At 46.2% G+C, this 138,674-nt stretch overlaps 14 protein-coding genes across 19 annotated transcripts; 9 read left to right on the top strand and 5 right to left on the bottom strand.

The window, feature by feature from the left end:
• The first annotated feature begins 5,285 nt into the window (after positions 1 to 5,285).
• LOC117851628 (protein MONOCULM 1) lies at positions 5,286 to 11,134 on the top strand. Of its 3 annotated transcripts, XM_034733480.2 has the most exons (3): positions 5,296 to 5,655; positions 6,172 to 6,402; positions 9,360 to 11,134. In XM_034733480.2, exon 3 carries the CDS (start codon positions 9,458 to 9,460, stop codon positions 10,880 to 10,882), a length of 1,425 nt encoding a protein of 474 aa, XP_034589371.1. In that variant the 5' UTR covers positions 5,296 to 5,655; positions 6,172 to 6,402; positions 9,360 to 9,457; the 3' UTR covers positions 10,883 to 11,134. The 3 variants fall into 3 exon arrangements, with proteins under 3 accessions (XP_034589373.1, XP_072149367.1, XP_034589371.1); XM_034733482.2 differs by lacking the exon at positions 6,172 to 6,402 and having other exon boundaries at positions 5,286 to 5,655; XM_072293266.1 differs by having other exon boundaries at positions 5,290 to 5,655; positions 6,172 to 11,134.
• A 22,742-nt stretch (positions 11,135 to 33,876) lies between these two features.
• On the bottom strand, positions 33,877 to 41,719 carry LOC117854223 (MLO-like protein 13). The gene is made up of 14 exons (XM_034736525.2): positions 41,281 to 41,719; positions 40,421 to 40,478; positions 39,688 to 39,845; positions 39,107 to 39,223; positions 38,976 to 39,030; positions 37,777 to 37,907; positions 37,075 to 37,149; positions 36,884 to 36,972; positions 36,760 to 36,809; positions 36,415 to 36,455; positions 36,051 to 36,260; positions 35,903 to 35,970; positions 35,492 to 35,552; positions 33,877 to 35,371 (listed from the first exon to the last, which is right to left on the bottom strand). The coding sequence occupies exons 1-14, from the start codon at positions 41,392 to 41,394 to the stop codon at positions 35,105 to 35,107; spliced, it is 1,494 nt and encodes a 497-aa protein (XP_034592416.1). The 5' UTR covers positions 41,395 to 41,719; the 3' UTR covers positions 33,877 to 35,104.
• A 9,897-nt stretch (positions 41,720 to 51,616) lies between these two features.
• Positions 51,617 to 54,454, top strand: LOC117852561 (aspartyl protease family protein At5g10770). The gene is made up of 2 exons (XM_034734688.2): positions 51,617 to 52,004; positions 52,892 to 54,454. Exons 1-2 carry the CDS (start codon positions 51,842 to 51,844, stop codon positions 54,226 to 54,228), a joined length of 1,500 nt encoding a protein of 499 aa, XP_034590579.1. The 5' UTR covers positions 51,617 to 51,841; the 3' UTR covers positions 54,229 to 54,454.
• Positions 54,275 to 56,421, top strand: LOC117852562 (uncharacterized). 2 transcript variants are annotated; one of them, XM_034734689.1, is made up of 8 exons: positions 54,275 to 54,417; positions 54,730 to 54,882; positions 55,006 to 55,152; positions 55,283 to 55,453; positions 55,541 to 55,601; positions 55,686 to 55,771; positions 55,878 to 55,967; positions 56,094 to 56,421. In XM_034734689.1, the coding sequence occupies exons 1-8, from the start codon at positions 54,367 to 54,369 to the stop codon at positions 56,154 to 56,156; spliced, it is 822 nt and encodes a 273-aa protein (XP_034590580.1). In that variant the 5' UTR covers positions 54,275 to 54,366; the 3' UTR covers positions 56,157 to 56,421. The 2 variants fall into 2 exon arrangements, with proteins under 2 accessions (XP_034590580.1, XP_034590581.1); XM_034734690.2 differs by having other exon boundaries at positions 54,277 to 54,417; positions 54,725 to 54,882.
• Positions 56,422 to 61,420: 4,999 nt separating this feature from the next.
• On the top strand, positions 61,421 to 66,626 carry LOC117852566 (65-kDa microtubule-associated protein 1). Its single transcript, XM_034734693.2, has 10 exons — positions 61,421 to 61,676; positions 63,006 to 63,091; positions 63,299 to 63,502; positions 63,821 to 64,078; positions 64,469 to 64,684; positions 64,792 to 64,947; positions 65,038 to 65,349; positions 65,605 to 65,692; positions 65,875 to 66,023; positions 66,121 to 66,626. Exons 2-10 carry the CDS (start codon positions 63,020 to 63,022, stop codon positions 66,424 to 66,426), a joined length of 1,761 nt encoding a protein of 586 aa, XP_034590584.1. The 5' UTR covers positions 61,421 to 61,676; positions 63,006 to 63,019; the 3' UTR covers positions 66,427 to 66,626.
• Positions 66,627 to 66,777: 151 nt separating this feature from the next.
• On the bottom strand, positions 66,778 to 69,188 carry LOC117852567 (protein IQ-DOMAIN 33). The gene is made up of 6 exons (XM_034734694.2): positions 68,848 to 69,188; positions 68,176 to 68,490; positions 67,864 to 68,082; positions 67,644 to 67,757; positions 67,148 to 67,537; positions 66,778 to 67,035 (listed from the first exon to the last, which is right to left on the bottom strand). The coding sequence occupies exons 1-6, from the start codon at positions 68,926 to 68,928 to the stop codon at positions 66,937 to 66,939; spliced, it is 1,218 nt and encodes a 405-aa protein (XP_034590585.1). The 5' UTR covers positions 68,929 to 69,188; the 3' UTR covers positions 66,778 to 66,936.
• Positions 69,189 to 71,567: 2,379 nt separating this feature from the next.
• Positions 71,568 to 74,211, bottom strand: LOC117852564 (pentatricopeptide repeat-containing protein At1g03540). Its single transcript, XM_034734692.2, has one exon. The coding sequence runs from the start codon at positions 74,047 to 74,049 to the stop codon at positions 72,175 to 72,177; it is 1,875 nt and encodes a 624-aa protein (XP_034590583.1). The 5' UTR covers positions 74,050 to 74,211; the 3' UTR covers positions 71,568 to 72,174.
• A 7,723-nt stretch (positions 74,212 to 81,934) lies between these two features.
• Positions 81,935 to 82,630, top strand: LOC140222657 (uncharacterized). The gene has a single exon (XM_072293484.1). The coding sequence runs from the start codon at positions 81,935 to 81,937 to the stop codon at positions 82,628 to 82,630; it is 696 nt and encodes a 231-aa protein (XP_072149585.1).
• Positions 82,631 to 92,960: 10,330 nt separating this feature from the next.
• Positions 92,961 to 97,921, bottom strand: LOC117853657 (exopolygalacturonase). Its single transcript, XM_034735959.2, has 2 exons — positions 97,864 to 97,921; positions 92,961 to 93,454 (listed from the first exon to the last, which is right to left on the bottom strand). The coding sequence occupies exons 1-2, from the start codon at positions 97,919 to 97,921 to the stop codon at positions 92,961 to 92,963; spliced, it is 552 nt and encodes a 183-aa protein (XP_034591850.1).
• Positions 97,922 to 100,980: 3,059 nt separating this feature from the next.
• On the top strand, positions 100,981 to 102,492 carry LOC117854088 (exopolygalacturonase). Its single transcript, XM_034736370.2, has one exon. The coding sequence runs from the start codon at positions 101,121 to 101,123 to the stop codon at positions 102,411 to 102,413; it is 1,293 nt and encodes a 430-aa protein (XP_034592261.2). The 5' UTR covers positions 100,981 to 101,120; the 3' UTR covers positions 102,414 to 102,492.
• Positions 102,493 to 104,872: 2,380 nt separating this feature from the next.
• Positions 104,873 to 107,327, top strand: LOC117852205 (uncharacterized). 2 transcript variants are annotated; one of them, XM_072293265.1, is made up of 4 exons: positions 104,873 to 105,133; positions 106,108 to 106,172; positions 106,251 to 106,382; positions 106,949 to 107,327. In XM_072293265.1, exons 1-3 carry the CDS (start codon positions 104,938 to 104,940, stop codon positions 106,380 to 106,382), a joined length of 393 nt encoding a protein of 130 aa, XP_072149366.1. In that variant the 5' UTR covers positions 104,873 to 104,937; the 3' UTR covers positions 106,949 to 107,327. The 2 variants fall into 2 exon arrangements, with proteins under 2 accessions (XP_072149366.1, XP_034590094.1); XM_034734203.2 differs by lacking the exon at positions 106,949 to 107,327 and having other exon boundaries at positions 106,251 to 106,484.
• Positions 107,328 to 109,924: 2,597 nt separating this feature from the next.
• LOC117852204 (SWI/SNF complex subunit SWI3D) lies at positions 109,925 to 118,169 on the top strand. 2 transcript variants are annotated; one of them, XM_034734201.2, is made up of 7 exons: positions 109,925 to 110,356; positions 113,294 to 113,832; positions 115,133 to 115,843; positions 115,928 to 116,094; positions 116,174 to 116,715; positions 117,328 to 117,497; positions 117,672 to 118,169. In XM_034734201.2, the coding sequence occupies exons 1-7, from the start codon at positions 109,969 to 109,971 to the stop codon at positions 117,894 to 117,896; spliced, it is 2,742 nt and encodes a 913-aa protein (XP_034590092.1). In that variant the 5' UTR covers positions 109,925 to 109,968; the 3' UTR covers positions 117,897 to 118,169. The 2 variants fall into 2 exon arrangements, with proteins under 2 accessions (XP_034590092.1, XP_034590093.1); XM_034734202.2 differs by having other exon boundaries at positions 110,231 to 110,356; positions 113,311 to 113,832.
• A 146-nt stretch (positions 118,170 to 118,315) lies between these two features.
• LOC117854105 (exopolygalacturonase) lies at positions 118,316 to 120,203 on the top strand. Its single transcript, XM_072293263.1, has one exon. The coding sequence runs from the start codon at positions 118,746 to 118,748 to the stop codon at positions 120,093 to 120,095; it is 1,350 nt and encodes a 449-aa protein (XP_072149364.1). The 5' UTR covers positions 118,316 to 118,745; the 3' UTR covers positions 120,096 to 120,203.
• Positions 120,204 to 121,028: 825 nt separating this feature from the next.
• Positions 121,029 to 123,116, bottom strand: LOC117851933 (lipid phosphate phosphatase 2). Its single transcript, XM_034733841.2, has 6 exons — positions 122,472 to 123,116; positions 122,281 to 122,390; positions 122,081 to 122,174; positions 121,800 to 121,988; positions 121,626 to 121,685; positions 121,029 to 121,401 (listed from the first exon to the last, which is right to left on the bottom strand). Exons 1-6 carry the CDS (start codon positions 122,797 to 122,799, stop codon positions 121,217 to 121,219), a joined length of 966 nt encoding a protein of 321 aa, XP_034589732.1. The 5' UTR covers positions 122,800 to 123,116; the 3' UTR covers positions 121,029 to 121,216.
• Between the last annotated feature and the right edge of the window lie 15,558 nt (positions 123,117 to 138,674).

Raw genomic sequence — 138,674 nt, 5'->3', positions numbered from 1 at the left:
AACCACATTTTTTTTGTGCATATCCGATAATATCAGAAATCTCAGTTACGAGTTTGCTTTCTGACCTACCGTCTCAGGATCTCCTGCCACCTTTTACTTTATGATGATTTTCTTTAGGTCTTGATTCTTAACTTTCCTAATGACAAATATTAAATTAGTTATAATCTCCAGAGCTTACGATCAAGTGGATGGTTCCTTTACGTTTCTAGTGACAATTAAAGCTTGCAAGCGTGAGGCATCTACCATGCACAGAGTCCACTAATTATTAGTAGTGGGTATTGAAAGATTTTGGTGCAAGACTTCATCATTCTCCTCATGGCATATCTAACCTTCCTGAAAATTCCTTCTGATCGATCACAAGACACATACTATTCACAATTTGGTCCAATCTTTCCTTTGACCAAACAACTCGATTTTGTGAGATATTCTTATATGGTACCGTAGTTTAGGTATCGTGCTGCCATTAAATTTATGAAAGTATCATTGCTAATGTTTGTGCCATCAGTTGACCAAAAACTGCCTTCGGTGAGTGCTTTTATTTGTTTACAGACAATCACAATATGCCTTGTAATATATCCATAGATGGTGGTCATGAGCACCCCAGCCTTCCGAGATGCCGCAAGTGCTGCTGGTTCAGCTCTCTACTTCTTCCACTAAGCATACAAAGCTAAATGTCACCATCAGTTTGATCCAGAGCATCTTGAGCATGATCATCCTTTGTTGGACCCTGCCTTGTTCCATTCAAATAATAGCCATTAAAAGTCCAAAACACTTTTTACGCAAATATATTCTCACAACTAGAGCATCAAGAAAGGCCAAAGAAGATTTAAGTATAGGAATGATCGTTGTCTCTACGATTAAGACTGAAAAGATTAACTAATCGATAAAAGTGGCCTGGGATAAGGGAATCTTTGTAGGTTGTCAATTAAAGATTGATTGCTAGGTTGAGCAAATTGGTTTTTTTGACTTTAGTCTATTCTTATCACATCAAAGTTCCATAGATCATGTGACTAGTGGTAGGGGAAAGATCATGTGAAGCGATAAAGCCTATTCAGGAAGTTCAATGTATGCACAGCCTGCACTTTAATTTGCCTGTGGGGTGTGGGGTTAGAGGGAGGATATGCCTCTAAGCTTGATGCTCCCATTGGTTCTGTTAATTGTCCTCTTGGGACCATGCATGTTCGGTATTGTTTATGATGTTACATATATATATATGTAGCTAGGTTAAGTCTAGATTTGAGGACTGATTTGACCATGCTCCCGCCCATTTCATCCATAATTTGCTTCTCCTCGTGCCTTCCGAATGGACTCCATTATATCTGTAGCATATCCTTCATAGGGTTGAGTGATTATATGGGGACCAAGACTGCAATTTGTTACAACTTGTATTTCTCTCGTTGGTGCTAAACCAAACTTTTAGTGCAGTACCTCCTACCTTGGGTTCCCTGCCTCACATTCATCCTTTTGTTACCTTTTGACGTTTCTATGAATCAATATTACCCCTTCTCATTAGCTTAGTCTATCCGTCCATGGTACGTTTCATTTATCAACTCTTCATTGGGCTAGATGCTCGCGTAGCATTTCTCCTCTGAAAGGGGATAATCTTTTCTCTGCACAAAAAGAAGAATAGAAAACTAGTAGAAAAAAATCAATTCTTTGTGAAAGAATCAGAGAACAATTTTGAATGCTTGTTTTTAGGCAAGGACAAATCTGAATGCTTGAACCACTTGTTCCAAGTTCCTGTCCCGTCCCACAGCTGGCCGTTGGGCCCACTAGCCACCACGCCTACATTGCATTTTAGGGCAGGTAAATAGCTAGCTAGCTAGCTTTTCTTTATATTTTGCGAAAAAGAATCTGGATCACATTTTTGCAGGGAAACTTTGGTTCTGAAGACTAGTTTATTTATTTGCAAAGAATTAACAATGTATGGCCACTTGGGAATATTCAAGTCTTAAACTAACCCTTGTCTTTGTTTTCCAGAAAATAGGCAGACAAGTTCAGGAGAAACTTACTCCTTGGAGGAATATGTTTATGATGAGAGAAACAAGATCTTGGGTTGCTTTGCGCCGTGCTTAAGTCTTGTCTTCAAAATCCAAAAGCTGGTTGACTTTATATTCATAGACAATGCAAGTGGACAGTGCAAGTGCAAGGTACCCATCAGGGATCTTCTGTGAAGCGTTACTCATAAACAGTAATGTGGTGCAAGCTATTGCTGACTACCTGCTATACTTCCAGCTGTGTTCAATTGCAATTTTTGACCACACAACTAATGAGTTAGGTTTCTCTAAAATATTATAATTCCTGGACGAGGCAAGTTTCTGTAGTAAGACTAGGACGTGGCTTAAATGCTGATACTATCAAATGGATGAAATGCATATATAGTTTTACAAATTTCACCGCTTGCTCGGTTGACTTTAAAAAAAATGGTTTTATACATGTCATGCATGGATGCCATCTGATTTTATTTATCTCTTATTCTTTTCAGTCCAGTTCTAATTCCTATAAACAAGTAAGTTGGGCCTTTGTTACAGCTTGCACGGACATGACGTGTCAACTCTATCGATTTTTTCCCCAAACACCGCAAAGACCAACGAGGAATGTTTCCTCTGGCTCCAAGAAATGATATTATTCCAATATAAAAGCAAATGAACTATTCAGCAGCTACGCCATGGTACTGTCGAAACAACTCAACTCTGACACCAATCGTTCCAATATGAAAACAAATGAACTAAATTGAACGAGTGCTAAAATGCCATAGGAATCCATTTTCTTTACCTGATATAGCTTCTCAAGCTAGGGGTCCCTGGCAATTTGAGCCAGCAGGGGAAATTGGGAAACATAGTTCTAGGCTCTAGTCACTCTAGCAGTAAGTGGTAGCAACGCCACATTACCTTTGCTTGTTTATCTCCTTGGTGGATCTTTCTTGGGTGCCTCTACACGGGCAGGGCACACAATGCAAGTTTCTAGCTCCTAAAAGCAAAACAACCGCAGGGGATCCTTCTCCTGCTGTTGTACGACGACAAGGGCAGGTTTTAATAATTACAGCAGGAGGGGACAACGATCAATCGGCTGTGAGGCTGGCTGTCCCCTCATCTCACCTGGCCACACCGTGCAAGTACTGGAGAGAGCGTGGGCTGAATGGCCATAGTATAAAATTTTCAGAAAGATTTGACATGACCCTGCACTTGGAGAATTTTTATATTAGCGCCCTACTACTGTTTCTCCCAGCTCACCACCCCCTTGGCCTTGGCCTGGGAGCCTGGCATAGGTTCCTGCTGGGCAGCTTCTGTTCCTTTTTTCCCATTTCCCTCTTGAGCTTGAGCAGGAGGCCCAGGCCAGGAGCTGCAGCAGCATATGACAGACAATTCTGTTCCGGCCGATTGGTCAGATCCATCGTAGTTTGGAGCTGTACCTTTGTACACCTACTGTCGTGTACATGAGTTGCTCGGTAGATGATGATGGTACATGCTGATAACCGATACTGACGGCCTCGTTGTTTGTGCTGCATGGAGCTACCTGTACTTGCACATTCAAGAGTTCTATGTCTGACTGTGTACATGCATGAGATAGGCTTGTAGCTAAGCTAGTGACCTAGTGTATGCAAGCTTGTACATGGAAAACATGAGCCCTGCATGTTGCATGCCTAGATGTGCTGCATGGAGTACCTTGGATGCCTTTGCCTATATCTAACAAGGTCATCGAAAAGATAGGCCGTGTCATGCACCACCAATATTTTATGCAAAAGAAACTATGTGAATGTATGAGCCGCATTATGTTCATCAGGTGAGCGTGGACCGTTGAGCAGCCGGCCAATGATATTTTTACTTCAGAAATAACAGCAGAGCATCTCTTTTTTACTTTATCAGTTATCCTGCGACTCATATTGAAAGTTAGTGGATATTCGCGCTGGTGATGATGGCTTGATCTCATGACCACGCTGCTTCGATGCTTCTACACTTCAAAGCAAGTACAGTACTCGATTGGGCATGTCTCCAAAAAGTCTAAATAAAAAGGAAGAAAAATAAACTACTGGTGCACAACATTTATCATGGAACAAAATTTTATTTGTGAACTGCACATCGAGTTTTAAAGGAAGTCTTTATTTAAGCTTATCTTCTGGTATATATTAACTTACTGTTAGCTAATCAATATTGTGGGGGTATTCATTAGAAGATTGTGTTTTGGGTGTTTCCTGCTAGTTTCTTGCCCCTTAAGTGAGGTTTCCTAGGTTGTTGTTAACTGGTCCTACTCTGAGTGTGATCGCATATCACCTCAGCCATCTAGTCTATATTATCTTGTTTCGTTGCATTTTCCTTTATTAGCTGATCATCTCCCATGTGTTTAAATTAAAGAGCATTCGTTGGACTCCAAAAATTGCATGCTTTTTTCTCTACTAAGCATGTCCTAAAGATTGTCCAGATTAGTAATTACCATGCATTACTAACCCCACGCTCTAGTGGATGAATGCTGCTAGCTAGCCGTATAGGTAATCACACTTTTGGACATATGCTTGAGGATGCTGTCTTCTACAAGAGCTAAATAACGTTCTTGTAAAGTAGAATATAATGTTCTTCGTGCCTTGAATTTTTAAATCTATCTTCGTTTTAGACTCTTGCAAAGTTCGCCTCTTTCATGCCATGTGCCTTGCATGGTATATCTCATCATATACACATACACTGCAACAAGACCTGGTCCTTCTCTCATGTGTTTCTGTGAGACTGTGACCCCCTGATGCGCACATTGGAGCATGCTCTGACCCTTGACTTTAGAGCCCTGGAGAAGATTCTGAAAGATGTTTGTTCGTTTGACTTTTGCCTCATTCATGTGTGGTGGTGTCTTGTTGGGAACTGAGCAAGGAGTTGTTGGGCGTGATCTGATGGGATTGAACTGGAGTGTGTTAGGTTTCACTGCATCTATATCTTGCAGAGAGCAGAAAGCTAGAATACCCCTCTCTCTCTCTCTCTCTCTCTCTCTCTCTCTCTCTCTGCGCAGAATATCAATAAACCAGACTTATATATTGATGCAAGGCTAGGCTATGCAGTTACCAATGGTTTCAAGTGTGTTGCAGGTGTTAAGAACCCCAATATACTTGGGAAACAATCCATCTGTCTGTTGCATTACATCAGATGTCAAGTCTCTGACAGGAACCACATGGTACAGTTTGCCCTCATAGCAAGTTCAACCATTGGCTGTCTACTGAGGATTAGGAGAGGGAGAGAGAGAGAGAGAATATAGAAAAGGCTATGCAAAAAGGTAACAGCCAAAAAACAATAAGTGGGGGCGATATACCTTTGTAGATTTCTTTGCGTTAACTATTGCCATGTCCTCTTTGGGCTAATATAATCCTTTGTTAATTTACCCTCTCCTTTTGGCATGCATGGACCTTTGGTCCCCATTTGTTCTTGAGTGTGCTCCCCCTCGTAGCCTGGCTTTCCCTTCCTTCAACTCCACTCAAGTGTGCTCCTAGAGCTACTTAATCTTGATCCCAAGCAACAAGACCTCTCCAAACCTCGATCAGCTTCCCCTTTCTCACTCACTCACTCACACAAAGGCATACTCCATATAGAGAGTTCTCAAAGAGACAGAGAGGGAGATGCTGTTCGAGGGGGTTAGATTTTGGAACATGTCAAATCACAGCATTTGATGCACCAGAAGGTAAAGTCACAAGTTTGTTTTCACTTTTTTTTTATTTCTGGTACTGGTTGAGAGGCGCATGAGAGAGAAAGTGAGCTAGCTGCTTCTGCTTGTTGCCTTGCTCGCTTTGGGCATTTCTCACTCACTTTCCTGCCCACAGTGGCCTCATGCCAAGTTTCCCCTTCTCTTGATGCTACTGCATGCCTTGCAGAGGGGGTATGTGATGAGAGCATGCCGCGGCAGGGAGGACGGAGGAGAGAGTAGATTCCTTTGCTGCACACAAGTTACACAAGGGAGCTCACAACACAATCCCAAGTTCCAGTGGTAGTCTAGGCCTTGCACACACACATGCAAAGATCTCTTCCCTCTTGCCACAAGGGATAAGATCTCTCCTCTCTCACCTTTGGTTTCTTTTGGCCTCTGTATCCTCTCTCTCTCTCCCTCCCTCCCTCCCTCCCTTTCTCTCTCTAGATATATGCATATATGCATATGCATGTATACATGCTGATGAGGGCGTATATCAAAAATTTTGTACAGAGCTGGAAGCAAGGGATCATATCTGCTGCTTGACACAGAGGCACATGTCCCTTTTGGTGGGTAATGATGGTGTGCAGGTGGATGTGATGATAGATTGCCTCATCTGGGGACTGAGATATTCCATCCAAGACCGCCCAGTGTCATGCTGCCTCACATTCACAGCTATCGCCCCCTGGCTGCGCTGCAATATTCCATTTGTTTGCTAATGTCTTGTGTCAAGATGCCTTGGATGTGAGTCCTCACTGCCCTCTCTCTCTTCTCTCTCCCTCCCTCTTTCTCTCTCATGCATCACCATAAATACACAGCATACACCCTGCACTGTTGCTTGGGCTAGGATTGCATGTGATCCTGCAACAACGTGTAGCCAATCGATCGGGGAGGAGTGTATAGCTGCAGGTCACTTGTGGTTACAACGCATGCGAGAGCATGTGTGTGCAATGTGCAGCACTGACACGGCGAGGGCCAGGTGACGGTGTGGTGTGCTCTTCTTCTCGCAAAGGAAGTTTTGATTGCCTACCTCAGGGCCGGGCCATCAATGGAGATCCTACCATGGGACAAAACATGATATGGTTGGAGAGTCGGCTCTGTCTAGTCTCTATTCACCCATTTAAAGCATTGCGTGTGTGTGCTCACACTCACATACACAGAGAGATGGTAGCCTAGCCGTCCAAATCGTCAGAAACTATAATATTGGTGTGCAAATCTTTTTGCAAAGGGTGTAATCTCCTGAGGCCTCCGTAATGATTAAAGAGTTCCAAATTGGCTATTACGACCCAGATCAGCAAGTGTTCTCACACTAAGCAAGGTAACTCTAATCAGAATTGCTGGTGTCAAAAGCCATGCATCATGCTTATACTACTGCTGCCAACTTAAAGCTAAACCTTTAGATGATAGCGTCGAGAACAATAAAAGCGTGGAAGATCAGTGTGATCATTAATTAGGTGAAAATAGATCGATAAAGCAAGCCTGCTTGGAGTAGTTTCTTAACTGTCTAGTAACAAAATATGCAAATGTGCCTTTTCTTTTTAGAATGTCAAACTGGATTATTTTAGCTAGGTACTCCCTCCGTTCCAAATTGTAAGTCATTTTGATTTTTTTAGTTCATAGATATTATTATGCATCTAGACATAGTGTATATCTAGGTGCATAGCAAAAACTATATACCTAGAAAAGTCAAAACGACCTATAATTTGGAATGGAGGGAGTATATTTTTAAATATGTACAGAACCAACAGGCTTGCAAAAATAATATTGTTCAGAAAATATGGTCAGCTGTCAAATTTAATTGGTCAAACAAAGGTGGTCAACACAAAGTGGTTGACACAAGCTACTTTGTGGTCACAGTATTGGTTCTTTTGCATTGTAGCAAACAGTAGTTTGATTAGAATAAATTGCACAGGCAGTCCTTCGAATTGTTTCACATGATTATGCATTGATCTTAATTTAAATGCACATATACTAGATCACAGGACCTGTTAATTGGTCACTTGAGGTTCAAATTATCCTAATCAGCAAGTAATTATCTTATTAGATATGCGGGACTCTTGCATGAAGCCTGAGATGTTACATACTCTACTGCATATTTGCTCATGGCTGTGCATATCAGGAGCCGTGTTTGTGCTATGGTGGTTTGGATCTCAAAGTGGCACACTTAACAAGTTTTGTGACTAGAAAGCATTTCAAGAGTTTAGACCTAGATGGAAAAAAAACACAAGTTTTAAGGACCATGTAATTTGTTCTTTTTGTTTATATGAATTACAACTGGTCAGCATGTTACACAAAGATCAGCTAGCTTCAACATCCGGAGCTACCCTTTTTCTCTCACCCATGTCCCCATCCACACTAATAGATAGTTTGTAATTTAACATAGTGATTTGGCTACTTGCAATAATATAAGCTTGTGTATTCTAAACATCTGTTGGGCATAAAGGTTCCTTTTTTAAGATTTACTTGATATCTATAGTTGGGAAAAAAATGTATATGTCACAATTCTTAAGAATCCATGAAGGCTAAGACGAGGTTGAATGCATAAATCAAATCGTAATATTCTTTAGATTTATATTTATAATTTGATTTTCCTCAGCATGCTTGTTTCCATTTAGTCATTTTTAATAAAGGAATAAGAATGTATAATCACTACAAAGTTACTTCCTCCGTCCCAAATTGTACACCGTTTTGAGTTTTCTAGATACGTAGCTATTAGTCGATATGCATCTAAATTTATATTATGTTTATATACATAGCAAAGATTATGTATCTCGAAAAGTTAAAACGACTTACAATTTGAAACGGAGGGAGTAATATATACAGAGTGGATATTTCAGGTTAATTTGTAGAATGACTTTTCCCACGTGGCCCGTTAATAGCCATAATATAACAGTTTATGCGTTTTTCGTGTACCCTGCTGACCCTTACTAGAGGCCATTGTGCTTGGGCGCCCAGGAAACAAATTATAACCACCTCATAGCACTTCGCACCTGTGTAGCCTACCAATATACACGAAACGTCGCATGAACTAATTTGTGTACACGCACAAGCACACGAGAGGGATGCCAATCATCATCGTTCGGTTCTCCTAGCTGGCTATGGCATTGGATCCAACGTACACGCACACAGATGTGCACTGCTCAGCAACCCATCCACCCGTCCATCTGGCTAGCTAGTACTAATCTTGGCACAGCATGCAACTAGTTTTTTTTCTTTTTTGAGAGAGACTTTGCTTTGCTTTGCTTATATGAATTTTTCTATAGAGAGAGAGAGAGAGACTAGAAGTATTAATGGCTTAATTAGCTCTTGATATATGAATCTTTGGTTGTTTAGGCCCACCTCACCAACACCAATCCTTGGAATGTTTTTGATTCCACTTAGCCTCCCCAAATGATACACGCCACAGTCCACCGGATAAAAGACAACTCCCAGCACACTCACTCGCCCTTGCTGCCACCTTTCCCCTCCCCCCTTCCATTCCTAGAGAGAGAAAGCACACCCCCACTCCTCCTGGCCTTCTCTCTCTACCAGCTCTCTCTCTCTCCCCCTCCCTCCCAAGAGTTTGCACAGTGCATCTAGTAGCTAGTAGCTACTACTAGCTTGCTAGGCTATGGCTGAGTAGGTAGTGGCAAGCTACTGTGTCTAGCTGAGCTGCTGCAGTCTCTCTCTCACTCGCAAGCACACCTCTGTATTTTTGGCAGATGAGGATGTCCTGTCACGGAAGCTGCAGCAGCGAGCCCAGATGCTGCCGCTGCCGCTGCTGCTGGACGTCGTGCGCCCCTATTAAACCCGCCAGGAGATGCACGCCCTCCTCCTCCTCCTGCACCCCCTCATGCTCCTCGCCTGCCACCACCGCCGACTCCGGCCGCCGCCGCCGCCGCTCATCCGCGGGCTCGCGCCGGTGAAGAAGAAGCTGCAGCGGGGAGGAACCGTCGGAGCTATGCTCGGCTCACTCCACCACCACCACCACCACCATCACTCCTCCTCCTCCTCCGATACCGACAACAACAATGACAACAAGAACGGCAGCAACAGCAGCGGCGGCGTCCTCGCCGCGGCGGCGCCGTCCGCGCGGGACCTCGTGCTGGCCTGTGCCGACCTGCTCCAGCGCGGGGACCTCCCCGCCGCGCGCCGCGCCGCGGGGGTCCTTCTGTCCGCGGCGTCCCCGCGCGCCGACGCCGCCGACCGGCTCGCCTACCACTTCGCCCGCGCGCTCGCGCTCCGGGCGGACGCCAGGGCCGCTGCCGCCGCCGGCCGCGTCGCCCCGGGCCTGGTGTCCGCCGCCGCGCGGCCGGCGTCGTCGGGCGCCTACCTGGCCTTCAACCAGATCGCGCCGTTCCTGCGCTTCGCGCACCTGACGGCGAACCAGGCGATCCTCGACGCCGTCGAGGGCGCGCGCCGCATCCACATCCTCGACCTCGACGCCGCGCACGGCGTGCAGTGGCCGCCCCTCCTCCAGGCGATCGCCGAGCGCGCCGACCCGGCGGCGGGCCCGCCGGAGGTCCGCATCACCGGCGCCGGCGCCGACCGCGACACCCTCCTCCGCACCGGCAGCCGCCTCCGCGCCTTCGCCCGCTCCATCCAGCTCCCCTTCCACTTCACGCCGCTCCTGCTCTCCTGCGCCGCCACCCACCACCACGAGGTCGCCGGCGGAAGCGCCACGACGGCTTCCAGCGCGGCCACGAGCCTGGAGCTCCACCCGGACGAGACGCTCGCCGTGAACTGCGTCATGTTCCTGCACAAGCTGGGCGGGCAGGACGAGGTCGCCGCCTTCTTGAAGTGGGTGAAGGCCATGGCCCCCGCCGTGGTGACCGTCGCGGAGAGGGAGATGATCGGCGGGGGCTACGACCGCATCGACGACCTGCCCCAGCGGGCCGCCGTCGCCATGGACCACTACTCAGCGGTGTTCGAGGCGCTCGAGGCGACCGTGCCACCGGGGAGCCGGGAGCGGCTGGCGGTGGAGCAGGAGGTGCTCGGCAGGGAGATCGAGGCCTCGCTGGGGCCCGCCGGAGGGAGGTGGTGGCGCGGGCTAGAGCGGTGGGGAGCCGCGGCGCGCGCCGCCGGGTTCGCGGCGCGGCCGCTCAGCGCCTTTGCCGTGTCGCAGGCGCGGCTGCTGCTGCGGCTGCACTACCCGTCGGAGGGCTACCTCGTGCAGGAGGCGCGCGGCGCGTGCTTCCTCGGCTGGCAGACGCGGCCGCTGCTGTCCGTGTCGTCGTGGCAGTAGCCCGCCGCCGCACCGGCTCTCCTTCTTCACCTGCTGCGTGCATGTACTCATGCCGGCGGCGGCGACGACGACGAAGACGGCCTAGGGTTTGCTCGCTCATAGTCATCAGTCATCACTACGGCATATATAGGGCTAGCGTATATATATGAGCATTGCATTTTGTTGCAATAATATTGGTTTCTTGTTACCCTACTACTTAGTAAGATTATCTCATGGTGGTTTTGGAGGATGATCATCAGTTTGTTGGGTTAATTGCAAGGAGGAAGCCCTAACCCTAGCTTGCTGCATGGTTTAATTGCTTGCTGTTAATCTTTAGCTGCTTGGATGGATCACGGATGGTTGGTTGACCACAGTTGGTTAATTTGAGGAGTTCATAGCTTTGCATGCATGGGGTGGCATTGGAACGAGCTAGTGATGAAGAGCTTGGCTTCTAAACTTGGTGAGGCTAGCAACTACTTAAACGTTCTAGAATCAGCTCTGCTAATTTAATTACCCTCTCATTTTTTTTCTTTGTTTAGGGAGATTTTTGTCTATATGTTATATGTTGGAGACCTATTGCACTAGTATTACTCCCCTCCGTCCAGAATATAGCTATGTTTAGACTTTTTCAAAGTCAAATCTTCTCAACTTTGATTGCGAATAGAGAAATAATCATAGAGACTAATAATATAAAAATAATGTTAGTTGATTTATCACGAAACCAGCTATTATAATATGGAACCTTTTCTATTTGAAATAAATTATTTTTAGAGATATTGTTGGTCAAAGTTAAAACTTTTGAAAAAGCTAAACGTAGCTATATTTTGGAATGGGATGAAGAGAGTATTTGTTAATTTTGATGTGAGAGGATCATCTGTTACTATTGCCTGTCTTATCAATACGCATAATATATGCATATGTTTGATGTTTTGTTTAAGTTGGGCGTGTGATCTTGCAGAATGTCCTCCTCTGACCGTACTCCCTTTTTCTATTCATGTTTATTATCTTTTTTTTTATATATATCTGAGGCATGGAGGAGGATCTTCTAGCTCCTATAGCTCACTTGCATGGCCTCATTTTAATTTATATTCCTGCACTTCACTTGCCTGTTGTCGCTTGATGCCGTTGTTTGTATTATAACTAATCATGCGTGCTTTTGCCAGCACTAGCCATAAACTAATGGCCATTTTGGGAGGCTGTTTGTGTGGGAGTAATCATCACTCCCGTGGTGTTGCAACTTGCAACAAGCCACAGTATAGATGTATGTATAGAGCTAAGACACCTAGTGTTTTTCTAATGTGCTCTTAGTAGAAAGAAAATTGGAGTGTCTCCTCTCCTGCCCGGGGAGAAGGGGTTTTGGGTTCTTGTTTTCTGTGTCATGCCCCAGATATGCTGGCAAGCTGTCTTTGGGAGGGCATGGCAGTGGCATGATCCCATGCATCAATGCCAACCCTAATCCCTGCCCCCTGTCCCCTCAAACAAAATCATGGGATTTCTCAAAACCAAGCCACCCCTTTTGGTGGCCAGCTTGCTCCCCAGCCTTAATCTTTCTTTCTCTCTCCTTCCTCCTCTCAGTCTGTCTCTCACTCTCCCTCTCCTGGCAATGTCCCCCTCCCCCTCTCTTCTCACTCGGAGAAAAGAAGAGATCATTCCCTTTTGGAAGGGCCCATGCTCTCCTCCTCCTCCTCTCTCTCCATTACCTTGGGATCTTTGATGTTGCATGCGTTGTTAATATTTGTTCCTCAAAGAGAACCATGGCATGCCCTACTTGCATTTGATTCCTTGGATGCTTGTCTCTCATGTTCATATAATAAGTATGTAGATTGGTACCACTCCTCAAAGTTTATACCCACAATAGTTAATTGTTTGCATGTAGGCATTAGAGAAAATGTAATAAAAACAATGTGTGAAAAGAAACCACAGTACAATGAATATTGCAAGAGTTTCAAAAGCATCAGACCAGTTTATCAATTTACATTAAGTTCGCCGAAAAATAATATAATTCCATTTATGATATTTCTCTTTCTTGTGGTGTGACTTTCAAGAATGATAACGGATCGGAGGATTATCATATCTTTTTAGACCACAGACTGATAGACGTATCAACCATATCCTTTTCAGCTTATCTATCTTAGAAGCAAATCTAGTTGGTTCTCACAAGAGAATAACATTTGATTGTTTGCAAGAATCACTTTTGACTTCGAAATTATTGTAACCACTACTTTTTGGCAGCATTGAACTCATTGTTTTTGCCATATTATTAGCATTTCACTGGTTCATTGTAGAAAGTAGGAAGAAATAAAACATATAGAAAATATCCAAATATTTTCAATATATAGATCGTGTTCCTTGCTTTCTACAGCTTCAAACTGTATTATTATTATTATTATTTTTGTCACTCCTCCACTTTAAAATTTATATCATGCGTGCATAAGCCTAATATGAGAATCAACAACAATATATATTCAAATGCCTTCTTTCTGTATTTTTAGTGGCCCAGCATGTTTCTCAAAAATTAATTAATAGAGAGAGATAATGCAGAGTTTTGGGATGCATGCATGTTTGTACTCTCGGAGCCTCTGGCCTACCCATTCTATATTTTTTTTTAAATCTTGAACTTTATAAGGTTTAAATTATTTCAGAATTACAGCAGATATTCATATCCGGTCATAGTCATATATATGTTGTGCAGTTATAGGTCTACGCGTATCTTTTTGCTAGTGACAAGGGACAGTATATTCTATTGATTTCGCTTTTGTTTTTGCATGTCCATGGTACCGGTATCTTCATATCTCTATCTCATTCTACCTTTTTTTTTATTTCGAGAGACAGAAAGGCATCTCTCTTATTTCTAGTAGCCTTAGCTATATACATCCAATGGGATACGGATACCAGAACTATACACATAGCCCATGCGAGCTCCTATGTAAAATCACATCGACCGTAAAAAGGAGTGGCTGTAACAAAAAAAAAACATGCCTGTTCTTATCCTTCTTGAAAAGAAGTAACAAACAAAGAAGAACAAAAAAGATGTAAGGACTACTGGATGATCTGAAGCAATGCGGCTGTCGTCGCATAGCGAAAAGCTTCATAGAATTGTCACTCGATCGGTCGATCATACGCGTAGGCTTCGATTACCGCCTGGATTTTGTGGGTTTGTGGGGGAATCTTCAACTGAACTTTTTTTGAGAGGAGACGAGGGATGGATGTTATGGGACATCGGCTTCGTCAACGTCCAATGAATCTTTATCAACATATACCTTTGTAAGCTTCCTAAATGATTGCCATTCTTCTTACTGGCTATAGCTGAGCTAGATGGAATGGAGTAGGTAGAGAGATAGCACGATCGAGACTGAGATGGCTCATCAGCTATGCAGCTAGCTTCAACATCTGCAATGTGTCACATGCATCAAATCCTTTGGAGCTATAGGGGGAATTGTTCGTCATCATGAGGACATTTGGCCTCTAGCTTCTAAGTTCATGCTGGGGGCAATTGTTCTTCTGTTATATTTTGAGGGAGAATTGTTATTCTATTTCTGTTCTTTCGAAAGAAAGCTATTGGTCATGACCTTTAACTCCTTGGTACTTCGCGAAGAAACGTTTGTGCTACACGTACCCCAACTGTAGTAGTACAACTTAAAGCTATCTTGTCTATAGACTGGAGTATCATTTCAAAGGGACTGTTCACAAATTCATGAAGGATGTATCCAGGAACAAGAATCTCGTGTCATTTCACAAGAACATGTTCTCACAAATCCGTCAGAAATTAATAGGCTAAACATCTAGAGAATTATTACTGACGTGAAACTGTCAGCAAAATCTTCTCGACAAAATCATGAGTGTTATGGAAATATTGGCTCTTTGATATTGCTTTTTACTATTTAAGATATGTATTGCTAGATAGCATAAAAGCTAGCTTCTGAAAAGAAAAAAAAAGAATAGGATGATATATGCAACTACTTACATAGAGAGCATATTGGACATTTCCTTACCAAAGAAACAACAGACGCAGTCCACAGAGGCCGCCGTCCTGCTGTTTAAGGCTGCCAAGCCATAAATTTTTGCAGGCGAGTACTAGAAGCTAATGCTCGATCTTCCTGAATCCCCTGATCGTCGGCCATGCATTAATTCTCTCCTATGGGCATGACGGCAGCAGCAGCAGCAGTGACGACGTACAGTGCATGGAAAAGAAGATTGTGTGTGTTCTACATTTCTACCTCAAAACCGAATGAGATGCCACACCAGCTGCACACAGGGTGAGACCAGTACCAAGACCAGATACTGACATACTGTATAGTACCCTTGAAGCTGGAGAACTTCACAGTATTTCTACAATATGACAGTTAACAGGTGTATTTATGCTTATTCGTTTGTGCGCATATGCATGTCTTGGTGTTACTGGTAAACATCATGAAACAGTGGTTTCCAAAAGTGATCTAGAATTTATTCAGGTGTTTTATATGGTTTCAAAGGGTCTGATGATGGGACATTACATGTGTAATGACATAATGTGGATGGTACAGGTACTATGATTTCAGTCAGCTGCAGCAGCATCTACGCCATAGATATAGTGTGTAGGCTGCTTCCATTTTCTCTCTTTCAGCACAAGCTAATTAATGAGTTCAAGGAAAGGAAGCAATGCAGGTGTGACTTTCCTGCCCTGAATGGGTGTGTGCAGTGCAACAACCTTGCATTCAGCCAACAGGGTGGTACTCACAGCATTCACTGCAATGATAGGAGGACAGGGATCAGCACACATCATATGGAGAAGGCTGATTGAGCAACTGTGTGTGAAGCTGTAGACCGGCCGGCCAGATCTCTGATGATTGGATTCTGCTAGATTTCTAGATGAGCTAGGTAGCTGCTTACATTCATGTTTCCATGGATCTTTGGGGAGGCATCTGTACTGCCGGTAGTAGAATCTTCTTCCTGCTCCTCTCTTTAATGCCATGCTCATCTTCATCTTCATCTGCATGCACTCCATGCATGGACTATTCATTGCTGCTGGTTGAGCTGCTGATGAGTGTTGATTAGCTGTGGTTCCATCTCCATGAATCATGAGATGCAGCATGCAGATGCAGGAGAGCATTTGGACATCCATGTTATGCTAGCTGCATCTTTGTTTTTGGGCCCCATATTTGTCAAGGGCAAGTCAATCGGTGCGTGTATGTACCGGAACAAAATCAGATCTTGGCGTCCATCAGACGATTTAAAAATGCCCTAAGAATCACATAGGCGGCGGCGACGTGCTTTCGTGTGTGGGCGATTGTGCAATTGCTTAGTTTTCTCTTGCGACTTTGGAAGTTTGGAGTGTCGTCTCTGGGACTGACTTTTACCCTGATCTAAAAATTTAGAGATTATAAGAAACAATGGACAGATCGATTTACATCTGATCCATGGTGAGCAACAGGTCCGTCAGATTGAAACCATCATGTATATCCGGAGCAAGTTCCTCACTGATCTTCTCGTGAGCGGTGATGAGCTCATTCTTTGAGTTGACATTACAAACATGAACAAGGATAGAACTGTCGCAAAAGTTCGTGTGATTTAGAAAGGGGTGGGGTAAAAGCAAACAAGGAGAATCACTAGCACGTTCGGCGTCTGGAAACCTGCCCTGACTTGGCAGATCCTCCGGCGATCCCGTTGCAGCCTTGCCCTCTATATAATTTTTCTATCCTCTCTCTCTCTCTCTCTCTTCTCTCTCTCTCTCTCTCTCTCTCTATCACCTCGCTCTCTCCGCTGCAAGAAGCTACCGATCCTATCATTGCATTCTCTCTCTCTCTCTCTCTCTCTCTCTCTCTCTCTCTCTCTCTCAACTTGTGCGTGTCACGGGCAAGCATGCGTCTCGTTTACTATAGGCACATCATGATGGTATGGTTATGTGTTGGTGTGGTGCAACATTTCGTACGTGAAATGAATTGTCACATGTGAAACTTCTATGCGTACGTGTGGTACCGACGTGCTGGCCGGTGTGAACAGCAAAATGCACTGGGGTCAGCGGCAATCCCGGCCATATTGATCACTAAGGCCCCTTCGGCGGGGCTCCCTCACCGGCTTCACCACCAGCTTATGTGAAGCTCTGCCAAAAGGTCACCAGAAAAATAGCTCCACCGAAGAAGCCCCGCAATACCAGCTCTCTGGAGTAAATCTGTGGAGTGGGAGCCAAAAAATTGGCTCCCTCCGTGTCTTTGCATGTGTTATTACCAAATTGCCCAACGAGTTAGCAAGAATCACACCAAAATTGCCACCGCTCCCCCTAAATCCTTTGCGTACCTAGTGGCGTGCCGCCTCTTGGCTGCCACGGGTGCGCCGCCGGCTGTCTTCGATTTGGCCAGAGCCGGCGCCTGGCGGCTGGCCTCCATGCCTCCGCCGGGCTGCTGGCGCCAGGAAGAGAAAGTTGGGATGTGGGTGGTGCTTGGGCGGTAGGGGAGCAGGCCGGAGAAGGGCGGCGAGGAGCAGTTGGCCGGAGGCGCGTGCGGCAGTTGGAGAAGGGCGGCTGCAGGGCGCGCGCGGTATGCTAGAGAAGGGCAGCGGAAGCCCAGAGGAGACGGGAAAAATGAGGACCGGTCCATTGGATAAGGCAGATGGAGAACGTGGAGAAAAAAAAAGGAGAAGGACAAAAAGAAAAAAGAAAAGAAGAGAGGAGCCCCTTTTTCATTTATTTTTTCAATTCAAATGGACTTAAATTATAAACTAATATTAAACATTCGATTCATCTATTAAAAAAACATATATCCAAGGGAATATAGTACATTTGATCTCTCACATCCATTACTAAAATTATAGGAGAAGCTGTTTTGGCAAACACTTTCCAAAACAGTTTCAGCTCTACCAGAGAAGCCGCTCCACCAAAGGAACTACAGCCGGAGCCGTTTCAGCCACAGTCACAGCCCTGCCAAACGAGCCCTAACTTTTCTTTTCCCTCGATCATTACGCAAGAGAAGGTGAACATGCATGCATTACTAGAGAAAATTCCATCACCGCTGGTTTTCGACGATCTGCGGTGATAAATTATCACCGCTGGTTTTTAAGCTGATCCGACTGTGAAAACTACAACCGGCGGTGATAATATCCTACCACCACCGGTTTGTATTATGAGCCGGCGATGATAGGTTCGCGGACCCAAAATTTTTATAGATTGCGATTTAAATAGAACTCGCGTCCGGCACCCCTGGCCACTCCCCTCTGGCCCTCTCTCATCTGCCCCTCCCCATTCCCCACACTTATCCGCACCCCTCTCTCATCTAGATCCCATCTCTCTCCCTGTTCTTCCCTTCTCTTCCCTCTTCTTCTCTCTCTCCGACCGTCGCCGCTCCGCCTTTGCCGCCCCCCTCCTTCCCCCTTCGCTCGCCCCTCATCTCGTGCTTGTGGTGAGAAGCGGTGGCAGGGCGAGGCGTAGTGGCGGCCAACGGGGCGAGGAGCAGCAGCGACAGCGTGGGTGCAGGATGCGCGGCGGAGGCAGAGTGGCGACAGGGGATCCGGCTCTGCGAGGGAGAAGCCCTGGTACGTCCATCTCTCTCTCTCTCTCCTCCGGTGGCGGAGGGGTGCAGCGGAGATGCGTGGTGGCTGGAGGTGGAGGGGCGTGATGGAGGCAGAGGGGCGTGGCCGACGGGTCGCGTGGGAGGTGGTGGGTGCGGCCGGCGGCGGGGACGAGGGGTGGTCGGCGGGTCACGTAGGTGGCGCGGTGGCGGGTGGCGACCGGTGGCGGGTCGCGTCGGTGGTGTGGATTTTTTTTGTTTTTTATAAAGGGCATCACCTCCGGTTGTACCTCCGTCGGTGAAGGGAATCCCTATCACCGCCGATATGAATCCGCCGGATCCCAAACTGGCGGTGGTGCAAGGTTTGGGGCCGACGGTGATATGCATTTGTGTAGTAGTGATGGTGTGTGTTGACATTGGAATCTTGGATGTACGAAGCAACAACCAGTGAACCACTTGCAAAAGCTCGATCAATTTGAAGGATCACACTCAATAAAGACTAGGATAAAATATTATATATTTTTTGAGCTAAAAATAACTAAGGGATGAATTGGATTATAATAGCTATGATCCATTACCACCCCTAAATATCTCTGGGGGAGAGAGGCCAGAGGTGTGTGGGCACAAGTGCTTGCATGGTTCCATAATAAACAGCTAGCACTTGCGATTTCATTTAGGAATCAAGATTTATGTATCTTTTATTACATCGTTTCTCCAAGGAATATCCTTTACTCCATGCACCTACATTTATAAAGCATGGTATGATTTGGCACGATCTTCCAAACTACACTTTGACTGTTTATTTATCTTATATTATATTGTTTATAGTTGCAAACTTATTATCATTGTAGAGTATATTTTGATTACAAATCCAACCATATAAAGTTTATATTATAAAAATAAAAAATTGATAGTTAAATTATTGATCAAAGATGGTAAAGATTTGAATCTTGGTATGTGCACGCGCCTTACAAATAAAAACGAAGGGAGTAATATTTACTTTACAAGGAGCCCGATATATACTCCATAAGACTTGTTAACTTACACCTACTCTCTCCGTCCCAAAAAGAATGATGTTTTGGCATTCAAAATTTGTCCAAAAACAATGACGTTCTAGGATTTAAACATTATGCATGCATGATTTCGTGTGTTGATCTCGTGCATGCATAATTAAATGGAAACATATTTTCTTAATTTTTTGTAGGCAAACTGATGTAACTAAGGGTACATGTGTATTTTTTATTCACCTCTAATCTGTCCGAAAATTTCCAGAAAGTCATTTGTACGCGGGGGGGGGGGGGGGGGGGCGGAGTATGTAGCAATGGAAAAAGTTTTACCCATCCAGCCAGATGATTGTGTGTGGACTGTGGAGCCCAGAGAAGCTGACAGCACGCTCAGGAATTAGGAGGGCTGGCTTCAGACTTTAGTGGCCCACTCGCAGACGTGCTGGGGGGCCACGTACTGGGTCTGGAACCCAGTAAGGACACAGGCGGCGGCAGCTAGCGCGCGCTTCACGCAAGCAGCCGGCGGGCCGGCCAGCCCAGACCATGTCACCATGCCATGCAGCATCTACCCCATCTTTTAGCAAGGCAGACACTCCACCTTGCACTCCTGTGTGGTATATGAGTGAGAGCATGTGCCTTTGCACCGCTCCTCGCACAAAAGATACACAGATCGACACGCATGGTAGCACACTACTGCAGCTATATATAGCACAGCAGCTACGTACCATGCCGGCCAGCAGCTGTCCGAGATCATCTCCATAGTCCCATGACACTCATGGAGTTGCAACCGCCCAAGATGTGTCAAGAAAAGTTTGCATCGAGGATAGACCCGATGAATCCACATCGGAGCTTGAAAAGTTACCGCCTACAGTACTTTTCCATGGAACCGAACCGAACTATTGCTTGGTTCTCAAAGGCAACAGCGAGGTTGAAATTAAAGATACTTGTTTATAGTACTATATTTGATCATATATGGCAAAATATGCACTTTGGTTCTTGAACTTCACACCGAGGATCAAGTTCGTTTCTCAACTTTCAGATTGGTCAATTTAATCCTCCAACTTTCATTTTTGGATCAACTCATCCTTATGCTGATGTGGTGCTCTATGTTAGCATAAGACTAATCCAAAAAGTCTCTTTTGCCCTTTGCTCATATAGGTCAAACATGTATGTACTCGTACTCCTTAATACATACAACAATATGTTTTTAAAATAACACAAAATATGGTTTCTAAAAAGTGTATCTACTTCTACTCTTTAAAGTCATTCATGTGCTCATACAAATTTGATAGGCAAAATATATGTACAAGTATTCACTCATAATCTTTTGTTATATATACAACTCAATGTGTGTACGGATGCTCTAAAATCAACATGTGCTCACATACTTGTAATACGCTATACATGCTCCATGTATGTATTCATACTCCCTCGGCAAACACATGTATCCTTATATTTATTTTGGATTATACGTTATTGTATTCTAAAGGCAAAAATTGAAGAGAGAAAAGAGACAAGGGTAAAAAAGACTTTTCATTTTGGTTTCATGCTAATATGGAGCCACATATCATCATAAGGACAAGTTTGACCTTAAAACAAAAGTTGAGGGACTAAATTGACCAATCTGAAAGTTGAGGGACAAAGTTGACCCTTGGTGCAAAGTTTAGGGACCGAAATGCCTATTTTGCCATCATATGTAAAAGAAATGATATTTTGGGTTGTTTGCATTCAAGCGTATAAACTTTGGCCATCATGATATCTCTTTATATATGTAGCCTGAAAATTTAAAAATGGTGTGAATAATTTTGTTATTGATATACTGAAATAGAAAATAGTGCTGTACGCCTTGAAGCCCATGGCAATGTTCAAAAAGTCACTGGCTTGCAGGGAGTAATAAGCTTATTAGCTGGCCCCTTTTCGTATTCTTTATAATTTGTTATATTAATTTTACAAAAAGATTGCCTAATCCACCAATGAAGAAACTAATATTTCGAACTCTGAGAAGAATTAAGTGAAGAAATGCTTAAATGTGCCTAGAATGTGTTATATTTGAGGATAATTTGAAAAAAACACATGATATGTGCACACTACAAGAAATGTGTTGATCTATGATGAAAATTTTATAACACATTTGTTCTCATCATAGATCTATGATGTTTCTGGCTGAAAACGTCACAAAGTTTCATATCCGAGCAAATTTAGTGACAAAGTTACGGAACGTCATTAAAGTTGCCACTATAGCCAAAAAGAAATCGTCACTGATTGTTACATGGTGGTTTTGTAATGATATAAGCTCCGCGAAAATGTCATAAACCAACTAGGGTCCCACATGTAAGTTTAAGCTAATAATAAATAGGGCGGTAAAATAAAAAGGAAAATGTGCTCCTCCCGTGGGTCGAACCTGTTACCGATCGAATGGGAAGTCTTTACCGCGATCGGGTCCCACATGTAAGTTTCAGGTGAGTCTTTACCGATCGAATGGCCGGCACCACGCTTCACTAGCTTCACAAAGACTTTCGCTGCGTAGATCTACAACGGCCCGCGGCGGGAATGGTGCATCCTAGCGGTGATGGGAGGATGATTGCGCCACCTCCCGGCTACGAGAGGATGAGGAGCCACGATGAGGTCATCCCCTATCGGCCTAGGGAAGGGGATTTTTGGATTTGGGGATCTAGGTTGAACATACTGGATTCGTGATGTAGTTAGTTTTTAATTTGGATCGTATTATGGATTGATAGGTTCTTGTATTTTACTTGCTTCTAGAGGTGCTTAAGTAATTGGTAGCGGCAGATCGGAACCTCTTAACGATGATCTTATCGTTGTAGATCCTGTAAACAAGTGCGAGCACGGGTATGCTTTCCTTGTGAGGTATAATTGGACATTTGACAACCCTGGGCGCTGGTATGCACCCTGCAGCGATAACTTATTTCAATTGTAATAAACCTTTGTTGTACTCTTGATGTTAGTGTTATAAATGGAGAATTATATGAACGTAATCGGTGTCTGCAGCGTGAAGGGCTGAAATGTGCGGCGTTTATGTGGGTTGATCCTAAAAGGGATGCTAGGACTAAAGGTATTCTGATAAAGCTGATGAAAAGAAAGGCAAAAGCTAAAGAGGAAGCAAGGTTGTGGAAGGAAGAATGCGCAAAGGCTAATATGAAGCTTGAAGCGGCTGCCACTGAGCTGTAGAAGGTGAAGGGACACCTGTTACATGCTACAAATGTGGTGAAGAAGGTTGAGCAATTGCTGCTGCTGTGATGTAGATTAGGATAAGTAAGAGTGATGATTATGAACTTTTTAGTGATGAATATAATGGCTATGACATGCAATCTGATTACGCCGCTTTGTTTTAATCTACTTTCAATTTGATTCCAGCATATTTACCATTCAGAATTCAGATACGCTGCATAATTGAAGAACACTAATAATATAGATATTGGTAGTTTGTATACAAATGCATTGTTGGATAATACAATTGGTGGCTGAGATAATAAAATCTGGCAGGGTCCCACAACTCAATCTAAGGTAAAAAAGGAAGAAAAATGAAAAGGTAATAGTGTCCACAATAGGGATCGAACCTGCGACGACCTCTTATTTCTGAAGAGTCAGCACTACCACGGAGACATAATGCACTTTATTGTTTTTGAATAAGGCAGCTTCTTTATATTACAGTTCTAATAAGTGTGGTCCACTTTCCAGTTGTAGGCTAGAGCAATGGGTATATCTGCAACGGCGTACACTGCAAGGGACTCGCCGGCACACTCCTGTTGGCTGTGGCAAAGACTTGAGCCTAGAGGCATGGTGCGCAGATCTGCAATGGGCGGCAGGAATGATGCATCGTAGCAGTGAAGGGAGGAGTAGGAGCTATGGTCAGGTCAGTCCCCTATTTTGTGCCACTAGTTTTCCCTTTTGTCAGAGGGAAGGGGATTTCTGTAATTGGGGATTTCGGTTGAAGGCAGTATCGTCCTACCCTTAATTTTGCATTCCGATTGGTGTTAGAATTTGATAGGCTATAGTTTATGAAGTGTAAAACTAAATATTGATTTCAAATTACAATGACTTTTATGAAGCATCCGAGTATTCCATCATCTTCTTCCGTTGGTAGCTACTGCTCGGAGACATCTTCTTGCAACACTACCCATTGGCATCCTGAAAACAAGTGCGATCATGGGTTGAGAGCTGTGTGAAGTATTCTTGGACCTTTCTCAATCCTGGCCGCCGGTTTGCTTGCTGCCCAAAGGTAATGGCTACCTACTTCACAGAGATTTTGGTTCTGTGGTTTCATGTGACTGTTGTCAACGGCGATTTGTAAAGGGACGTTTAATTTGTAGGAAGAAAAAAGCAATACGGTTACATGATATGGGTTGATCCAAAATGGGATGATAGGGTCTTTGATGTTCTGGTGAAGTTCATGAAGAAGAAGGTGCAAGCTAAAGAGGATGCAAAGAAGTGGGAGGAAGAATTGGGAAAAGCTAAGTGTGAGCTTAGGGAGATTAGGAATGAACTCAAGATGGTGCGACAACAACTTCAGAAGGCTACTGCCGAGTTGAAGTCAATTAGGAATTATAGGCACAATGTCAAACTCGCGCATGTGCTGCTTGCTTTATTTGTTGTTGTCGCAGGATTGATGCTTGGTGGCAAGGCTATTAAATAGATGGTTCAGAGGTGGGATGGTGCTCTTATATTTTGGTAGCTAATGGTTCTTAGAGTGAAAGTACCATAGGATTGCCTTATGTTTCTGAACATTTTCCCAATGATGTATTTTGCAAGTGTCACTTTGGTTATGTTGCCTTATGTTTCTGAACATTGTGTCGATGATGTACTGTCACTTTTGCCAATCTCATTGCATGATTTCATTTTGTTGTTTCAAGAGTGCGACATCAACAAATAATAATGAAACCATGGATGAAACTCTAGATCTGCTTGGTTGTCTTGCCTGAGCTTGCCCACTAGCCTTGCTTGCCAAGACTTGGCAAGGCAATCCTTGATGTGCGGTAGTTGCTATCCACCACTGCGCTACTCAAATTTTTTCGACTAACTCCACACTCATAACATTTTAGTCCAATCTATTCACTTTTCTAACAACGGAATGTACGTCTAGCTTTGCCAAGAATCATAACCAATTGCATTCATATCGAGAGGCGTCAGTTGCCTAGCTTCCCAGGGAAGCCGGTGCTACTTCCCATGGAAGGCAAGGAAATCCTTATTTAATTGCCTTCTGAACCTCACTATTCCTTCTTTGTTGTCACGCGGCTCTCGTTGCCTATTCGTTGCCTCCGCCAACATCTCCCCCAATGGACGGTGCCATTCCTCGCGTCCCTCGCGCCCGAGCCAAAGCGACACAATGGCCATCCTTGACGCTCCCCCTCCCACCGTCCCCACCGCTCACCGTGATGGTGGGGAGATGCAGCGATTGCGGCGCGATGAAGGCATCGCAGTGGAGGACCAGCTCGATGAGGCCCTGCACGCTCTGCAGCACCTGCGGGGGTCATCGCTGATCAGCCGGGGAGTGGTGGGGGAAGCCCTGACGCCGTTGCTAGAATACCGCGACCCCCGTCTCCCACCAGGCGCCATCGCCACTTGAAGCTGGCGTGCAATGGGTGGAGTACCCTAGAGGTTGGGCCGGCTGCGCAAGGGTCTCGTGGTCGGCCGCTCGGCCACTCATGTTAAGTACGCTTGCCGCATTGACTATCCTAGTGAGTGAGGGGGTCCTGCTGGACCCGTTCCTACTCGACGGGCTGGCGCCACCCATGATCATCGACGAACCGTACTGGATGGCTCCATAATCTTATACACCTCACCAAGAAAAGAAGGTGTCACTTTGGTTATATTGCCTTATATTTATCTTTGCTATGCTGTTAAGTAGTAACTTTAGATTTTGTTGCTTTGCTATGTTGTTATCTATTGTTTCTAAGATCAATGGACTGTTTCCTTTGGATGGAAGATCAATCCCCTGTTTTCCAATTCTGTTTAATGTTTCATTTAATTTGATTGTATTTGGAATAGTGCATCTTTTTATTAGAGGTTGAAAATCAATATATGATGAATATTAACAAATAATGTAATCCCATTAGGCTCTCTCTCAAAACCAAGGAATCTTGCTCACCTTGCCAAAATTCATACCATTTTCCTATAAAGGATCGAACATTTTGGTTCGTTTCCTTTATGATGGAAGATCAATCCCCTGTTTTCCTGCTCTGTTTCCTCTCCCTCACCTTTTCCGACAAAGGATCCAAAATTTTACTCCCTCCTATTTACTTTTTTGATAATGGATCATACGTCTGTACATCTCGCCAAGAATAGCAAGTGTCACTTTGGTTATGTTGCCTTATGTTTCTGAACATTGTGCCGATGATGTACTGCCAATCTTGCCAATCGCATTGCATGATTTTATTTTGTTGTTTCCAAGAGAGCCACATCAACAAATAAAAATGAAACCATGGATCGAAAGTTTTAGTCCAGCCTATTTACTTTTCCAACAATGGAATTTTCTTCTAGATTTGCCAAGAATCATAACCAATTGCATTCAGATTGAATATTTGATACCACAGCCTGCGACGGTTGCCATACCGGTTCCTATTTCCGTGCGTTCTTTGAGGAGTTGGTTGCCATCCTCGAGAGGTGATGGTTGCCTAGCTTCCCAAAGAAGCTGGCACAACTTCCCATGGAAGGTGAGGAACTCCTTTTTTTATCATCATTTCCACTATCATCAGTGTCATCACCAGTTCCACTACCATCTCGTCCCCGATGCGCGCACCTCACCATAGCAGACTGGCCGACACCATGAAGTGATCCGTCTTCCCCTCAGCCCCTACCTCCTCCGGCTCCCCATCGTGCCGCCTCTCCTCCACCTGATCCCCTCGCGCATCGAGCGATCCTCCGGCGCCTCCTCGTTGTCGCGCTCCCGTGGTGGGTTGTCACCGCGCTACCACCGTGCCGCCACCGGCAACTTCACGGTAGCGCTATGGTGCTACGCGGTGGGGTCGTCCCACTACGGCAGCGCTTTCGCGTCAGGATCCCGCTCTGATACCGGCGACCCTGGGTGACCATTGTGCTCCTCGTCGGGATCGCACTCCAATGCTGCCGACCTCAACCTGCCGTTGCTCGTGGATGGTCGCCACGGAGCCGCTGGGGACTCCCCGTCACGTTTCCAGCCTCTCCTGCGCCCTCGTTGCCACCTCAGAAGTTGACCTTGACGGTGACCCTTCCAGCTGATGCGTTCGACTTCGACTCCGACTCCCAGACTAAGACGGACTCATCTGATGACTGTCGCTGCGGCTACCGCATGTCCTTCCCCCGGGGTGACACTCTGCACGTCTTCTGCCACGCTTACAACACCTTTGCGTGCTCCGTCTGCCCTGGCACGAGGCATCGGTGGAGGATCCTAAATGAGGTCAAGGACCACGTCCTAGGGATGGCAAAGTTCGCGCCCCTGAGGGGAGAGAACAAGAAGAAGTGGAGCCGCCCCCACGTCGTGGCCCAAAATGAAGGGTGGATGGAGTGAGCGAGCCCCGTTAGTGGAAGATCAATGTTGTTATCTTTGCTATGCTGTTAATTATTAACTTTAGATTTCGTTGGAACCCTAGCCATCTTTGCTATGTTGTTATCTTTTGTTTGTAAGATCAATGGAAAGATCGATCCCCTGTTTTCTAGTCCGAAGATGAATCCCCTTTTTTCCTACTCTGTTTGCTCTGTGATGGGACATCGGCAACAATTTATTCATCTTCCTTGGTCCTTTGGTTTTCCCTGGTCATGATGCTGCTTCATAGCCTGCCATGCCATGTCTTGTCATGTGATTATTTATTCTCATCCCACCGCACCACAACGGACTAGAAACAACGGTTATCTTGTACTGTATATTTAGAAACAAATGATTATCTTCCCTCATTGGTTTTTTGAGTGGTTGAAAATCAATATGTAATGAAAAGTTTATTCCATCCTATTTACTTTTCCGACAACGAATCATACGTGTGTATCTCACCAAGAATCGCTATTTTTTATCATTGTACCGATGATGTATTGTAACTTTGCCAATCGAATTGCATGATTTCATTTTGCTGTTTCCAAGAGTTCAAAGCTTTTCCTAGGGAGATTAATTAGATCATTTATCTTTGCTATGCTATTCTCTTACTCATATAGCTCGAGAGGCCAAGATGGATCAAATTTTATGTTTCATTTAATGTGATTGTAGTTGGAATAGCGCATCGGTTTTTTTGAAGGTTGATAATCAATATGGAACATTAATAAATAATGTAATCCTATCTGGCTCTCTCTCAAAATCAAGGAAATCCTTGCTCACTTTGCTAAAATACAAACCATTTTTCCAACAAAGGATCGAACATTTTAGTCTGTCCTATTCACTTTTCCTCTAACGGATCATACGTTTGTACATATTTTTCCCAAAAATTGTAAAGAATTCTAATTTGTACTTGAGGATTAACATGGCAACCGTCCACGTTCCAGCGCCATGTAATATCACACCCTCCACATTCATGCAGCCGGTCTTCCTTGGTTCTCGTGTAGGCATGGTTACTTGAAACCAATTTATGCTATTCCTTGATTTAATTCCCAATGGGTCGTTCTCCTACTCGCATGCCCCTGGAAATCAAGATGGGTCGAATTTTATGTTTCATTTAATGAGAATATAGTTGGAATAGTGCATCCATTTTTTGAGAGATCGAAAATCAATATGGGACGATTATTAACAAATAATGTGATTCTATTTGATTTTCTCTCAAAAGCAAGGAAATCCATGCTCACCTTGCCAAAATTCAGACCAAGCATCTTTTTCCAAATACAGGATCGCAAATGTTAGTCCGGCCTATTCAATTTTTCGAGAACGGATCATACGTCTAATTGATGCTAATATAATGCATAAGAAGAACATACAAATCTTTCTCGCATGGATTACAAAAGGATTAAGGTAGCATAAAACTTCACATAACATCTTCATAAGTTATCTTGTAGTGAGAGCACTAATAGAAAAGGATTAAGGTTGCATCTTCTCCTTTTGGAATGATTCCGTTGCGTCGAGGTGGCGTTGGATGTCGGTCCTTAGCACCTCCAACGCCCTGAGGAACACCGGCAGCTCGTCCGCCCGAGAGCTTCCACATCCACCTCCCACAAATTCTGTTTTCATGCGCTCGTCTGAGCTGCCAAGATCTTCGACCATGCGGCAGCCTAACACGCCCTTTTCACCTTGGCCAGGAAAACGATCTCCTCCGCCTCCCACTTCATTCCGTCAACCCTGGTGGCGGCCTCCCCCGCCGTTTTAGAACAAGCTAGAGACAGCGAGCTAAGGATCTCGGGGAGGTAGGTGCGGAGGATGGAGTCAGTGGTGGGTGTTCCGTAGGCTTTGGGCTCGCCGGTGGGGGAGAACGCGACGACGGTGATGTGGGCGCCGAACTCCTGGGAGAGGTCTTTTGCCATGAAGAAGAGTGTGTTCGTGCGCTCTGAGAAGCTGGTCTGGCTCTGAGCCATGCTGGTGGATTTGGGCATGAGGATGAGCAGCTCGTCGGGCGGCAGAGGAGATTGGAAAGATGCAGGGAAGAGAGCAGAGGCAGCGAACAATAGGGATTTCTTTTGGGCCTTAAATAGGGAGAAAAGTATAGAGGACTATCAGCTTATATAAGAAGATACACAACGTAAGTTCCTCTATTCTGAAATAGTAATGAACAAACCATGACCGTTCTGATTAGATCGCATTCTTAAGTACACATACATGATACATCCACACAGATCCACACTTGTACGGTGGCACAGGTGCACACACACAACAACAACGAAACCATACAAATTTTAAATACTAAACTGGTGCACTGTCACCAGGCACCGACAGGCTAAAACCACTGATCCAGATGATACAAATAAAATCATCTATGTTACATGAAAGTGTCACAATACATAGATGCAATATATTGGACATGGACATGGCAACGAAGAGACAATGGACATGGTCATGGAGATAGATATGGCATAAGCTTATTCCAGCATACCTGCGGCAGCACGGAATGCAGCAAAATGAGGTTCGCCATGGAGATAGTCCTCCAATGCACGATGCTTAGCCCTCGAGTCCAGGGTAACATGACTCAAGCGACCAATGCCAGAAGCATGTTGTAGGATGTCACGAATACGCCACATCCGGTGGGCAAAAAAGCAGTAAGGGCACACAAAGCGAGCATTGCGAAGCACACGAGTGTAACCATGGTCCTACAACCAACCGAACTCAAATTTCGTCAGCTCCTCTGTTTCATCCTCGTCCGCTTCTTCCATGTCATACAGATCATATGGATCAATGAAGCTTGGCTGCTGTAGAGGTGGCACAGCATCGAAGTTGTCTGCTCCATTCGCTTGACCAACCATCGTCCTACAGACACAAGCAATGATGGTAACCTATAAATAGATGCGGAAGCTATGAGCTCACCTCTCACAGGGCGCAGAACCAAGTAGGTCACCTAGCACAACCACTAAACAATGTGTGTAAGATGAAGAGCTGATGAGCAAAGGCCTTGGGGGGCACGCCTATTTATTGAAGCACCATGACCGATCAACAACGTAGTGCACCTTCTCCCAGCTCATGCCTCACCATGAAAATACGTGGGATGCTCGAAATACGTAGGCCTACACTGATCAGGAATCCTGCCACAAGTATAGGATGGAATATGCAGGCTTTCGTTCATGGGTAGGCATGCAAAATATTTGGCAGGTAAACGAGTGCGCTTTGGTCAAGATAAAAAGAAGGAAAATCCTGATATCCACATGAGTTAAAAAAATAGATGTGTAGGCATTATAATTGGAGAAAGCAGCTGTTCTCCTTTGTGGTCAGTGATTGGAAATGCACCCAGGTTCACTGAAGCATGGGCGTCTACTAGATATTCATCTCCTGCCTATGTTTTATGCAAGATGAAACGCACTCAGCTTTGCTAACAAATGGATCCGATAAGAGCGCACAATATTGTCAGTGACCCCACAACAAGTGTTGCTTACCAAATTTTCATTTCGTGCCCAGTAACTTGAAAGCGGAATCTTCAAATTCTGTATTCTCTCACCTCCCCCAAATAATAAAAACATGGCTACCGTAGTGCCCCTCCAAACTCCCACCTTATATTTTCAAAATCAGCACTTTCCTCTCTGTTGGCTCTAAAGTCCAACTAGATCTATGGTGGCGGCTGACCTTGGCGGCCGTGGGGTACCTCAGCGGCGGCGGCAAGCTCCACGAGCGGCGGGCATCAAGGTGCGGCATGCTCGTCCGTACTCTTGGAGGAACATCTCAGCGTCCTTGCAGCGGCTGTGCCCATGCTTGCGCAGCTGAGCAGTTGAGCAAGGATGTCGTGCAAGCACTAGCTGCCCCGTCCAACCATGGGCCACTACATCTTTGAGCTCCACAAGTGAGAATCTCATTTCTTTTCTCTATAGTCCCCTCCAATTTTCTGGATCTACATATGCTTCACCGGAGAGCACTCTACTCAAGTTTATTTCTGTTTGGAGTGGAGCCTAGTTACGCCTAGATGTGACCACGGTCCCCATGCTGCTGGAGTATTTCTTTAGAGAAAAGTAAATTTCTCTGTATATTGTGTTAGATTTGAGGTCCTTCTCTTACCTGGCCGTTCTAGATCTATGTACAAGGCTGGCATCTGCTTTTGTATGGTCATGGTACATTCCTTATATCTAAGACAACTGACCAAATACTTATTGTGCAGGGCCTAGTATCACGTTCCTACATTGCTGAAATTTAATCACATCTCATGGTATGTAACTAAACAAGTGATTATCCTACTCATGTATTCTTTACTTTATTCAGATGCTTTGTTTAATATTGAAGTTTGAGTTCTACTCCTTTCATTTGTAGGCTAAAATATTGAAAACAATATTTGGGGTTGCAATACCAAATTCTGATCCTCATGATTTGTAGTCAAGTCCCTTCCTTGATTATGTGGCCATGCAGCCAGTCTCAGCTACAAGCTCAAGATCTGAAGTTTCTTTGGGAGAGCTACAAGAAGCTGCAGAACTAAGATAACAAGTTGTTGAATAGGAGCAAATGTTGAGCGACTTGAAGATGAAGGCACAAGCTTCAAATGCAATAATGAAAATGCAGTTTGAGAAGATTGAGAGTTTGAAGAAAGCAGTAAGAGAAACTGAGGACCTCCTTTGTCAATTGCTAAACTTCAGAGGATAAGGTCAATGTGTTTCTTAGGAACCTGCTCATGTCATCCTAGCTACTTGTGCTAGTTTGTGGGTATTGTGGTTTGCACTCAATGTGTTTCTAGGCCAGCTTTGTTCTTTGTCAGAGAGATATCATGTGTAGTGGTTTGTGATCTCTTATGTACAATATGCTTGTGCTTGTTCTTTGGTCATGAATAATAATGTGTGAAGTGTGATGAGAAACATTTATTTGTATGTGTGGCATGTAAAGATTAATTGTCCTGTCAATTACCGAATTGATTTGTATGTAATATTAAATTAGATTATATTTTAATTAAGCGCTACCTGGGCTACACCTTAAAATAACCGGGTCCAAAATTTCGTGGGCTCGCCCCATCAGCCCATTATTTCATGGGCCTAAACAAAGTTATGATGTCAGCATATGTTGCGCCTGATCCAAAGAGAATTGGGCCTAAACTAAGTTACGACGTTAGCAATTATTGGGCTCAGTCCAAGCCTAAATCAATCTATGACGACAGTAATTATTAGGCTCGGCACAACAAGTTGGGCCTAAATCAATCTACGACAACAACAATTATTGGGTTTGGTCCAACAAGAACTGGACCTAATTCTATGGTCCGACGTGGTATGCTATGTAGGAGCCAGTTTATGACGATATGTGGGACGAATTTTCATTCGTCATTATCTTAGTGACGCACCGAAATAAAGAACGTCACTAGTCGCAGTTTATGACGCTCGACTAATGACGAAGGATTTTCGTCACTTCCGTATCATAAATCACGGTTTATGACAAAAAACATGTTTATGACACTTTTTGTTCGTCACTAGTCGGATAATTACCGAATTGATTTCTAACACAAGAATCGATCAAGAGATGAAGACACAAAGAAAATTTTCCAATAGAATATGCATCATGTTAGAAATCCTCCAAAATCACTATGGGACAAGGTATTATCCATTTATTTGCTTGTTAGGTGTATCACGTCACCCGCATGACGTAGGCATGTTAAGTGCATGCTGGCATGCATTCATTGATGACCACGTACGCGGAAGGAAACAAAAGCTAACAAACAGTGTCCACACACGCGAAGTCACTTGTTTGACGTTCCACCAGACGTAAGCATGCAGTACGGGCGAAGTAGTCTAGTCCCTTCGTTCCATAGCTTTTTTTTTAATATTATTATGCATCGTATATCTAGCTAGAAAAATTAAAACGATCATGAAGTACTTCAGTGCCCGGACTATCCATGAAAGTACGGACGTGCACGGTCGACAACGCTAGCTGCGTCAAAACATGCATATACGTTAGCATGCACGTTTTGCATGGATACAAGCATCGCATCTCATGACTACAAACTTCTTTAGTAGAGGGCTAGAGGCTACATCAGTGAAGATGGATAGATACAGTTAAACCAGCGGTTGCGATTTTAGACATTGTTGTATCACGAGGACAAAAAGGAAACAGTTCGCCAGGTGAGTAGAGCATCGGAGGTCACTCCTTCGGATAAAAGCAATAATAGATTTTGCTTTTATTTTTCCTGCAATTATTTCCCTTTAATTTATGATCAACACATGTGCTAAAAACAATGTAAGACCTTGACTGGTGCCAGATGCTAGAACTATTTTTTTTCCTAATAAAAATAAAGCAGATGTTAGAGCACCCAGATTGAAAGAAATGCATGATTCGTTGAGGATTTGGTTTGGAAATCCTCCCATGACGTGGGCATTGAGGATAATATTCAGTGAGCAACCTCATATATAAGGAAAATGCGACTTATTGTTCCTGTAATTTTAGTAGGCTAGCTGATGCAGCCGCAGCTGCAACAATCTCAGCCGAACACTGTTATAAAGTGTGGATCAATTAGCTCCCTGTAACCTGGCTTATAAAGAGGCGAAGCCTCTCAAAACAGAAGGAAAGAAAGAGCGGAAATTTCATAATAGAGATATTTGGCTGTCTATCAATGGCCTAAACCTAGCTAAATGCTCTATGACCCTTTCATCACTCTGCGAGGCTCTCGCACCTTCTAGTAAACAGCTGGCTCTCGATCTGGTGCACGCGTACATGCCTGTCAGAACTCAGAAAGCGTGATGCCGCCTCTCGCTGGCCGTACGTGACCAGGGGAAAGGCGCACGCACGCACGCACGTACAGGACAGTGAGGGGCTAGAAGGAGGATGAGCAGAGACCCACGGCTCTGCGCCTCTGCGAGCCCTCGCAGTCGCAGGTACACTGAGAGCGATCGAAAAGATGCCGGCCGGCTTTTGCAGACGTGTGAAGCAATAAAACTGCAATTCTGCAAAAGAATATGCCCAGTACGTACGTACCAGGCGCGCGCGTGCTCGTGCATCTCCCTAGCTGTCTAGCATGGCCCATGACAAGTAGCACGTCGTATATAACGGTATAAGTATAACACACCACAGCTGGTACGGTGGATTAGACCGTTCCCTTCCGTCACGAATAACAAACCATATTTACAGAGAGAGATCGAGAAACAGTGAGACACGTAGCATATTTCTGTGCACGGCTTTGTACCGGACGCTACGACATTATCCACAGTTCGACACCATGCATCTAGAAACGACGTTACCAATAGTCCAATAGCCTCCAGTCCGTGTAGGCGTGTAGCCCCTACCCTTTTCGTAGCCCAGGCGCGGCATCTGCGCCCCTGACAAGATCGTTCGATCGATGATGCATCCATCGTCTATCCATCCATGCGTGTACGTAGCGCAGGCCCAGACGATGCACGCGTGCGGGTGTGGGAAATGTGTCCCTGATGCGGCATCAGATATTCAGATGGCGCGGGGGCTAGCTCTCCTGACCTTCCCTGGGTCACGTACGCCGGCGCCAGTCGCGTCGTCGGCAATTATTGGCGCGCCGCGCGTGCGCACGGGCGTCGTCCGTCGACGGGCACGCTCGCGCGCGCGCACGTACACGGCAGAGGCGCGTCAACAGGAAGCCGCCAACGTACTGGCAGCGAGCGCCGACGACACGCATGGTCAGATCGATGGATCGAACGGCGTCGTCCTCCAGCTGGTTCCATCCATCCAATCCATCACGCTCTTCAGATGCTCACCACCAGCCAATGCCGCCCGACTGCCGCCAGCTGTAGCAGCTACTACGATCAGGCACACGATCGATGCCTCCATTGATGTCAAAAGCCATATGGGGAGCTTCGGCTTCGATCTCCACGGTAATCATGTACAGCCACGGATTGTATCATCAACTTCCTTCCTAAGAACAAGCTAGGTACGTACGGCCAGCACCAGACAGCGGCAGCAGGGCAGCGCCGGTTACAACGTTGTAGCGTCGTGCTGCGACGTCGCACATGACATGCCACAACGCTGGCCGGCCGGCCGGCCAGCCAGCTAGCCACGGACGCGTCGCGTCCCGTCCGGTCCCGTCCGGTCCGTACCGTTACACGAGACGGACGTTGACGTTACAGCGTGGGATCATCAGAGGCGCGTGGCCCCCGCGCGCCCCAGAGCTACAGCGCTCGGCCGCCACCCCCCGACACGAGGAATTTCCGCAGCGTCCCATCCACCCGCCCATCAATTCACCAGACGCGCACGGCACCTGGGAAGGCCGGCGCCTCTCCGTCCTTCACCTCCGGACGCGGCCGTGGACGGCGACGTCCACGGTGACGATCTCGTCGAGATCGGGTGGCGGCGCCGGCGCCAGCATGTGGCGCGAGCTCCCCATCCGCTCGCTGGGTGAAGCACGGGTCACCTTCACCTCCCCGCCGGAGTCGGGGTCGGGGTCGCCGCCGGCCTTATTATTCCAGAAGGTTTTCTTCCGCTGGGTAAGCCAGCCGTGGACGGACTCGTGCACGTCCGAGCCAAAACCGTGGAGCTTGATCTCTCCGCCCATCTGAGTAATGTAGGATTCAGGAGGAATTATGAATAACATCGATGGAATTAACAAGGTTCTTGTCATGCTAATCTTAGGATTCAGGAGGTATGATAAAGCGGATATATGTCTGGAGCTTACGTGAGTGACGATGGCGTATAATGGCAGAGTAATGTAGCTGCAGATGACTTGAATGATCACTCTGCAAAACACCACACAGTTCATTGTTAGACTGATGTAAAGACAGAGGCCGGAGGCTGCCTCCGTTATCTAAAAATAATGTATAGGCATGTTAGAGCAGAAATGCACAACATATAATCACTTCAAAAAGAGTATGACAGTACTTTCAACTTTATCAACTGCAAGGAAATCTGGGTACCGAATCACGCCCATGTAAATCAAAACCAAACAGGAGCTCCTAACAATTTCATAGTTTGTTATCAATCAATTCAGTACACCTGAGAGCACACTAATTGGGTAGTTATTTGTGTGCTAATGATACTCTTTCAAATAAGCCATGCACTTTGCAGGCAAAATTGAACTTTCACTGACCCAAGAACAAGTCTGGAAATGGCATAAGGCTTCCGTTCCATCATGCACGAACCGAACCCCTCTGATACCTATGAAGTGACCATTGTTAGCTCCAAGGTTCAATTCATGAAATGCTCATGTGAGAAGTAGAGAGCGTAATGCACAATACCAGAACCCAGAAGAAGAAACCAATCTCAAACGAGTTCTGGAATAGGATGAAATGGATCAAATGAAGGACAAGTCCAGGATTGCGAAACCAGAAATGACCCTTGGATGGCTTTATGTTTGGAACCTCCGTTTCATTTGATAATGATGCTGCTGCCTCTTGAGCCAATCGAGTAATAATGTGCTCTAGCTTGGCACCAACGATAAGCAGGAGCTGCAATTTACCCCTTCCCTTTAGAAATTCCTCTCATTCAAATAATTACTGTACTTATAGTTAAACTTCTTGGTATACATTTAGAATTCAAAGGTGAAAGGCTAAATATCTGAATTCAACCAACACGAAGCAGAAGGAAATGTTCCGTACTTACAAATAGAGGCAAGAAAGCTAACCAGAAGTATGTGTGCCATCCTGCATTTCACAACGAAGCAAAACATAAAGGGTGAACAGAATCACAACAGATAGCTAGTTAGATGCGTATAATGCTATGCAGTTGCAAGAGTAATGATAATTATATGTTTTTACAGGCATAACCACATAACCCATTCCACAGACAAGTCAATGGTTCAAGTCACCCAAAAATGTAGGAGTTGGTATACAAATTACAGCATGTAAGTAGAAGCCATAAGAAGAGGTACTTGCTATAATGGGTACTTCTGCACTACAAATCTAATGATTTTAAGACATGAAGAAAATTATATGTTAGTAGAAGTACCGTTTATATTCAGCAACAGGAAGAAGATGACAAAAAGCCACAAATACCAGCTGCATGCAAGTAACTAACGTAAGATCACTTGTATATTTAAGCAAACTTGGACCTTTTCTCTGAAGACACCAACCTGATACCGACAACCCTCTTAAACTCGTGTTCAAGAGCACGCATCATGTATTTGTGGAAATCAAAGTCTGGTTTGTTGGGGTAGTGTATCTGAATGGAAAGAGAAGATATGTGCCCAATCAGCTTCAATAGAAATACAGGCAGATGTGTCAAAACTAATGAGAACGAACGAAACTGAAAAGTATATCATACCAAGACAAATGCTGATCTAAGAGCTTCATAATCTGATTTACTCACAGAATCATGAAATTGCTTCAAGAATGCAGTCTGCAACATGTTGTATAAAAATTTCTTCGTAAGTTGTACATGAAGCACACTAATCAACAGAGATCAACATTAAAGATGCTTCAGAAACTCCCAAAAATTACTGCACCATGCCATAAACATACACATACAGATACTATGAGATGCTTACAAAGATAGTAATACAGGAGGTAGTTCATCACAATAAACTAAAATGGAATATTTTACAACAATGAAATATGAGTAATTCAACTACAACACAGGAATGGTTTACATACTTTTAGGGACAAGTGTTTTTTAGAGCCAAAATCTTACCAGGCAACGGCCCTGCTTCTGATATATTCGTTTCCCCTAATTTATACTAAACATAATAAAAAATTGTTGGTTGCCATCCTCTAATGATGCAGATTTTTTTTTGACGGTTACGAATGATGCAGATTTAGGTACTATGACATACAAACCTTCTGTTATTTCATTGCCAGTTAATAGAAGTTCACAATTCTGTCTTTGGCACTTCTGCCATGGTAATGAAAAGGCATGCATTTAGTCAGAGGCATTATGCACAACTGCATGCTTTGAGATAAACAGTGAGCCCATATGTATTTTATTTAACTGAAATGAGCAATATGATTGGATAAGCAGCTGACTTACTATCCAGCTTACAACAGTCAGCTTCATCCAAAATCCCTTTGTTCGCTCACGGACAAATTCACCTTGATGATTTCGATGTAGCACAGCACTCAATGGTGCATCTTCTCTTCCTTCAATCTTTGCTCGCTGTACTGCAAGCAATTTTCACCCATAGCAAAACAAAAACAGTGAGCTAAGAACATAGAAGTGGTAGTGATTCACCTAAAACCTGGAGGCAAGAACAGTTCTTAGATACAGAACTCCCTAGAAACTACTAACTAGCATGTCCAAATAAACAAAACCCTATTATCAAGAGATAGAGAAAGATGATTAATGCCATTGGCAGAATCAGACTGCAATGCCCCAATATCATTGAGATTCTATGAAATACCGCTTGAACTAAGATATCACAAGCTCATGCATCATTGGCTTGTTCTGCGGATTATGAAGTAGAGCATCCACCAGAACAGAACTAACAGAATAGACAGCAACAAAAAAAACATATAATGATTGCAGGATTTGAAGAAATGACATGAGGAGCAAGGGAGATAAAAATGAATGATTTGTACAAGGAATGCGTTAACAGGCCTGGATGAGTTTAGGGTGGTGGAATTGAGGGACCTGGGAACCCCACTCCGCAGAAGTGAAAACACCCTACTTCAGAAGAAAACAAAATTTAAGAATGCAATCTGAGCCAATAGAAGGCTATAATCAAGAGCAAACTAATATAGATCACAGGTATTGGCCAGGCATACATCCCATTTCTGTTGGACATGAGGAAACATCTAATGCCTGAGCACATAATAATTAACAACTGGATGTAATGATGATAAAGTGTTCTAAAGAAGGTTCAGAGTACGAAAAGAAAGCATATGTGACTACAGGCATAATTCAACACGCTGAAAAGTTGGGAATGAAATTATTTTTTAGAAAAGTGGAATGAAATGATAACTCAACTGGCGCGAGTGTATTTTCAAAGAAATTGAAAGGTTTTCGATCACATGAAGACCAGATAGAAATCTATGTCTGTCTTAATGCGTATCTTAAATACCACAAAGATAGCATGAAAGATCCAATATTTGTGCTCTACTTCATGCATTCAGGAAAACTATCTATCTTCAAAATAATCTACTATAGCGTTGTGTAACATAATGTAGGGAACCTGCAAAGTACTTCTTAATAGTAAATAAAGTAAACAACAGGATAGGGCAATGGCACACATTTCTCCTGTATTTCTCGGTGAATTTCTTTCTCCCAGTGCTTCCACCTTCTCATCTATCAAGTTTTAGCCAGTATAAGTTAATTGCCCACAACATTATCATACAACAGAAATCTATCTTCACAGATATACCTTTGCTCCACCAAGTAATATTGTTGTGGCGCAGAACACAACGTGGACTAAACCAAGTACAAATATGAAGATGTGCAGCTGATGTAATGCCTCCAATGATAGCAAGGGAACATCACCCTGAAAAAGAGCAAGCCTATTGATTCATTGATGGTCACTCTTGAAAAACATTTTCTCACAACACAACTTAACATTGCTTCAGGTGACAAGTGACACAAAACTCTCGTGTCCAGCATATTTTGCTGTAAATGAACATAACAAACAACCCTATGTTCACTTACCAGAAACAAAAAGATACAATTCCAAGAAAAAAGATCTGTTAGAGAGGTTAATATAATAGCATAGCAGGCTTGTTCGCCTGGGCCTTAAGCCCGGTGCTGCACTTGGCCCTTGGCCGTGCGCACCAGTAGATGAGGATAGGCATAAGGACATCCTACAGTGGTGATACTTCTATAAACCTACCTAGGTCTTCTCTGTGCCTATACATGTGCTTGTACCCTACAGCCATCAATCAATCTACTATTGTTATGCGCCATAATCTCGCTTACAGGATCTTAATATATGAAATTGTGGTATACCCTAACCTTTTTCTTGCAAATTTTGGCACCTTCTTCTTCAACACTGTGGTTCTTCCTCTTGCATGGGAGCATGAAATCTGTAGCAGTTTCTGGAATGCAAATATTAACAATAAAACCTTGGGAGAGACTTAGGACGAAGGAAATGAATCCGAGAAGCATTAGCTCTGCAAGCATAACCATAGAATCACATTAGACAAAAAAATTCTGAGCAACATCACAAACTGAAGAAATTCTACCATGCTTTTGTCATGAAAACATTTTCCAACAGTTTGCACTGTTTCCTACAGTTATGTTTTTTTTTTAATATAACCAACTAATAACAGTTTCCAAGCTATGCTAGTTTAGGGTCTTTTTGGTAAAGCTCCATCTGATTCTGATTTTCTATGAGAGTTGATTCTCTGAGAGAAGTGATTCTGTGGCTAAAAGTGATTCTCTTTGATTCTCTAGCATAAACTCTTACAATCAGGATGGAGAATCACTTCACAGAATTAAGAGAAACTACTTTTTTCAGCTCCCAACCTCTTAGTTCATTTCAGAGAATCACTTCACAGAATCAACAGACAATCACTTCTCTCTGAAAACTGTTTGGCAGAGCTCCTGCTGGATTCAGCAGAGAATTAGCTCTGGAAGCTCTGCCAAACGCACCCTTAGTATCTTCACAAAAAGATAGATGATCCAGAATTGACTACGGCATACTGATAAATGTTCACATGAATCGAAGATTTCTCCAGAATGCTACCTTCTTTTAGTCTCTGTAGAGCTGAAAACAGTGCTTTCTGCTCCTTGTGTTTCAAATACTGCACGAGTAAAAGGGAAAAAACATAAGGAGGGAATCAAACAAATTTGTTTAATATTCAATTTATAGTCGAAACATGATTGATATACTTATATACTACTACTCTTTCTAAATGTGCAGAGATCAAAGTTGATCGCTGCCATTATTGTCGTTTAAATGGATTTAAAAATATATATATCTTAACTCTTAAGTCATCCAACCTGAAACAGTGGCCAGGCAATCAACTATGGAAGATGTAATTGTCATAACTTTCCATCTAATGAAGAATAATTTACTAAGAGAAAATGAAAAGTGACTGGATATTTGAGTCAGTTGATAATTAGGGAGACAAATACAATTATAAGGTAATGACATTGTCTTGCCAAAATGAAATCAGTGTGATGGGTGAATGGACAAATTTGAACTCCTACTACGTAATTCGGATCAAAGATACTATAGAGATATGTGATGTAGCCTATCGTGCAAAGTTGTCTAGGTTTCAAACTCCCTTTAGAAACAGGGGAAAACCTTAGATCTAAAGCAGCCTCACGGGTGAGGCTGAATCCCACATTCTCTCCAATTTCAAACCCGTCTAAAACAGGTCAAACTGTCAAAGGCAGATGAGGAGTACCAACTCAAATGCAACGCCCATGGCATCTCAAGCTCACCAAACCAGCAAGCTCACTGCAGGCCAGGCATAGGCGTCGCGAGCTTGTGAATCGATGGCAGAAAGGAGCAATACATTTCCCGTCAAGTGTAGTCCAAAAATTCGGCCATTCTATTCTAGCAATACATTTCCTCAGAGTTTCAGAGCACGCACGTACCTTTCCGAGGTAGTGGAGGAAGCGCTCGCCGGCGAGCGAGATGGAGACGATGACGAGGCAGACGGTGGCCACCACCCAGGTGGGCGTGTGCTCGAGCGACGCCTCCTCCCCCATGGGCCCTCCGCCGCCGCCTCCACCGCCGCGGCCTGCCGCTGCTTCCGATGCTGCCGGCGCGTCCTGTCCCCCGCTCGCGGCAGCCCAACCATTGGTCGGCTAGCGAAAGGCGCGCTGTTAAAGGGGCGCGGGGGGGGTGCACACGCGACGCCGGAAGGCGGCCGCGGCGGCAAGGAAGGAATCAACCTCCCACGGTTGCCTCCCGCGCGCGGCCACCTGCTGGATTCCATCCCCGCGCTCGCGCAGTGGGTAGGGGGCGGTAGGCGAAGTTGCTTTGCTTCGGCCGCCGTCCTCCTCCCCGATGCCACGCCACGGCAACGGCTACCTCCTGCCCCAATCGTCGTCATCACGAGGTGGCGCCGTGGCGGGCTGGCGGCGGAGCGTGACGTGCGTGCGGTTCGCTGCGTCGGCAGGCCCACGCGAGGTGGGCTGGCGGTTCGCTCGGTTTGTGTATTTGGGTTCGTGAGAGGTCGTTGCCTCGTTGGACCGCTTTCTCGCGTTTGGGCTTCGTCTATGAGCTCCTTGGTATAGATTTTCCCTCAGCCCACTCGGTCTCTTCCGGTTCTCAACTTCCTCAGCCCATATCCGACGCACAAGAGAGTGGGCTCGACGCAATTTGCATAGTAACGCAGAAGGTCCACAACGGCCCACGCCCCCGCCGTCCTACAGGCGCGTTATCCTCGTTATATAAACTGGATTATAGGGGTAGTGGGTAAAAAAATCAGAATATCATTTTGGGATCATAAATCAGCTGAATTATCCAGATTATTTGTTGATCCTCTTTACCATAGTATCCATTACAAATAATCCAACTTATACATCTCTGTCCTTAAATATATAACGTTTAGGACAAACTAGTTAGTTTAAAAATGAACTAATTTGCTTGTCCTAAACGTCGTATATTTAAGAACAGATGGAGTATAATTTATATGGATGATATGCCACGCCCCCTTGGGCCCAGCCAAGGTCTGGAATGGCTGCATCTCTCCACCCCACGACCAATCACACTTAGAGTGCTCGCTGCAGATTTTTTTTTTTCTTCTATAAATTCATAATTTTGTTATATTTATAAAAAACAAAATAACTTACAATTTTTTTAAACGGATAAAGTATACAGCACGAGGGAGTGCTCCCATACGCTCTGGAAGAAAGCTCAGCTGCTTTACGACAACAAACAAGTAACCACCCACGCACCAGGCCACCACTCGATGCACGACAGACAACAAAGAGTGGTGGGGCTGGGCGGCCGGGCGTGTACGCATCACGTCCGTAATGCTCCCCGGCGTCATGCAATTAACGGCCAAATGCTTGGGCCAAACAGTCGGCAGCGAATATTGAATACCAGGAAGATTGGCGCACTACGCTGCGCCTGTACAGCAAACTGAGGTATACTGAATTACGTGGAGGCTCATGCAGGAGAAAAACGGGCTGTTTCTGTTCAGCTGTTTTGAAATGGGCTTTCCGGGTGATGTCGTCAGTGGTGGTTGGCCGATTGAGGCGGCGCTGCAACGTTTAGCCTTGACAAAGCTGGAGCCTCTCTGTTCCTTTTTCATGCGGTGATCTAGCAGCTGAAGCATCAGTGGATAGAATGCAGAGTAGAAAGGTACTGCATCCTAACTAGGGTCCATTATGTTGCAAACAGAGGATATATCACTAAACATATTCGTACTTTCGTAGACCGTTCTGAGTAGCGGTTCACTATTTATTTATTTACGTAGGCTGGATTGTTGTTCATCTGAATTAGTAAGATTCAGATGTCTTCTGGTCTTTCTCTTACCTGTCCCATGAGTATCACTATACAGAGCAGGAATGCTGAATCTATTATGCGGAAGTACATATTAAAATATTTGCACTATTGATTTCAATCGTGCTATGACGTTTGTACATGGCGAATAAAGTAGGTTGCAATACAAAATACTGTAGATTCATCTGAATTGCAGTGTGAATTGGGTGGGTGCAAAATAAGGGACTGTGACAGTGGGAGCTGGGAAAACCTTGGATCATCTTCACTCAGTCTCTTTAACAGCACATAAGAAGGCACATTTTTGGCAAGTTAAACTGTAATTAGAACTATTTGTATTCTTTCATTTCGTGAAGATACAGGTTGCAAGCAGTAAAGTCAGATTTATCAAAAGGTTGAGCTATAATGTGAATATGTGATAAGACCTGCATATCCAAAATTATATGTAGCTGAATTTGCCTTGGCTTTAGAATATACATGTCACCTGGATAGACATCGACAATGAGGATACAGAAATAAGGGGAATAGAAAACATAAAGTTGGATGATTGACTTGGAAGGAAAAATTGCAGAGCATTGGAAAACAACCTGCGTCTCCAAAATCATGTGTAGCTTGGCTTCAAAATAGACATCTCACCTAGGTTTACATGGACAATGAGGATGCGCAGTATGAAAATAAGGGAAATAAAACCTGAAGGCAGCAGCACGGACCACACACATCAACTGTTATGCTCCAAGGAAAAAAAAAAGAATTTTACCTTGTGGCTCAGCAATCATGGCTGTACACTAACGTATGAGACCAATCAAACTGAAGCACAAGATCTGCAGAAACAGAGGGCCACACATATTAGCTATCAAAGAAAAAAATTTCAATGGAAAAGATCTATGTTTTGTATCTGCAAAAAAAAGGAAGGTTGACCCTACTCTTCTATTATCATAATGTTTCAGGAAAAAGGAGATTCACATTGCTCGGGGCCTAATCTCTGCAGTAAAACGAAAAAAAATGGAAGTTATAGCTGCATTTGAAACTGGAATTAAATTAGAACTCAAACTACACTAATTCATAATGGAAGAAGAAAACCTATACCTATGCTTTTCCACTAATCCCTATATCAATTACAAATAAGCACACGTGAAATGTTAATTCAATTATATTAGACCGAGAAAAAGGGGGCAGCATGGTAGGTCAGGTTGAAACTCACAAACAACAGTAAGCTTTTGCAGGTGCAACCCCAAGTATGTTTGTAAATGATATAGGTTCACCACAATATAGATCTGGGCACTTGTCATAGACACATAGTCATCAGCATTTCTCCAGTATATATTTTTCTTGTGTCGGAGAAGGTGTAACAGTGCAAGGGTGGAAAAATGTACATCACCTTCTCCTAGAATTGCAGAGTGACACTTCTCTCTTTGTAGCTGTTACACAGCCTCTCGTCTTTATCTAATTAAGTCAAATTAGGCTATAAGATGCTACCTGCAGCAGTTTACATTCAGTAGAAGGCAGTACATGTACTAAGAACCTTAATGTGATAATGTCATATATCATATATGAGTCTGAAGCCCCCTTGATTAGTGTAGCTTGCAGTCTAATAAAATAGCTGTTCTAGAATTGTCATATGGAGCTATAGCAAATTACTTGCACAGCCCTATGATCCCAAGTTATAAACAGAGCATGGAAAAGAAAGTACACTGGAGTAGATCTAGAATTATCTCTTTTACCTGAAATCTATCCTTCCAAAACCTCTGTCCTACTGTATTAGTATTAGATTACTCGCTACCTTGGTGATCTAGAACAAACACAATTAGAGCACCAATGTACCAATTAGAGCATCAGAACAACCAAGTGTTACAGGTGTCTATTTCAATCATGTTCAGTTACAAATCCTGCCTCAAAATCTCTTATTTTACACTTTCAGTACATCATCGCGTAGCTAAATCAATCAAGCATGCAATTGAGCTCTCAGGGCATTTGCATCACGTCAAGTCCAACCGTAGGACCATATAAGAGAAATGCAGATAATACAGTGGTTCAGAGGAGGACTAACGGGTAACAGAGTGGTAGATAAGCCTACGCGTCGAGCGCCGGTTAACAAACAGTAGCAGAGGCCCTGGAGGGCAGGAGTTCTCCTTTTGTCACGCGTGAAGCCTACGTGACTTGTCTAACACGTGTTGAGCGCTGGTTCGATGACAGCGAAACAACGACTTTCTTTTAGCTTTTTTTTAAAGATTCTTATGAATAGATTTCTGGCGAAAACATCTCAAAATCTAGATCCGTAGCTTGACGTCATCCACACTAGCGCCAAGCTTACACGTCTCGGCGCCAGAGGATTTAGCGCCAAGGTCGTCGGTGATGTGGGTGCTGACATGGCAGGGGGCTTGGCGCATGCGTCGATGGCATCAAGCTTCGCGCTCTAGATCTTGGCGCCGAGCTGTTACCCCATAGTTCAAATGAAACATGTATCATTATTCCAAGGAGCATGCAACAAATCACGCTATGGTTCAGTTGGTTAGGATGCGCGTATCTTATCCTGAAAGTCTAAGTTTGAAATCTAGCATTGAATCTTTTTTGCTACATTTTAATCTTTTTTTTCCTCCCTCCCCCCTCCGCGGGCGCGGCAACGAAAAGATCAGCTATATCAATCGATCAGTTAGCTTCCAACCAACCAACGCGATCAGTTATCCTATTTGGGAAGCTAACTAACAACACGCTGTTAGTAGATCAGCTATATCAATCGATCAGTTAATTCTTTTCACGTGTCTACGGAAACTGACCATATTCATGCAAGTTAATAAGCGCAGTCCCCTTCTGTGCATGGACACTTCAGAGTCAGCTTGCAACGCATCGATTATTAATTCGCGACTAGTTCGGTACGGGATTGAAAGATTCAGATGATTGTTGAGCTCACACCGATTAGGACTAGTTTCTACTAACAGCGCGTTGTTAGTTAGCTTCCCAACCAACCAATTAACTGATCGATTGATATAGCTGATCTTTTCGTTGCCGCGCTCGCGGTGGGAGGGAGAAAAAAAGATTAAAATGTAGCAAAAAAGATTCAATGCTAGATTTCAAACTCAGACCTTTATTTAGGATAAGATACACACGTACTAACTAGCTGAACCCTAGCGTGATTTGTTGCATGCTTCTCGAAATAATTATACATATTTCATTTGAAACACCAAGAGCTATGGGGTAACAGCTCAGCGCAAGATCTACGACGCCAAGCCCCCTGCCATGTCAGCACCAACGTCACCGACGGCATAACGACCTTAGCACCAAACCCTCTACCGTCGAGACGTGTAAGCTTGGCGTCAGCGTGGATGACGCCAAACTAAATATCCAGATTTTAAAATGTTTCTACCAGGAACCTATTTGAGAATCTAAAAAAAAGCTAAAAAATAAAAAAAAAGTCGGGTGTAACAACAGTAACAGAGGCTCTCCTAAAGCAGCAAGATATGGATACTAGTAATATGATTTTATTAGTTTCCTCCCAACATGGCTCCGAAACCGCCTGCCTAACACTTACCATACCATCCATTATCCATCTATCACGTGCATGCGTATCCACGCACTCATCATCGGTCCGTTTGTAGTGGCGCAACAACAAGCCGTATGGCCGGCCAGCCGGCACCACCACCACCGGCGGCCACACAAGGCAATAGGCATGTGTGTATACTGCTCCTAGTATATATAATGGTCACTGAGGGCTTTCGAGATCACCGATACCTAAAATGAGTTAGAATCTGAGAGTTCCAGCCTACCACCATGGGCTCGCTCCGTTACGATCCGAATTCATATTCTCCGCACAGAGATTTTTCTCTCTCTCAAATACGTAGAAAATAAAGTTATGTATCCGTCCAAAATTGTAGGTCGTTTTCACTCATCCAAAATAGTTTTTCTATGCAGATATAGTATAGGTCTAGATGCATAATGATATTTATGAATCTAGAAAAGTCGAAACGAGCTACAATTTGATAACGGAGGAAGCAGAAAAGATTCTCCGTACAGAGATATTAATATGTTTCCTAATCTAGGTAAATGGAAAGATAATGTGACCACAGCCTGCGTGCATGCATGCCTTTTGACCAAGAGTTGACCTAGCTAGCACGTAGTGTCGGCTTACCGGCTAGGAGCCTAATATGAGTAGCATTCTTCTACACATGTGTTCCGATCCAGTGCGCAAGACTTGGATGGAGTCGCGCACAAAGGTCGTAAAGATTAATCAGCGCGCTGGCTGAAAGCTCACGTCAGCATCATCGGCCATTGGCATTGCTTGGTTGCTTGCCCTCCATGCTATGTCACCAGCCGATGTCATGGTCGCGGAGACGTGGACGCTTGTGCATCATCCACCACCAGGAAGGCCGCGGCGCCCACTTCTGCAATATCTGAGACTTCTCAACTCATCCCTGCGCTATTTTATATCTTTTTTTTCTTTCTTTCTGTTGCAAGTAAGCTCTTATCTTCCTACGCACTAATCATGTATTTTCATCATGCCCATCAGCAGGTCAGCACCACTACTCCATGGACAGTCTAGACTCCTCGCTCTGGCATTTTTCCTTTTTCTCATGGACCCATGCATGGACGTGCTTTTTTATTTTATTTTATTTTGTAAAATGCGGAAAATTCAGGGAGAAATTAAAAGCAAGATGGTGTAGCCTAAACCCCCAGAGGAGAAACTTGGAGTCATGGAAGGAACAAGGGAGAAAGACAATTAGGGCTAGTTTGGCAGCTTGTGGCTGATTAGCCTCAGGAAAAAATGATCCAACGGGGACTATTTTGGACCTGGAAATCCCCCTCCACTGGCAGGGCAGTGCTGCCCCCCTCCCCTGTTGCTGTTTGGAGGAGATCCTGACGCGGGGCAACTCTGTGGGAGCAACTTGCGATGATGTTTATTAGTCCGGTTGACTGTGCCACCACCATGCATGCTCTTTTTAAAAAAAAATACCAACCAAGAATACAACATATAGTAGTGGTCCTAAGTTAATAGCATCACCTTTATTTTGTACATGAGCAGGCCATCACTATATCACGAGCAGCTCATCACTATATTCATGAGCAGCACATTTGGGATGACATGCTGATAAACAAGCAAAATCTATCACCAAGTCAGCAGGCCATCACATAGCATGGTACATGATGTTTTCTAGAAATTTAGACAGATCAATCTATGAGAAAGTACCAAGTTTCAGCCGATACAAATGATAGAACAACATTCATTCAGCTGATGCAAGAGACATAAAAGGATAGTTTCTGTATGTTACAAATTTAGAAGCCAGCTAAAATACATTCATTCAGCTGATACAAGAGACATAAAAGGACAGTTTTATGTGCATTACAAATTTAGAAGCCAGCTAAAATATTATACACTCTGACGATGGTAGACATAGATACAAAGCAAGTCAAGTCCCTCAAGAAGCCTCTGGTTGGTGTAATCCCTAAGACATCTGCAATTAGATCAATACTAATGGAGTCCCTGCTGAATTTGGTCTAGAAAAATGATCAGGTAAAGCTTGCAAGTTATATCTGACCATGTTAAAGACCAGGTAAGTCAAAGAAAGCATATATATTTTTACATCTAGAAGCTGCAAAGGTCAGCAACTCAAGTAAATATGGGTAAGTAATTTTGTTAACAAACCACTCGAGCAAGTGTGTCCTTATTCCCAAAATTAAACATTGCCCAGGACAATTTACTAGTCAGAAGGAATACGGTACCTATGCTACTCTAGAGTCTACCTAGTTACTAGTCAAACTAAATAAGGTACCTATGCTACAATACCCAGGACAAGATAATATGGTTTCAGCATCGAAATTTTTTCCTTGGTTTCTGGTGCAAAGCAAGTTGCTCACTGCTAATAAACTGATAACCATGAACTGGCCATGCAGCCCAAACTTTGCACTATGTGACCAAATGCATAAGAAGAACTAAAGCTGCAGCTGACGATGCACACACCTTGGAATATTAGGAAAGAAAGAAACCGCAGGAACTTTGATGGGCGATCAGAGCAAGGTCCCTTGATATTCATATAGTTTGTAGCCTGAAAGTTTGTTCATAGCACTGTCAAAGTTTATAGATCTTTCACCAAGGACTTGATATCACCACAAACAAATTGCTGCAGTTTATGCAAAGTACCAAAATTGTATGCACATATCACGAAATTGCAATATAGAATGGAAAGGCAAATATAATTTCCCCAATCCAGGTTAGGAATGGTAAGGGTTTTGTACCTCTGAAGCTGCCTATCCAGCAGAGATAGCCTAGCTTCTCTTCCTTACCTCCTTGTCTGTCCCATTCTTAAATATGATCCCACAAACAGAGGCAGCACAAAAAGTTACTAATAATCAATAGTGCTAAGAAGAATTATTCAGTAGTAGCTAGTAAGATGTCAAAGTTAACTAAAATTCAGTTTAAGTTAAGAAACAAGGCATGCATTTTTTGTTGCAGTAAAGTTAATTAATTAATAGGATTGTGCAGCATCAATGTAAATATTTTTTTCCGATTCAAATAACCTACTAAAATGACAACACAAACAAATGGATGCTTGACAAGGAGAATGTGATAAGCAAAATGAAAGAGGCAAGAAACATATAACTATACATTCTTATAGCAATGTTTGCGTTCATCTTACAAATATATATGATGAGTATATATCTAATTCATCTGGGACTTGAACCTATATATCTAACTAAAAAAATTGAATCAGTGCTAGTGCTCGTGCTGGTTAGTTGATGTTCCTAGGATTGGATCTCAGATAGAACAATTGGGAATTGAGATGTTAACTGCAAGAACTCACATTGCAGGCATGAGAAATGAAAACCCTAGGCAATCTGATAGAGGAGGAAGCAGGAGGAAGAACTCACATCACAGTGGGTGTCGAGGATGAAGACAAGGTCGAGGCGCCATGGTGGATGCGGAGGAGGCAATGAAGGTAGAGGTCCATGGGTAGAGGTGGTGTTGCAGACGACAGGGAGGGGACACGGCGACCCATGGACGCAGAGGCAGAGTGATGGCGATGCCTGGACGAGGAGTCAAGGCTTGGAGCAACGGTGTCGCTTGGACGGGAGGCGGAGGGGCGGCGGTGCTAGGACGGGAGGCGGAGGGGCGGCGACGCTTGAACGAGGAGACCGATCGGTGTCGGCGCGTCGCTCGGGGAGCCGCACAAGGATGTGGTGTCCGGACCTTTGAGGTGGGGAGGACCTACCCTAGGGAAGTCGCGAGGAACGGGTCGCCCAGCCCCGCGGCGTGGGCTTCCAAATGGCGAGTTTTGGTCCGTGCCTCAGTTTCCACGCGGGCCATCTGTCCGGGAAAAAGGCCAGGATCCTGGTGGGATTTTGAGCTCCCAAACTAGTCCTTAAGAAGCTCTGCACCTCTTGATATCAATCTTGGCTCCGCCACTGAGTGGTGCATATCCTTGCAAGACATATACGTATCTGGGTAATTGTCCTCGATGAGAGAACCCAGTTGTGCTACGGAGCATCTCTGAAAATCTTGACATTCCTTCTACAAGCCTACAAATGATTCATATGCACCTGAAAAAAAAACATGATTTTGTTGGAACGTAGAAAAAAGATCAAGAAACACCCGCAGGATTCGTCTAGAAGTGAATTTCCTTTTTGGTAGACATTTCTATGTCCACTGAAATTGATTTTCTTTTTGTCATATGAAATTGTTCTGCTTCCATACACAGGCTCTAAAATGCATGGGCATAAATGTACCTCATCAGGTTCTTGGAGAAATTGGACAGATGATGACGATGCCCTCTATCCAGACGACGATGTGGCGCTCCTTGCGCGACAGGGACGTGCTGGAGCCCGTGGACACTGAAGTTTTGCACTAATCTACACGCTTAACCAACTTTGAAGTGTCTGCACTCAGAAGAGGTGATAGGCAAGCATCAGTGTCCCCGTGGTTTAATTTAAATTAAACGATTTAACAAAAACTAAATAACGATCGCGACCGCGCTGCAACTTATTAGAAATGTCAAGTGGGCATGCGTGACAACACGACGTCTGATCCCCAGCAATCATCGAAGCAACTAATGCCCTTGTATCACGGACTAAACTTTAGCCTATGTCACATCAGATGTTTGATACTAATTAAGAGTATTAAATATAAGCTAATTATAAAATTAATTGCACAGATGGAGGCTAATTCGCGAGACGAATCTAATAAGCCTAATTAGTCCATAATTTGACAATGTGGTGCTACTGTAGCTATTTGCTAATGATGAATTAATTAGGCTTAATAGATTCGTCTCGCCAATTAGCCCAGAGTTTCTACAATTAGTTTATAATTAGCTCATGTTTAGTTCTTCTAATTAGCATCCGAATATTCGATGTGACAAGGGTTAAACTTTAACCCGAGGATCCAAACACATCCTAATTTTAATTAGGGCTATCTGTCAGGAAACGGCACTGAACAAAACAAACCCGATTGTTGAAGCGTTGTCTGTCGATCAGATTGAACTCGCGACCTGCAGAGCCGATCGATTTGCCCTGCACTCGCCGTCGCCCCTGACTGAAGAACAATGCAAAAGCAGAAGCAGCAGGAGCTCAGCTCTCCAAATTAGACCAACCAGCTGCCGTGCGCAGAAACCACAGATCATATCGTATCCCAAAGCCCCGGCCTATATATACATCGTGGTAACGAGACGTGAGGCGCATGTGCTCCCTCCACTTCTCGCCCCAGCCACTTGCCGCGGCGTCCCCATGGCCGCCTCTTGCCGCCCCAGCCATGGAAGCTTCTGCCTCCTGCTGCTGCTCCTTGCTGCCGCTGCTGTTCTTGGAGCGGCAGGGAGCTCCTCCCATGTGCAGCTGAGCGCCGAGTCCCTGCTGCTCGCTGCGGACTCATCGTCTTGCCCCACGCCACAAGGTTAATTTGATTTGCTCATCACAGTGGTTAATTTACTGCTGATTCTTTTTCTGCTGTTGGTTAGTGAGTTCATGTACCCTGCTCTGCTGCATCCCATGCTTCAGTCTTGGATTCATATATGGTTTATGTATATACCACATGGATAAGAAAATGTATCCGAATTACTGAAGTTGATTAAACGGCAAAGCTACAAACATTTAAGTAGCAACCTCTACATGTGAAACTTGAGAAGGCATGCGCTATGTGAAACTTGTGCTCAAGTTACTCTCCATCAGCAACTTCACCATGCTTGGCCACATGAAGAATCCGGGGCCATGCACGCCATACATACCTTAACCTCTGAGCTCTGACATGTCCCCCCAAATATTTAAAAATGACAGAGTGAGAAGTCATGGCCATAGTAGAAACAAAATAGGCCATCCTTTTTGCTATGCAGGTGAAAAGTTCACTAGCAGTAACTTTCGTAGTACTTAGTTTTGACCATTGACGTAACAGGGAGTCGTCTACTTCAGGGCTTGTAAGGTTCACAGATATTGTGCTGAAACAGAGTCCCCTTCGTCGAAATGGGCAACTAGAAGCTAAAACTATGGCTAAGCCCGTACAAAATAATGAAAACAGCCCGTCGCTAGATACAAGAGCACCTTTAATTATCTGAAAATGATGTGTGTGTTTTTCTTTTCCATTTTTGTTACACGAGTTCTCTGGAAATGAAAACTGATATCCACAAATTTTCCACGGGATAAAATTGCCAAGTTATTTAAGCTGTTCACTCAAGATTTTATTCTAAAAAGAGTACTGGTTTGCAAATTATTCTCTAATCGCAACTGAAAGTTTTGAACTTCATTCTGAATTCTCAAATCGAACTGAACGTCTGTCTGAAAATTCAGGGCAACAACATGGCGGCGCCTCGACGGGCACGAGGATGCCGATCGTGCACCAGCACGGCCCGTGCTCGCCTCTGGCCGACAAGCGCGGGAAGGCGCCGTCCCACTCGGAGATCCTCGCCGCCGACCAGCGCCGCGTCGAGTACATCCACCGCCGCGTGTCCGAGACCACCGGCGGGGCGAGGCCGAAGCGCGGCGCGGCACCGGTCCAGCTCCGGCCCGGCGCGCCGTCGGCTACCACTCCGGCGTCGTCGGCGTCGTCCTACGCGACGTCGGCGAACCTCCCGGCATCGTCCGGGCAAGCGCTGGGCGCGGGCAACTACGTGGTGACCATCGGGCTCGGCACGCCGTCGGAGCGGTTCACGGTGGTGTTCGACACCGGCAGCGACACGACGTGGGTGCAGTGCCGGCCGTGCGTGGCCTACTGCTACCGGCAGCAGGAGCCGCTCTTCAGCCCGGCCAAGTCGTCCAGCTACGCCAACATCTCCTGCTCCTCCTCCTACTGCGACGACCTCGACGTCAACGGCTGCGACGGCGGCCACTGCCTCTACGCCGTCCAATACGGCGACGGCTCCTACACCGTCGGCTTCTTCGCCCAGGACACCCTCACGCTCGCCCACGACGTCGTCAAGGAGTTCCGGTTCGGGTGCGGCGAGAAGAACCGCGGGCTGTTCGGGCGGTCGGCGGGGCTGATGGGGCTCGGCCGCGGCAAGACGTCGCTGACGGTGCAGGCGTACGGTAAGTACGGCGGCGTGTTCGCGTACTGCCTCCCGGCGACGCCGTCGGGGACGACGGGGTTCCTGGACTTCGGCCCGGGCGCGCCGGCGGCGAACGCGCGGCTCACGCCGATGTTGACCGGCAGCGTGCCGACGTTCTACTACGTGGGGATGACGGGCATCAAGGTGGGCGGGCACCTGCTGCCCATCCCGGGGTCCGTCTTCTCCGCCGGCGGCGCGCTCGTGGACTCCGGCACGGTGATCACGCGGCTGCCGCCCTCGGCGTACGAGCCGATGCGGTCGGCGTTCGCCAAGGGCATGGACGCGCTGGGGTACAAGAAGGCCCCCGCGTTCTCCATCCTCGACACCTGCTACGACCTGACGGGGTACAAGGGGAGCATCCCGCTGCCGGCGGTGTCGCTGGTGTTCAAGGGCGGCGCGTGCCTCGACGTCGACGCGTCGGGGATCCTGTACGACGTGGACGTGTCGCAGGCGTGCCTGGCGTTCGCCGCCAACGACGACGACACCGACGTGGCCATCATCGGGAACACGCAGCAGAAGACGTACAGCGTGCTCTACGACCTCGGCAAGAAGGTCGTCGGCTTCGCCCCCGGCGCTTGCTGATCCGGTGGTCCGGCTCGCCGGTGGAGTGTTAGTACGTCCGTGATTTCTCGAATAACTAATTATTCGCCTGCATCCGCTAAGCGGTAGGCCATCAGCGTTGCGGATGGAAGATTATCCTGTCAGTAACTGTCAGATGGTATGCTTCAATTGACTGACACGCAGTCGTCTCTGGAATCTGGATTGCACAAGGTGTCATTCTTATCCATCTTTCAATATTCATCCTCAATACACATGCGCCTTGTGCCACAAGACACAATAATCAACAAATTTGCTTATGTGGCTCGGCGAGGGGCCTTGCTTAAAAAGAAAAAATGGGGGGAAAAAAAGAAAAACATATAATCACTGGAGAAGAAACGGATGGGAACGGGCCATGTGGAGGTGGGCCGTTTTCGCCCCGAACGGCCCATGTAGCCGTGCTGGTCCGAAACTGAATACCGGGCCCGACCATTCGGGCCCTCTATATAGGCATTATAGCCCGATCCTTTGTCTCTGTCAGTGCAGCGGATAACGTACTCTGCTCCGGCCATGGCTTCCTTCGCCTCCCTCCGTGGCGCCATCCTCCAGGGCCCCCTCCTCGCGCCTCGCCTCGCTGTCCGCCGCGCGCCCACGGCCAGGCGCCGCGCCGTCCCGGCCAAGATCTCCTGCATCGGATGGGTACGTGCTCTCTGTCTACTTCACCCTGCCCCGCTTCTCGCGGCTGGACTAGCCCACGCCGACGACCACCTGTCACTCGTCTCTTAACTGGTTCTTGGTTGGCTCGGGTGTCGCCGGCGGCAGGACCCGGAGGGCATCCTTGGCGCGCCGACGGGCGGGCACATCTCGCGCCTCGAGTTCCGCCGCCGCCTCGAGAGGGACGCCGAGGCGCGCGAGGCGTTCGAGCGCCAGGTGCGCGAGGAGAAGGAGCGCCGCCGCAGCGAGCGCGAGGTAATCCCAGCAGCCCGAGCCGTGCTCCCGTGCTGCAGGGCTTTCCCTCGAATGGATTCCTGATGGCATGAGGTCGTACTATACTCCTTGTCTTAAATGCGCGCGTGGTTTCCGCCTGCTGCTAGGATAGGCGCGGGTGATCCCGGACACGGACGCCGGCCTGGTGGAGTTCTTCCTCGACACGGAGGCGCGCGAGATCGAGGTCGAGATCGGCAGGCTACGGCCAAGGCTGAACGAGGGCTTCTTCAACCATGTCTCGCGCGAGATAGCACAGATCAAATTTGCAGTCACCAGAACGGCGGTATAGTGTCCTTGCTTTCGCAACCTGCAAAATCGATTACCTAGTTGATGATCCATCTCTGCTGACATCAGTTTGTGTACGCTACAGGAGATGGAAGACAGATTGATTGAGTTGGAGGCAATGCAGAAGGTTCTTCTTGAGGGAGTTGGTCCGTTAAATCCTGCAGCAACATTACCAACTCAAGTGTGGATTGAATACGTATAACTGTGTTTAACTGAAACAACTCTTGCAGAGGCATACGACAAGTTGCAGAATGACCTTGTGACAGCAAAGGAACGGCTAATGAAAATTCTGCAGTCCAGTGATAGAAAAGCGACAGTAAGATCCATGAAAAGCTAGAAGAGTCTTATGCTGTTTTTCATTGGTAACTTATTTCACGCACCTATAAATTTGTAACTGTTGTTAATTAACTGGTCTGACACAGTTGCTTGAAATGGTTGAGCGGAATGAGCTGAACATTTCCATACTAACACTTCTTGATGAGAATATAGCAAGTGCAAAGACAAGTAATCAGGTGCTGCAGTGTCTTTGCTTTCTATGAATTTTACGGGATAGATAGCAATACTGCAGGTCTTTGCTCATCTACTCTTGCAGGTCTCCTGTGTCCTAACTTTTGTATTTCCGTTGGTCTACTTTGCAGGATGAGGCTGTTGCTTTCATGGAGAACGTGCGATCATCGATCGTGAAATATATAACAGTATAAATCTTGTATGTATTTGTCAATGGTGCATTAATTCCAGGATTTACTTATCTTTGCAGTACAGTTTTGTAAACATGCCATGAGCATGTAATTTACAAAGGATGTCTTGTGGACGTGGAAGCTTGAATTAGTGTTGGCTGTATTTAGTTGATCTTTCATATATGCTCAAATCATCAGCATCGTTAGTGTAACTGGTAAAGAGAAATTGTGAGACCTTATACCTGTACTACCAAGAAATAATGCAAAGTTTGAGCTCTTTTTTTGTTAATTTTATTTCCGATGGATTACATAATTTGTTGAATTTGTGTTTTTATGTTTCTATACAAGATCAGAATGATCCTCTTTATTGAATTCATATCTTAAATATAATAGTGGAACAACGATTTCTATATTCGATCTCTTGCTGAGAATGTTTAAAGAAGTGATTATAGTTAGCTGTAAGTACGAATCTTGTGGCACGACTAAGTATATGGAAAGTTCGCGTTATCTTTATTTCTTTGTATTAAGTATTAAGAGAAGGGCACATAGTAAATGTTTAAATTGCGTTTTGGGGTCCATATGTAACCCCATATTAGTATTTTGCACAATTGACGTTGGAGCTCAAACAATGCTTCTGAGTGCCAGAGAACAGCAACCAGAACGCTGCAATGCTATCTGTTTTCATTCTTTTTTTTTTTGGAGAAACAATGCTATCGGTATTGACTTCTTGTTTTCACGGCCTGGTTGCCTGCCAAGCTCTACCAAATCCCCTGGTTCTGCTGTGATGGCCTGGTAGCCTGATTAGGTTCAAATTTTTACCATATTTACCCTCCACGACTCAATTCCATCTACTCACAAGGTAAGAGCACCCCTTCAATTTGCTCAGCTTCGTCCTGAGAATAGCAGGAAAGCATGCTTCGGGAGCTTTTTTGTTTCTTGTGTCATTGTGTGGGATCCTGGTATATGCTGCATGCATGCTGGCTTTACATTGATGCTTGTCAAGTGTTGGAAAATGGCAGGTTTTTGCATCCCGTAACCAAGTCAATTTTGCCCATCTCTGTGTGTGTTACCGATGGTTGCATTTTCAGTTTGAAGTCATGTCATTTTTCGAAGTCATATTGCTCACCTACATGTGTTTATTGATAGTTTCATCAGCTCATTTGTTAATTTTTGAAAGAAAGAGGACTATACTAAAGATGAATCATGGTACATCCACAGATTATATGAATAAACCTGAAAAATGAAAGAATTACATTAAACATCCTTCAGGCTGTTCCCGCTTTAGTTTCTTGTCCCCGGTGATCTCTATTACCCTTCACGTCATTGTGTTGAATAGGACGAGACGATGAGAACATAGAAGCATTGGATAACTTTTTCTTTCTTTTTCGAGAATACGCAGGAGAGCTGCGCATCTAAGAAGAATAGAATTGTTACAACACGGTCCTTTGCGGTCGCCGCACACACGCATATTACATTGCTAGTGGACTATACGGCATAAGATTCAATCGGTTGACTGGGGTAATTAGCTAGGTAGCTAAACTAAGGACTACTTGCTTGGTCTCCCCGTCCTGGACCAACAGTTGCCGCCATTGGCCATCCTGCCGCCGCCATGTATTTATCCAGAGGTGTCCTTCCCTCACGACAACGGCCTCCACCATCCGTCCTGCAGCTTGACTTGGGCAATTGTCAAAGGTTCGGTTGTTTCTTTCCTTCCACAGACTCCAAGTGACTAGCATGACGATCGAGTCCAGGCCTTTCTGTTTCAGTGAGTCGTGGCCTGCTCTGAAAGACAACCACCAGTCCAACAAGGCTGCCTCTCCTGGTGGTGACTGGTAGGATAGCCCAATCAAGATCAGGATGGCGAACCATACTTGCCTTGTACAAGAGCAGTGCACAAACAGGTGGTCCACTGATTCCAGTTCTTGGTCACAAAGCGTACACAGAGCTGGATCCTGCAGACCATGCCGGTGGCGGTGGTCTGCTGTCCAGAGACGGCGTCGGACGGCAAGCCAGGCGAAGAACTTGACTTTCAGTGGCACCCAGGCTCTCCAAATTGGCTTTGCCCCTGCAAATCGAGTTGATGACATCTTCTGTCCCTGGCTGCAGATGAACCGATTCAACTAGCGGCCACAGCTGGAGGTATTGCCCAATGGCTTGCACTGTTAGTAATCCGGTAATATCCAGAACCCATTGCTTGTCAATTGAGGCTTCAGAGACCGTCCGTCGCTTCCGGACCCTTGGCCTGACGAGCTGACAGAGGTCCGGCGCAATGGCGCATGGCGAGTCTGAACCCATCCATCTGTCAGTCCAGGATAGGGCCAGTCGCCCGTCGCCCACCCTTATGTCCATTGATGCTTGGAACATGTCCTGGACGTGCTTATCAACGCCAAAGTCGAGCTCTAGGTGTCGCCATGGTCTTGTTTCATCCATTCACTTTAACCATAGCCAGCGGAGGCGTAGGGCGTAAGTCAGGGACGCCGAGTCCACCGTACTCTGGCGGTCTGCAAACAGATGTCCAGGCCACCAGGCATTGCCCACCGTTGGCCTTCTCCTTGCCAGCCCACAAGAAACCTCTCCTTCTCTTATCGATTTCTTGAAACACCCAGTCAGGTATTTTGAGGGAGATGATGGTATGAATGCATTTGGAGGACATTACTGCTTTGACGGTCGTCAGCCTCCCAGCCATGTTCATCAATGGCGCCTTCCATGTGGGGATGCTTGCGCTTACTCTGTCAACCTTTCTTAGGCGGCCGACAGTGAGTGGCAGGCCCAAGTATTGGATAGGGAAGTCAGAGATTTGCGCGGGGAAGAGCTCCCTGACCCTGTCAATGTCCTCCTCTTCGCATGCGATAGGCGCAACCAGGCTCTTCTGAAGGTTTGTTCTCAATCCCGAGCAGTCACCAAAGAAAGTCATGATTTCTTTGGTGGTGATCAGATCTTGCACCGTGGGGGCGATGAACAGCACGACTTCGTCAACATATAGGGAACACTGATGGTGAATTGCTGGGTTTGCAGGTGGAGACAGGACGCCGCTGCGGGCTACTTGTTGGAAGAGCCGGCGCAGAACTTCCATGAGGAGGATGAACAGCAGCGGGCCCTCTCGCATTGTGAATCAATTTACCGGGCTCTCCATTCAACAGTAACCGTGTGGAGGCCGAGGAAACCAGCATTGAGATCCAGTCCCGCCAACGAGTACCGAAACCAAATCCTTCCAGAACTTGGATGAGGAAAGGCCATTCGACCGTGTCAAAAGCCTTGGATATGTCGAGCTTGAGTAGAAGAGACGGCTTCTTCTTTCTATGCAGCGTCTTTGCCGCCAGCTCCAAGAATTTGAAGTTGTCATGAATGGAGTGCTTCTTGATGAAAGCACTCTGATTAACATCAACCATTTTCTCCAGCTCTGGTGCCAGTCGGTTCGCCAGTAGCTTTGCCACCAGTTTTGCAAAACTAAATGGTTAAGTTGTTTAACTCGGTGGACTTGTTGTATTCTCTGGAACCACTCACCTTCGTGTGAGTTTGCTAACCAAACTAAATGGTTAAGTTGTTTAACTCGGTGGACTTGTTGTATTCTCTGGAACCACTCACCTTCGTGTGAGTTTGCTAACTCGATCCTGTTCACGTGGTTAATCGGATGAAATCCGACGGCACTTCGTGTTAACTTGGCTTAGGCATGGGTGTCACATGTTAGGCGATTTAACCCTGTTTAATCAAGTTAATCCGAAGTGGATCCGCCACACCATGGTCACAATTTTTTCCCCACGTACAGAAGGAAGGCTGCCCAGATGTTGTTACAGTACCTCACCCCCTCCGCGTTGGCCTAGGCTAGCAACTTTATACAAGTAAAGTATAGTAGATCACTGTTGTCACAGTGTCGTCTCGCCGACGCCCTCCGCGGTTGAGTCCACAGTCCAATCCAACTGACCAGCTCCTCGTCCCCATCCATTCACCATGGCGGTGGCGGAAGAGAAGGTAGCCCACACATCGTCCTCTTTCCTCTCTTGGCGCACGGCCATGTCTCCGCCTTCCTCCACCTGGCCAGCCTCCTCCACACGCGCCGCCTGGGGCTTGACGTCACGCTCGTCTCCACCCCGCGCATCCTGGGCTCCCTCTCCATCCCGTCGGCACCCTCTCCCCTACACCTCCACGCGCTTTCGTTCTCGCCTGCCGAGCACGGCCTGCCAGACGCCTACTCCCTCGTCGACATCCAGTTCGGCCAGTTCATCACCTTCTTCCAGGCCTCCAAGTCGCTCCGCCCCACGTTCGAGGAGTTCATCTCGAGCATCGCTTCCCGTTCCCTGGTCTACATCGTCTCGGACGCCTTCTTCAGGTGGACAGTCGACGTCGCGCGCGCGGGGTGCGTCCCACGTCGTGTTCCTCCTGGGCGGCGCGTTTGGCAACACCGTGTTCTTCTCCGTGGGGAGCACCTCCCGCACGCTCACACGATGGCCGACGAGTTCCCGCTGCCGGATTTCCCCGACGTCATGCTCCATTGCACACAGATCCCGAGGTACATGCTCGCAGCGACGGGGGCGGACCCCTGGACGGCCTTCTTCTAGTGCGTCATCGCCTCCTGCCGCAAGACCGACGCACTCCTCGTCAACACCGTCCAGGAGCTGGAACCCTCCGGCCTTGACATGCTCTGGAGGAGCTTCGGCGCCCAGTGGCTGGACGCACACCCGCCGGCCAGGGCGTGCTCCAATTCTTCATCAGCGTCGGGCAGGGGGGTGCATGCCGGCGGGTGGAACGATCGGAGGAAGGGGAGATGGCGGCGGCGGCGGAACAGGAGATCGTGAGGGAGGGGGCGGGGCGGCGGCGGAACAAGAGCTCGCGAGGGAGGGGGCGGCGGTGGAACAGGAGATCATGAGGGAGGTGTTGGTTTTTTTCCCTCAAAGCGGTACGTGTAAATAGCGGCATTGGTGGGTAATTTCCACCAAACTCCAAGAGAAGGTATGACACTAGTTTTTAAGGAATACCCTTTAAGGAGCTCTAGAAAAATCTTGGAGTTATCCCCCAGATACATTTTTTTCCTAAAGTTGGTATAGTTGGAGCTGGAGGTGTTTGCAAAGATGAATCTTAAGCGGAACTGTAAAAATTGGAGCGGAGCGGTCCGCTCTGAGTACTATGCGTTTAGTGCTCACGAAAGTAGCCAGCCCTACTATCTTGGCGTGGGCAGCCCAACCCAGCCCGAAACAAACGGTCTTATACTCCTATGGCCAGCCCAGCCCGGTGTGTCATTAGCTGGGCTGTTATTACTGGTCCCAGTTTCCGGACCCCATCCATTTCTTCACATCACACACCGCCTTTTTCGGCGCTCCCCGTCAACCTTCCTCTGACTCCGCTCCACTCCATCCATCCCCTTCTCTTTCTCGGCGGCCGTCACCACCGCTCCGCGCAGGCACTCGCAGCACAAGCAGACAACAAGACAGAGCGCCGCCCCCGAGTCTCCGGCGAATCCCCTCCCCTCACGAGGTCTCGTGCCCGAACAGGAGGAAGAGTCGGCGGCGGCGAGAACCCTAAGCCCCAGTGGCAGCGGCGGCCAGCAAGGTGAGCACCCCCACCGCCATTACCTCCTCCCCATGCGCCTGGCCTGTCTAGTAGCGGCGCTACCCCGGTTCTTCGTGCGTGCTCCGGCTCCGCGATCTCGTCGCGAAATGGGGTGTTTCTTGGGGGAGCGGGGGCAGGAAGACGCCTTCCTCTTCGTTTCGGGGTTCTTGCGTGTTTCTTGCCTGGTTCTGCGACGGATTCCCGTGGGGTTTGCGCGGGTTTTGGGGCTGCTGGCGTGTTTCTCGGTCTGTTCCCGAGCGCGGCGGTTGTGTTGTGTCTTGGATTTTTGGTCGGTCTGTCGCGAGTCTGATTGGCGGTTTTCCAAATTTCAGACTCCGATGGTTCGATTGGATCTTTCGTGTTTGGGCATTTTGGTTCCGTGAATCTTCTGTTGGCTTCAAAATTGTTATGCCCCAAACGCCATTTTTGTTTTTTTTTTATCGTGAATCTTGTAGCTTGATGTGGCAATGTCTGGATGCCTCAACATTATCAGGTCATGCGTAGGTAAGTTATTGGAATATATGCTTGTAGTCACGCGAGGCAATCTTTTCGTTTCCTTTCTTTTGCCTTTTGAGGGTAGGTCGGTGAATGTCGCTAGTATCCTACCAGGCTCTTAAATGATGATTCCGTAGAAGATAAGATGCGTTCTCTGTACATTTTTGTTCTTTTCTGTTGGTTAGGTTGGAGTTTGGGTCCTTATGGGAATATATTCAGCACTGTTTCTGTACCATTAGTCTATTATTACTTAGCAGGCAGTGTCCCCATAAGGTCAAGAGGGCACAGTGAATGTTATTAGGTGTTGACATCTGTTTGTGCATTTATTCAGGAAATTTTTTGCTGAGGAAGGCAGCCGATGTATTTAGTTTTTTTTAGCATTTCCTGACTGTTTATAAAGGTGTACGCAAGACTAATTGTTGAATTTTTGGTGTGTCATAGCCATGGTATATTATTGCTAATTTATGTTTTCTGTTTTGTTTTGTGTGTGATATTGCCGCCTAAGTGATTCAGGTTGAATTCTGAATTTCTAAAATAGTATGAGTGCCTTTTTTAGTTTATAGGATCAATGAAGTCAAGTTTTAGTAGTGCTTACTGTATTAAGAAAAACTACGAGTGTTTCTTCAGCAACCATAATGAATTAACGATTCTTTTGGTGAAGTGGTTTAAAAATTGCAGCATATTGTCTTCCATGAATTTTCGTAACTTAATTGGTAGATGGATTTGATTGGGTTCTGCTGCTTTCAGATTTATACACATTTCATGAGTCATATACATACTTTAAATTTATGCTGAATAATTTTAACATACATAATCGCTGTCATTGCCATGCAGATTATTGAGCTAAAATGGGAGTGGCAGGTCACAATGATCCATTGTTGGGTGAAACAACATGTGGGTCTTTGCTTCAGCAACTTCAGGTGCTTTGTTATTTTTGGAATAGTTCAATGCTCAAACAGTCAAACATTAAATGCAATTATCCTTTTATTTATGCTTGCTGAGGCTTAAAGCAGTGGCAGCATGAAACCATTCAAACTCATAATCTACATCAGCTAAGAATTTAGATTCTGTTTCTACAGGATTGGGTAGCATAGCATTGGACAAGTGACTGATATGTGTTATTTCAGGCTATTTGGGATGAGGTTGGTGAAAGCGATGAAGATCGCGACAAGATGTTACTTCAGCTAGAGCAAGAGTGCTTAGATGTTTATAGGAGAAAGGTCGATCATGCTTCTAGCTCCAGAGCACGTCTCCTTCAACAGCTTGCCAACTCCAAATCCGAGCTGACCAGACTCCTTTCTGCATTAGGAGAGCTGTCTGTTTCTGGCATTGTAAGTATCTGGGAAAAATATATGATTGCAGTGACCTTTTTCTTTGAAAACAGAATACATTGCCCTTAGAAGTTAGAACTTATAAATGAAATTGTTGCATGATAGACTACAATGTGTAACTGAAATAGATTACTGGGTTGCTTAAAAGATATTCCTTTTCATTTATACTGATCCCTGTTTTACCAGATTCCCCAGTTTAGAATTATATAGTCGGTTGACAGATTGCTGGTTTTATATTTTGGTAGATTTTATCTTCATCTTCAATTAAAAATTGTTTTATTAATATAGGGCCCATGGCTCTTTGCTCCTAATTTACAGCCTGACAAGACAACTGGTACAATCAAGGAGCAACTAGCAGCTATATCACCATCCTTGGAACTACTCTGCAGGAAAAGAGATAGTAGGGTAAAAGAGTTTGCTGACGTACAACTTCAGATTCAGACACTACGTGGTGAAATCACTGGGAATTTACAGTCTGGTGAACTCTTGGAAACGCCCCATGTCAATGAGGATGATCTTTCAGTAAAGAAATTAAATGAATTTCTTTTTGAACTACAAGCCCTACAAAAGGAAAAGGTTGTTACTAATTTCATAGTTTGCTTTGCTTTGTGCAATCCTGCAATTGCTGTTTTTAGTTAAAGCGCCTATGCTGCAACCCTCAAACCCCAACCATGATAGAGGGATGATAACTTTTGGCATAACACAACTTTGCAAATTTTATCTGCTGAACTAATTATCTTCATATGCCAAATTGAATAACTTGACATGTCTCCGCATAAAAAAGAGAACAACTTGACATGTCCAATTCCACCATGGTGGTGTATTCTAAACACTGGCATAATGTCAATAGTATACTGAATGTGATAGTATACTGATACAGCTGATGATCATCTTACTAGTATCTTTTTAGACAAATAAAAATCAGTGCACTCGAATATTATTTCTAAATATTTTTCTGCATTGCAGAGTAATAGGCTCCACAAGATTCTCGAATCTGTGAGTTCAGTGCACGATCTCTGTTCTGTACTCGGCATGAATTTCGTGGGCACAGTTACTGAAGTTCATCCTAGCCTTGATGACTCTGTTGGTGTTCAATCCAAGAGCATCAGTGATGAAACTTTATCCAAGCTGTCTAAAATGGTGATTGGACTTCAAGAAGAAAAATCAAAGAGGTTTGCAAAGGTAAATTTGCAATGGGGTTCTTGATCTTGATTATCCATTCTTTTCCAGTCTCTGATATATTGCTTACTTTGTGGATACTATTCCCGGTTATTGATACGCTTTTTCAGATTCAAGCCCTAGCATCCCAGCTATCTGATCTTTGGAACTTAATGGATGCCCGGGTGGAGGAACGCCAACCTTTTCATCACATCACATGCAATATGTCCTCAACATTGGATGAAGTGACAGTTCCAGGAGCTCTGGCTCTTGATGTAATTGAGCAGGTTAGAGAGTGGTTTCGTTTCAGTGTTCCTTGGACATTATAAATAGCGTGCTGTTGTTTGCCTGCTACTGATTATTTTTGCACTTTCAAGGCTGAACTTGAAGTTGAAAGGCTCGATCAGCTGAAAGCTAGTAGGATGAAGGATATCGCATTCAAGAAGCAGACTGAACTTGAAGATATATATGCCCGGGCTCATATTGCAATAGATACTAGTGCTGCCAGAGATAGAATAATGTCTATTATCGAGTCTAGTAGTTTTGAACCTTCGGAACTACTGGCCAATATGGAGAACCAGATACTTCAAGCAAATGAAGAGGCGTTAAGCAGAAAGGACATATTGGAGAGGGTTGATAGGTGGATGTCAGCTTGTGAAGAAGAGAGCTGGCTTGAAGACTATAGCCGGGTATTTAAATTCTTTCTGCTACTTATACCGCTTATTCAGTCTAGTGAATTGTCTCATGGAAGATACACCAAGCTGCGTTTTGGCTCCTGTACATGTTGCCATACTTAGAAACTGATTTTTTGTTGTTATATAGCTGCGTCCTTAAATATATGACGCTTAGGACAAGCAAATTATTTCATTGTAGGTAGTGATTTCCACCAGCTTCTCTCCATGTTCTATCACAATATTCTGACATTGATGCTTTTTTAATGGCAGGATGATAACAGGTACAGTGCAACTAGGGGTGCACATCTGAATCTGAAACGTGCAGAAAAGGCTCGTGTTTTGGTCAATAAAATTCCAGGTACGCTCCGACCATGAACATAATTCTTTGTGTGCAAATCAGACCATGTTACAGAGGCGAGTAAACTCTTCTTTACTCTTGCTGTTATACTCGCTTACATGACATTGGAATTTTGTAATACAATGTCCTTCATAACCTGAGCTAACTTTTCATTAATACCTTTGATGTTTTCATTATGCTAGCTATTGTTGACACGCTGGTTGCGAAGACCCAGGCTTGGGAACAAGAGCACGGCATGCCGTTCACCTATGACGGCGTTCCTCTCCTTGCAATGCTGGACGAATACAAAATTCTGAGGCAGGACAAGGAAGACGAGAAGCGAAGAATGAGGGTATTTATTTATTTCTTACTGTGTACTTGGTTGCTTGTATGAATGGTTCCTGAACAACTATCTAATCCATATTCTGCACCCCCTCATAACCTTTCAGGACCAGAAAAAGATAAATGATCAGCTAGCCGCGGAACAGGAGAAGCTGTTTGGTTCGAAGCCGAGCCCAGCGCGGCCCCAGTCCTCAAGGAAGGTTGCTGGCGCCCGGGCAAACAGTGGTGGTGGTGCAGTTAATGGCACGCCGGTCCGGAGGCTGTCGGCCCTCCAGAGCGGTGGCAGGACCGCAAGCCGGGATGGGCGGAGGGATGCGAGCAGGCCGGTTGCTCCGGTGAACTATGTCGCCATCGCCAAGGAGGACGTGGCCTCGCAGGCGTCCAGCAACCACACGGGGCTCTCCACCCCCTGACCGTGGTTGGTATAGGTAGCAACCATTGTGACGGAGCTAGAAATATACCAGTGCAGTAGTCAGGAGATATAGCTGCGCCGGATTGGATTGGTGTGGAACGGTGGCGGCGCTGGGTTTGGCCGCCGGTGCTTCTTCTCCGGCGACGTTGGTGCGGTGTAGATCGGATGCAGTTGATATGGAATGGAAACAGATTCACAGTATCACCCCCGTGTGTTTGTATGGTTTCTCGTTGCTCCTCCTTTGTCCTACCGTGTAGCCTTCGCCGGGCCGTTTACTCGTCGGCTGCGGCGGCGTCATGTCGGTGAAGCAGCAAGGGCATTGCACGGCAGATTTTGTTTGGGAGGAGCAAAGTTAGAGACAGCGACATCTGATGCAACATTTAGCGAAGAACTTTACATGTGGCAGTCTTTCAGACTGTTGCAAACCCAAACAAATCGTCAGCTACTTGAGGTTGCAAATCCAAATCGTAGTGTATGCACAGCAGATGGTCGCAGAGCTCCGGTGTCCGCCTCAGTAATCCGTCGGCGGCTGGCAAGCGGCGTCGTAGCCGTCGGCCTCGGCTTGGTCCTTGTGCGGCGGCGCCTGCTCCTTGTGCCCTTTCTTGCTCACCTTTGCATTGTCAACAACAGAGAGGTCGCCGGCAAATCGTTGCGTCAGCACGCCGCATCGTTCAAGGTCGGTCGGCGTCAAAATTACGGCAGTGAAATGGGGGCGAAATTACCTTGTGTGATCTTGCCTGGAGGCGGTGGTCCGACGACGCCACCTTGCGGCGCGGCAGGCTCCGGGCGCCCTTGAGCCGGCTCCTGCCCGGCTTGTGGCAGCTGAGCCCGCTCCGGCCGCCGAGGCTGGAGCCGTCGAAGCTGACGACGGACATGTCGTTGGACCCGCAGCTCTCCTTCTCCTCGACGGCGACGTCGCTCCGCCGCCTGACGATCACCACCCGCCGCCCGGCCACGGCGGAGCCCGTGTCCGCGTTCCGGCTCATGCAGTCGTCCGCCGCCGGCTCCGCCTGCCGCGTCGCCATCCACCGCTCCAGCCAGCTCCACCCCACGTTGAACTCCGCCTGCTCCGGCCGCGCCGACCGCTTCTTCGTGCCGCCGCAGCTCCGAAGCTGGCATCAATGGAATTGGACTCCAAAATCAGCTCACCCACTGTCACGACTCACGAGTCTCGGGCTCTTGGCACAATGGTTTGAAGCAATGCGCAGTAGTGCCTACCTGCTGCGAGAACGCGTAGGCGAGGGCTCTCTCGCGCCGCGTCGTCGCCTCGATCCGGCTCTGGATCCTCATCCTCGACACGTTGGAGCTCACCGTGCTGTCGTCCCACTCCTCCTGAGACCAGGTGCAATATCCATCATCAACAATGGCGATGGGGAGATGCAAATGCCATTCAACTCTGCATTTCAGTCTACTTGCGCAGCGTGAAACGTATCGTTACCTTCACTCTGAACGCTGGCAGCGGCGGCGGCCGCGACTTCTGGCTCCCCCGCTGCTGCACCGACGCGCTGTCCTCGCCGCTTAGCCGGAGGTTGCTCACCGACTCGCCTACCTGGACTACCACCGACGTCGCAACAGACACCGAAGTGGGGCTCCTGGGCTCGTCGGCGCCGCCGTCCATTTCTTTGCGTTTCCTCAGCTCCTGCAGCTCCCTCCTCGCCTGCGGTTCAGAAACAAATGTATCTGCGTGAACAATGGTTCTTCTTCTTTTCTGCCAAATGGGATTAGTTGAACACTGAGACTAGGATGGCACCATGAATCCTCTGAATGCAGACTGGATCAGCGTTGCCGCTCCTTCCTTCTCGGCCGGCTCTGTTGGCGCAACAATGTGGCTATGCTCGCCGGGGACCCTCTGATCTTCAGGCTCCCCAGTGTTGTCATCGGCATTGTGCACGTCGCTTGGTTGAGCCACTGGGACGTGCGCCTCCTGCGGCATCACGCAGGTCTCGAAGCTCTTGACGGAGAGAGTCTCGTCGTCGTCATCTTCTGGGGCTGCATTCATCTCGTCGCCGCATAGGTACAGTCGGAGAGAGCTCCATCTTCTCCGGTGATCTGCAGCGCCCTTCTCCTGCAACCATGTCCGTCACGCACACCGTCAGTTAAGCGACACATCAAGCTCCATTTTTCAGATACCATACGCCCATCCCAAAACCGTACCATTTCCAGAGGCGATATGGCAAGTACAGATGCAACGCAAAAAGTAAGTTAGCCTCCTGGACAACTACTAATTATGCATCAAGAGACAAGAGTGATATTCAGTTCTTCACTCTCTTTTTTTTTTGCACTCAACTACAGATAAGGGCTACTCTAGTACTCGGAACAAAGTGGCACACAGAAACACTGAAGCAGCAAGAACACACATCTGATGTCTTAAACTCTTAACATCGCGGCAAACGAAAGGGATAAAGAGAGATAAGGCACGCACACTGTGGGCACGTCCGCTGCCGGCCGACGAGCACGGGCTCTTGGAGAAGACCCTTCGGACAATGCCGCCGGCGAGACCCATCTCTCCTCGCGCCCGGTTGCCAAACCTTGCGAAACTAGAGCGGGGTGTTCTCGAGCAAGCCAGCCAGTGATCTCGCCATGACCACGGCTGCTTGTATAAGGCCCTCCGTGGCTCACAGTTCCTCCCTCACTCCACAGTACCATACGGTACAGCCGTCCTGCAGCGAACTGGCTTCCCTTTATAGCAAGGTAGCAACAGGCCAACTGCCACGGGGGAATGGCTAAATCCAAGATGGCTCGGCATGCTTTGAGCAAAGCTCACCCAGCGAGATGTGCTTTGGGGGCAATGCAACTTTGGTGTAAAAAGTGCACGCGTCTCATTGGTGGATCCGTGCAGAAAAATGTGCAGCACAGACCGTGGTTGTTTCCATGATGAGAGAGAGAAAGGAGGCCCCATGTGTTAGTTTTCTTTGGCCTGGCAGAGCCGTGAGGCTTTAGAGCTGGAGATGAGCATCTTGTTTTATACTACTGTTCCAAGTAAGCTGTTGAAACGTAGCCTTGTGCTATGCTCACACAGTGACACCCACTGTCCAGTTGCACTTGCATCCAGTTTCTTGAGCTGATGGGCTCAAAAATAGTACGACGAGTAACAATCTATTAACTTCATAAAAAAAAAACTTAATAATATATGTTCAGTTCAGTTCGTACCTGCTACCGTCACCAACGAGGACGTAAATCCTTTTAACTGCAGAAGCCTCATTCTTGATCTCCTGGAACTCAGGTTTTCAGCACGCGCGAACGCACACTAGTGCTGATTGCTGAAAAAACCTCGGTGATACTGAAGACTGAAACCTGTCGGCAAGGTGGAAAGACCCTTGTCAAGCTAGCAATTCCGGCCACTTAGCAGGAAAAGAATGCTGCAAGGGCCCAGAGATAAAGGTTCTAGACGCGCACCTTTTATTTTTTCACTGAACTGTCACATGGCTTGCTTCATCCATCCAACCTAATCCCGTTCTTGCTTGCGCTTGGGTGCAGGCATATTGGCCGGCCTGGTCTGGTCCCCTTCTCCCTCCTCCCTCTCTCTTTCATCTGCAACCGCAAGCGTACAACACACTCAAGCATGCTACAGGTCCTCGACGCAAAAGTCACAGGAGCCAGCCACGCTAGATCCGGCACCAGGCTATGAGTCTCTAGCAGCATGGTCTTCGCTCCAGAGTTCGGACCATCCTGCAACCGACGAGGCAGGAGCTGTGCCGGTCTCCCCAGCAGCAGATGCAGCCAGTTCAACAGAACTGAACCCAAACCCATGGCTGCCATGGGAGGTGGCCCGTCCATGTCTGCAGCAGTAACCACGTACGGAAGCCTGATCATTCACCAATAGCGAAATCACGGTACGACAGTACCAGCAATCGTCCGGGACACAACAGATTAAGAAGGGCCGAGTACCGTACCTGGGAGAGGAGATCAGATCAGCTGCTGCTTTCCGTATTATGGTAGATGAAAGCGGAGGTTAAGTGCAGTATTATATTTGGTGCTTAGCTCAGCAAGGAATTTGATCTGCGCAAAAGGGCCCAGATTAAAATGCGTTTTCCCCCACTTTACTGATTCGTGCACATGATTCCCATCATGGAGATTGGGATCACCGCACACGCTTCATGCGGACACTTGTCGACGTGTTATAAGAGTTTATCAGCAAAGATGAAATTTCAGGAGGTTTAGGAGTTGGATGAAACTGCTTACCTCTCCCCCTGACGGTGTCGGTGCATCAGAACCAAACTCCAAACAGCACCAGACCAGATCCGCATGGCCGCAGCACAAAACTCGCTGGAGAAGGAGCTTTCTCTGTTCCAAGTTTACGGATGGAGGGGCTAGGTATTGGGGCAGAGCATTCTTCAATTTGACAGCTGCTCATCAAGTGCAACAGCTGAAATGTTGCCCATGGCATCTTGTAGAACGGAACACATAAAACAAGCTCCTCAAATTGGAAACGGGTGAATGGAAGTGAGCATGCTAAAAAAACAGAACAAGGAAGTGCAGTATTATGCTACATCAAGGTTGACCACCGCACAGAATTTTGTGTTCTGGCATAGAAAGAGCAGCATCTTCTTCTGCTGTATAAATGGAGTATAAGAGACTCATCAGTCATTGCCACTGTATGTCACCCGGTTAAGCTCATCAGAGTGAGTCATACAAGAGGACCTGTAGATAAAGACATTAGATAATGTCAATGATCAGCATCTACTTTGATGATCCACATTTCAGAAAGCACTCACAGGGATGGAAAATCCACCACACACACACACAAACCATCTGAATTTATAAATACCACTAATAATGATGAGAAGATGTCAGAAAACAAGCAAGCCATCAACATATCGTATTGTGAGCAATCTCCTAATTGTTCTGAAAAAATCTAAATTGTACTGCCTGTTACAAATAAGAATATTCAAAATTTCAGCTATGTGAGGCTGCAGCGACATCAAAGGCACTCGTAAAATAAAGGAGTCTTGTCACTGAGTAGCTTGAATCCTATCACAAGTTTGCAAGATCGAACAACACAATCATTGCATTGATTGTTCAACAAAGGGCAAATTCTCGAAGGATGCATGATACTCCTCTAGTTACTTCATCGCACAGTTACGAAAGGATAAAATTGCCGATTTATATATTTATTTATCCAGTCACTTGTAGACAGGGAGGTGCAAAATTAACTCAAATCTTTAGCACAAATAAAACTGTACATAAAAAACACACACGAGAGACTGTTTGAGATTCTATCCTAGAAGGTCTTGGCAATTGGAGTAACATAACAGGAGTACCTCATCTTGAATCCTGAAGGAACACTTTTGACTGAAACTAGTTATGCTATCAGCTGGAAGCAAAGATCAGGTGAAATCATGAAAATTTGGATTACTTATTACTAAACCGGGTACAGTTACATGTACTCGTCCTTACAAAAGGAAGCCTACAGCTGTGGACAGCTTGCTTGACAGATCCCTTTTGTCTCCAAAGTGGCCAAGGCCAACCAACCCTAGTCTGCAAACACTAAGAGCCTCTGTGGTTGCACCGACAATAATCTATGATGTAAGTGTAAAGCAGATACGATTATATTTGCAGAGCAGGCCGATCATGATTTTTATCAATTCATGGACTCAGTTTTGCAAGAGTCCAGCTGGTGTCAATTTGCAGCAGCAATTCATAAAAGTACAGCCTTTTCAAAACAAGACCTCCTATAATTCTTCCGGACAATTCAGAAATGACTTATAAGCATTATTTCATATCCGAATGACCACCAAAGCCAAATCAATCATATGAACTGTACTTCCTCATCTGCACTCATGTCCCCAGAGGCTACAAGTTGTGAAGCTCCCTCCTTAGCCTTACACATGTACAGTTTGCTTCTGTTTGCATCAATCCAGCTTGTTCCAGGTTCTTTCTTCACCTTTCTTGATTTCATCAGCTCCCTTACCTCCACAGCATCTTCCCATCGCCCAATGGTTCTGTATACATTTTCAAGAAGAACATAGCTCAAGTGGTATCGGGGCTCCAATTCCATCATTTTCTTTGCAACCCTTACTGCTACATCTGGGTTAGTATGTGTGGCGCAGGCACCAAGGATTGCTGCCCACAGTGACGAGTCATCCCTAAATGGTGACTTGTTTACCAGATCTTCAGCCTCTTCCAGAAGCTCTACCCTACTGAGGAGGTCAACCATGCAATTGTAATGTTCAATACCAGGGGCAATGCCGTAGTCCTTGGTCATCGAGTTGAAGTAGTTCCTTCCTTCCTCAACCATACCAGTATGACTACAGGCAAAAAGAACACCAATGAAACTGATGTAGTCTGGCCTGACCCCTTCTCTGACCATCTTATTGAACAGACTGATAGCCTGCTCGCCATGGCCATTCTGAGCAAAACCACAAATCATGGCATTCCAAGTAATCATGTTGCGGACACTGCTCCTTTTAAAAACCCTGTGCGCGTATTCTACCGCACCACATTTCGCATACAGGTCGACGAGTGCGGACTCCACAATGACGTCTCTGCAGCCTCTCATCCTCATAAAACGGCAATGGATTTCTTTTCCTAGCTTCACTGCAGACAGGCCAGCACAAGACCGCAGAAGAGTCCCCAAGCTATACCAGTCATCATCCTCCATATCCATCTGCCGAAACAATGAGAGAACCTTCTCATGCTCCCCGCTTTGGCAATATCCCCCGAGCAGAGCGCACCATGAAACTGGATTCCTGACCTTCATCCTATCGAACACCTTGCGTGCATCTACCATCATCCCACACTTGGCGTACATGTCAAGGGTGCTGCTCTCCACGATCACGTTCCCACACAGGCCATGTGTAATGACCTGCGCATGCGCCTCCCTGCCCTGCCTTGCCCTCTTCAAGTTCCCCAGCGCCGTCATCATGGAACCGAACGTGCAGCCATCCGGCCAGACCCCCTTTGTCGCGACCATGGTGCGGAACCACCGCAGGGCCTCCTCGAAACAGTCGTTCCGCACGAACGCCGATATCAGCGACGTGTAGCATATCCCATCCGGGGCGTGCATTTCCTCGAACGCCTTCCGCGCGTCGGCCGGCGCGCCCGCGTGGCCGTACATGTCCACGAGCGCGCTCAGCACGACCCCGTCGTCGCCGAACCCACGCACGACGATTGTCCCGTGCACGAAGGCGCCCGCGCGGAGGTCGCGCAGCACGGCGCACGCCTTGGCGGCGGCGGAGAGCGCGTGCGCGCTGGGGGCGACGTCCTCGTCGGCGCCGCAGCCGCCGGCGGCCATGGTCCTGAGGTGGAGAAGCGCGCGTCGCGGGAGGCCCGCGCGGAGGAACGCGGCGAGGACGGAGGAGTGCGCGACGACGTCGCGGCGCGGCAGGTCGTCGAACGCCCTGAGCGCGTGCGGCAGGTGGCCTGGGAGGCGGACGTAGAAGGCGAGCAGCGCGTTCGCGAGGTAGCGGTCCGTAAGGAGGCCCGAGCGCGCGGCGCGGGCGTGGAGGCAGTAGCCGACCCGCGGGGGCAGCGGGCGGTGGAGGAAAACCGCGGCGAGCGGGAGCGGGGAGGAGGAGGCGGAGGCCGCGGCGAGGCGTGCGGCGGCGGGGAGATCGCGGGACTCGAGGAGGCGGAGGACGGCGGCGACGCCCGGCGGTGAGGCGGGGGAGGGGAGCGAGGGCATCGCGTCATGGGATGACGGGGGCCAGAGCACGGCTCGCCGGCGGCGGGGGGTCGCCGCGTCGTGCTAGCTTCCGCGGTGGCGCGTCGCGTGACGGCTGACGAGCTATTTCGCGAGGCGATCTCTTCGCAGCCGTCCGATATGGAATCCCATGGTTGGGATGTCCTGCTGTGTCTCCGGTGGTTGAGTTCCACGGTTGAACACTTTTGCAGGATCACCACGGTTCAACACTTTCAAGATGCTCGTGCATTGCTACGTAAAACGATGTTGCTTAGCACGTGATATTTTTTATCGTGTTTTGTAGCGCATCATATTTTTTTATCATGTTGTCGTGAAGCCAGTGCAATTAGTAATATTGTCAATTTATACTTAGTTATGTAGAATCATATAAAAAAACCAAATGAGACCCAAAGGATGCAATCTGTGAACCATGTTGGGACACAGATGGTAGCTATGGATAGATGGGTTAAAAAATCAATTCGAACACGTTTAGCCGGCATGGGCTGGGCTAAAAAAATCAATCAGAACACGTTTAGCCAGGCATGGGCTGTGGTGTGGCCAAATCCTTGCTACAGCAGCACATTTAGACACCGTGTGAAGGCACATGGCCCGATCAAAGAGGTCAAGTTTACAGCAGCACATTTAGACACCGTGTGAAGGCCCATGGCCCGGTCAAAGAGGTCAAGTTTGGAACTCTAGTGGGTTAAGGTTTATTATTAGTAAAAAAGGTTAAAAAAATCTTGAGTGTGTTCATTATTTTCTGAAACGATTAAGAGCAGTGTTTCTATCCTCAAGTACTCTTAAAAAATGAACTGAACAAACTCATATGGTTTAATCACACATTCCATGGATTTGATACATAAGTAGCACATGGAGAAAGTCATATAAGTCATTGCTAACACCAGTCTCATCATCACGAGTATCACGATTATCAAAGTTGTAGCTAAAGCCACTTCTAGTGGGTTGATCAACAAATATGATATTGGAGATCTGCAGAAATCAAGTCATATCAGAAACCGAGGAAGAGGACGAAATGGCTAGGTCTTAACATCTTCATCAAATTTAGTTCCATCAAAAAATTGTAGCATTCAGTTTCAGACTTTTTTTTTGTCTCGAACACCTCAGTTTCAGACTTTGGGTGTTATGTGATTAGACTGATTTCCCCTGACCTAACAGGGATCATAACATGGGTACGATATCATTATTTACCGTGTTCCAACCAAACTTGTTCCAACCAAACTTGTTCCAAGCAAGCGACATGTTATTTTGCAATAGTGAAGGGCCCGTTCTCGTAGAAGACGGCCAACTCACTACTGCAACCAAGCCCTCCCTTGAGCCAGATCAACACTTGGTCCTCCTTCTTTCCTCTCGATTCAAAGAAGAAGTAGAACATCCTGCAGCACCAACCACAAGCACACAAACGCTCAATTGTTTGAATTGCGAAGTTTTCTCATAGATATAACTCATATAAGGCTTATTCTTTACATCAACTACAAGTAAAGCTAGGACATGGAAATGGGCAAGGTCGTATCTTTCCACAGCTAGTCAGCTAGTATTTTAGATGGCGAAACTGTTTTCCTCTGAAGAACCGTTACAAATCTTGGCACATTTAATTCCACAGAAATCAATGCGGAATTCCCAACCAAAGATTGAAGCATTGGTAGCCAAGAGCGCATTGGACTGCCATTACTAATGAAGTTGGAGATTTAAATTTCATACATGGAAAAAAAGCCCACCAAAAGATCGAAGCTTTAGAACCTAAGAGCGCGGGATTCTACTAATCTCTCAGAGCAAAGAGGTAATGAGGCCTCGCTCACCTAGCGTCGTGCGTGTGTGGCAGGCGGAAGTAACCGGCGTGGTGGCCGAGGTCCTGGACCCCATCGGGCACGCTTGGAAGCCTCACCCGCCGCTCCAGGAGTTCCCCAGGCGCGCTCGCTCCCCGCCGCCAGGCTCCCCCGCTCCGCCCCTCCCTTCTTTCCACTGCCCCTCCCTGCTCTCCGCCACCGCCGCCCGCTCCTGCCAGATCCAGATCCGGTGCGGGGCGCGGCTCGGAGGGAGGGGGCCACGGCGCTGCACAGGCCGAGCGTGGGCCGCTGCGACCCCGGCGGCGTGGTCCGGCTGGGGTATGGGGCCGCCAGCCCCAGCACGGCGGGTGGGCCTGCGCTGGACCCCAGCTGACAACGTGGACTCAGACGAGTCGACCTCGCTGCCGTCCACCCAGCGCGAACCCCCTGAGCGCGTCGGCGTCAGGATCCGCGCCGTCGGCCATCGCGCCCTCCTTCTCCTCCTCCTCCTCCTCCGGTGGCCATTGACGAGTTCACGGGTGGCGGGGGTGCGGATCCGATAGAGGCGGACGGAGGGGTGACTGATTTGGCGAGCGAGCGAGCGATGCGTGGGAGAAGCGTTGTTTCGGTTAACCCTCTCCCTTCCCTCCTTTTTTCCACCCGAGCCCCTCATCTGTTCAGCATTTGGACTGCGGGTTCATTTCACAAAACATTAGGTTTTTTTTGAAAAATTAGGGCGACGTACGAAAAATCCTGGTAGAGATTTTGCTTGCTTTAATAATAGCTATAGATTCGTTGAAATTTTGCTGGAAATGTCTCTTTTTCTCACAAACTTCATATAAAATGTGATACGTTGTGTACTGATGTTAGATATATTAAATTATACTAGAGATAAATATTGATGTCTAGAAAGAATTTTGATCACCACGACTCCATGAGTCACATCCTTTTTGTGCTCAATAATAACTTCCAAGAATCTTATTTTTGCAAAGTAAGCGTAGGGATCGGAGATCCCGCTGATTACCTATAGCTGATATAGTCCTCATAATAGTTAAACAATGCATAAAAAAATTCACCTTTACGTAGCGAATAGGGGTGCAGTCACTCATCCTATAGCATCAGTAGTCCTAACCCTGCACACTGAAACCAAGTCTGAGTACACTTATAGTTGTTACTCAACAAATCCTAGCGTTGAAATTATATAAAATGCAGGGATGATCAAGGAAAGGGATACGAGGTTCGATTTTATCGAGAAACTCATTTTATGCAAGTTGAGGTGAATTTTGGAAAAGGAAAAAAAAGAAAGCACTTTTTATGAAGTTGTTGGTCCTGGAGGGGAATGTTACCTCCCGTACCGGTTCTCATATTTTAAGGAGCACCGGAGACCGTCAGGGTCCTCCTGAGCCGGCTTACGCCTCATTCTGAAATAGCTCTCTTAGAGCCTCAACCCTATGTCACCAGCACACAAATTATATGTTTGCTAATCAACGCGAGCTTTAACTTTGTGAGCTCGTGATCGTGAGCTTCGGCTATCCAAATAGATTAATGACTTTGCAGAGTTTGTACACTTTACCCATACGTTCGATCAGCCCGTACCTTAGCTTTAGGCGGTACTGACCTACGAGACTCGTACTCGCCAGTGTTTATCTCTAGACAGTATCCCTTAGGTCCATCCACGGATACACTGAGGTCTAGACAGGGGTTATTATCATCCGCTACGCGGATATCATCTTGGGAAAGTGTGCACAAAGCAAATAAACAGGGCCTTTGCCCCAGGGTCTCTGACCCTCTCACAGTCAGCCCGTGCCAACCGGACCTGGAACTTATGCGAAGGTCCTGCTCCAGCATATCCGTTGCCCACCCGTGTGTGGAATAAAAAATGGAGGAAACATGGGTGAAAAGGGGCCAGGCCGATCGGCCTGGGGTGTTTCCCCCTCTATTGCCCTTGAAATTTGGCGTGGGCGTCCCTCCAAAGGAATAAAATAACAAAGATTTTGGTACTTACATCAGCAGTTTTCTTTCTTCCTTTTCATGCTCGAGGACGAGCATCGTCTAAGCATGGCTGGAGAGTCATCACATTATCTCTGACTACTACTGAGTAAGTAATATGTTGCAAAAAGTTCTGAGGAGAAAAAGAAAAAAGTATATTGTGGAAAAAGAAAGAAAGAATGAAAGAAAAAGGAAAAAGAAAGAAGAAAAAAATGAGAAAAGGAAAAAGAGAAATAAAGTACTCCTCAATTCTTTGAGCTTCATAGAAATTTCAAGTGCTTTCAAGATTAAAGATTATTCCATACTCATTATGCCAACCATGTGCAATCCGATTACGAGGATTTCATTTGTGCCTCACGATCACTCTTTGTCCTTGCACATATCCACTATCTAAATGTGTGTGTTCATTCTCTCCCTCTCCATAAGCAATTATTTTCCATGATCTTTTTGGCAAGTCTCAGTAAGATCCATCAGAAGTCTTTCTTGTTTTGATAATATCCTGATTATAATATTTTTGCTAGGACTAACTTTCCCAAATATCCAGATAAATCCTTACACATATTTTTGAGTGATGATAGGTTGCAGATTTTCTAGCATAGGCTTGATAGACTTGATGAGCTAAGAGAACATGAACAATTGCAATGAAGTTTAAATTGTTGATCTCGGTTCAGTTTCTTTTTGAAAAAGTTTTATTGAAAATCTTTTGAGGTTTGTTTAAAATTGAGAGCATAAGAATAAATTTATTGTGGGATGTGCTTAAAAGATATATCTACCCTCCATATTAGAAAAGGCTGGTTACAACTTGAATATTAATTGAAAAATCTTACGAGAGCATTATGTTTTCTTGTGTGTGATCAAGTGCAGGATTGAACACCGAAAGGCAATGCTGATTTCTATTGAAGACTTACTCGAGGACGAGCAAGGTTTAAGCATGAGGGGATTATTGACACTCGTTATTGATACACTTTTACCCTTGTTTATCTTCAATAATGACATGAATGTAATACCTAAACTATTGATTACACCTAATAAACCAGTCATTTTCACATATGCAACGTATTTTGGAGCATGTTGTGTTTCTTAGGAAGTTGGGCTTAAAATCATATTTTTGGATAAAGCACTGAACGAGCGTCGAACCAAACGAAGACAAAGGTCAACGGGCCCAGGAAGGGGCTAGGCGGATCGGCCTAGAGGAGCCCAAGCCGATCGGCCTGGCATCTTCTAGCACCCCCTGGTGCCCATCTTTGGCAACCAACCCTCCAACATTACTTAGGGGCTAAGTTTATGAAGATATGGCAAGGACCAGCTTAGGATCAAAAAGGAATTGGAGAAGATTAAGCGGAGATTTGGAAAGTCATTGAAGATTAATCTCATCCCAAATCTACCGATGTGCCAGGCCCACATGCAAGTGAAAAGAAGATTCCATAGCACCTGAGGAGACTTGGAGATGAAGCAGGACGCGAGAGGGCAAAAGGAAGGCCTAGGCCGATTGGCCTGGGGATTTCCTTTGCCACCTCGCCTTTCAATTTTTGCCGCATGCTCTCTGGACTATAAATACCCCAAAAAATCCATCGAGCCCCATATCGAAGATGATGTACTCAATGTGAAGCAGTAGAGAACCAAAAGGAGCTTGAGGAACACCTCTCCGGAGAACCGAGGGCCATGCAGTTGTCGGGGGTTAGCGTAGGCAAACCTCTGCCGGCGTGATCACCCTACGAGGAAGATCACGCTGGAGTTCTGAAGCTAGGAGTCATTAAGATCAAGGTAGAATCCCGGTGGTGATCTTGTTATATACAATCATTCATGGTGAAGTAATAGATGCGTTCATATTCTTAGCGATCTAAGTATCTCCTTTGATGGTTTTATGCTTCATCGGGTTTGCTTGCCTTTCAATCTATGAATCGATGATAGATTGCCTAGGGTGTTTTTGTGGTCGTGGTGACTAGATTTGCATGACTAATCTACCAATGAGTATGACACATTATCTTGATCATGCCACTAACCTACTTGCGCTGATAGAGGTGATCGTGATAGAATCTTTCTTGTGTAAGGTGGGGGGTTTCGGGATCTGGACCGGAGGTGTAGATTTAAAGATACTTTTACTAGGATCATATCTATATTGCTTTGCTATTTATGCTCAGAATTACAATATATGCATAGTCTAGGTTGCTCTAGATTGGTTATCTTTGCTTTATCTGTTATTTGTCTATAAATGCTTAGTAGATTGGATCTGAATCTCTCATAAACATTAAGTTAATACTAACAATGCTAGTTGTAATAGATTTTTGCTATAAGTTCCACGGATTGATAAACCTTGGGGGGAATACTCTAAGGGAAGAGCTACAACTGATACGTACGCTTGCGGTTCACAACTTAGCATGCTAATAGCCGTCAACAAGCTTTTCTAGCGCCGTTATCGGTGAACTAATAGTCAAGTTCTAGTTAAACTATGCATCTGTAGATATAACTTTTTGTTCATGATTTTTTAGTCTTTTCTTTTTAATCTTTTTATTTTTGTGCAATCTCAATCAAAATTTCAGATCTATTTCTTGTATATATGTGTTTGATTTCACTAACACTAACAGGAGATGGACGGCTAGCTCTCCAACAAATCAAAAAAAATTTGTGGATGACTCAGAAAAGCTTTACGGGCACGGAAGACGTTTAGCACAAGCAAGAAAGCTGGAGATCGAAGCTTCAGCTGCTAAGGAAGAATTGGAAGTGTCAAAAATATCGTCATCATCATCATCATCATCTACTCCAAAATTGACATCACTAGCAAGTCCAGGAGGAGTGACAGTTGCTCCAGAAATACCGGAAGCACCTGCAATGGGAGATCAACAACAAGAGGGAGAGCCTACTATCGGGGAACTTTGCATCCCGAACATCAATGACTTACCTATCCATGAATTGGGTAGCGTCGCCCGACCGTTTGGGATAGGATGGTGCAGAGTTCACCTTTCACTGGCAAGGAAGATGATATTCTTCATCTATAAGCGTTTACGCAGCTATGCAACACCTTCGACGTGGATGGAGTTATTCATAATCAACTAAGGGCAAGGTTGTTTCCTTACTCTCTAGTTGAAAGAGTGCTTTAATGATTTTACTCTCTACCGGTGGCAACAATTCAGAATTAGGATGAGTTGATGAAGGCTTTCTTAACTGAACACTATTTGCCAGCCAAGACTCAAAATCTCAGAAGTAGGATAGCTACTTTTGCTCAATATACTTCCGAGACGATTGTTGAAGCTCATGAGCGCTTCAATGACTACATCCATGCAGTTTCACATCATAAGTTTCCGAAGGAGGATCTAGTCTAAAAGTTCTATCAAGGGCTAACACCAGCATCAAGGGCAATCATCGATGCATCGGCTGGAGGATCAATCATCGAAATCACCCCAACTCAAGCTTTCAAGTTATTCAAGAAGGCTGTGGACAACAATGTATGGGCATCATCTAGGTGCCTATTCCCAGCTCAACCTATTAGGAATACGCAAGAAGTGTTGCAGGTGGAGTGTGATCAATTACTCAAAGGAAAGATCAACTCGCTGATGAGGAGATTGGAGAAGATAGAGATAAAGGAAGCTTAAGATATAGACCTGAAAGCAGCAGAAGCAAGATTAACATGTGAAGAGTGTGGAGGCTATGGTCGTGTCAGGAAGAACTGTCCAGAGGAATTGGTAGACTACATGAAGAAGGGACAGTGGTTTCCACCATCCAACTATCGGTATGGATATAATAGACCTCAATTCAATGCAAGCTCATCCATCTAGAACACAATGCCTCTACACATTCAGCTAAAGGAGTTTATGGAGGAGCAAGGCAAGATCAACACTGTCACTAAGTTCAAGGCTATGGACAAGATTCTAGAAAATATAGATAGCAAGGTGACGGAGGTCGGGTGTTTGAACCACCAAGTGATGAACATGATGAAGATGCTGGAGACTCAAGTTACACGGTTAGCTGGGCATTTAACAAGCAATCAAGGGAAGTTGCCAGGACAACCGATGAATCCAGAGATAGCTAAAGCTATTCAAACTCGCTCAGGGAAGGAAACAGAAGATCCAGAATGTCCGGCGGGAGCTAGGAAGCTTAAACTAGCTACTAAAGTTTAGATGACTTCAAAGGAGAAGATACCTACCCCAGCTCCGGAGATTGAGACAGAAGAGCCAGAGTTTGAGATGGTTGATCAAGATGACACAAAGATTCTACCAGAAAAATCATGCCATAGTCTAGGTAAAACTGACGAACAATTTGAAAAATTTATTGAAGTTGTGCGCAGGTTAAACATCAATATGCCAATACTGGACGCTCTACAAGATCCAACCTATGCTCGCTACTTCAAGGATATCCTGACGAACAAGCGAGAGATCCCGCAGTTCACTACAGATCACATTAACATGACAGAAGAGTGTAGTGCTGCGATCACTAATCAAGCTCCTAAGAAGAAAAGAGATCCTGGATCTCCAACCATCCCATTTTCAATTGGAGCGCTGATGGTCAAAAGGTCATTATGTGATCTTGGCACAAGTGTGAGCGTCATGCCTAAAGCTGTGTTCAAGAAGCTACGCCTGCTGGAGCTGGAACCAACTTCTATGTGCGTGGAGTTGGCGGACAACACCGTTCGCTATCCTGAAAGCATTGCTGAAGATGTACCTGTGAAGATCGGGAATCACTTTGTCCCTGTTGACTTCGTGATACTTGAGATCGGAGAAGGAGCTAAATCCCCGCTCATCCTGGGAAGGACGTTCATAAAGAGTCAAGAAGGGCATACTTGTTTGTTGCAGCTCAAAGGACAAGGCATTGAGTGAAATTGATAAAATAACAAAGCTATAACACATAGGTGTATGATTTTCACCAAAGAGACAACACAAAGGAGTGGTGGAGAGCATTTTGGCGGTCCCTTTCATGTGAGGTGCTAAAATTTTAGTACAATTATTGTCCAAGATGCATGTGAAGAAAGAATACACGCAAAGAAGGAGGAAAGACACCAGGCCGATCAGCCTGGTGCGCCTCAGGCCGATTGGCCTGAGGTCTTTTTAAGTCCTCCCGTGCCTCCCTTTGGTTGGTAAGTCACTCTCATATTTGTTCATCATATTTTCCACCAAGAACACCTCTAGATAGTCTTTGAAAATTTCGAAACTCCACTCATACACAAAATTCCAGCAAACAAAAATTTTAGCAAGCACCTCTTGCTAGTTTTTGCTCTTGTGCAATTCCTTGATGGCAAGAAATCCCAGCGAAGTGTTTCCTTTGAAGTGTGCAGAGATGAAGAGCTTTGGAAGGCATTTCGGAAGGTCAAAGAAGTCGTGATCGTCGGCCGAAGCTTCGTCTATGTCAAGTGCTTCGTGGTGGTACTCGGTCTCCGAGTCACCGCAAGGCGGCGATGTTGACATGTAGGCGCCACGCAGTGACTGCATGCTGCTTGGCGGAATGAACACGAGAAGCTCTTCCCTGCGGTTCGACGCACTGCGTGGAATTCCCGAAGTCGTGCCACAACCTTCAAGGAGAGTAACTCACTCTCAGAGTGGGTACATCGAGAAGAAGTCGATATACGGCTTCGCTATAAAGAGTAAGGAAGAAGATGAAAGGCTAAAGAATATTGAAGGAAGACTTGTTGCCAACCATGATTTCAACAACGACTTTCTTTAGAAGATTGGTTTTCACAATGATATTTACAAGCTTTTGAGCAATATTGGTTGGATGAAGTTTGCTCTCAACGGTCTAGTCAGTGTGCAAAAAGATGTGGCTGTTGAAATGTTCATGACTATGAAGCAAGTCATGAGGTGGAACGAGGAAGGGACCGAGCAAATTCCATGTTTATCCTTCAGAATAAGAGATGAAGAGAAAATCATAACATATGGTGGCACCACTGATACTCTGGGTTTCAATCCATAGACCTCAGAAATCGATGAAGTAGAAGAAGAAGAGTTGAAAGAATTTTGGAAGAAAATTTCCAAAGAAGATAATCGGTAAAGGAAAAATATTTGCAATCCCATCCTGCAAATATTTCATTTTTGGATGTGTCATCGTGTCTCTAGGAGGATGAAAAAGATGAAAATTACTGAACCAGAGATGAACTGGCTTTATTGCACAGTTGTGAAGAAGCAAGTCATTGACCCCTCCTACATGATGATTAGAAGATGGCTCGTTGAAGCTATGTCTAGAACTAGAGTAGTTGGGTCAGGTTGTTATCTCACTATGATAGCAGCATGCTTAAAGCCAGATATTGAAAGGCTCCCTGCATGGGTTATAAAAGCTGGAAGCGTTGACGCCAAGACCATGAAGAATGCAAATTTAATTGGTGGTGATGAAGAAAATGGCTATACAATTGGGGTCACTAATTTTAAACTTCCCAACAGAAGACTTGGAATTTATCATGTGGGCAAAACCGATTGGCTAGAAGAGGGAGTATTATTCCTAGCAAAGAAAGACAATATAGGGCAAAAAAATCGAAGAAGGCTCATCCTCGCAAGTAGCTCCAAAAGTACCGCCGCCACAACCCAGCTCAAGCTACTGGCAGACGAAGTTTCAAAATGCACCTAGCTATGAGGGAGTTCTCAAAGGATGGCAGCAAGAGCAATGGCCGGAGGCGTTGGTAGAAGCATGGGCACAAGGCCCATTTGTACCACACTTTCAACAGCCAACGCAGCCACCACCGCCACCTCCTTATGTTTTTCATGGTTACATGCCACTACCTTTTTAGGGACCCCCATCATATGCTCCATTGTCTGCTCAGTTCAACCACCTGCCACAGCCACAGAGAAGTGCGTGCACCATAGGCACGTACATACAAAGGAACTTAGAAGATGCAGATACTATGAGACAAGCTGCCGAGAGGATCGAAGATGGAAGCATGAGCATCAATTATCATTTTGGAACAATAGGAATCGTTCCTCCGGACCAGTACCAAGGTGGCGCACAGCAGTATTACGAGCAGGGATATCACGACCACCAGCAGCAAGGACAACCACATTATGACCTTCCGCAAGATGACCTAGATTAAAGACCCAAGGGATCAAATAAATACGCACACGTTTGGTTTGAGTTTTCTTTTCTTTTCTTTATTTATTTCAGCATGTGTGTTGGGTGTGCGTAGTATTTTCTATTTTACTTTTCTTTTTAATTTTCTTTTTATTTTGTGTGTTTATTCACCATGTCATGCTTAAATAAAATATGCTTCACCTGAACCTAATGATATCTGATTAATCGTGATGGTTTAAGTTCTTGTCATGATAAAAGATGATGATTGTTGCCGCTTTGTTTAATTTCCATACTTGTTTATTGCACCATTGAACTAATGCTCTCTTTAACACGAATTGAAATTGACAAAACACCAACTTATCTTTTTGTGGAGTTATGATAATTTGGATCCATATATTTATTTATTGCTCTCTATTTTAAATGGATCAAAGGCTCTTTTATTTTTGGTTACAACTCAAGCTAACCTTGTCAATAATACTTCTTGCAATTGCTCTACCCATTCAAAGCCAAATATTTATGAGGTGTAGATTGCAAAATTTATTTTTGGGTGAATTGATTCAAGATCTACTTCTGTGGTATGAGACTTAGAAGCTGATCATTCCTTTTTGTGTAACGTTTTATTGCTAGTCTTTCTATCCATGCATTGTGAATTTCCACATCGGGAATCTCGCAAACCTCGCTGGGCATCCAAACCTAAACCCATATATATAATTTTTGTGACTACCTCCTTGACCACAACCCAATATGAGTATGGAAAATATTACGATGAAGATTCAGAAGATTATTTAGTGCTTATTCAAGAAAATCAAGATCTGGAGGCAACCACCGGTGCGTGGAATAAAAAGCGAAGGAAACAGAGGCTAAAGGGGGCTAGGCCGATCGGCGTTGCCACCCTCAGGATAATTGGCCTAGGGTGTTTCCCCATCTGTTGCCTCCGAAATTTGGCTTGGAAATCCCCCTTGAGGAATTAAATAATTTTTTCCAGAAGATCGAAGATTTTGATACTTACATTAGCAATTTTTCCTTCTTCCTTTTCATGGTCGAGGACGAGCATCGTCTAAGCATGGGGAAGTCATCGCATCATCTGTGACTACTGCTGAGTAAGTAGTCTAAGCATGGGGAAGTCATCACATTATCTCTGACTACTGCTGAGTAAGTAATATGTTGCAAAGAGTTCTGAGGAGCAAAAATAAAAAATATATTGTGGAAAAAGAAAGAAAAAATGAAAGAAAAAGAAAAGGAAAGAAAGAAATGAGAAAAAAGAAAGGAAAAATGAAAGAAAAAGAAAAAGAAAGAAAGAAATGAGAAAAAAGAGAAATAAAAGTACTCCTCAGTTCTTTGAGCTTCATACAGATCACAAGTTCTCTCAAGATTAAGGATTATTACATACTCATTTTTCTAATCATGTGCAATCCGATTATGAGAACTTTATCTGTATCTCGCGATCACTCTTTTCCCTTGCATATTTCCACTATCTAAATGTGTGTGTTCATTCTCTCCCTCTCCATAAGCAACTATTTTCCATAATCTTTTTGAAAAGTCTCAGTAAGATCCATCACAAGTCATTCCTGTTTTCATAATATCCTGATTATAATATTTTTCCTTGGATTAACCTTCCCAAAGATCCAGATAAAGCCTTAGACATATTTTATGAGTGGTGACAGATTGGAGAAGTTCTAGCATAGGTTTGAAAGACTTGATGAGCTGAGAGAACATGAGCAAATGCAAGGAAGTTTAAATTGTTGATCTCGGTTCATTTTCTATTTGAAAAAGTTTTATTGAAAATCTTCTGAGATTTTTTTTAAAATTAAGAGCAAAAGAATAAATTTATTGTGAGATGTGCTTAAACGATATCTACCCTCCATATTAGAGAAGGTTGGTTGCAACTTGAATATTAATTGAAAAAATCCTATGAGAGCATTATGTTTTATTGTGTGTGATCAAGTACAGGATTGAACACCAAAAGGCAACGCTGATTTCTATTGAAGACTTACTCGAGGACGAGCATGGTTTAAGCATGAGGGATTGTTGATGCTCATTATTAACACACTTTTACACCTGTTTATCTTCATTAATGACATGAATTTAATACCTAAACAATTGATTACATCTAATAAACCGTTCATTTTCACATGTGCAACATATTTTGGAGGATGTTTTGTTTTTGCAGGGAATTGGACCTAAAAGCGTATGTTTTGGATAAAGCATTGAACAAGCATCGAACTAGACGAAGACGAAGGCCAACGGGCCAAGGAAGGGCTTAGGACGGTCGACCTAGAGGAGCCTAGTCCGATCGGCCTAGGGTCTTCTGGTGCCCCCTGACGCCCATCTTTGACGAGCAATCCTCTGAGATGACTTAAGGGCTAAGTTTGTGAAGATATGGTAATGATGTCTTCGGGATCAAGGAGGAATCAAAGAAAATCAAGCGGAGATTTGGAAAGTTATTGAAGATCAATCTTACCTCGAAGCTACCGACGTGCCAGGCCTACATGCAAGTGAAAATAAGACTCATGAGCATTTAAGAAGACTTGGAGATGAAGCAGGACACGAGGGGCTAAAAGGAAGGCCCAGACCAATCAGCCTGGAACCTCCCAGGCCGATCGGCCTGGGGATTGCCTTCGCCCCCTCGCCTTCTAATTTTTGCCACGCGCTCTCTGGACTATAAATAGCCTGAAAACCACTGAGCCCCATATCCAAGATGATGTACTCGATGTGAAGCAGTAGAGAAGCAGAAGGAGCTTGAGGGACACCTCTCTGGAGAGCCGAGGGCTGTGCAGTTTTTGAGGGTTAGCATAGGCGAACCTTTGCAGGCGTGATCCCCTGCGAGGGAGATCACGCTGGAGTTCTGGAGCTAGGGGTCATCAAGATCGAGGTAGGATCCTGATAGTAATCTTGTAATATACAATAATTCATGGTGAGGTAATAGATGTGTTCATTTCTTAGCGATCTAAATATCTCCTTTGATGGTTTTATGCTTTATCGAGTTTGTTTGCTTTTAAATTTATGAATCAATGATAGATTGCTTAGGATATTCTTGCGGTCATGGTGACTGGATTATCATGCCTGATCTACCGATGAGTATGACATGTTCTCTTGATCGTGCCCTTAAGCTGCTTGCACTGATAGAGGTGGTCGTGATAGGATCTTTCTTGTGTAAGGTTGGGGGTTTCGGGATCCGAACTGGAGGTGTAGATTTAAAGATGCTTTTACAAGGATCATATCTGTGTTAGTTTGCTATCTATGCTTGGAACTACAATATATGCATAGTCTAGGTTGCTACAGATTGGTTATCTCTACTCTATCTGTTATCTGGCTGTACATGCTTAGTAGATTGGATCTGAATCGCCATCAACATTAAGTACATACTAACAATGCTAGTTAAAATAGATCCTATGCTATAAGTTCCACTGATTGGTAAACCTTGGGGGAATACTCTGTGGGAAGAGCTACAACTAATCTGTGTGCTTGCGATTTACAACTTGGCATGTAATAGCTGTCAACAGCAAGATAGAGCTGAGCAGACACTAATTCCATGGATGGGCACACAGATTTGAGTGAGGAGGAAGAAGGGGTTGCACAGCCGGCCACGGCACAAACCAGCCCAGCCACGCTACCACCGAGCAGATCTAAACACCGGAACCCCGGATCTAGCCACCCGAGGATGAGTGCCGCCGGACAGCATCCGGCACGGCTGTGCCCAAAGGAAACGGATGGGAGGGAGAGGGCGAACGTCACCGGCCGGCGGTAGTGGCCGTCGATTTGCACGGGTGGGAGGTAGTTTGGTGGCTGGTGTGGAGGCTCCTCCCGTCGCCTCAAGGGAGGTGATGCGGAGGGGTTCGTAGCTCCTTCTCCGTAAAGTCCTCCCCTCCAGTAGTTATCCTTGCATATAATCTCCGATAAACTCACTGAGCTGTTTGGTCAGAGCAACTCCAAAAGCACATGTATCTTACCCCTAATACCTTCTTTAGGGACAAAACGGGGAAAAAAGAACTCCAGCAACTTCCCTAAATCTTCCCTACAGATTGGGTGACACGAATCCAGACCCCGACGCCCCGAATATTTTCGTCAGTCGCCTCCTCCCCCAATTGGCCCCCGAGCATCCTTTCCCGCGCAATTTTTCTGGCGCGCGCTAGTTCGTGGGAGCTTCATCTTGGCGGCAGCAGCGGCAGCAGTGGCGTGGCAGCTCTTCTTGCTGCTGTCGTTGTCCAAATCCAAGGTGGGGAGCTTCATTTTGGCCAACGAGTCGGTGAACTACTGCATGCTCTTCATGTACATGTCCATGATCTAGTTCCCATGATCCCATAGACCTTCACCTCCTGCTCGATGTTGGCGCTGATCAGGCTTATCCACCGCAGGCTCCAACATGGTGCCGGGCGAGTTCGCCGTGGGGCTCTCCTGTGCGGGACGAGCTGACCTCCGCGCCGGGGCCTTGGGCGTCGCCTTCTCTTGTGCTCGGCCGACGAGTGGGGTCTGTTCTTTGATGATTTCTTCCCAATCCAAACACCAAATGATCTTTAGCCTTTAAACAAAGGTGAAGCTGGTACAATCAGCTACAAACCATAGATAGGGCTATTATTGAAAAAATCAACGGATTTGGAGATAGAAGTCTCTGAACATTGGACAAAAATCGAACTTATACTAAAACTTTTGAATCCCTTCATTAGTTAAACAACCAACATTGAAGCAGTACAAACTTCCATCTTTGAGTTCCAAATTAATTATCTAAACCTATTTTTCCTTGTACAAGAGCTACTGGAATTTGTTAACCATAGATCATACATCCCATTTTGCATGATCTTGTCCAACATCCACATGTAAACATGTTCTAAATCTTGAACCAAGGTAGGCTATTCAATGTTCCAAAAGCTCCTTATTCAGTTTCATCAGTTAAGTCAAAAACAGTACAACTTTCAAACTTTGATGTTACAGCAGGCTCTCGAAGCTCTGCGCCTGCACGGCCACACACAGCAACCCGGTGTACTCGGACACCGTGATCTGGTTCTCCTCGACGAGATTCATGTCAGGAACTCGATCTTCTCATACTTCTTCTCGTTCCCGGTGTCAGCGCCGGCGTTATTCTCCAGTTCCTCCTCCGGGTCGGCCAGCGTCGGCTTTGGCATCGGCGAGATGGGCACGACCTCCGGCATGACTTCGATGCAGGAGAGCTCGAGCTGCAGGAACCCCGAGGGCGTCTGGAAGAGGGAAGAGGTCACTGGTGGTGAGCGGGAACTCCCTGGCCGGCGGCGATGACCTCGAGTGGAACGAGCGTGAACCCCAGCAACTAGTCTAATTCTTGACCCAACTCATATTCATAGTGTTGGAGGGCAACCGGAGGACACTGTGAGGATGAGGGAGTTAACGTGAGGGGGAAAGGAGGCCGGCCCAAATGATGGGCTCATCATTGCTGATGTGGTTTATTTTGAAATATTGAGGAGGATAGTATTAGGGAACTGTTGTGGGATTATATGATTTTGAGGGAAAATAATTTTAGAAAAATTCCAGCACATAGTTTTGGAGGAGAATTTTTTAGAAAACTCTTTAAGCTACTCATATGCATTTTTTACGTCCTAGCACCACTGTCGACCCACCCGAAGGTAATTACTACCAGGATTATTTTGCTGCCTCACCAGGAATTGGAGCTTCAGTCTAGCTAGATATCCGCTCCTTTTGGCTCGCCCATCAACGACATTCAAAAGTGATGAACGGTCTCCGTGATCCCCAACACTGTAGTTCCTATCAGGCTTTATCCAGGCCTCGTGAAAGCAAATTCCAAATCTTCAGTTGGTGCATATTTCCATAAACAGAGTTTGCTTCCCCGGAACTAGGGACGAAATCACATGGAATAGGTCTATGATAGCCATTTTTACCACATTTTAACTTGAATTCGAATACGAATATGAACATTTTTTAATATGAATACAAAACGAATAGCTCGAATTCATTTTCTTATTAAGATATTTACTTTATTTTAGACATAGCATGACCATTTGTTTATCAAATATGAAATACATTTGGAAGGTAGCATTAAATCATTATACAAGCAGGGATTAAAGTATGAGGGTATAAAAACATAGATAAAAAAGACAGCTCTTCAAAACATATTTAGAACAAATATCTCATCAATAATTAAATATATTTAAAAAATCATTAGAGACTATAGATGAATAATATTTCAATAAATATATAAATATTTATCATGAAATAAATAAATTAATGTACATTAAATAATTTCATTGTAATATTAATACTATTACTGTTGGTCATTAGTTATAGTACTTTTGAACAGTTCAATAACTACATTATTTGTAATATTAAAATTAATATCATTAGCTATTAGTCATAGATAACTTTTTAATAGTTTATTTTTTCTAGAGGAACTTTTTGAGAGGAACACTAGGGATGATGATAAGAATGTGAGGCAGGTAAAAGAAATCATGTCTTTTAAATCCACTTGGCACATGCATTTTTATATTGGAATTATAGTTTGTTTACAAATATAACTTTTACAATTACCATTTCAGTGTAACTTTCAAACTCAATATATAACACTCGATTTTTTTCCGACCAAGTAAGTAGTCAAGATGTAATGGCTCTATTCGCTTCAGCTGGCTGCACTTGCATTGTAGCTGCTGCTAATTGGGACACTGGCTGTTGGTCAGCTGCTACAGCAGCGCAGCTGCAGCTAACTGTGCCGAACACGCTGAATATGTATTAACAAACGGTGCAGTTGTGATTGTTGTTCCACTCCCTCTGGCAGCTGATGAGGCATGGGGAAGACATAGAAGATCACCCATATCCCTTCTCAATAGCACCCGAGATTAGCACATAGGAGATAATGTAGATGAAACTTGTTCTCTTTTGATCTATGATAAGTACTCGTTACTTTATATAGCCTCGACCTTTTAGGGTATTTGGCATGAGCCACCACAACAATCCCATACGTTTAGGGATTTCCCAACAATATATTTGTCTGTTTCATTTTTGTATTTGAAATATTGTTTTTTTAAGTGTTCTTTATCAATATTCTATGTTAAGTGTAATATCTTTTAATTTGTTGTATTTTTTGTAGGATGTATTAATTTTTGCTCAGATCAAATAAATTGAAGAAGTTGTATTGTTTTGTAAGTCCAATGTATGTGTGAGGTGAAATTTAGTGGCAAGATCTTATTGTTCTTGTTTTGTTTGTACTAGTAAAAGTGCCCGTGCGTTGCTACGTGCGAAAATCTCAAGGATGTATTTATCATATGCTATTACTATTACAGAACATCCCATGTACTTTTGTATAAAAAATCCATCCTAATTAAAAGATGTAGATGTGTTGCTCCATTGAAACATGTAATAGTTGCATTATTTGGGCAACTAATATTATTAGTGCATAGCATTAATTTCATCCTCCACGTGCTACTTGATAGGTTTATCAACTTTTCAATGTTTGCTAACGGCTTATGTAAAAATATGATGTGATTCCTCGTGGTATTTTCTTTGAAAATCATATAGCCAGGCCGGTTTTGTCAAGGAGCCCGAGGGAGAACCATATTTGGAGTTTTCGTTTCACATATTTGTAATTTTTCATTTTACGCCATTTTTGTAATTTTTCATTTCCCGTTATATTTGTAATTTACGTTTCCCAAATTTGAAATATATATTATCTTCATTATTATCAAAGTGTCATTTAAAAAAGGAATAGTAAACATAGATCACACTTCAAGTTTGAAATATATATTATCATCGATTTTTTTTCAGCATGAGCAAAAATATTCCAAGGAATATTTCTCAAGAGAACATGGAAATCATAGGCCAAAAACTTCTTGTAGAATGTGGCCGCAGTTTCATCCATTCATTGATGACTCACAAGCAGTAGTTTTACATAGCGTTATGTCTAGCCTACCAAAAAGAAAATAAAACGAAAAACACAGAAAAGAAAAGATCGGCATGACTGGATCATCAGTGCTTTACACATTGTTAGTGTGGCAAACATTGTTATTCCATGTCTCCTGACTCTTGCCTGAGGGAGGAATCAAGCAAGAAATAAAGCAGAAGAATATCTAGGCCGGATTTGCTCGATCTGCTATTTATAGTTTACTAGTTACCATGCATCCAGGGAATTGAATTGATTGAAATGGATGGCAATGGAGGATGGAGGGATCACATCGCTCATCATGCGCATGCAAGCTCCTTGAGGGATGCGGTGGCGGTGACCTTGGTGTTCTTGCAGACGGCCATGGTCTTGTTGTTGGTGCCGCTGTACTCAACCTTGACGTTGTCCATGGTGACGCCGCTGCAGGGGATCTTGTCGGAGCAGAGCAGGCTGACGGCCTCGGGGGTGGAGGAGGTGTCGGTGATGTTCTTGAAGGAGACATCCTTGACGGTGACCTTGGAGGCGCCGCTGCTGGTGCAGATCTTGTTGGGGCAGTACTTCATGTCGATGATGATGGGGTTCCCGGCGTCCTCCATCTTGATGTTCTCGTAGTGGATCTTAGAGGCGGTGAGCGCGGACGCGGCGTCCTCGTACGCCTTGATCCGGAGGCCGTTGCTGGACTTCTTGAGCGTGCAGTCCTTGATGGTGATGTCCGTCACGTCCTTCTGATCCTTGTACCGCGCCAGGCAGCCGATGCTGATGCCGTGCCCCGGGCCGCAGTGTGGCGGATCCACTTCGGATCCACTTGGTTAAACAGGGTTAAGTCGCCTAACATGCGACACCCGTGCCTAAGCCAAGTTAACACGAAGTGCCGTCGGATTTCATCCGATTAACCACATGAACAGGATCGAGTTAGCAAAATCACACGAAGGTGAGTGGTTCCAGAGAATACAACAAGTCCACCGAGTTGAACAACTTAACCATTTAGTTCGGCCAGAAAAGCAAATCATCAGAGTTTTACAAGGTTTCAAAAGAAAAACAACAGAGGGTAAACTACTAGCGGAAGCAAAACGTCGGGGCCGGACATCCCTGGTGAGGCCAACCGGGACATCACTGATCCCTCTCCTCGCCGTCCGAGGAGGGATCCCACTCGACCGTCCAACCCGGAGGGAGCTGGGGCGGCCAAGTGCCAACGAAAGAAATCTCGGGAGCAGCAACTTCACCTGAAAAAGGAAAGCCACAACAAGGCTGAGCTACTAAGCTCAACAAGACTTAACCGACAGGAGTCAAGCTACTCCACCTTTTCTAGACATGCAAGGCTCTTTAGCTGAGGGGTTTGTTTGCCAAGAAGCACTAAGTAAAACCCTATTTTCAAGTTTTAGCTCCGGTTCTAAGTTCATTATCCGGTCTAAGTTTTGCAACCTATTCTAAGCAATCATAGAACCAACCAAAGGTATATATATAGAACATCATCAAGACCATGTCATCATCATGTTTCTTTCTTACTCAGGGTAGCATAGCGATCAAGCAGTCTCAAACTGTGAGAGGCAGACGAATCGATTCGAGTTCTTTGACCATGCATGGTGAACCTAACCTCACGACATCTGCGCACCCGGAGGTCGCTTCCTGTGTCGGCCTTCCCCATCAATCCCCTAACCCGTGTCGGGCCCATTTCCTTTGGTGCAAGGTTCCACAGACCCGGCCTCTGCCGTTCTGTGACCACGCTTGCCACCACGTGCGATAACTAGCAGGGGAAACTCCGTTCCAAGAACAATGGGGCGACCGCTCACATCTAGGTTCAATCCGGTACTAGGCTTCCTCATCCCATACTAAGTATGAGGTTAGTACTTTCAAACACTTGGTCACGAACACCACCACTGTCGGGCCTTAGCAAGTTTCATAGACAGACGGGGCGATCAACCGACCACCAAAGAGTTACCCAAAACCCTGCCCCGTCCATCGTCCTTACAGTTGTGACAGGAGGAAGACAACCAACTCCTACAACTCGCGAGTGACAGGAAATCACTCGACTTTTACCGCTTCCTATTGAAGCAAAGCAGCTACTCGGTCCAACAGCTAGTGTTCAGATCAGGGGAGCTAAGTTATGCATCTAGGGTTCCAAGCAACTCCTATACGTAAATGCACAAGCAAGATGCAGAAGGCATGTGCAAGTTTGGCAAACATAGGGATTTCATGCAACCGGGGCTTGCCTTCAAGCAAAGAGGAAGGGAACTGCTCGACTTCTGGGGCGGCTTCGGCTTCTGGAGGCAGGAGCGCAGCTACACCGTCGTCTTCTGGCGCCGGGTGCAACTCGTAGTAGCCATCGGCGAGACGCAGCTCTACACGAATGCAATGCAAGAGTTAGCATAGACGGTTATTTCAACAGCAACACTTGCAAGTATGAGCCCAGAAACTTGCGACAAGATACAGGAGAGTGGGAAGTTCAATGGAGTTGATGGAGATCAAGAGGTGAGGGTTGGAGGAAAAGAACTTATGATCTGACCCTTAAACTAGAGGATTTGGTGTGCTAGGGGTCCTCAGACTCAACGCTGAAAGGTCCCCAAGTTTTACACATACACCCTCGGTTCAAAGAAAAAAAATACAGCCGAGTCCTCGGGCGAGGCGGAAAAGGGTCGGCGGAACAGACAGGGTCGGGCGAGACGGAACCGGGTTCGGGCGGATAAGAGGGGTCGGGCGAAGCGGACAAGGGTCGGGTGAGACGGACAAAGGTCGGACGTCAGAAGGGTCGGACCAGGCGGACAAGGGGTCGGCAGCTTACCTTCGTCTCACAAGGAAAGCTTGGGGTCGGGAAGAAGCAGACTTGGGCGGAGGGACTAAGGCGTTGAACAGCGGCGAGGTCCGGCAGTGCTCCGGCGGTGGCGGTGCTTCTTGTGGATCACAAGTAAGCTCTTACGCAGCATGGAGGAGCAAGTGGCTGGGTGGATTGGGGAAAACGGTGCGGAGCGGAGAGGAGAGTTCCTCAAGGACTTAGTGTGGTGGCGCTGGGAGCTCAAACAGGGAGCAAGAGAAATGGCGGGAGGGCAGCGCTGGCGAAGTGGACTCCGGCGGGGCTCGCACATTCCCTTTTATAGCGGCGCGGAAGTGAGAAGGGGAGCGGCGCGAAGGCCGAGGAAGAAGCAATGGAGTGCTCTGCCCGGGCGGCGATTAAGCGACGAGGGCGGTGGAGCAGGACTTCGGGGATGACGCCAGCGGTCATTGGGCTCTGGCGTCAGGGCGGCGCAGGCGCGGGTTTGCCGGTGGTTGAGATTTGGCGGAGGCGGGCGTCGTCGTGCGGTGGAGCTGATGGAAGTGACCGGGATAACGGCACTAGGAACGAGGGCACACAGGTGAGAAGACAGGCGGCCGCGAGCGCGCGGGCGAGCGCGGAGCAACAGATTGTCGGGCGGCTTCTGACAGGGCGGGAAAAGGAGCCGTCGCTGCCGTGGTCGGGGTTGGCGGAGGAGGAATCGTCGGGTAGCGAAGACCAGGCGGCGCGACTGTGGCGAGGTGACGGAAAAGACGGGCGACATCGGGCTCTGCGGCCGGGATCTGGGGATGTGATGATGGGCGCGGGCAGCGAGGTACTGCAGAAAGGTTGCAGAGGGGCTTCGGCTGCTATAGGGGAGGAGGGCGCGAGAATCCATTTGGTCGTGGGCCGAAGACGAGGCGGAGCGACGGACGTCGGAGAAGTTGAGCCACGCGGCGGGGGAACTCTGAAGCGAGCATGCAACTCGAGTGCGCCTGTCGCGGAAGATCTGGGGGAAAAGATCTCGTGGGTCCACCGGTCAGACTGAAGGGAGGTGTTGGGGGATGATTCAGAAAGATCCGGCGGGTGAGTTGGGGTCGGCGGGGTCGGAACTGGATGCCAGCGGAGAGGGGTCGGGTCTCAGGGGTCGGGACCGGTCGGGAGGTTGATCACTTAGGCTTGGAAAGCTAAGACAGGTGATCAGGGGCTCGGATTAAGATGAACTCGAGAGATTTGGGGGTCGGTCGTCACAGCCTACCCCTCTTAAAAAGAATCTCGTCCCGAGATTCAGGTGTAAGAGTAGGGTGTACAGTCCTTACCTCCCTGACGACACAGAAAACCTGGGAAGTGCTTGTTCAAATACTCTTATGTTTCTCACGTTGCTTCATCCTCCGTGTGGTTCCTCCAGAGGATCTTCTACATTCTGACCATTTGGCGCCGGGTATGCCTCTCTTTTTGGTCAAGAACTCTGTCTGGGTACTCGGCGTAGGTTAGGTCTGGCTCTATCTGAAGCTGCTCTTGCTCTAAGATCTCTGTTGGGAATTGGACACATTTCTTCAGTTGAGACACATGGAAGACGTTGTGTATGGCCGACAGCTGTTCTGGGAGTTGGATCCGGTAAGCAATGGGTCCACAGATCTCCACAATTTCATAAGGGCCAATGTAGCGGGGAGCCAACTTTCCTTTCACTCCAAACCGTTGCACTCCTTTGGTCGGGGAGACTCGAAGATACACATGATCACCAATATCAAACTGCAGGGGCCTTCTTCGCCTGTCGGAATAACTCTTCTGTCGAGATTGGGCAGCCTTCAGATTTGCTTGAAATACCCTTACTTACTCTTCGGCTTCTACCACTAAGTTAGGACCATAGATCTGTCTTTCTCCAGTTTGTGACCAATTCAGAGGTGTTCGACATCTCCGGCCATATAAGGCTTCAAACGGTGCCATCTTCAAACTGGCCTGGTACAATGGTGGAGTAATTATCTTATAGTCCTAAAATCTAGCGTATGAGGCGGATGTTTCATGAAACAACGACATGATTCTCTCTCCTCACCCTCTCTCCTCCACATCAGCAAAAATCCTATGTGGCATTGCATGAGACGACCTATAAGACTGCTGAGGTGTAGCAATGTACTTGCCCTAAGAGCAACTCCAATAGAATATCCACTATTGACGCTCCATTTGACTCTCTATCCAAATTGGCAAAAAGATTCCTCTCCTTACTGAGTTGCTCATTCCAACAAACTATCCATTTCCCACTCTCCAAATCCCAATAGCTAGTTTCCGCTCTAAAAATCTACACTCTCCATTCACTCCAATAGCCTCTCCATTTTGCACATTTGGCAAGCTAAACTCACTTGCCAAGTTTGGAAAGTGTGGGGAAGTATTTGGCAAGTTAGATAGGATGGCCATCAAGATAGCAACTATGTTGGATCGTGATTTTCCAGCAGACTTACCAAATTTTAGCTTAGAGAGGAAGATGGCAAGGTTGTTGGAGTTGATGTAAAGGGTCATTGGAGCAGGCTTGTATTAGTTTAATCCAGGAAAGATCCACTGGAAAGGTGCTAAGAAATTAAAGGCACCAAAATAACATGCTTATTTATTATGGATTATTCAGGTGATTTTGTGGAAGTGTGTAGATGTAAAAGTGCACAAATAGATTATATCCTTCACCTTCTATTGGAGGCAATTAGCACAAGTTTGAACCGCAAGCACACGGATCAGTTGTAACTTTTCCCTCAGAGTATTCCCCAAGGTTTATCAATCCGTGGAAACAAGGTCACAAGCTCTAAATTAACTATGCATTGGAAAACATGATTCATGTTGCAACGTGATTGTGAATAGACAAGAAGCATTAGTAGATATGAACAAGAGGTAACTCGTCTACAGCAAAGCCTAGACTATGCATATGTTGTAGTTCTAGCTAGATGGCAAGCAAAACATGGTTCTCATTCAAAGCATCTTTAAACAACCACCTCCAGTCTGACTCCCGGAAACCCCCACCTTACACGGTGTCAGACCCTGTCATGATCCTACCTATCAACGTAGGCAGTCTAAGGGCATGAACATAAAGCATATGTCTAGCTGTTATGTAGATTAGGCATGCAATTCTAGTCACCATGACTACAAGAACACCCTATGCAATCTACTATGTTAATAGATTGGAATAAGCAAACTCATAGCAGTAGAAATCATAAAAGGAGGCATATGGATCGCTATTGAATCGGAACTCATCTATTACTTCACCATGAATGATTGTTCATCACAAGATCTCCACCGAGGTCATACTTGTGAATCCTACCTCCAGAATACTAGCGTGATCTTCCTCGAAGGTGATCACGCCGACCAAAGCCTACCCTAAGTTAGCCTCCGGACAACTGCACGGCCCTCAGCTCTCTGCAGATGGTTTTCCCTCAAGTTTCTCGGCTTCTGCTACAAATGTATTCGTGGGGTGCCAATGGTATTTATACCCTGGAGAGGCCGTAGTCCAAATGGGAAGTCGAATGGGCGAAGGAATGACCCAAGCCGATCAGGTTGGGTGGGTCCAGCCGTCCAGGCCAATCAGCTTGGCCCTTCCTTTTGTCCTCTTGCATCCTCCTTTGTCTCCAAGTCTTCTCTGATGTTCTAAGATCTTATTTTCGCTTGCATGTGGGTCTGGCTTGATGATAACCTCAGGATAAGAATGGATCTTGATAACCTTCCAAAGTGTTGTTTGCTTCATCTTGATCACGAGATCAACTTGCCTTAATTATCTTCTGAAACTTAGCCCTTAAGTCTTCCTGTAGGAATGCTCGCTGAAGATGAGCATGAATGGGCGCCGTAGTACCCTAGGCCGATCGGCTTGGGCTCCATAGGCCTCTGGCCTCTCTGTCTTTATGTGGCTTGTTGTTGGTTCTGGGCCTCATCCAATTATGGTCCAATATAGTCCTATTTCCTGCGAAAACAGAACATCCTCTAAAATGCAAGGCATACACGAAAATAACTCGATTATTAGGTATAATCAATGTTAATGATGTCATTTGTATTTCAATATTGAAGATAAATAGGGGTAAAAGTGTGTCAGTAATGAGTGCAAACACCCTCCTAGAAAAGTTTTATAGAAAAGCTCTAAACAAAGTTAGGGTAATGAAAGGCTAAGTTTGTGCGTGGCATGTTTTTCACTAGGCACGTCGTGTTGCTTACGAATTATATTCTGATATGTGAATGACGGCTGAGTTAGTTAGATGGTCATAATAGTACTATTTAGGTCTTGGGTTCGACTCCCTATGGGAGCGAATTTTAAACTAGGGTTAAAAAATCCCCTCGTCTGTCACCACATCAAAACACAGGTCAATGCTTAGCCTATGTTGCAGCTGTGGTTGGTTTGAGCCCTCCTACTTGGAGTAGTTGCAATGGTCACCAGCCCAGTGGTAGTCTCACAATGGGTTACGAGCCCTGTATAAGGGTGGGGCTGAGGTTTGGGTTTTTTCTCAACCTGCATGAGAAGATCCTTCTCTTAGAAAAACTCTAGGGTTGTCTTACCCCGCAGGTCGAGTTTTTTAGAATTACATTCCGGTATGAATAATTGAAGACAACAAATTTAATACTACTATGATATGATTTAATTTCAGTATTTTTGCAAGCAGCAACATAGCAATTGATGGTGTCAAGACAATTAATGATTAAATATTATATTGTGAAAGAAAATCCCAGGATTAAGTCATTATGCTTGAGGAGCACTAAGTAAAATACTAGCAAAACAACTTGCTGAAGTTTATCTATTTACACTATTTTCGTGAAATTAGCATGGGTTTGTGGATGGTCTACTTTAGTCTCAATCTGAGAATATCGGTGGTATGAGTAACTCCTAAATAAGTTAATAAGTGTTCTATCAAGGTATTAATTGCAGTGAATGTGGTAAATGGCGTTCAAGTAGTGATTAATGACCACTGATGACATATCGGTCTTACTATTATTCTGAGTGTGAATATTAGTTTAAAGCGAATATAAGTGATGAGTTAGTTATTCGCATCGTTGTGATCGGAAGGCACCCTAAGGATATTTTTGGAGTTGGCTCAGGCTCCACAGCACTATATACATATATATATATATATATATATATATATATATATATATATATATATATATATGAGTTGAAGGGATGCTCCATGCAATCTAAACTTTAATCTCATCGTTAGCCTAAACTCCAATCAATTAGAATATTGCAGGGGTTACAAGTACGACTACACTTCTGAGGCAGTTCATCTACTTCAAGTCTTTCATCAGGAAGGATCATCCGGATCCTAATCTGGTGAAGACCAAGTGTTGCTTCACCTATATATCACCTCGTACTACGACTACAGAGGCAGTCATGGCGTTGCAAGGCCATCACTAAGCATGGTCCTAAAGGTTGTCGACATGTAGAATAGGCACCATTGGATTTGGATGTATAGAAAATAAAGAGTAAAAACGAGTGCGAACTGGAACAAAAATAACACTCGATGTGAGCTCTCCATTTATTTGTTAACACAGGGACTAAACCTTTTTTAGTCTGGTTTGGAAAAATTTGGTCTTAGGGGCTTCTACATTTTTAGAGCGAGGCAATAATGGAACGAAAACCTGAGGACGAGGGTGAAGCCTAGTCTAAAAATAGCAACGGCCAGGTGACCATGCCACAAACATAGCTGCGAGACGCCAGTTAGCAACAGGTATATATATATAGGCAAGCGGAGCCATGAGCGAGCAAGACACACACAAACTAAAGGTATTCAAAATGGCCTTCACCACCAAAAATGCCATGAGAGCCCTCTTCCTCCTAGCGCTGGTGTGCGCTGTGCAAGCCGGAAAGGCGGCGTCGAAGGACGCTAAGGCGGCGGACGATGGCGCGGCGAAGGGAGGAGGGTCGTGTCCCAGCGGGTCGTGCGACATCACCAAGCTGGGCGCGTCCGGTAATGGCAAGACGGACAGCACCAAGGCGCTGGAGGAGGCGTGGGCGTCGGCGTGCGGCGGCACCGGGAAGAACACGATCCTGATCCCCAAGGGTGACTACCTGGTTGGCCCGCTCAACTTCAAGGGCCCGTGCAAGGGTGACGTGACCATCCAGGTGGACGGCAACCTGTTGGCGTCCACGGACCTGAGCCTGTACAAGAAGAACTGGATCGAGATCCTGCGTGTGGACAACCTGGTGATCACCGGCAAGGGCAAGCTCGACGGGCAGGGCTCCGCCGTGTGGAGCAAGAACTCCTGCGCCAAGAAGTATGACTGCAAGATCCTGCCCAACTCGCTGGTGCTGGACTACGTGAACAACGGCGAGGTGTCCGGCATCACGCTGCTCAACTCCAAGTTCTTCCACATGAACGTGTTCCAGTGCAAGGACCTAGTGATCAAGGACGTGACGGTGACGGCGCCGGGTGACAGCCCCAACACGGACGGCATCCACATGGGCGACTCATCCGGGATCAGCATCGTCAACACGGTCATCGGCGTCGGCGACGACTGCATCTCCATCGGCCCGGGGAGCACCAAGGTCAACATCACCGGCGTCACCTGCGGCCCGGGGCACGGCATCAGCATCGGCAGCCTGGGGCGGTACAAGGACGAGAAGGACGTAACGGACATCACCGTCAAGGACTGCACGCTCAAGAAGTCCAGCAACGGCCTGCGGATCAAGGCGTACGAGGACGCCGCGTCCGTGCTCACCGCCTCCAAGATCCACTACGAGAACATCAAGATGGAGGACGCCGGGAACCCCATCATCATCGACATGAAGTACTGCCCCAACAAGATCTGCACCAGCACCGGCGCCTCCAAGGTCACCGTCAAGGATGTCTCCTTCAAGAACATCACCGGCACCTCCTCCACCCCCGAGGCCGTCAGCCTGCTCTGCTCCGACAAGATCCCCTGCAGCGGCGTCACCATGGACAACGTCAAGGTCAAGTACAGCGGCACCGACAACAAGACCATGGCCGTCTGCAAGAACGCCAAGGTCACCACCACCGCATCCCTCAAGGAGCTTGCATGCGCATGATGAGCGATATGATCCCTCCATCCTCCATTGCCATCCATTTCAATCAATTCAATTCCCTGGATGCATGGTAACTAGTAAACTATAAATAGCAGATCGAGCAAATCCGGCCTAGATATTCTTCTGCTTTATTTCTTGCTTGATTCCTCCCTCAGGCAAGAGTCAGGAGACATGGAATAACAATGTTTGCCACACTAACAATGTGTAAAGCACTGATGATCCAGTCATGCCGATCTTTTCTTTTCTGTGTTTTTCGTTTTATTTTCTTTTTGGTAGGCTAGACATAATGCTATGTAAAACTACTGCTTGTGAGTCATCAATGAATGGATGAAATTGCGGCCACATTCTACAAGAAGTTTTTGGCCTATGATTTCCATGTTCTCTTGAGAAATAGTCCTTGGAATATTTTTGCTCATGTTGAAAAAAAATCGAAGATAATATATATTTCAAACTTGAAGTGTGATCTATGTTTACTATTCCTTTTTTAAATGACACTTTGATAATAATGAAGATAATATATATTTCAAATTTGGCGCGCAATGTTTATTTAAAATCTTGTGGGAAACATAAATTACAAATATAACGGGAAATGAAAAATTACAAAAATGGCGTAAAATGAAAAATTACAAATATGTGAAACAAAAACTCCAAATATGGTTCTCCCTCGGGCTCCTTGACAAAACCGGCCTGGCTATATGATTTTCAAAGAAAATACCACGAGGAATCTCATCATATTTTTACGTAAGCTATTAGCAAACATTGAAAAGTTGATAAACCTATCAAGTAGCACGTGGAGGATGAAATTAATGCTATGCACTAATAATATTAGTTGCCCAAATAATGCAACTATTACATGTTTCAATGGAGCAACACATCTACATCTTTTAATTAGGATGGATTTTTTTATACAAAAGTACATGGGATGTTCTGTAATAGTAATAGCATATGATAAATACATCCTTGAGATTTTCACACATAGCAACGCACGGGCACTTTTACTAGTACAAACAAGAACAATAAGATGTTGCCACTAAACTTCACCTCACACATACATTGGACTTACAAAACAATACAACTTCTTCAATTTATTTGATCTGAGCAAAAATTAATACATCCTACAAAAAAATACAACAAATGAAAAGATATTACACTTAACATAGAATATTGATAAAGAATACTTAAAAAACAATATTTCAAATACAAAAATGAAACAGACAAATATATTGTTGGGAAATCCCTAAACCTAAGGGATTATTGTGGTGGCTCATGCCAAATACACCCTAGAAGGTCGAGGCTATATAAAGTAAAGAGTACTTATCATAGATCAAAAGAGAACAAGTTTCATCTACATTATCTTCTACGTGCTAATCTCAGGTGCTATTGAGAAGGGATGCGAGTGATCTTCTACATCTTCCCCATGCCTCATCAGCTGCCAGAGGGAGTGGAACAACAATCGCAACTGCACCGTTTGTTAATACATATTCAGCGTGTTCGGCACATTAGCTGCAGCTGCGCTGCAGTAGCAGCTGACCAACAGCCAGTGTCTCAATTAGGAGTAGCTACAATGCAAGTGCAGCTAGCTGAAGCGAATAGAGCCATTACATCCTGACTACTTACTTGGTCGAAGCCACGAAGTAAGCCCAGCCTGGCCGTTTTTACTATCATTAGGCCGAGGCCCAACTTGCAGCCTGATCAACCTCTCCTTCTTGACCCAGTCCAACTTCACCAGCAGGCAGGCCTAGCAGGCTAACCCGGCCAGATCGCTTTTGTGCCAACCAGGCCAACCTGCAAGTCGCGTGGCCCGACCCACGCGCAAAACTATAGCAAGTCAGCATTGCTAATGGGTCGCAAACAACAGCCCACGCACCCTTAAAAAAAAAAAGCATGGTTCAACAGGAAGCAGGAGCCCACACAAAAAAATCGATTGATAGTAGAAAACAAATTTTACTCGAGTGATAGCCAGGAACACTGAAAACGCGGCAATAATTTCACGGACGAAAAAGATTGTTGCAGTAGAAACTTCATGTGATGGCTCATACGTTCACTTGTGGGGCCTAACCCAGCCCATCCTAGATGGGCGTTGTGGTTCCCGTTTCTAGAGCTGGGCAAAGAGCTCGTGACTCGTTAACTCGTTCGGCTCAGCTCGTTGCCTTTTATTAGCGAGCCAAACAAGAATTTTAGCTCGCTTTACTTAATGAGCTTGCTCGACCTGCTCGTGAGCCGAAGGACCCGTGATGTCACTGTGTCAGCAGCCCAGCAAGCCAAGCCCAACGTTGCAAGCGTGTGCAAGCAGGCCAAGACTCCCAAGGCCCAAGAGCAAGAGATACTTTAACCAGGCCGACGTCATCGTCTTGCTCGCCGCGTACGCAGCAGTTAATCTAAAGGAACGAAGCTGGCTGGAGCGAGCCGAGCCGAGCTGGCAGCCCAGCCCAAACACTGCCCTCTCTTTTATCTTTATCCAACCTGATCCTCCCACCCACCATTCCAACACGCTCGTCTTCCCTGTGCGCTCGCTCCCTCTCGTGCCATGGCGCTGCTCGCCATCCAGGGCATGGCCATGTCCACCGCGACCACCGCCCTCCCATCCCACCACCACGGCGCAGTCTCCTCCTTTGTCTCCACCTCCTCATACGCGCTCACAACCTCCGCCGCCTTCCCCCGCGCCCGCGCTACCCTCGCCGTCGGCGCCCTCACGTCGGCCACCGTCACTCCAGTTCTTGATGGTAAATCAAGCAGCTATCCCCCTCACTGCTTATTAGTTTGAGGTAGTTTCCTGTGTGCACATTTCAAGAGCAATGGGTGGTATTATTGTATGACATTTGGGAAATTCTCAAGTTCAATTGGGGATGAAGATTTCCTTTAAACTCTTAGTTGGTCAAGTAGGAAGTTCAGTTGGAATGGGCTCCGCAGCGGAGGTAGGATTTGTGATACCGTCGGTACAGCTGGGTTAATAATTGTTCAACAAGAGAAATTTAAGGGACTGTGGAGTGTGGAGTATCTGTATGAAATAAAACTACTAGCAGTACTGTTAACTAAACATTTCACTCCCTCCATTTCAACATATAATCGTGGTCTGACCCAATGGGGTCCGTGATGCTAAACTCTTGGACTGCTGGCTTCTCTCATATCATATTGTTCATAGCAAGTTAGCAACAAAATCATAGTCATAGGAAACAACTTTCAAATGCTAATCTAATTATATCAAATTTGCATTACAAAATTTACATGTTATTAGACTATTGGTTGGCCAAACTTTACAAGGTTCATGCCAAAGGTTACAATGGTTGAATCTTGAAATGTGTGTGCACTTTAGAAAAAGAAATGCAGTACCTATTAACTGATAGATACAAAATTCTTGATGTGGTGTAAGGAATGGGTGGTAAACAAGTCAGTTAGATTTAGCTTACTTTCTTTTATCTCCGTCTTTTAAAGTTTTAGTAATCTGTCTGCTGCGGTGATGCCACTTGCCTTGGACCTGTGTAAAAACTCTTTATGATGTCATACAAAGATGCATGTACTTCAAAGAAAATACTAGAATAAATCGGAAATTTAATTCGAGTTCTGAAATTCTGGTGTCAAAGTTATCTATGTGACTGCAAAAGGCCATCCGTTGTGCAAACTTTTTTGGCTTCTGAGTAGGTCAATATTAATGGCCCTGTGGACTGAAGATTTTTAAACTTTCTTTGCCCTTGCTTAGTCTACTGTGGGAGAGGGGACAAGAAAACAAAACGGGGCAAAAGGTTCAACCATTCATATGGCAATGTGAGTGCTCCAGTCCAGCATAACCTCTCTCGTTTTTATGCTGCAATCCTTACTTATTTATCTGTCTGATCATTTCAGGCGAGGCCTCGCAACAAGAAGAAGGGAACTGGCCCACCACGCCTTTTTGCCCCTCCAGCGCCTCCTAGGAAGGACCAGTTTGATGATGGGGAGATCATTCCAATTGAGATAGACGAAGACATCCTGGAATAGGTTGTCTGAATTTTGCTTTGTGTTTTCTGTCCTAAGCTTAACTTGCCTAGCCTGTATGAAATACAATTTCTTTGAAGTAATTATTTTCTCTCTCCTACATAATGCAAATGCCTCCACATTTTCCTTTGGGTAGTAATGAATATACTGCATAGAGTTCTTCCTCGCACGCTACCAGCTGCAGTGCATGGCGGAACCCTGGGTGCACACAACACAAAGGGCCATCAAACTTTAATTAGTTGAGCTATCAGAACTGGGAGATTAGATTTAACCACTTGTTTTAGCTCCGCTTTAGCCACCTTATCAACATGCTTGGAAATTGTTTATGATAACTGGGAAAGCATGCCTGAAAAATAGCAGATATATAAGCTGCTGCTGTTACTGTTGCTGTATGTCTTTCAGTTCAAGGATTAGGTTGTAACAATAACAGCCTGTATGCTTGAATCAGCTAATGTATCCAGGCAAGTCTTGCCTTAGTAAAAATAAAGAAAAAAACAAACCAATTAGTCTGACTCTGTGAGCAAGTTTTGCCATGATGTAGTGGGTGACTGTATGTTGTTGCTGTGCAGTAAACCGCCCTCAGCCTTGGCAGATTCAGTGCTATCAGCATCTAGTGAGTAACTGGTCCAAGATTTGTTTTCAACCATACATTAAATGCCGCGCTCCAAGAAAATAAGCAATAGCATTGCAGCTTTCATGAAATAACCAGTGTATTGCTTAGCACTGGTGCCTACTGCTTCTATCTCTTCTGTATCCATTGCTGTTGCCCTAATTTCTACACTATGTCTCAGTACTCTCAAGAGTTATGGACTGTATCAGACAGCTAAATATGATCCTGACTAGTTGAATTTGGACCTCAAAATATGATCCTGAGTTCCTGATTAATATTTGGAGCAAAAGGACAAAAAATACTAATAAAAATGAAACTTGGTCTTGTTCCTCACTGAACTACACAATGTGGCGAGAATTACATTGTGTTCTTCAAGGCACTTCCAGCATTATTCTCAAAATTCATATCAACTAAGATTTGTTGTAAGACGGTTTAACCATCCATACCAGTATACGACGGCATCAGTATACCATGGCTACATGTGTAGGACATACTGCAGTGTTTGCATATTAGATGGATCCCTTGAGATGTTGGACCAAACTTTTTATAGGTTTTCAAGGATCGCATCATAGTTGTGATTTTGCATTTGCAGGATTACATATACTGTGTTGGCTTCTGTTTCCATTCATTTTTTAAGACCAGATGTGTTGTGCGGAATAAATGAGTATTTCCATGATCACATATTAGAAGGCAAGGTTTTACAATGAAAGTTCTTTCATTCTGAGATACTTATATTAACATAGAATCCTTTACATACAATGTTCTGAGGAATCCGCTATGGCCCATTTTTGTTCGAGACTAAAAGCATATCATTCAAGTGGTACCTGAGACTCTGAGAGAGCCTATATGAGCTAATTCAATGCAGAATCATCGACTTCAGAAGAAAACATCTGAAGGTACCAATGATTGGACATTGTTTCCTAAGTGTGTTCAATGTACCCAAAAAAACATCCTTTTTGTACTACTTAGGACAGAAATAAAGACAGGAAATACAAAGGTTGCAGCCAATTCTAGTCCATGCTGTATTATGTATATGTGGTCCATTCTGGTAGTTGTGACATGGATTCTCAGGAGGTAATAGCAGCATAAAATATATTCCTATTTGTTTGTTGATAAATGAGTGTACAATCAAGGAAGCTTATTGCCTCAAAAGTGTACCACATCATCTAGACTCTTACACGCGAGATAAAGCTTTAAGCGCAAATACCTTCTTTTTTTAAGGTTTGATCAGTCATGGACTCTAGCAATTTTAAGAAATGCAAACGTGTGGGCGTCCATCAACTGGGGAAGTTGCTACTGGCGGAGCAGCATCCAATCCCCTGGATTACAGGAGATTTTTGGGTCGTAGCCACGATTAGCCAGCATCCAATCCAATTTCATGGCACCCCATGTGATTGCTGGTGACCCAAATCAGGGAAGAGCCCCATGGCAGAAAGGTGTTCATCTGCAAATCAAATTAATGTAAAAAAAACACGAAAGCATTTTGCAGCTATATATATTTGGAGCCCCCATCTAAACAATGTACTCTCAGCCATTTTGCAGCTATTCGCCAACATTCTTTTTATGTGACATGTTTTTATTATTTTCGAAAATTTGCTTGTTTTCTTTAGAATATATGATATCAGTCCACACGTAGATTCCTAGAATATAAATTAAAATTATTCTAGCTAAAGAAAATTGTGCGTTTGTTTCCATAGTTTTTCTTATATACCTTTCGTGATGGCTACCACTGTTTTACCATTAGTTCAACTGAAAAGGCCCATAGACAGCCCTATACTGTCTCAAAAGGAACAAAATGTTGGGATTACTAATTGTGCATCTGTTTTCATGGATGTGTTTGGTTGGTTGTATCATTTGGTTCATGTATGAAATGGTTCGAAATAATAATGTTGGTTGAACTGTACCAATCCATTTAGAATGAAGCCATCCCACTTAATATGTTATCCTACTAATAGGAGTGAATCATATGGTACAACCAAATTGATTGAACACCACCATCCAGCATCATCCATACATACATCTTGTGGTGCTTACAACCAAACACACTCATAATATTTCTTAATGGCTACCACATGTTACCTTCACTTCAACTGATAGGGTCCATAGCCAGCTGCCCAACTGTCAAGCGTAACCAAATGTTGGAATTACAGGTACAGGCGTAGGGGCAGCTCCACACTAAGATTTTAACAAGATTGTATTATGTAGTTTGATACAATAAGTATTTTAATTTTGATTATAGCTTGATCATGGAAATGCTTGGGTAACTTAACCTGCAATCATATATAATTATATGTGTACATCCAAAGTTTAAGAGGCCGGTTCATTTAGATAAACATAGCAGGCTTTATATGGAGTAGTTAAATTTTTGCTACAAAAATCCTAACATGTTAAGCTGCAAACATATTTTTAGTTGATCATCATATCACCAAAAGGGGATTGCAGTGCTAGGTTCAACTTTACTATTGACACACCTCAATATTGGTATCTTTTTATGAAGTTGATTTGGTTTTTTCCCCTACAATATATACTGCCATTGTGGAAAACTATTTTGGTATAGTCAATATTGATAAAGAAATATCAGATCTAGAAATAAAATGGCAATGCGCCTCAATGTTGCAGATTGCAATTACTGTTTACAAAATTGGATGCCCATCTGTAGGAGGCCATTTAGCGCGGCAATGCCGCGCAATGTTCTAGTGTATACATTGAAGCTGCTCAGTTCATGTGTTTCTATTTTTTTTTAAAAAAAATCCATGATTTTCGTGGCCCATTAAAATATGAGGCGAACTGTAGCACAGGCCCCACTATTCAGAGAGACGGCATTGGCCTGCTAAAGGAACTCAAACACGCTTACCCCAAAAGTGCCCATCAAACGGCGCACCTCTCCGGTCAACACTCAACAGTCAACAATAGCGCACACTCACGCCACACTCCAGTCTCCGCTCCACTGTCTCCACACTCCAGCTTCTTCGATTCGACATGGAGCCCAAACCCTCGCCGCCGCCCGCGGCCAAACCGCGCCGCCGGGGGGCAGCGACCAAGCGCAAGGAGAGGGCCGCATCCGCGGCGCTCTCCACGTCCCCGCCGCCAAAGCGCCAGGCCAAGGAGCGCGCCCCCGTCGACCCGCCACCCCTCCCGCCGCCGCCGCCGCCGCCTGCACCGCGCAACCGCCCGCCCGCCCGCAAGTCGCGGCGGAAGCCCGCACGGAAGAAAGCGTCGCGCCGCTCCGTGAATCCTCCTCGCGAGCAGGAGGAGAAGGAGGAGGAGGTGCCGCCCCCTCCCCCGCCGCCACGGCCGTCGTTGGAGCAGGAGATCGAGGCCGTCCTTTCCCGCGGCGCCGGCGTCCACGTCGTCCCCACCTTCGCCGGTAAGCCCCCGCATCCCAACACTACTTAGAAATAGGATACGGATACCTTTATTTCTCTGTTTCGTCAATTTGAGTCTGTTGGTAAGCAATTTGAGTTAGGGCTTTTGCCCCGACTATAAGGTGACCTGTTTGTTTAAATGCTTGCAAGGAGTCACTCTCTGTTCTAGCATTTAGTTTGGATTCAACTACTAGCAGCTACGTTCCGTGCTAGTTTGCGTATAGATGCAATAATCAACAAGCATATGGTTATATCTCAATTTGTCACCATGCTGTGGTTTCTCAGAACTCTCACTTATACCTTTTTTTAAACAATTTAAATTAGGCTAAAAATCAATCTTCCGCAATCTAATGTCAAAAAAATGATTTTCACATGACATTGCATATGCCCAGCACCATCAGTACATTCATGTATTTCATCATACAGCTAGCCTACGGAAATCATCATCTTCATGAAAACAGCTCCCAAAAGATAAGTATTAACTGCAAGACATCCTGCAGGTCATACTTATCTTTTGACAGCTGTTTTTTGAATATTGCCACTTCCATAGGCTATCTGTGTGGTGCTATACCTACTAATATACTGGTTTTTCTGCACCAATACTATGCCATGTTGAAATTTTTATTTGGAACATATTGCAATTTTAGCCTAATAAATCTGCTGCTTATTACTTTGCAACATCTATGCCTTTTTTCCTTTTTTTTTTAGTTGTTCTTGTTCTTGTTGATTGTCTAGTGATCCTTTTAATTACATGAATTAGCTGTCTATCACAGTACTTATATACAGGAATACAGTTGCTTCAAATCCAAGCCTTGACCCATGATTAGCCAGCACCAGCTTTTAAATTTTAACATGTATCAGTTGCAATCAAGTTTACCAAATTAGTTCGGTCCTTGCACACATCATCCTCACCTTTGCCGGTAAGCCTTGCCTCGGAAATAGTAGTCAATGTGATAGGAGCTACACCCCCATGGCAGTTTGCGTATAGATGCAATAATCAACAAGCATATTATTCAATTTTTTATTCACTCCTTTCTCTGAATGCTTATTCTCTTTTTCCATAATTTGAATTAGGCCAAATCGATCTTTTGAAATTTAATATCAAATAAACATTTTTTACATGATATTGCATATGGACGGCACTATCAGTAGATCAATGTGTTTCATCATACTGCCAGCCTACAGAAAGTACAATATAGAAAAAAACACTAAAAGACATGTATTGTAGTTCATACTTAACTTTTGAAACCTGTTCTGCGAATACTGTTTGTGTGGTAATGCACCAATGCATTGTCATGTTCAAATTATTTATTTTGGAATTAATTGCATACTGTCATTTTTAGCCTGAATTATTTGCTGCATATTACTTTGCAACAATTTTTCCCCCTTCTTTTTTATCTTTTTGTTGCCTACCTGGTGCTCCTAGGAAAGGCCAATGGGAATTGTTAAGCATTTTATCCCTATGAATGGTGCATTCAATTCTCTGTCAGATCAAAAATATTATATCATAGATTTCCTAGAAAATAGGATAATATGAAAGCACATCACCTCTTCATGACTACCTTTCCTAGTACTGTCAGATACTACAACAAGTAGAGAAATTTCCTATCTTTCTTGGCCACTGCTATCAATTTCAAGTCGTTAAGAATTAACTCCTGCACCAAACATCCTCACACCAACTCCTTACAGATCGGGTCTTTATGGCGGCTTACAACAAGAGTGGTTTCACATCCTTTTCCTTTAGCTTGCAGTTAGTTTTATTGTTTAAGTGACTTACCCAAGCTACCTTTCCGACTTGATGAAATTAATCATCAAAAGAAAAAGAATGAAAACAAGGCATCTTTTGCAGTTTTTCCCTAGTGAGATATTTGTTTATAGTAGCATAAACCAGTGCTAGCCCTATTATTGGCATATTAGGTAGTAGCCTAGTTAGTGACCAACAACATCAAAGCCTTTGAGCCCCAAGCAAGTTGGGGTAGGCTCCTAGTTAGCGACCACAGCTCTTATTTACAAAAATTCAGTTGCATCTGCTACCAACCATGATTTGGTATTCTAGCTTTGAAATTTTAGTAACCTGTAATAGTTGCAATCAAGTTTATTAAACTACTATCCTTGGGGAAACATGTTTTTTAGCCAGAAACGTATTTCAAGACTTAAGAAACTGCTTAAGAGTGTAATTCATGTTCTGTTGCTGTGTTGCGTACATTGAGGAAAGAAAGCCTGTTTCTTTTCCTGCAAGGATCATGTCAGCTAAAAGAATTTTGTTCTTTGTTTTTCTTGTTTTCTTTTTGGGCCCAGTAACAGTAGCAAAGTGGTAACACTTTCTGTTAAGCCAAGATTTGCCTCTGTTTAATTTTACTATTCAAACACTAGCGAAGTTTATTTGGGCCTACATATTTATTGCACCGTCCATATCTATTCTAGATAATATCCACAATTCCACAATAGAAATACAATGTCAATGAAAGTTATTTGTCACCCACCATTTTCTACAACCATCTTTCCATTTTATAAGCCTAAAACAACAATAGGCATGTAATGTTCATTTTGAAGGATTTTTATTAAAAATCTAGCAGAGTTGCCAGTATCAGTTATATATTCTTTTAGTTGTTTACCATGCAAATTCATGGGAGGAGTTATTTCTATAACTTAAAAGAAGTAATAGTTCTGTTGTTGCCATGACAATGGAGCAATGTCTGTTGTTAATTGCAGTATATGATCCTTAATCTGAGGGTTTGAGCTTACTATCTATGCTAAACTGTGATAATTCGATGGTGTCTGAAATGTTCTGTAGGTACAATGCATAAAATGCAAGCCCTTTTTAGCATTAAAATGCAGCTGATGTCCTTGCATGCTGGAGCTACATAAAATTGTACATGCATTTTGCATACTGTACTGTATTATTGTTTGTCCTCTTTACTTGTTGCTATTTCCTAAAGGATGGTTTTCATGGAAGGGAATTCACCCAATTGAGAAGCAAATGTTGGCTACATTTTTTGATGGGAAATCAGAGATGAGGACACCCAAGATATACTTGGGAATTAGAAATTTAATCATGAGCAAGTTTCACTTTAACCCTGAAGTGCATTTGGAGGCCAAAGATTTGTCTGAGTTGTCAATTGGGAAGATGGATGCTCGTCTTGAAATTTTGGAGTTCTTGTCTCACTGGGGCTTGGTTAATTTCCACCCTTTTCCACCAGTTACGCAGAAATGCGAGCTAGTTGAGAGCAAAACTGGTGCTGATACAGCGGAGGAAATTTCTCTGGTTGAGAAGCTATTTCAGTTTAAAACTGTTCATTCGTATCTGGTACCTGTTCCGAAGAAAGCTGATGTCATATCTCCAGTTCAGTTCACTAGTTTGCTTGCTGAGCCTACCCTAGCTGAAGATGCGATAACCACAGCTGAGTCTTCCGTTGAGTATCATTGCAACTCCTGCTCAGTTGATTGTTCTAGAAAGCGCTATCATTGTAGGACTCAGGTCAGTTTCACTGCTCCAACAGAAGAACTTGCATCACTATGTGTTGTTCTTTTTATCTTTTATCTACAAATGTTTCAGAATTTGTTTTGTTGAGAAATTAAATGTTAGTTTACAATGTTATGATCTTTGGAGAAAGGAGAACTATATATTTGAGGGTGCAGGACAACAGGGAGAAATGCAGCTCAGGATTTAGGGCTGAATGGGATATACATACTTTTGTTTCTTGCTTCCTCATAGACGATAACCTCGTCATGTGTATATATATTCAGGAGTCCCTAACTCTAAAAAAAATTGAGCTTTTGAGTTGAATTTGGGTGCCAGACTGCCAGTTTCATATTTACAAAGCCACCTTCTTCCTAACAATAGGCCTAACAAATTAGCAATAACTCTTATCTTATCTAACAGGCTTGGATGCCACGTGCTAACTAACTAATCCTATATCCTGCGTTACAAGTGAGGGAGGGCTGTGCTGTCCCTGGGCCCCGCTTCACACCCACAACAACACTCTACCTAATGGCCACCTGGCACGCCGAACTGGTGTTTAAGAGCTAGGTTCCACCCCCATTGCCTGTTTAACACCTGGTGGTTTTCCGATCATTTTATGCGGCGTATATAATTGGGCGATTCTAATTCCATTATGTTTTATTGAGCAGTCATGCTTATGCAAAGCTGCAGCTGGGTAACTTCTGACAGTTAGGGCGTGCTTGGTAGCTTTGCCTCTCCAGCTCGCCTCGCCTAGCTCGGCAAGGCAAAGCTTGCCGGTGCAGGAGAGTGATTTTGGCTCGCTCAGCTTGATGTGCAAAAAGCTTGAAAGCTCAAACCCCGAGGCAGCTAGCTAGCTAACCAAACAACGCTTCACAGCACCTGTTCTTGCTAAGCTAGGCAAAACAGTACCCAGCAAGGGTACCAAACATGCCCTTAGTTCAACAACTTATTGTTTTGGTTAAAAATGATGTGTTCATAGTCTCACATAAATTCTATGCAACTGGCAATCATACTTACCTTGTGCATTATGTGCGTTTTACTTTTGTACCCAAAAGGGGCAACCTTAGCTTTGCATGAGGCAGCTTAACCTCATATGTAGTGTGATCATTCCAATTATTACTGCACAGTATGTTCACCTATTTGCTTCAACCCATGCATATTTTTTATTGCTCTGGCCATGCTAAGTGGTATCCCCATCTTACTGTGGTGCCTTTACCCTGTCACAAAATATCATTTAATCATCATTCCTGAACTCTGATAATTTCTTATTCATTTGGGGTCTAATGCTGAATAATCTCATCTTAATCCTTTCCAGGTAGACTTTGATCTGTGTTCTGATTGCTACAATGTAGGAAAGTTTGATGAAGGCATGTCAAATGCTGATTTCATCCTTATGGAATATGCAGAGGTTCCAGGCTCAGGTGGTTCTAACTGGACTGACCAGGAGACATTGCTTCTTTTGGAAGCGTTAGAAATTTTTAAAGGAAAAGAATGGGATGAGATTGCTGAGCATGTTGCTACAAAAACAAAAGAACAGTGCATGCTATACTTCCTCCAAATGCCAATTTTCGATTACTTTCTAGATGGTAAAGAATTCAGTGAAACACCTCAGAAGATTACACAGGATTTGGCAGAAACTGGCACTTTTGATGTACCTGAGGAAATGGATGTAGATGACAATGCAGAAGGAAAAGAGAGCACTGATGAAAAAACTTTCAAGAAAGCAGATGCTAATTCTTCAGAAACAGGAACAAAATTAGCTGACCAAAGCGTTTCTGCTAAAGAGGATACCATGAATCCAGGTGATAATGTTCTAGTCGCGTCTTCCATTGTTGATGAATCAAACAAATCTTCATTGATGGATCCTGCAAATAAGAAAAATTTAGCTGATGTTGATGTTTCTGGGGAACATGCATCCAACTTTGTTATTGATGTCCTGAGATCTACTTTTGAAGTAATTGGTCACTTTTTGGATAAAGAAGACTTGGGTTCATTTGCTGAAGCAGGAAACCCTGTGATGGCACTAGTGAGTAGACACTTCTGCTTTTATCAATCTTTTATTACTTACATAATAAGAGAGCTCTTTGATGTTTGGTAAAATAACCTGCAGGCTGCATTTTTTGCTTCTGTTGTGGAACGTGAGGATGCTGTTACTTCATGTTGTAATTCACTGAGAGCTATATCTGAAATATCTCCTGCTCTCCAACTGGCAACTGGGCACTGTTTTATACTTCCGGATCCACCGAGTAACCTCGAAGATCCTACTTCCAATTTCAGGTAGAGTAGCTTGTCCTAGGACTCATGTTTGGTATGGACCTGCAATTGCCAAATTTACTGATAAAATTGAAACTTGTAGCCCTTGCACAGGTGGTGAGTGCCAAGGAGGCGTTGGTGGTACTCAAAATGTGAATGCTACTGATAAAGATAGCAGTGAAAGGGAAGAAAGTGCTTTAGCTCTGGAAAAAGAGAAAGCTACATTCACCTCACAGAAAGAGCACATGGAATTATCTAACACAAAGGAATCGTTTGTTGAAGGTCCCCAAGCGGAAGTCATATCCAACAGCACAAAGGATTCTGATAATCGAACTGCTATAATGGAGAGTAGTGTTGCATCTGATAAGATGAGATATGGTTGTAATACTATTCCATGTTCTGCTACTTCAACTAATACAAATGAACCTAGTTCCATAGCTTCCCAAGAAGCCAGTGCAGCAAGTACAAAGGGGACAACCAACCCTGAACGAGTAGAAGGGGACAAACCAAGTTCTATGGAATTACCAGATGATGGCTCACCTTCACATGGAAAGGTAGATCCAGAAGAGATTGAACTTGCACCTGTGGCCTCATCTAGCATGCAACAACACGAGTCCAACCAAACTGGAAATGGCAACACAAAAGGTACTTTATTCGACCTTATACATTATTGTTTTCATTGCACACCATTGAGGAATGTGCCTCAATCCCAGGGTTTCGAACTCCTGCAAGTGGGGCTATGGACCAGTCATCAGATTTCCTGGCCCCAACAAGGATTAAGAAACTGGCCAGCTTCAATTGTTTCATGGAAAGCTGTGTTTATCCAAAATGTAGGACGAAAAATCAATAATTCCAAAATAAGATTAAATTTTTGCTCCTAGTCTCCAGAAATTAAACTTTGACTATTCATGACTTTGTGATAGATTACTAGTGACTATAATTTATTGTCATATGGAAGTAACTGATTTAAATCGCAGATGTAATGGTACTTATGTACGTGTGAAAAAAATCAACATATCAAAGTTGCATAACTGATGACTGATCATCCATACTTATTACTTAAAGAAGTTTAATTCTCGTATTGCATGATGGGCCTATATCATGTAGCATAGGGAGTCATTGGCATTTCAGTTATTAAATATTATATGGAAAGTGATCGGTAAATGCAGCTTAGCTTTCATATCATTTCCCCAGGGTTCACTGTTTGCAAAATAGTTTATGTGACGTAGGAATAATTTGGCTCACATATGATCACAGAACCTAACAGCAACGAAAACATCATTGCTGCTGCTGCTGCTGATCCCGTAATAAGGCTACAGAGAGCGGCAGGTACCGCCGTTTCAGCAGCTGCAGTGAAGGCTAAGTTCCTCGCGGAGCAGGAGGAAGTTCATATTCGGCAACTAGCTGCACTTGTGATCGAAAAGCAGGTAACTCATGTGGCAATGATTCTATGCTGTTTACGTTTCCAACAAAGTTTCAGATTCCAATGTCACCTTTTTTCGATTAGGCGTTTGTCTAGAAAATTTCAGAAAATATTTATACCTGTTCTTTGTTTTCTTAACATTGAGTGCTTTGGTTCACTGGCATACTTTCTCATGCAGTTTCAGAAGATGGAAGCTAAGATGTCATTTCTCTCTGAAGTTGACAATCTGGTCTTACGATCGAGAGAATTGACGGAGAAAATGCGGAAGAAGCTTATGCTGGAGCGGAGCGCGATAATCACCTCTCGAATGGCTGCCGCGGCATCCAGAACAAACCAGCATGGGGCTCCTGGGACTAGACTGCCACTGCCAGTAGCCCTGGTTCAGCAGCTGAGGCGCCCTTGAAGCCTAGACGCTGTGGCAGATCCACTGATCCAAGTATATAAATGATGTAGGTCTGGCCTTTGTAGTCGTGCTAATCCTCCGCCTAGTAAAAATCCAGTGTTACTGCGCCTAGGGCCTAGGGTAACTTTCAGGGTCAAGCTAGGGTACTCAGCTTGCTGCCATGCTATGTCTTAACTGAATTTATGTAGGAATGTAATCTCACCCGTAATGTGTATCAGTATCACACTGGTTTAGGATGTAGGCTTTGATGCTCGTGTGGACTGCACCCTCTTCTTTTCGGTTTCCCATGCGTGCTCTTTCGGGGGTGTTTGGGAGGAGGGGGTTAAATTTTAGCCCCCGTCACATCGAATGTTTGGATACTAATTAGGAGTATTAAACCTAAACTAATTACAAAACTAATTACACAATCCCTAGGCTAAATCACGAGACGAATCTATTAAGCCTAATTAGTCCATGATTTGACAATGTGGTGCTACAGTAACCATTCACTAATGATGGATTAATTAGGCTTAATAGATTCGTCTTGCGATTTAGCCTAGGGGTTCTGCAATTAGTTTTGTAATTAAGTCCTTCTAATTAGTATCCGAACATCCGATGTGATAGGGCTAAAGTTTAGCCCCCTCCTCCCAAACACCCCCTGGCACTTTTTACATGACAGCCTCCATCGGATTATTTCCTACCTACTTGGACCAACCGCAGACCGCTAGAAGACTCGTGATGATGCCGTTGCCGAGACAAAACAGCCATGAAAGAAGGCAAAGACACAGGTGCTCATGGCAAGAGCAGCTGCCTAACAGTAACAGACAGTTCTAAGAATTCGTTATAAATCAATCATGCTCCGCGCAATGCATGGCGTCTCCCTTCCAGCGGCGCCCGGAAGCCATGGCGTCGCGCTCGTGCGCTCTGCTTCTCGTCCTTGCCATGGCGACGACGTGGCTCGCCGCAGACGCCGGTGCCGGCGCCGGCCCGGTCTTCAACGTCACGGACTTCGGCGCGGTCGCGGACGGGAAGACGGACAGCTCCAGGGCGTTCCTGAGGGCGTGGATGAGGGCGTGCGCGACGCCAGGGAGGCCCGCCGTCGTCGTCCCCAGGGGCGGGAGCTACCTCCTGCACCCCCTCGTGCTCCGCGGCCCGTGCAGGGGCTACATGGAGGTCCGCGTCGCCGGCGTCCTCCGCGCGCCGCCCGGGCTCGGCGCCTTCCGCGGCTGCCGCGAGTGGGTCCACTTCTCTGGCGTCGACGGGCTCCTCGTCACCGGCGGCGGCACGTTCGACGGCCGCGGCGCCACCGCGTGGCCGCTCAACGAGTGCCCCAAGAAACGCGACTGCAAGCTCCTCCCCACCGTAAATAAGCTCAGGCTGATTTGCACGCATTTTGGCCGTTCGATCGGAAGATCGACGGTCCAGATTGATTTGCATGATGAGATAAAAAATTTGCTGGTGCAGTCCATCAAGCTGGGGCGGGTGACGAACGCGACGATCACAGGGGTGACGTCGCTGGACAGCAAGTTCTTCCACGTGACGGTGGCCGGCAGCCACGGCGTGCGGATTCACGGCGTCACCATCCGGGCGCCGCGCGACAGCCCCAACACGGACGGCGTGCACATCCAGGGCTCCTCCGACGTGCGCGTCACCGACTGCGCGGTGGCGACGGGCGACGACTGCGTCTCCGTCGGGCCCGGCGCCTCCGACGTGGTGGTGTCCGGCGTCACCTGCGGCCCCGGGCACGGCATCAGCGTCGGCAGCCTCGGCAGGTACCCCGGCGAGGAGGACGTCCGGCGGCTGCGCGTCGTCAACTGCACCATCGCCGGCACCTCCAACGGCGTGCGCATCAAGACGTGGCGCGGCGGCTCGCGCCCCACCTCCGTGTCCGGGCTCGTCTTCGAGGACATCGTCATGCGGAAGGTCCGCAACCCCATCATCATCGACCAGGAGTACTGCCCCTACGCCTCCTGCCGCGAATCGGAGCAGCGGCCGTCGGCGGTGAGGATAAGCGACGTCAAGTTCAGGAACATCCGGGGCGTGTCGGCGACGCAGGTGGCGGTGAAGCTGTCGTGCAGCGAGGCGAGCCCGTGCCGCGGGCTGGAGCTCAGGGACATCGACCTCCGCTACTTCAAGCGCGGGGTCTCCACCCAGTCGCAGTGCGCGCACGTCGCCGGCGGCGTGGTCGGCGGCACGCTCGTCCCTCCTTCCTGCATATGAAGGCTGCCGTCTGTTACAGGGCATGCTCTAGATCGAAGATCTGAGGCTGAGCGAATTTTTGCTTGATTTATTAGTTGTATATAAAATATTGTACCAATCGGTAACATAGCCAGCACACTACTGTAAAGTAAATTCTAATCAAGCTCGTCAATTTTCTTCATCCAAAAAAAAGATTGTTTCGTCAATTTTCTGACGACCGGGATGCCTATGAGCCTATGATCCAAGTAATGGCACGCTGCAGGGATCTGCATCCCTGTGCCGGCAAGGGTGTGTTTGGTTTAGGGATCGAATTGGGTTGGAACGGATTTGACCCCATCGATCCGTGTTTGGTTGGAAATGCATCTGGATTGGGTTGGACCCACAAGGGAATATTCCTTCTAGATGCGGATTGAATACATCCGCCTAAAATGAGCGGACGCACTCGACCCACATCAATGTCGTCCGTCTCCGTTCATGCGTGGGGCAGCGGCAGCAAGCGGGGCAGGGGTAGGGGCGACCTCTAGTCGCGCGGCGGCACACGGCTGGGACGGCGACGTGAGGCAGAGGACGGCTGGCGGGGGACGGCCTCCCTAGGTGTTGGTCGGGGTGGATCCCGTGGGGTGGCGGCGGCGGCTCGGAAGAGAGCGCGGCGGGCCTGGGAGGCGGCGGGAAGAAGGGAGGGGCGGGGAGGCCGGCGCTAGGGAGAAGGGAGCGGCGGGGAGGACGGCGGCCGAGAGAAGGGAGCAGCAGGGAGGCTGGCGCCGGGGAGAAGGGAGCGGCGGGGTGGCCGGTGCCGGGAGCTCCACCGCCGGCCTGAGAGCTGCTCTAGCTGGGAGAAGGTAGGGTAAAAGAAAAACAAGAAAATATTAGGTGGATGATATGTGGACCTAATGGATGATAGTGGATCCACTAACAGATATGGCTAACGGTGTTAAAATGATATTCATCCCAACCTTCTCAACCCCTCCAATCAAACAAAAAATTGAAACGGACACATCTCTTTCATCCAAACACGAGATGGGTTGAACCCAACCCACAAAAGTGGAATGAACCTAACCCATTTCACGTGATCTCAAAACCAAACACGTGCTAAAATTAGAACAGTCTTGTTGAAAAAAAAAAGAAACAGTGACATTCAGTCGCTAAGATCTACGGCCTGATTCCATTGAGTCCAATGCTTGGCTACTGGTTCTCATCTCCCTTCCAGCGCGTCCCGGAGAGGAGTCAAGCGTCAGTGACGGGTGGCGACTCGAGCCGGCTGCCGACTGCACCTCGATCTCACCATCGAGGGTAAGCATGTGCTCAAAGTAGGAATGAGGCCAGAATCCTGAAACCCGACCGGCAACAGCATCAGTTATCTAACAATGTGTACATTCAGAGAAGGAAACGCGAGATAACATTGTAACGTTCAGACAAGGATGGCAAATAGAAATCAAAACAAATGAAGGTGCTTCGATTTCGATCTATTCTGTTAGACCTGACAAGAAAGAGTGTTCTAGCCTGCTGAATCTGAATGCATACTGTGCATCTACACTGCTAGCAGGACCATACCTTGTTCACCGGAGGGTGGCGGGAAAAACTGCAGGTAGCAGAACGACGCCACCACCAATCCTGCGGGAGCAGAATTACAGCGAATAGAGCGTGACAGACTGACAGTGTGATCTTCAGAAACGAGAAGAGCTTGGTAACGAACTAACGACAGAGAAGAGGCAAATCAGTCGATACCGAGGACTCCGGCGGTGAACACGTCCTGCCAGTGGTGCCAGTAGTCGTCCACCCGCGACACCCCCACCATTGCCGCGAGGAGCAGCGGCATGGCGACGATGCAGAGCTTGGCGACATGGCCTCCCCGGTCGAACGCCTTGATCTTGCCGGCGAGGTACCAGGACAGGAAGCCCAGACCAGCGAAAGACCCTGCAATGCCAATGTGGCAGTGTTCAGTGATCATTGTTGGACGGGAACGCAGCAAATTGAAGCTAGCAGCCTTCAGATCTCTTCGGACTTACACGAAGTGTGGCCGCTCGGGAAGCTCTTGTACCCTTCTTTGATCACGGCCGCGTCTCCGTGGCAGATGACCTCTCTGGTGACGTTGTCATACCTCTGAAGAAAGCTCATCACGTTTAGTGAGATGGCTTGCTCTGAAGCAGCGGCAGAGTACATTCTGTACTCTGGAGTTTAGGCTGATCAATGAAACAGGTGAACTCACAGGCAGTCCGTCAGGAAAGCAGCGCCAGAAGAAGTTGGGGCGCGGCCGGCCGACGCCGTCCTTGATGGCGTCGGTCAGGACGGCGGTTATGAGCACCGAGAACAGAAGCCCTGCGAGCTTGGGCACAGACCGTGTCAGAAGCGTAGCTGCAGAATAGGAAGAGGAATGGCAGAGCAAATTAAGGAACTTGCCGAGGATGGCGTGGTGCAGGTCATACACGTTCCTCCTGCGCACGTATATCCCGGCGACGACGGCCACCGGCGCGGCGACGGCGAGCACCGGCACGGCCCAGACGGGCACGGTGTTGTCCTTGAGCGGGTACCGGAGGCCCGGCACCGTGTCCTCCCCGACGAAGCGGTGGAAGGGCTCGATGAGGTTGAGCGCGCCGTCGAGGGCGGCGAGGAGGACCAGCACGGCCCAGTCCAGCAGGTGCAGCCTCGCCACCCTGGTCCCGTGGGTCTTCAAGTAGAGGCGCGGCGGCGCTCCCGGGTGAGCGGCGAGGCCCGCCGGCGGCGGCATCGGGCTTCGGGGACCTGGATAGACGATGGAGGAGAGGACGGCGACGAGATCCAGTTAATCAGCCTGCACGAAGGTCCAGCCAATGCAAGCCATGGATGGGAGGTCTGGGAGGGATTGCCAATGCAGGGGACACTTGCGGAAATCGGCACAGAAGCTAGCGCGACAGCGCGTGGAGCTCGGGAGTGCTGGAACGGGCGTGTGACTCGAGAATCTCTGCAACTTGTTCGTCTCGGGAGGACTGGAGGAGAGACAGGGTACTTTTTTCATGTGACTTCAACCTCGGAGACCACCAAAATAAGTGGTGTTCTCTGACAGATGCGCGTGCCGCGGACCATTTTCTTTCTTTTTTGTTTGCTCCCATGCAAGGCTTAACGACCAAGGAAGGACGACACGAGATTCGGAACCATGGTTGTGCCCGCCCAAGGCATCTGGATCACCTTCCAGTGTCGGCGTGCATTAACAGCTATCCGACCGGCTTCTTCTACCTCTCCTGCTCGCGCTCGCGCCGTCGCCGCCTTCTCCAGCGTCGGCGTCGAAGCCCTGCAGCCCAACACTGCTAGTTACGGTTTCGAGGGGTTGGGTTCTCCGGTATTCGTCGGCCTAGAAAGGAGCTTGGGGGCGGTTGGCTGGCTCGGCGGTGCAGGCGAGCGAGACGGCAACAGCAGCCGCCTATTAGGGTGGAGGGAGACAACCGAATGGGCTTTGCTGATGGCGGGACCGAGAGCTTCTTCGATTGGTAGTTGAAAGGGGTCGAGGATAGCGGCGGTTAGAGCTTGGCGGTGCGGTGAGGCGGCGAGGACGCCGCCGGACGCGGGTGGTGAAGAGTAACGTCCGGCGGGGCCGTCACTCGCGTCTCGTTTTCGCGTGGCGAGTGCAGTGGAAGCGGATCGGGCGTCGCCGGAGACAAAACTGCAGGCCGTGCGGGGCGTGGGAGCAACGCCGGATATGAAGGAGAAGTCGGCGGCGCGTGCATAGGCCGGCGGGCGTGTGCGAGTTTATTTTTTGAACGAACGGTCACGAGAGCGTGCATAAATAGAGCAGAAGTTTATAAGGAAAAAAGAAAAAAAAAAGAAAGCACGGCGTGCCATGCGAGAAGGTAAGGACTACTCTCGCGCTAGAAGTAATGCTAGGTCTTTAGCCCCCACCACTAACCAAGCTGACGTCTCCTCCCTAATTTTCGCCATAAGCACTGTCGGTGAGCTCTCGTGTCTGTTGAAGATATGCGCGTTCCATTCTTTCCAAATCTCCCACATGATAAGTAGAGTCAGACTTTTCAGAGCCTTACGTGGTGAATCCGATGCTGTAGTTATATATATATCCACCATTCCATTGCGTTGGCTGGGAGCTGCCATGCATTTGGCTTGAGGTTTGGCTGCGCTATCCATGTCGCTGTTAGATCCCAATTCTCCTGGTGTATCTGCACTCGGTCAAGATGTAGTGGCTGGTCTTTATGGCCCGTCTGCAGAGGGTGCAAGTGGCGTTGTGTGGCCATCCGTATTTGGCCAGCCTGTCTGCGGACCATACACAGTTTTGTGTAATTAGCCACGCGAAGAATTTACATTTTGGTGGCGCCCATGTTTTCCAAATAGAGGAGATATTCAGTGTTTCGGTGCAGCCTAGGAACTGTGCTTTATATTCTTGATTTTGTTAGTTTCTAGCTGATAGTGTCCTCATTTTCTAGTTGTAGTTCCGTATGTCTGACCATGTTCCATAGCAGGGTGAAAGAAGCTAAATGTGAGCTGTTGATGCTACTATTGATGTTGAGATCTCGGATCCAGTTATTGTTATTGATGGCATCGTGAGCCGTCCTATTCTTTTTCCTTGAAATGGCAAAGAGTAGTGGCGCGATGTCTTTTGGTCACTAGCCCTACACCCAGCTAGACTTCCAGAAGCTGGCCTTTTTGCCATCGCCGAGGGTGATGACCGTGCAAGCAGCAAATAGTTGCCTATCCATCTTGTCACATGGGGTTTCTATGTTGGCCCAGGGTTTGTCCAATGATGTCCACTCATGCCATAGCCACCTTAAGCGGAGAGCTCTAGCGAATTTCTCAAGGTTTGAGATGCCAAGTCCCCCATGTTGTTTCGGGAGGCAGGTTCTTATCCAATTAACTTTACATTTTCCACCTGTTAGCTGTTGGTCGTCTGTGCAGAGGAATTTTTTACGGATGTTGTCTAAATCTGTGAGCACTTCATTATTTGCTTTGAGAGCCGTTAGGAAGTATACCAGCTGTGAAAAGAGGACCGATTTTGTGAGGTTCACTCTGCCTGCATGTGTTAGATTTCGTCCAGTCCAAGCTGATAGTTTACCTGCCGCTTTATCTATAAAAGGTTGGAATTCAATCTTTCTCAGGTGCTTTGTCGACAAAGGGAGACCAAGGTAGCGCATTGGGAATGCCGATCTCGTTAGCGGCAGATCATTGAGTAGTAGGTCAAGGTCGATGTTTCGACAGCTTATGGGTGCAATCTGTGTCTTGCGCAAGTTCGTGCATAGGATAGTGGCTTCTCCAAAGTGTTGGAGGATCTTCCCAATGTTGGAGATGTCTTTGCGTGTCGGCCTAATAAAGATGGCGGCGACGTCAGCGTACAAAGATGCTCTAAATCTTGTCACTCTTCCTCCTAGTTTGGTGAGGAGGCTCCTGTCAGTTGCCTGAGCAATTATGTGCTATAGTGGATCGATGGCCAAGACGAATAGAAGAGGTGACAATGGATCACCCTGTCTGAGGCCTCTGCCGTGCTGGATCAGTGGCAATGGTGTGCCGTTGAGTAGCACTTTTGAAGTTGAGGTGGCTAGGAGGGACATAATCCATTGGCTCCATCAAGTTGGGAAGCCTTTGTGTTGTATCAGGGAGATGAGGTAGTCCCAACAGACTGAGTTGAAGGCTTTGGAGATGTGTAATTTCATTAGTAGAGCCGGTGTCGCATTTCGATGAAAATGGCGAGCGATATTTCTCATGTATAAGTTGTCATGAATACTTCTGCCTTTGATGAAGGCGCTCTGGCAGGGTGAGATGATAGCGTTCATGTGCTGGGCAAGCCGTAGCGCTAGTACTTTAGTGATGATCTTTGCAAACGCATGGATGAGGCTGATTGGCCGATACTCGAGGATGCTTTCCGCCCCTTCTTTTTTTGGAATTAGGATGATGTTTGCCTTGTTTAGGAGATTTAGATCGTTGCAACGGATGTTGTAGAAAGCGTTAACTACTTGAGATAGAAATAGAGGAGGCCGGGCTTGGGCGGCGGCTTGGCCGGCGGCGGCTGGGAGAGGAGGAAAAGGAAGAGGAGATCGAGGAGGTCCGATTCCTCTTCTCACCTCAGGCTGGGGCAGCTTGGAGGGGGGCTCCATGACAATGGGCGGGAGGTGGCGGCAATAGCAATGGCAGCGGCGCTTGGGAGCACTAGAGGGAAGGGGAGTTGGCGGGGGTGTTGGTGGTGGGTTGGAGAGCGGAGCGGAGCCCCTTTTATAGGCCAGAGGCGAGGGGGAGGGGGCGGCCAATGGGCGGCGCACAGGGGTTCACAGGGAGGTGGCAGGTGGCGTTAATGGCGGTCGGGATGCTCGGGCACAGGGCAGAGCACAGGGTGGCGCTATAGCAGGTGGTGCAGAGACTTGGCGATGGGCGGCGCGCCGGTAGCAGGGGCGGTGACATGGCACGGTGGCCAAGCGCTTGTGCAGCGTGGCGAGGCCGGGGCGCGCGTGGTGGGCGGGTAGGCGCGTGCGAAGCTAGGCGGGGGCGCACATGGGTGGGAGTGTGTGGGGCCAGGGAAGGAAGAAGGAAGGGGAAAAGGAAGAGAGGGAAAGAAAGAAGAAAAAGGGGAGAGAAAGAGAAAAGGGAAAAAGAAAAGGAAGAAAAACAAAAAGAGATGGAGTAAAAGGAGAAGGTAGAATTGAATTGTGTGAGGAGTTAAACAGAGAGATACGGCAGGGATTGCGGAAGCAGTCGCGAGCACAAGTGCGACGGTCTTCCGACCGACACGCGGTGTGACACACGGAGGGGGAAAGGGGAAAAAGATGGACAGTGGTCGGCTTCGGTGATGGAACGGCGAAATCGCCGGGAAGATGGGATTCGGGAGCTCAAGCGGTGAAAAGATTTTGAAAATGATTTTTAGCGAGTGATTTAATTTGGTGAATTTTAGGGATGTTACTGTAATGACCTTGGTTAAATCAGCTGAGTTAATCTTCATCCGAGTCCTAAATCCCGCTGTCTTAGCTCTCCTGAGCTTAAGCGCTCAAAAATCCGGTTCTCAGTCCCGACCCCTGAGAACCCAACCAAACCGCCGGTTCCTTCTAAGTCCCCAAAGGCAGTGTTCCTTTCAATCTTGGAGCTGTGGAGAAATCGAGACTGACCGGTGGACCCGCAATCTTTCTCCCTGAATCTCCCGAGGCAGACGTGCCCGAGCAGCATGCGCCCACTTCATAGCTCCCTCGCCACGTGGCTTGATCCCTCCGACGCCCGCCGCTTCGCCCAGTCGCCAGCCGCGACAGGATGGATCCACGCGCCCTCCTCCCCAATCGCAGCGGAAGCTCTCTACGCCCCTTTCTGCCTCACCTCGTCTCGCTCGCGCCCTCGCTGGCTGCGCCAAGGTGCCCCGTCGCCGTCGTGGCAGAGTTTTGCCGCTGCTGCGTCAGACCACCTCGCGACCCGCGCCCATCATCTCACCCAGATCCCCGGCTGCAAGACCCGATGCCTTCCGGTTTTTCCGCCTCTCCACAGTCGCGTTGCCCGCGAACTCGCTCCGCGACGATTCCGCCCTCGCCAACCCCGACTCCGGCCGCGACAGCTCCTTTTCCGTCTTGCCAGTACTATGCCCCGGCAAGCCACTGTTTCGCGCTCGCCCTGCCGCCGCTCGCCCTGTCACTTCGCATGCTGCAACCTCGCTTGTGGCGCCTTTCTCCCTGTCGCACGCCAGTCAAATCCGCCGCTCGACGCGACCAGACTACGCCCGCCTTCGCCAAATCTAAATCCCGGCAAAACCGCGCCTGCGCCGCCTTGTCTCCAGTGCCCAATGGCTAAAGACCCTGTCTCCGAAGCTCTGTTCCGTCGCCCATCACCGCTCAATCGCCGCCATGGCAGCGCACTCCACCCTTTTCTTCACAGTCTTCGTGCTGCTCAAACTCTCTCTCTTTTGCGCCGCTATAAAAAGGCATACCTGAGTCCCACCGGAGTTCCTTCGCCATTGCTGTTTCGCCGCCCCTACTCTAAGCGCACTTGAGTCCTACTACTTGAACTCTTAAGAAGTTCCCCTCTCCGCTCAAACCCGCTTCTCGCCAACCCACCAGCCGTCTGCTCCTCCGCTCTGTGCTAGAGCTCTCTTGTCGCCCACAAGAAGTGCCGCCACCGCCGGAGCACCGTCAAACCTCGCCGCCGCCCAAGCCTTAGTGCTTTAGTCTTCCCACCCAAGTCTGCTCCTTCCCGACCCCAGAGCTTCACCCATAGACCCGAAGGTAAGCTGTCGACCCCTTTTCCGTCTCGCTCGACCCTGTCTGTTTTGCCGACCCCTATCCACCTCGCCCGAGGGCTCGGCTGTATCTCTTTCCTTGACCCGAGGGTATCTGTGTAATTATCGGGGATTTCTCTGTGTTAAGTCTGAGAACCCCTACACATTTATTCCTTAAAGTTTAAGGGTCAGATCACAAGTTTATCCCCATCCGACCCTTTTATCCTGTTCTTCACCAACTGGAGTTGAACTTCCCCCACTTTTTCTGTAGCTTTGCTACAAGTGTCTGAGCTTGAACTTGCAAGTGTTGTTAAAATAACCGTCTAAACCCTAACTCCTGCATTGCATTCGTGTAGAGTTACACCTCGCCGACGACACCTACGAGTTGTACCCGGCGCCTAAAAACGGACCGGTAGCTGAGCTGCCAATACCAGAAGCCGAAGCAACCCCCGCGGAAGACCCGTTCACCTCCCCTCCGCTAGAAGGCAAGCCCCGGAGCATGAACCCAACTTTCTAAACTTGCACATGCCTTCCTTCTTATGAATGTGCATTTACGTATAGGAGTTGTTTGCAACCTTAGATGCATGACTTAGTCCCCTTGTGTTGAACACTAGTCTATTGGGTCGAGTAGTTGCAATGCTTAAATAGGAATCGGTAAAAGCCGAGTGATTTCCTATCATTCGCGAGTTATAGGAGTTGGCTGTTCCTTTTCTGTTTACAACTATAAGGACAATGGATGGGGCAGGGTTTTGGTTAACTCTTTTGGTGGTCGGCTGATCGCCCTGTCTGTTTATTGAACCTATTAAGGCCGGACAGTGGTGGTGTTCGTGATCAAGTGTTTGAAAGTACTAATCTCATACCCAGTATGGGATGGGGAAGCCTAGTACCTGATTGAACCTGGACGTGAGCGGTCGCTCCACTGTCCTGGGAACGAAGTTCCCCTGCGACCGCACGTGGTGGCAAGTGTGGTCATAGAACGACAGAGGCCAGGTCTGTGGAACCGACACGGGTTAGGGAATTGATGGGGAAGGCCGACACAGGAAGCGACCCTCGGTGGTGCGCGGATGTCGTGATGTTAGGTTCACCATGCATGGTTAAAGAACTCGGATCGATTCGTCCGTCTCTCACAGTTTGAGACTGCTTGATCGCTATGCTACACTGAGTAAAGATGGAACATGATGATGACATGGTCTTGATGATGATCTTATATTCATAAAGTTGGATCTATGCTTGCTTAGAGTAAGTTGCCAATGTAGACTGGTTAATGAACTTAGAATCTGAGCTAAAACTTGAAAGTAAGGACCTAACATAGTCGCTTTTGGCAAACAAACAAATCAGCCAAGGAGCCTTGCATGTCTAGAAGTGGTGGAATAGCTTTTTTCTACCGGTTGGTTAAGTCTTGTTGAGCTTAGAAGCTCAGCCTTGTTGTGGCTTCTCTTTTCACGTGAAGTTGCAACTCTTGAGCTTGCTGCTGGCACTTGGCCGCCCCAACTCCCTCCGGGTTGGACGGTCGAGTGGGACCCTTCCTTGGACGGTGGGGAATGGGATCACTGGTGTCCTAGCTGGCCTCACCAGGGACATCCGACCCCGACGCTAGCTTCCGCGATGCTTTTGCCTTCTGTTGTTTTCTTTCAACCTTTGTAAAACTCTTATTTTAACTAAGTATGTAATGAAGCGTTAAACCAATGGTGGATCTGTTGTATTCTCTGGAACCACTCACCTTCGTCTGGGTTATGCTAACTGTAGGGATACGAGGTAGGCTACGCTAGCGCAAATCAAAATTTTCTACCGCGTATAGCCAGGAAGAACTGCCGTATAAGGATCACGGGATTACCACTCGACGCACTACTGGTGCGGAAGATGTAGATATGCGTCGGTGCAGTGAAGACGATCACGTAGTCGTACGTAGTCGATCACGTCCAGCAGCTCCTCAGCAGCTCGTCCACGTGCACAGCAAGATCGCCTCCGGTACCGCGGCTCGTCGTCGGCTCGTCGTGGCTCGTCGGCGGCTCGTCGATGGCTCGTCCAAGTGCTGCAGGCGCAACACCTCCAAGGTATCTACACGTGCAGGGAGGAAGCGTCGCAAGCCGGATTGCTAGATCCGCGAGTTGCAACAGGCGAGGGCGTGGGAGGCGCGGCAAGTGTGTTCAGCCAAAAAGGTGTAAACCCTAGGGCGCCCCCACCCCTTTATTTATAGAGGTTCCTGATGGGCCTCTGGATCCGAGGCCCATTAGTACTCCTAAACCTAATCCAACTCGGATCAGATCCGAATTGGGCTTCCAGCCCCTTAAGTGTGTGACCCTATGGGTTCGGATACGTATAGACATGGCCCGAGTACTCCTACTCGGCCCAATAGTCGGTAGCGGCCTCTAGCAAGACGTGCCAACTCCTATACGCATACGAAGATCATATCAGACGAACCATCACAACATAATATACATGCTATTCCCTTTGCCTCACGATATTTGGTCTAGCTTTCAAGTCGACCGCTCTTTCTCGATCCTGTGATTCGGAATCCCTTTGTAGGTTAACCCTTAACCGTACGTAGCATGGCCATGCATTTTCGGATCCGATCACTCGAGGGGCCCAGAGATATCACTCTCAATCAGAGAGGGGCAAATCCCATCTTGATTGACCATGTCTCATGGCATGCTTCTTGACAAACCCGAAAGCTACCTTTATAACTACCCTGTTACGGCGTAGCGTTTGATAGCCCCTAAGTAGGTCGATCCACATCTAGAATACATGCGACAATCTCAGGTCTAAGGACAAAGCGTATATGTTGTTTAAAGAGAGAACTACTTCTTGTGTTGGGTCAGTCCTAACACATGTCTCCACATGTGTCCACATTATTAGTTCAACATCTCCATGTTCATGACTTGTGAAACATAGACATCAACTAATACATGTGCTAGTCTAATATTCATGTGTGTCCTCACATGAACTCCGACTAGGGACAACTTTAGAATAACCATACAAGTAAAGAGTTTCACATACAATTCACATAATTACAAATCAATTCAAGTAGCCTTTAATGGATATTCAATGAACACAATATACAAATCATGGATACAAATGGAATATCATCATCTCTATGATTGCCTCTAGGGCATACCTCCAACACTAACTCGGTCCTGAAAAGTGGTTAAATCGGATGAAATCCGATGGCACATCGAGTTAACTCGATTAAGGCATGAGGATCGCGTGTTAAGCGACTTGCCGTGCTTTAGTTGAGCTAATCCGAGGTGTTCCGCCACAGCTACATCTAGGTAGGCATACAGTTCAGATGCAGCAGCAAGAGAGGCACCAGTACTAGTAGCCTACAACAAAACACTTGCAGATGTTCTCCTAAATAGGGAGGAGGATGCAGAATCAGAACCCAAGCCATTACCAAGGCTAGCAGCACCATAACCAGATGAAGTACCCTGGCTACCAAAAATCTTACCCCAAGCGGTCTTTTTCTTACCTGTAGGCCCTGGCTGTGTGGCCCTCCGCAACCTCATAGAACCAAACTTAGCATCATACTTGGAAAAGATTGTAGACAATTCAGCCCTTACATCAGTTAAGTAACAAGAATTATCATTTCCATTGAGCTGAGACAATAGCTGAAGAACACTGCTAAAACTTGTCATCTTAACTCTAGGATCTAGTATAAATACAATGGAATAACGCATAGGTATATCACACCAATAATCTAAGTACATAGACTTCATGGGTGCAACAACATTTTTGAGATCATCATCATACTCATAGGTACTAAGATGTCCAGCTATCTCAAGAACATGATGCAATACTAATGGAGTAGTAGGATAATAAACACCAGACAAAAAAAACATTAGAATCATAGAACTGTTCAAGAAATAACAAAATCTTTTCAGCAACATACCAGTGTGTTTCTGTGAGGAGTGGCTGGCTTTCAACCAAAGGGTGCTGAGTGGTTATAAACACAGAAAATGTGTTCTTATGGGTATTAGATGCTTGAGCATGAGATAAGTTGAATTCCATCTCACATCCATGTCCAAAGCAAACTTACGAGGGCGGACACCAACAACAATGCAATAGGACTTGTATCAAAAATACGTTGGTTAGAAGAATTTAAGAATGAAATTGCAGTTCTAAATGCACTAAGCATAGGCTTGAAAACATCAAGGCCAGCCTTAACAATAAGATTAATAATGTGACAAGCACAACGCTGATGCAAAAATAGTTTTCCAATATAACCAGACAGTGAAGGACTGAACTTACCAATGGCTGCAGTGTTTGCCGATGCATTATCCAACGTAAAAGAAAAGATCTTATCAGTTAAACCATAATCAGAAATAATAGAAGTAATACACTCAGCAATATTATCAGCATTATGAGAAACATCAATTAAGTAAATCTAGGATTATGAGCAACCTGAATATACTCCTCAAATGCATCAGACTCACCAAAGCATAAAGGAAGATCTAGTCTAGCAATCAACCTATACAACTGGATATGAGCAACATCAGCATTGTACTCCCAGAGATGGAGAGAGCCATCAGGATTGTACTTGAGTTGGGACTGAGCCATACGTGTAGCTCCTCGCAAGAGTGGGCACCTTGGAAGGTGCCTATGCAAGTGTCTAGGACCACTAGAGGAAATACCATAATAGAGTTTCTTGCAATGGAGGCACCTAGCACCAGTTCCTACCCTCTTGTTATTCTTTACCTTGTATAGTGGCTCGAAGTCGTCCCATACCTTAGAGGTGCAAGAATGACTCCTCTTGCTACCTGTACTCTCCGTCCCCGTCCCCATCTCACCTCCAGCACCACCAGCAGGCGGTGGCAGATCTCCACCACCGGGCTGATCATCGACATCGGGAACAGGGATGTTGAGCAGCTCACGCCGATCTGCCTCCAAGTCAGACTCATCATCTCCGATCTTCCCCATCAACCTCAACTCCTCGTTGTAGCAGGTTGGATAGTCTTCCACGTCGACTCCCCAGCTCCTCAATGGGTGGGCATCGAAGGCCTATAGAGAGAGTGACACAGAGAAGCAAAGAAGCACGTCAGCACAATAGAGGAGAAGCAAAGAAGCATGTCAGCACGGTAGAGGAGAAGCAGAGAAGCACCAGAGCACCGTAGAGGAGAAGCAGAGAAGCACTGGAGATTGCTTACCTCATCCTCGAGCGCACCCGGAGCACCAGAGTCTCTATTGATGTTGTCTATCCACCCACCAGAGAAGCACCGGAGCATGGTAGAGGGGAAGCAGAGAAGCACCGGAGTTTGGCTTACCTCTTCCTCGTGCACACCGACTCACCGAGAGGGATGAGGCGGCGGATTTGCGAGGAGAGGAGTGGAGTCAACAAGGGAGCCAGGGAGGCAACGGGTCTGCAAGGAGAGGAGCAGAGTCGATGAGGAAGCTAGGGAGGCGGCGAATCTGCGAGGGGAGGAGCGAAGTCGACGAGGGAGCTAGGGAGGTGGCGGATCTGCGAGGGAGGAGTGGAGTCGACGAGAGAGGTCGAGAGGCGATACGACAGTGGGCAAGGGAAGCGGTGGATCAGCAAGGGCCGATGGGAGGAGTCGATGAGGGAAGCGGAAGGGGCGATGCGAGCCGGCGGCGGGCAAGGGAGGCGTCGGATCTGCGAGGGGAGGAGGCGAGGAGCGGAGTTGAGGAGATAGAGGGAGGCGGAGGTGAGGAGACAGAGGGAGGTGGAGGGGCGAGGGAGTGGGGGAGGCGGCGGAATGTGGGTAGGGTTTGGGGGCAAGGGAGCGAGGGAGCCGGACGATATTTATATAGCCATGGAGGCGGGCCGAGCGGGCCTTAACAGGCTGGGCCAACCTTTGAATTCTGATGGGCCAAATGGGTCGTGCCGGGCCGGGCCAGCACCCGGGTTGAGAGAGTAGCCCAGGCACGACCCGTGGTATGGGCCGGGCCAGCACGCGGGTTGAGAAAGGAGCCCAGGCACGGCTCATGGTATAGGCTGGGCCAGCACGGGCACGACGGCCGCCATGCAGTGCCTGCCTGGACTGGACCAAAATCCCGTGCCGTAGGCCGGCGCACGTGCCACGGGCCATATGGCCAACTATAGATCCTACCTTCAGTTTCTTTTTCTTCTACTCGATCCTAGCTCATTTCCCTTACAAAACACGATGCCTCCATCGTATCTGATAGAGAAAGTGATTCCGTCTAGGAGGAGGATGTGGCGCCTGCGTTCTTCAACCCGAAGGGCATTGTAGTGTAGTAGAAAGCTCCGTACGGGGTGATGAACGTGGTCTTGATCTGGTCTTCTTCCTTGAGTGCTATCTGGTGATACCTCGAATAGCAGTCGAGGAAACAGAGTAGAGCGCACCCTACTATCGAGTTGATGACTTGATCAATCCTAGGAAGCCCGAAGGGATTCTTTGGGCAGTGCTTGTTGAGGTCCGTGTAGTCGACACACATCCTCCACTCATTGTTGTTTTTCTTCCGCACTAAGACGGGGTTAGCCAATCACTCTAGATGAAGGACTTCTTTTATGAAGCCAGCCGCGAGTAGTTTGACCAACTCTTTTTTTATAGTTTGACTTCTGTCTTGGGTGAACTGGCGTAGTCATTGTCGCTTGGGCGTAGCTTTGGGATCCACATTCAGTGAGTGCTCGATCAACTTCCTGGGCACCCCTGACATATCAGATAGCTTTCAAGCAAAAATGTCTTGGTTGGTCCGGAGAAAGCTGACAAGCGTGTATTCCTATTTAGGGTCCAGCCCTGAGCCAATCAGGGTTGTCTTGGAGCTGTCGCCGGTCTCAAGGTCTATAGCTTTGAGATCAACCTTTCCTGCCGGTTTGACCTTGGTTGCCCCCAACTTCTTCTCTAAGATTTCGAGTTCTATCGGATACAATTTTTTGGAGGCTGCGAAGACTTGCATCATGGAGTTTGGCACCTGAGTAGTTGCTTCGGTTGTCGTTGGGGCGATCGATGCGATTCTTGCCGTTATTTTGACCGTTACTCTGGTTGTTGTTGTTTTGGCCTCGGTTACGACTAGATTCGAACTGCTTGATCTCTTGGTCTTCTTCATCTGCCTAGGATTGGATCATGGTCTTGAGAGACTTGATATCCTCTGGGCGTCTTCTACTAAAATCTTGGAACATCCGGCGGTCATAGGGGCCGTTCTGGAAGCACTCTATGTTGGATTTATAAGTACGGCAGTCCAACAGGAGGTTACCCAAGTGGTTGATTTGTAGGTGAGGGCGATTGCGAAACCAAGAACTCGAAGGTGATTGCAAGAACACGAGAGGGACATGAGGGTTTTAGACAGGTTCGGACCTCCAGAGAGTGATATCCTACGCCCTGTATGCGTGGATTGTATTGCTTCATATGAGATGGGTCGTCCTCGGCGGGTGCCCTAGGTCGTCTTATATAGGCTGACGACCAAGGATTACAAGTCGGTTTGAATCTAATCTACTCGGTATTTACATGGAAAGCAATCTGAGTCGGACTACAAAACGCGTCCTACGATATCCGAGCAGATTTGGACTGTTTAGTTGCCTTAACGTGTACTCCAAGTAACTTCATGTCCTCAGCCTGCGAGCCCTGGTTGGGCGGGCCCACTTGTCAGGTCCGGCCAGTATCCTGGTCGGTGGGGACTCATGGGCTACCCATATCCCTCACTCTATAGCATCCTTCTCCGTGATGTCCACGACAGTCACCTTCTTGTCAAAGAAACGGCGTAAGTAACTTCGTAGGGTTTTGCCTTGTTGTTGTTTAATTTGCGATAGGTCAATCCTATTGCCAGGACGTTGCATTGCCCCCACGAAGTTGTTTGGAACACCGTCTTCAGTTGACTGCACGTATCAATGGAGTTCCTTTCTAGAGACTCGAGCCAAGTGAGTGGCCCTGCCTCCATGATGATAGGGAAGTAGATGACTTTGGTATCATCGTTTTCTCCTGCCGCTTGGACTGCTAGCGAGTAGCACCTCAACCATTGGATTGGGTCCTGCTTGCCGTTATACTTGTTGATACCCGAAAGTTTAAACTTCTCGAGTAGAACCATCTTGCGTACTCGTCTTGAAAAAGGCGGGGAACCTTCTCCTGAGTAGTCAATTTCTTGATCGCGTTCATGGCGGCGCCCTTCGATGATGATGCGAGTGTCGCGATTCGGGTTGAGCTGCTCACGAAGGTCATGAGGTTGCTCACGCTCTTGGCAGGGTCCACGGTGGTCGCGGCCCTCCTGAGGGTCCCGTCCGACTAGCTTCTCCCCTATGTTGACTTGGCCTGGGTTGCTCAATTCTAGGAACCTCATTTCTAGCAGCTTCGAGGTGACTTGGATGCCTGCTGCTGCTGCTGTGGTGGGAGGAGGTGCGTCGGACTGAGCTGATCGAATTCTCCCAATCGAGTAGTTCGTACGTGTACTCCGCCAACAGAGCCAGTTGCCTGGTGTACTTGTCTTGCGCCATCGCCCGAGTAAGAAGGTCAATGGAGGCAACAGTGGTGAGAGGAGTGTTATGTTGACACGTTGAAATTGCTTCGAACGCATGATCCAGGTTCATGATGGGTAGGTCGTTTGCAAGGCGGCGTCGATGCTCTACTCGTGACGCATTTCTTGCTCACCGGCGTGTCCTTTGACTTTCCGTCTCTTCTCTTTGGATATTGGTGGTGAGCTCATCCGCCAACACGTCGTCTAGGTGACATTCGTGCCGTGGATGCCTTTCTAGTTGTTCTGCTCCATCGTCGTTGGCTCTTTGAGGAGTGACAATGGCGAGTAGTTCCCGCTCTAGGAAAAACTAGCCGAGCTTGACGTGTTGATCTCCGTAGGACCGTCTTCTTCGTAGATATCAGACAGAGGTGTTCCCTCCTGGTATGGAAGGTTGTCGAGGTACGTGACAAGGCGTGACTCATCATCCTGGTATGGAAGGTTGTCGAGGCCAGTAGACGAATCTGCCTTGTGGAGTAGATGTGATTACTAGGCCCTACTGTGGACCTTTTAGGGGGATCTCCTTGTCCGGGTCCGAGTAGTAGTCAAGGTCCTCGATTGAATCCAAGTTGGAGCTGATGACGACGTTGTACACGGTGTGAGTCATCACCTTGGACTGATCAATCATGGCCTGGTAAACAGACTGCTGGATCATCTCGGACATCTTCCCCGAGTCTTCGGCTATGGTGATCTGGCGGGGAGTTGGAAGAGCGGTCTTTTTGACGGGTTCCCCGCTTCTGGTACGATTGTAGAATTGCAAGCATGCCTTCTTGATGTTTTCCATAGCTTTTGCCAGTTCATCCTTCTGGTCATCCTTGAGATCTGCCTCAGTGACTTCAATGACGTTGTCTTTCGAGATTTCGGTAGCCTTCGACATGTTGGATCTTGCTTCGGTCCCACCGGGCGTGCCAAAAGGTGTGTTGACGCTAAAAATTGGACGATGACTCCGGCCCCTGCGTCGGACACACGACCCGGGAGAATCTGCTTAGCTCCTATTCGGGTTATCGCCCTGGTGCGTTTCGCACGGTGTGCCAGTCAATCTGACCTGTTGATTGACAAGGGAGGAAAGGTATTAAATTCCAAAGGTTCAATCGGCTGAAGTTCCGATCTATTTCGAAGGACGTATCAGCGAATCGGCCGAATTAATGTAAAGATAACCGGCTATGAAACAGCCGATGATCACGTGGCAATTGTAAAAGAAACTACTGGAGTAACCTAAACAATGCTACAAGGACAACACTTGGAACATATCTAATCGGCTGTATGATATTGATATAGCCGACAGTTCGTGTCTCAAGCTAGATAACTGTTGATAAAAACTAAAATAACAGGTAAAACCTGAATATCGATAACTGGTGAATAAATCTAAACGAAACAACAGCGACACGCCCGAAGTTAAAGCTTAGATATTACTCGATACGCAGAACTTACAAATTAGCCGGAGGTCGTGTTGACGCAGCCCTGCCAACTCGCACAAACTCATGAAAAGAAAAAGGATTTGGCGAAGCCACCGACTTGAAAGTAAAGTTACGTGAAAAAGTAGATTTGTGTTGATGATTGTTGTGTTGTTTTACAAGCCTTACGAGGCACCTATTTATACCCTGCTACAACTGAGTTCCTAACCAACTATGATTTTATCTCTAATTCAAAATAACAAATATTTACACACGGATACAACCCGCATCGGAGTCGAGCACTATTGAATTTTTCTATGGGCCAATCCTCGTCTTCATCTGGTCACCGCCTTGGCCCATTTTAGGCCCACATCGGCCAAACTGTACTGGCTCCCAATCGGCCAGTCTTCATCGACTCCTTCGGCTAATAAGCTAAAACACTGTAGCTCTATCGGGCGATTACCCCAGCCACAGCTTCTTGCTTATCCGCATCGGCCACTTTTCTTTCCTTGACGCCGACCTTAACACGTGTCAAAAACCGGCGTCAACACTTGGCGATGGAGGTTAATGTCGTAGTGCTTCTCTTCTGGGGCCGGCGCGATGTGGCGGTGGAAGTTTCCAGTGCTATCTGCG

The sequence above is a fragment of the Setaria viridis genome, chromosome 4 (assembly GCF_005286985.2).
Source record: "Setaria viridis chromosome 4, Setaria_viridis_v4.0, whole genome shotgun sequence".
Lineage (NCBI taxonomy): Eukaryota > Viridiplantae > Streptophyta > Magnoliopsida > Poales > Poaceae > Setaria > Setaria viridis.
This window is presented reverse-complemented; position numbering and strand designations above follow the sequence as displayed.

What these genes read in the sequence shown, in the direction of transcription:
- LOC117852204 (XM_034734201.2), top strand. Translation starts at nt 109,969, where the DNA reads ATGGAGCCCAAACCCTCGCCGCCGCCCGCGGCCAAACCGCGCCGCCGG. An exon ending in CGTCGTCCCCACCTTCGCCG is followed by an intron (nt 110,357 to 113,293) that starts GTAAGCCCCCGC and finishes TATTTCCTAAAG; the next exon opens with GATGGTTTTCATGGAAGGGA. An exon ending in GATCCTACTTCCAATTTCAG is followed by an intron (nt 116,095 to 116,173) that starts GTAGAGTAGCTT and finishes TGAAACTTGTAG; the next exon opens with CCCTTGCACAGGTGGTGAGT.
- LOC117853657 (XM_034735959.2), bottom strand. Translation starts at nt 97,921, where the DNA reads ATGACCCTTTACATCAACTCCAACAACCTTGCCATCTTCCTCTCTAAG. An exon ending in CCTCTCTAAGCTAAAATTTG is followed by an intron (nt 93,455 to 97,863) that starts GTAAGTCTGCTG and finishes GTGGATCCGAAG; the next exon opens with TGGATCCGCCACACTGCGGC.
- LOC117852561 (XM_034734688.2), top strand. Translation starts at nt 51,842, where the DNA reads ATGGCCGCCTCTTGCCGCCCCAGCCATGGAAGCTTCTGCCTCCTGCTG. An exon ending in GTCTTGCCCCACGCCACAAG is followed by an intron (nt 52,005 to 52,891) that starts GTTAATTTGATT and finishes CTGAAAATTCAG; the next exon opens with GGCAACAACATGGCGGCGCC.
- LOC117852567 (XM_034734694.2), bottom strand. Translation starts at nt 68,928, where the DNA reads ATGGGTCTCGCCGGCGGCATTGTCCGAAGGGTCTTCTCCAAGAGCCCG. An exon ending in TGCCAGCGTTCAGAGTGAAG is followed by an intron (nt 67,758 to 67,863) that starts GTAACGATACGT and finishes ACCTGGTCTCAG; the next exon opens with GAGGAGTGGGACGACAGCAC. An exon ending in CCTACGCGTTCTCGCAGCAG is followed by an intron (nt 67,538 to 67,643) that starts GTAGGCACTACT and finishes CATTGATGCCAG; the next exon opens with CTTCGGAGCTGCGGCGGCAC.
- LOC117854223 (XM_034736525.2), bottom strand. Translation starts at nt 41,394, where the DNA reads ATGGGGGAGGAGGCGTCGCTCGAGCACACGCCCACCTGGGTGGTGGCC. An exon ending in CCGAGAAATACAGGAGAAAT is followed by an intron (nt 37,908 to 38,975) that starts GTGTGCCATTGC and finishes AATTGCTTGCAG; the next exon opens with TACAGCGAGCAAAGATTGAA. An exon ending in TAGCTTTCTTGCCTCTATTT is followed by an intron (nt 36,261 to 36,414) that starts GTAAGTACGGAA and finishes GGTAAATTGCAG; the next exon opens with CTCCTGCTTATCGTTGGTGC.
- LOC117852566 (XM_034734693.2), top strand. Translation starts at nt 63,020, where the DNA reads ATGGGAGTGGCAGGTCACAATGATCCATTGTTGGGTGAAACAACATGT. An exon ending in AAGCCCTACAAAAGGAAAAG is followed by an intron (nt 64,079 to 64,468) that starts GTTGTTACTAAT and finishes TCTGCATTGCAG; the next exon opens with AGTAATAGGCTCCACAAGAT. An exon ending in ACGAGAAGCGAAGAATGAGG is followed by an intron (nt 66,024 to 66,120) that starts GTATTTATTTAT and finishes ATAACCTTTCAG; the next exon opens with GACCAGAAAAAGATAAATGA.
- LOC117852205 (XM_072293265.1), top strand. Translation starts at nt 104,938, where the DNA reads ATGGCGCTGCTCGCCATCCAGGGCATGGCCATGTCCACCGCGACCACC. An exon ending in CGTCACTCCAGTTCTTGATG is followed by an intron (nt 105,134 to 106,107) that starts GTAAATCAAGCA and finishes GCCCTTGCTTAG; the next exon opens with TCTACTGTGGGAGAGGGGAC. An exon ending in TCAACCATTCATATGGCAAT is followed by an intron (nt 106,173 to 106,250) that starts GTGAGTGCTCCA and finishes TGATCATTTCAG; the next exon opens with GCGAGGCCTCGCAACAAGAA.
- LOC117852562 (XM_034734689.1), top strand. Translation starts at nt 54,367, where the DNA reads ATGCTTCAATTGACTGACACGCAGTCGTCTCTGGAATCTGGATTGCAC. An exon ending in GCCGCCGCAGCGAGCGCGAG is followed by an intron (nt 55,153 to 55,282) that starts GTAATCCCAGCA and finishes CTGCTAGGATAG; the next exon opens with GCGCGGGTGATCCCGGACAC. An exon ending in GGTTCTTCTTGAGGGAGTTG is followed by an intron (nt 55,602 to 55,685) that starts GTCCGTTAAATC and finishes CAACTCTTGCAG; the next exon opens with AGGCATACGACAAGTTGCAG.
- LOC117854088 (XM_034736370.2), top strand. Translation starts at nt 101,121, where the DNA reads ATGAGCGAGCAAGACACACACAAACTAAAGGTATTCAAAATGGCCTTC.
- LOC117852564 (XM_034734692.2), bottom strand. Translation starts at nt 74,049, where the DNA reads ATGCCCTCGCTCCCCTCCCCCGCCTCACCGCCGGGCGTCGCCGCCGTC.
- LOC140222657 (XM_072293484.1), top strand. Translation starts at nt 81,935, where the DNA reads ATGACTTCAAAGGAGAAGATACCTACCCCAGCTCCGGAGATTGAGACA.
- LOC117854105 (XM_072293263.1), top strand. Translation starts at nt 118,746, where the DNA reads ATGGCGTCTCCCTTCCAGCGGCGCCCGGAAGCCATGGCGTCGCGCTCG.
- LOC117851628 (XM_034733482.2), top strand. Translation starts at nt 9,458, where the DNA reads ATGCACGCCCTCCTCCTCCTCCTGCACCCCCTCATGCTCCTCGCCTGC.
- LOC117851933 (XM_034733841.2), bottom strand. Translation starts at nt 122,799, where the DNA reads ATGCCGCCGCCGGCGGGCCTCGCCGCTCACCCGGGAGCGCCGCCGCGC. An exon ending in CCTGCACCACGCCATCCTCG is followed by an intron (nt 122,391 to 122,471) that starts GCAAGTTCCTTA and finishes CCAAGCTCGCAG; the next exon opens with GGCTTCTGTTCTCGGTGCTC. An exon ending in GCTTTCCTGACGGACTGCCT is followed by an intron (nt 122,175 to 122,280) that starts GTGAGTTCACCT and finishes AGCTTTCTTCAG; the next exon opens with AGGTATGACAACGTCACCAG.